We start from the raw sequence: 144,179 nt of genomic DNA, 5'->3' as shown, positions 1-144,179 counted from the left end.
TGGGCCTGAGAAGTGGGTGTCAGTATGGAGTGGCAAGGGGCCAGGATGTCCTCTTCTTTTCATGGCCTGCCCTGTCCCCCATACACTGGACACCAAGAACAGATAGACAATTATGTTTCCCATCTCTTCTTGAAATAGGAAGGAAGAAAGTTTGCTTCCTAGACAGGTTAGAAGCTTCCCCCCGCCCCGTTTCCCAAGCCACACAAAACCCCAATAGATTGCTGAAGCCACCACCAACTACCTCGCTCTTGTGGGCCCTAAAGATGTCCCTAGCACTACTCAGTTCCTCCCCCTTGCTTCTTCCGGTGGAGGCGGCTTAGTTGAACTGAGCTGGGCAGCCTGCAAAATGGGCCCTAGGCCTGCGCATGCGCGGCAGTGCATAATAAGCCAGTGTTTGCTGGTTCCAGGCTGGGGTGGATGCAGCAGTGGGGGTGGGGTGGCATCTGTCCTTAAAGCCTGGGACTCTGCACTTCTTTCTCTTCTGCTTTCCTGCCCAGTTAGTTTTCCTAGGAAGTAAAGCCCTTGGAGTCATCGCAGAAGTCAACAATAGATTTACGACAATAAATGGCCCACATGTAGAAGAGCCAGTGGGCAAGATACAGCCACGCATATCTCATCGTGTGATGAGAGTGAAACCAAGGTTGGGGAACTGATGGACCCCAGCGCCACTTTAGAAGTCAAGGCTGGAGTCGTGGATGACTTTGTCCAGCATGAATCACAAAAGAAGACAGGCATAGAGATGTTGAGGTTTATTAGTCATGAGGAGACCAATCAGAGGACACGGCAGAGGCAGATGCCCAGAGGAATGATGCTGAGCTAAGTTTTCCACCACCTTCTGGATGTTGGGTGTGTTCAGACTGCGGTACTGATGCTAAGTTCTTCACAGCAGGAGATGGGACTTAACAATACATTTTTGCAACTGTCATGACCTCAGCTGAGAATTCTAATCCCATTGGTAGCCAAGTGAGGTACGTGCAGGGCTCCCGGGTCTCGACGGGGATTGATTCCAGGAACCCTGGGATACCAAAATCTGCAGATGCTCCAGTCCCTTGTACAACATGGTGCAGTGTTGTGTGTAAACCGCAAGCCGTAAAGGTGGCAGGGAAGGGGGAGAAGAATAAGGGTTTATGGGAGGAGAGAGTTTGAACAAACAGAATGTCATCTTAGCTGTTGGGGGCTGCTCAGAGCTTATTGTAGGTTGACTGACCAGCTTTGGGACCATCTCAGAAAAGCCAGGAACCTTTGGCAAATCAGCTAACAGACTTCTGCGTTCAGAGGCTCTAGGCTTTCCTCTTCGAGGTTCCTGCCTGGTGACAACTTCCCATAATCCCGGTGAGAAAGACAAAATGACTTGAGGGTACATGATTAAGAGCTAAGCACTGTTGAAGAAAGGTTCAAGTTGGTGAAAGGCCTATGGTAGTAGCCTTCTAATGTTTTCTCTCCCTTTAAGAAAGCTAAGATATCGGGGAGGGAGGAGCAGCCAGGCGGTGGTGGCACACTGCTGGGCGGCGGTGGTGCAGGCCTTTAATCCCAGCACTCAGGAGGCAGAGGCAAGTGGATCTCTGTGAGTTCGAGGCCAGCCTGGTCTACAGAGTGAGTTCCAGGACAGCCAGGGCTACACAGAGAAACCTTGTCTCGAAAAAAAAAAATACTCCCCCCTTTAAAATAAAAAGCAACCCATTGACAATCTCCTGTGTACTTTAACTCTAGGTTACTTACAGAACCTAATACACTGCAGATATTTTATAAATAGCTGTTCAAATGTGTTATTTGCAGAATAATGGCAAGAAGTCTGTGTATTCAGTATCGATGCATCCATTGTTATGATCATGCTACGTCAGAATTTTTGTGTCTTTACAGAGTCAGAAGTTATTAAATGACAATAAATTCACAAGCTAGGTTGGGATCAGTGGCAGCAGTTTGCCAGGTAGTCCTGCTTTCCTTGATAGCACTGGCTGAGGCAAACACAGATTCTTTTATTCCCATCTTAATTACTAATGTGAACTCTCAGGTCACACATCACGACACACACTATAAATCTATCTAACATCTATCTATCCATCCATCTTCAGAACGGCTAGAAGGGGTTAAAGAAGCAAGGAGTCTCAAAGAGGCATGAGTAGGCAGAGCTTGGAAATGGATAAGAATGTTAGAGTCTGTGGGAGTGAAAAAAACCAACCAGCTCGTCCCTGGAGAAGCCCTATAGGGCGGCGGCAGCAGCAGCAGCAGCTGCTGCCAGGTCATACATAGCTTGGGGTGCAGCTGCAGAGTTGAGCCCAGCACAGAGGTGGCGAAGGGGCAGAACTGAGTCCAGACTAACAAACGGGGAGATGAGTGGACAGAATGGTCCAGATGGACAAATGGAGGAGGAGGATAGGTGGTTGGCTGTCTGAGTAGATGGTGTCACTGGCAGGGACCTAACTGAGCTGAAGTTGAAGCCCCTGAGGGCAGGTGAGACTTCTCTGCCTGTCGGTCCCTCTACACATCAGGCAGAGATCAGACAGGTGACTGGCGATCATCTCGGTGTTAGGTGCCCAAATCTTGGCAGGGGTCTGGGTGAGGGGCTCACACCTTTGTGTTTGTCTGGTGTGCCCCATGAGTTCCTGGACTTGGCTTTTTAAAAATATGGTTTTATTAGGCCCATGTGCTCCTAAAGTCCCGGTTCACCCCAAAATATGTATAGGGAGGCTCTTTCCAGTCCCAAGAATAAGTTATGTGTCGGTTCGTGCTACGAAGGTGGTGCTGGACGGGCGGTGTGGTCACCAGGTGCAGACATATTCATCTCCAAAGGGAAGCAGGTGCTACTGCTTGTAAAATGGGCAAGGCAGTCTGAAAACCTCCTGTCTCATTAGGGTTCCTATTGCTGTGATAAACCCTACGACCAAAAGCATCCTGGGAAGGAAAGGGTTTCTTTCTGTTTACAGCTGCAGTCTAGTCCGTCACAAAGGGAAGTCAGGGAAGGATTCAAGGCATGTCTCAGTCAGTGTTCAATTGCCATGAAAAGACACTGTGACCATGGCAACTCTTATAAAGGGAAGCATTTAATTGGGGCTGGCTTACAGTTTCAGAGATTCAGTCCATAAACTTGGCAGGGAGCGTCACAGCACACAGGCAGACAGTACCGGAGGAGGAGCTGAGAGTTCTACACCCAGCTCTGCAGGCAGCAGTGGAGAGAGACTGTGGGCCTGGAATGGGGCTTTCTGAAAGCTCAAAGCCCACGGCCAGCGACACACTTCCTCCAACAAGGCCACACCTTCTGATCCTTTCAAAGAGTGTCACTCCCCAGTAACCAAGTTTTCAAATCTATGAGCCTATGGAGGCCATTCCCATTCAAACCACCATGAGGCAGGAACCTGGAGGCAGGGCCTGAAGCACAGGCCACGGAGAAACATAACCTGTGCTTCCTGGCTTGCTCCCCATGGCTCGCCCAGTTTGCTGTCATATACAACCCAGGACCACCAACCCAGGGGTGGCACTGCCTACACTAAGCTGGGCCCTGCCACATCAGTCTTAAGAAAACTCCCATAAACTTGTCTATAGACCGGTCCTATGGAAGCATTTTCTTAGTTACGATTCCCTCTTTCCAGATATGTCTAGGTTAGCATCCAGTTGACAGAAATCAACCATCACAGCCACTGTAGCCTACTGTATGGAACTGCTTAGGAGAGGCCCAGCCTGATATTACATGGTCCTCACTACATCACACATAAAGGAAATACAAGGTGAACAGGGCTCAGACAGATGCTGGAGAGAGTCCAAGGGCTGGAGGCAGGGCCTCCAGCAGAATGTACCCCCGCATTCCTTCAGTCATATGGATTCAGTGTAGAGCATTATGCATTGCAAGCTTAACTTGGGCTTTTTGGAACTCTTTGGAATTTTCTAGATATTTTTGGTCCGAGGTTGGTTGAAACCCTAGATGTGGACAGCTGTTTTACTATATCTGCTTAATACAAAGGTAAACTGAGACTTGGAGCGAGCGCACGAGTTGTCCAAGATTACCTAGTATAGCAAGTATCTAAGGATGGGTCCGGATGTTCTGCCCCTGGCAATACAAACATGCCACTCCCTCCCCTTAAGAACTGAAGATCATGTCCCACCTCCTTGAACCTGGACTGGGTCCCAAACTGCTTTACCCAACAGATGTAAGAGAAGTAACGGGAGGGTCTTAGAGTTCACGCATCAGGAAGGTTTGGCTTACTGGGCACAGTGGTTCACACTTGTTATTCCAGCACTTGGGAGGCTGAAGAAAAAGGAAGGCATCAAATTTTAGGCCTGGGCTAATAAGTGAGAAGCCCAAAATATGGAGGAAGGAAGGGAGGGAAGAAGGAAGGAAAGAAGGAAGGGAGGAGGGAGGGAGGGAAGGAAGAAGGGAGGGAAGAAGAAAGGAAGGAAGGAACTAAAGAATGAATGAAGTGGGTGGAGAAGGTGAAGGAAACAAACAGGAAGAAAACTTGGCAGCCTCTGCTTCTTCGTTTTGGAAGACTCCATGTTGGAGGGAAGCCCACCTAGAGGAAGGCTGAGGCCTCAGCTGGCAGACCCAGCTGACACCAAACTCACACACAGCTTTCCGAAGGTCCTTGTGCTACCACAAAGGTGACTTAGCTGAAAACATACAAGGCAAAGACTCATTTCCACTCATCTGTGCAAACTGTAAAGTCCTGAGCATCATGGCCACAGCTTGTACAGCTTTGTGTTCCTCGCTTCATGTGTCATGCCTGGGGTGAGTATGAATGGCACGGCCAGAAACACGGGTGTGTAGGAAAGCATGCATGGTGCTGAGAAACTGTGGACAAGGATGCAGGTCAGAGCCATCGCTTCCCTGCTCCCAGCGTCACTGCCACTTCCTTCCCTTTCTCTCCGTCTTCTGCTAGTAGAGAGTCCTGGCCCCCAAGGGTCGAGATAGGACAGTTTAGCATCTGGTGACAGGCTGCATCCTTTGTCTCCCAGGTGGGAAGCTGGTACTGCCACTATCCTGAGTTCTTATCCCTGGACTCAATCAATCTCCCTTTCAATCCCAAAGCTCCATCCTCAGGAACGTCTGCTTTTGAGGGTCCTAGGCTCTACCACGCTGCTCTGCCCGTGGTGTCTGGCTTATGGGGGGCAGTTAACTCCTCTTTTCTTGTACATTTCCCTATACCCCACCCTGGGCATTCCTCCCCACACCTTCAGAGCTCAGAGGAACCCCAGGATGTTTGTTGCTTGTTGTTTGTTTTCTCCCTCCAGGGGAGTCCAGGCCACATGCAAATAATGTTAAAGCTGGAAATGACCTTCAGAATAATTTAGTCCGAAGCCTCCATTTTATAGAAGGGCAAATTGAGCCCAGAGGGAGTGTTAGCCCATCTACTCCGTGGGGTCTACACTAGCCTCTGGCCCCTGGATCCTCTTCTTGCTCAGGGAGCAGCACAAACACTGACTTGGGGGGTCTCTTGTTATTGTTTGTGAGGGTGTGTATGGCCCCTTGGCACCCTACAGCAGGCAATATTTGAGTGGCCAGGAACTATTCCACCATCCTTTCCTAAGAATTTATCAAGGATCTGAGGTCTCTGATATGTAAGACTCCAGCACCAGTGGGTGGTAAATCCTTCAGGCGAAAGGCTGAGAATGGTTTCCATGGAGACCACCCAGGCTCTGGTTTCCAAGGTAACACTTACATGAGGTTACAGCAGCCTCCTATTTATGTCAACTTAACATTTCCAACGGCTCTATTCTTTTGGCCAAGCCCAAGCTGAATGCAAGGCTTCCTTTCTGGGACAGTAACAGAATCAGAATTCATGGGGCAGAGGGAAATATAGCGAGGTTTACAGTTCGCTGAAAGGGAGGGCATCTCTGCCAACAGGCTTCCTCCAGTCCAGAGGCAGGTGCACAGAGACAAGCATGAAATTCTGACAAGACACGGGAGGATAAGAGTCCTGCTGGGAAGGCAGGGGTCACTGTCAGCCCTGTTTTCCAGAGGTCACTAGTGTTTTGAGGCTTAGAGCATCCGTTCAGAAATAGCAGAGGCAATAGCAGATGCCCATCTGTGTGGTTAGCTTTTTTAAAATTTCCCAAATGGGAGAAATGCACCTACACGCACACACCTGTCACCACTTCACCCTAATTATGGATTTTAGAGAAATCAGCATAGATAAACCAACCTCACTGTAGCAGGAATGAAACGTTGCCCCTTTTGTGAAATCCTGTCCCAGATAGAGGGCGGCTTCCAATCTCTTGGCATTACTACAACATGTATTCTTCTTATACGTATATTTTCATATGCTTATTGGTTATATCTACAGGATATAAAGAAATTTCACAGAGATTTCTGGGTCAAACCAAGGCATCACATTTTAGAATTTTACACTGTCAAACCACTTGAGTCCTGGCGCTGGCCGAGGAGGGTTTATACAAATGTGAGGAGACAGGTTGTTATTAAGGTTTGTTTGTTTGTCTGTTTGTTTGTTTGGAAAAAAATCACAAAACCAATTCCCCCAACTCAATCTATGAGACCAGTCAAACTTTGACATGAAACCCCAACAAGGACTCTACAAGAGGAGAAAAATCCTATGTCAGTGGTGCCAGTCAATGCAACTCAGGAAAGCACTGGAAATGCAGTGCAATGATACAGAAGAATCTAGAATGCACAGTGACCAAATCAATGATTTACATGAGCGTCAAGAGAGTAAGTCAATGGATTAATAGAAAAATTTGATAAAATAACTTATTGCTAATCTGAAATAAAACAAAAAACACTTTGAAACAAGAACACTCTCCGCACATCTGAAAAAATTATAGCTAAGGTGAACTCCTTCTAAAGTCAAGAGCCACGTTCTTGGGGCTGGTCCCATGATCCCTGAACGTCTTGTCAGTGTGATAGACCTAGAAAGAAGTAAGCCTTGGGGCTGAGGTTGTGTCTTACTGTGAGAGTGCTTGCCTATCAGACACAAGAGTAACCTCCAACTCCATGGCAAAAGAAAATAAGTTAGGCAGAGGGAAATGAAAAATTGCATTATTTGAAAGAACAAAATGGATTCATAATCAGGAGAATGAAATAAATTTCTTAGCGTAATAAGAAACACAACCAGGCTGTGGTGGCGCATGCCTTTAATCCCAGGACTCAGGAGGCAAGGCAGAGGCAGGTGGATCTCTCTGAGTCCAGCCTGGTCTACAGAGCGAGTTCCAGATCAGCCAGAAATCCTGCCTCCAAGAAAACAAACAAGAAAAAGAAAAAAAGAAAACACTTAAGCTTGGTGACTCAATATTAAAATATTATAATGCAAAAATATAATTATTTTTATAAAATGGAACAATAATTTATATATATATATTAATAGTAATAAATCTAAAGAACTTAAGAAAAAAGCTAATTCATGAAAGTTTTGCCAGAATTTCATTCAGGAATGGAAACTGTTTTGGAAAACATAAAAAGCCAAAATTAAAAAATTTTAAATATGCTGTTGATAATGAAATAATAATTTCAGCTCCCCCCCAGTAGAGCTATAGCTTTAATACAAGCCCATTACAGAAATGGAGAGTTCATGAAATTGGATTTCTGCTTTTAAATGTGTATGAAGAACAAAGGGTCACAAAAAGACACTATGGCGCTGGAGAAATCAATACAGGAAGCTCACCCAAGCAGACAGCTAGACTTGTTTTCAGTATGGCTCATAGCTCAAATGATAGACCCAGAGTAGAAAGTGCTGGAATGGATCTTATGCATATGGAAATGTGTTAAGACATTGCATTGATCCATGAAGACATGCACTGTAGCTCTGTGGAGAAAGGAAAGAAACAAAACAAAGAGAAACCCAGAATACATGCTTATCTCTACATGCCATATAAAAGAATAAATTCCAGGGATACATCTTTTAACTTTTTAAAGATTTATCCTTATTTACATGGAGGTTTCTGTGTTTTGTACGTGTAAGCCTGCAGAGGCTAGAAGAGGGTTTAAGATTCTCCTGGGGCTGCAGGTGTAGGCAGTGTGAGTCAGCTGATGTGGCTACTGGGATCTGAATTCAGATCCTCTAGAAGAGCAGCAAGGGCTCTTTTTGTTTGTATGTTTATTTATTTATTTTGTACCTATGCATGTGCCATTGCCTATGTATAGAGGTCAGATGACAGCTTTTGAGAGATGGTTATCTCTTTCTACTGTGTAGATCCTGAGTGCTGAACTCAGGCCATCAGTGACTTTATTTGCTGAGTGTGTCTTTATCACTTTCTTTCCTTTTTTTTTTAAATTGATTTTATTGAGCTCTACATTTTTCTCTGCTCCCCTCCCTGCCTCTACCCTCCCCTTCAACCCTCTCCCATGGTCCCCATGCTCCCAATTCACTCGGGAGATCTTGTCTTTTTCTACATTCCATGTAGATTAAATCCATGCATATCTCTCTTAGGGTCCTCATTGTTGTCTAGGTTCTCTGAGATTGTGATTTATGGGCTAGTTTTCTTTGCTTTATGTTTAAAAACCACTTTTGAGTGAGTACATATGAAAATTATTTTTCTAGGTCTGGGTTACCTCACTCAATATGATGTTTTCTAGCTCCATCCATTTGCCTGCAAATTTCAAGTTGTCATTATTTTTTCTGCTGTGTAGTACTCCATTGTGTAAATGTACCACATTTTCCTCATCCATTCTTCTTTCGAGGGACATTTAAATTGTTTCCAGGTTCTGGCTATGACAAACAATGCTGCTATGAACATAGTTGAGCACGTGTCCTTGAGGCACGGTTGAACATCCCTTGGATAGATACCCAAAAGTGGTATTGCTGGGTCTTGAGACAGTTGTTTCCTAATTTTCTGAGAAATTGCCACACTGACATCAAAGGGAATGTACCAGCTTGCACTCCCACCAGCAATGCAGAAGTGTTCCCTTTTCCCTACAACCTCTCCAGCATAAATTGTCATCAGTGTTTTTGTTCTTGGCCATTCTTACAGGTGTAAGATGGAATCTTACAGGTGTAAGAGTTGTTTTGATTTGCATTTCTCTGATGACTAAGGACGTTGAGCATTTCCTTAATTATCTTTCAGCCATTCTAGATTCCTCTATTGAGAGTTCTCTGTTTAGATCTGAGTACAGACCTTTCTTATTGAATTTTCTTATTGTACATTTTCTTACTGGATTATTTGTTCTTTTGATGACCAATTTCTTGAGTTCTTTGTATATTTTGGAGATCAGACCTCTGTCTGATGTGGGGTTAGTGAAGATCTTTTCCCATTTTGTAGGCTGTCGTTTTGTCTTGTTGACCGTGTCCTTTGCTTTAAAGAAGCTTTTCAGTTTCAGGAGGGCCCATTTATTAATTGTTGCTCTCAGTGTCTGTGCTACTGGGGTTATATTTAGAAAGTAGTATCCTGTTCCAATGCGTTCAAGTGTACTTCCCACTTTCTCTTCTGTGAGGTTCAGTGTGGCTGGCTTTATGTTGGAGTCTTTGATCCATTTGGACTTGAGTTTGCAGCAAGTGCTCTTAACAGCTGAGCCATCTCTCCAGCCCATCCAGAGGTTTAAAAATAGCTTTAAAAAAAATGGGGTTGAGGAGATGGTAGAGTCAGTGAAAGGACTCAATGATCACAAAAACCTGAGTTCAAGCCCAGCATCTACATAAAAAGCTGGGCATAGTGGTATTTGCCTGTAATTCCAGTGCTAGAAATGCAGAGACAGGAGGATCTCTGGGGTTCACTAGCCAGCCAGTCTATTTGAATGGGCAAGCTTCGGGTTTAATGAGAGGTCCTGTCTTAAAAAGCATGTGGAGGGAGGCTGGAGAGATGGAGCGGTTAAGAGCACTGCCTGCTCTTCCAAAGGTCCTGAGTTCAATTCCCAGCGACCGCATGGTGGCTCGCAACCATCTGTAATGAGATCTGGTGTCCATACATGCAGACAGAATACTGAGAATACTGTATACATAATAAATAAATAAGTCTTTAAAAAAAAGAAAAGAAAAAGAAAAAAAAGCATGTGGAGGTATGAGGATGTAGCTCATTTGGCAGGGTGCTCATCTAGTCTGCACAGAGCCCCGGGTTCAATCTCTAGCACTGCGTAAACCAGGTCTGGTGGCTCATGTCTCTAATTCTAGTGCTCAGCAGATGGAGGCAGCAGGCCCCAAAGCCCAAAGTCATCCTCAGCTACGCTGAAAACTGGAGAGCAGCCCTACATCATCATCATCACCATCATCATCATCACCACCACAGCATGGAAAATGATTGAGGAAGACACTTGACATTGATCTCTGGCTTCCACATGTACACACAAAGTACACAAACACATGCACATACACTGACACAGAAAAAAAATACAATTCAAAACTCAAAGGATCAGAAGAACACGGTAGGCTAATGTCTGTCTAACCTTTGGACAGGATTTCCAAAACAAGACGTAACAACTTTATGTAGACTATGGATAACTCAGACTACAGGGAGGTGAATCATTGCTGTTCATAGATGAGACCACAAGGGAGGAGAGACAAACCACAAACTGGGGTATGAGATTAGTCGCCCATTGAGGACGGATATAAAATGACACAAACTACATTAAGAATGCCCACAAACTAGTGAGAAAGTACAACAGCCCATAAAGTAGGCGGAAGACCACAAATGGTCATAGGGTGGCATTTTCTTAACTGAGGTTTCCTTCTCTTAGATAACTTTAGCGTGTGTCAAATTGACATAAAATGAGCCAACACACATGCTTTGGTATTCGTTCGTGTCTTAAATATGGAGGACAGAGACTGAGCATGACCATAGCAGTCTATTCCTAATAAAGATTGCCATAATTCCCTGCCTCTGGCTCTGGGCCTGGATGCCTTCCCAACCTCCAGAGATGGCTCAGTCCACTCCCCTCGAAACTGAGCATGCCTCCAGTGGCCCTTGGAGGCTGAGTCCATCTTGTATGTCCAGCTTCAGTCAAGCTGCCCCAGCTGAACACAAAGCAGGCGAAATCAGTTACTGCTGTCAGCTTGTTCTCAAAAAGTCAAAGACACACCATCAATAGGAAGAAAATGAAAGGTATTCTAAAACTGGTCCTGAGAAGAGAAAGAAATGTGATTCCCCAGAGCACTGTCTTGGAGAGCTGGGGTACAAGGATTTCCAGAGAGGAAAAGGGGGTGCAGTGTGCATATGGTGAATGCTGGATAAGGTTCAGTGGGGTCTGTCACTGTCTTCATCCATGGTGTGGATTTCCTCTTTCTGTCCTTTGGTCAGAACAGTATTAACCTTGACCTCCAGAGGCCATGACCTGCATTTATTTATGCAAACACAGTTGATTTTCTGTAAGTTAAGCCTCAAAGCACTTCATATGCTTTATTAGTTGGTACATAAAACTGAATAAGAGGGTGGCGCAGGAGAATTGTCTGTATTCTGTCAATCACGTTTTAAATAAACGCTGATTGGCCAGGCAGGAAGTATAGGTGGGTCAACCAAACAGGAAGTAGAGGCGGGGTGATGAGAACAGGAGTATTCTGGGAAGCAGGAAGCTTCCTCCGCAGTTCTGTCCACCGAAGCAGCAAGGTGTGAGCTGTCCGGCTGAGCCATGTGGCTAACATAGATAAGAATAATGGGTTACTATAAGCTACAAGAGCTAATAAGTAGCCTGAGCTAACGGGTCAATCAGTTTTATAACTTATGGAGAGAGATCTCTGTGTGATTTTCTTTGGGACCTAAACAGCTGGGACCAATGAGCCTGGCTCTCATGTTACAAGAAGGGAGCTAGGGAGATGGCTCAATAGTTAAGAGTGTGTATTGCTCTTTGCAGAGGACATGAATTCTATTCTGAGCACGCATGTTGGACAAGTCACAGTAACCTGTAACTCCAGCTCCAGGGAATCTGATGCCCTCTTCTGGCCTCTGCAGGCATTTCCACCATGTGTACATGCGCACACGCACACACACACACACACCTTTAAGAAAGAGCTTCAACTGGGCAGTGGTGGCACATGCCTTTAATCCCAGCACTCAGGAGGCAGAGGCAGGCAGATTTCTGTGAGTTTGAGGTCAGCCTGGTCTACAAGAGCTAGTTCCAGGACAGGCTCCAAAGCCACAGAGAAACCCTGTCTCGAAAAGACAAAACAAAACAAAAAAATAGAACCTATACACTCTGAAATTATGTGGCAACTAAACACTCTTGAGTTCTGGACATCTATAGAAAAATTATTCAACAATCAGCATATTTATTGATTTGTTTATAGACAGGGTCTCTCTACATAGCCCTTGCTGTCCTGGAACTCGCTCTGTAGACCAGAGCTGGTCTTGAACCCACAGAGATCCACCCACCTCTGCCTGCCAAGAGCTGAGTTTAAAGGCCTGAGCCACCATACCCTGCTCAACTATTAACAGGTTAATCGTGTAGGGATGGGGTCTGTCTTTAACATTTAGAAAAATGGAAAAGGGAGGGGACATGGCTTTCCAAAGGACAACTTGCAGAGTGGCTATGTGACAGTCTTAAATCTGGTGGGTTTCTAGGACACATCACTTAGTACGTTTCCTATCTTATGGGTAACGCCACACTAATGATGTCAAGTATTTTGAATGTAACAAATGCTTCATGATAACAATGTAACAATGCTTCACAACACCAAATGAAAACTCCAACCCTGGCTTGATGTGTAAAAATGTTCTCACTAGTTTTGATCTGTGTTCTTCACAACTGCAATTAAACATCTCAACCTATTCACAAAAACAAACAAACAAACAAAAAGCTTTGGAGTAATGTGGTGGCGGTGGGGGGCACACTCCTTTAATCCTAGAGCTCAGGAGGTAGGAGGATTTCTGTGAGTTCAAGGCCAGCCTGGTCCACAGAGTTCCAGGACAGCCAGGACACACAGAAACCCTGTCTTGGAAAAAAACGAAACAAAACCCAAAACGAAACAAAACAAGCACAAATTAAGGAACAAAAAGGCACTGGCCATTAAGGAACACAGCCCTTTACATTGTTTGATAGTTACCTCCCCTAGACCACTGTTTACAAAGCTGTGGTAGACCCTCGCCATAAATAAATTTGAACTCTTCATTAATTCTTACTCAGTGGGAATGATGCTTATATTACATCTAATCATTTTCCTTTATCTTAGGTTTAAAACTTGAATCAATTTTGTTCAGGGAGGCAGGATCCAGGTTTATTTGGTCAAAATGGCTAATCAGCTGTTTCACTGACAATTACATACACGTCCCCGCTAACCTGAAAATTACACACATGTCCCCACTAACCTGAAAATTACACACATGCCCCCACTAACCTGAAAATTACACACATGTCCCCACTAACCTGAAATGCCATGGGAAACCATGTATTAAATTTCCCTGTAATTTAAGCCAATTCTGGGTCCCCCACTGTGCCCCACTCTTCCTTTGCCATTCCAAACCCTGTAATTATTGTCATTTGTCCTACACGTATGTGAAGGGTAGTTCTTTGACCTTGGAGAGATGTATCTGGCTTTTCTTATGTTTACTTTCTCCCAAGAACCGGATGGGTCAAGTTGAAAAGCAAATCTGGCAAGCCCTTCAGTGGACTGCATTATATTTAGAATATAAGCAGAACAAATCATGCAAGAGGTCCTGTGTCCAGATAAGGTACGTCTGTTGAATTTGACCCTCTTGTGTCCCTTGAAAGGCGTTGACATTGTGAAAAGCACCAGGGCTGTGGGTCCCCACCCACCCTCAATCCCAGGGCACAGATTCAGTTTTGCTGCCTGTGTCCACTTAAGCTAAGGCCCTAGCCAGCTCTCTTTGCCTCCTTCCCTGGAGGACATGACCCTGTGACTATTTCTGATCCACCAAGAACAATTGCTAATTTCCTAGGCATTGTGGCAAATATGACGCTGTCCTTGTGCCCGAGGATGTGCAACAATGATGTCATCTGTCACAACCCATACAGTAGGGTGCTCTGCCTGCACTTAAGATCATCCTGACCTTGAGCGGTTTCCTGAAGCTCTCTGGATACTTCTGGCTACAAATGTGAGCACTTGGCTCAGGCACAGTCCAGGGGATCCAGGAAGACAATGGAGGGGACACCCCACCCCACACTCCCTTGCTGACTTAGGGAATGCCAAGGCTCATTTGTTTCTTCCTGTCCACTACCCCCGCTACTTTGTCCTCAGAGAACCCATAACCCATAAGATACGCCCCCTAACTAGCCACAACACCAGGGCCAAAGTCGAAGCTTTTTTTTTTTTATTTAATTTTCTAGACACTTCTGAAAAGAGATCTAATAGAGAAAATATACAAAGCATTTGAGAGCTTCACCGCCATGGAGAACCCAGGTCTGACCCGAGGCACCAAAGCCTCACCCAGGCGGCCAGCACGAACATCAGTATAAACATGCAGAAGGAGGAGGAGAAACATCACGCACCCCTGGACAGAGGGGCTGGATCCAGAATGGAAGAGGAAGCAGGGACCAAAGTACCAGGTGGCTCTCCTTCCCGCCTCCATCTTTCACAGTAGCCATGGCATGGAGGAAGCATGGGCTCCATCCGCTGCCCAGGGCCTTTAGCTTACCATAGCTGTACCCACCTGCTCCTGGGCTCCTAGGTGCCAGACCAGGGCGGCCCAGCTCCTCATTTCTTTGGTTCCACTCAGAACAATTGTGCTTGGCAGACTCATTCCCACCCTCAAACTCCAGGTTCCTGCTGGTGGGACAAAAGCCCTGACAGGAATCCTGGGGGGACCCCAGGATAGCCACCTTCTCTTGGGCTCAGATAGGTCCAACCCAGGACACATTTCCCCATCCTTAGTCCACACTTAGGCCTAAGAACCAGGAGAACGGAGGAAGAAGTGTGCTGTGCAAGAAAAAAAAAAAAGTCTTTCAGGACTTCCCCAAATGTGGGGGGCTATTTCTGAACCCCATGCCAGGCCTTGCCCCTGCCCCAGGCTTTCTTTCACATGTCCAGCCCCTCCCTTTAGTCCTTCCCCTTGGCCCAGCCACTGGGGAGCTGACTTAAAACAATGGGTTACCGAAACCATCTTGGGCAACTGTCCCCTCCCGCCTCACACCTGAAAAACAAGCAGTCTCAGGGGTCCCCTCGAGAGATCACAGCCCTGGTACGGGGAGAAGGATGGGGCTGGAAAGGATAGCGGGATATGTCACATCTATGGAAAAGTGCCCAAGGTACAAGCTAAGCGAAGGGAGGAGGAGGGCCAGAGAGTGGCCAGAAGGAGAGAGAAGAGGGCAGGGGTGGGCCTGGACAGAAGGCCTCACACCACCCCGCAGATGAGTGTCTCCACCACAAAGGTGTTCTCAAAGTGGCGGATGGCATTGCAGTCCTTGGCCCCACGTTTGTTGATCCCTGGGAAGAAAAAGAAAAGTCCCAGTTAGGCCTCTGGCCAGCCCCTGAGCCTGAGAGAACCCTGGGACCTGGGAAGCCCAGAAAGCGATATACTGAAACCGTGCCATGAGGTAGGAGGAGCCCCTAAGTCCGGCTCACTAGGTGCCTGCCACAACTCTGCTATAAAACCTTCGGGGTGCTACTTTAGCCTCTGTGCCTCGGTTTCCTTTAAAAGGCACAATTAGTTAGAATAAAAATGATGCTGATAACAACGAGGGTGAAGTAAGGTAAGGAATGCCCGGCACGTTTTAAGTGCTTGATTGACATTCGTGGCGGTTAGGTCATAACTGCTGCTGGGACGGCTGGGGCAGGTCCCTGTCAGAGGCTGCCCGCTTCGGAGCCTGGGACGCATCTGTCACTCACGCCTCCGGGTGGCCCGGCGTCGCAGTCGGTAGGTGTCCTTCCCATTGCACAGGTGGTAGATGAAGGAACCCAGAGCCTCCTTGTCACTGACATACTCCGTCACCACCATCTCCTCCTGGATGATGTACGTCTGTGGGAGGTAGGTCCCTCTCTGCGGAGTGGGGGCGGGACGTGGTGTCAAAGCGCAGGGTCGGCACCTAGGCCCCTCCCACTGCACACAGTCTTTTCTCACTCCCAGAAGCCCTTTGGTACCCCAGGCTGGTGCCCGACCTATACTGTGGTGAGCTTTGGCACGTGTGCACATCTGGCCTCCCACCTGAAGGGAAATGCTCCTTGGGCTAGGGCCTGCATCCGCTCCCCTTACTGCTGACCCAAAGCATGAGTCTGAATGCTAAGGAAGCCACACTTGGTGTTCTGTGAGTTGGGGAGAGGAAATGGAGAAATGGCTCTGAGGATGTGGCTAGAGAATAGTGAAGAAGTGATCTTTTGGGGGTGCAGGGACTCCCCCTTTAGGCCTGGCCTCCTTAGGAAAGGGGACGGATACAAACAAGATATGGCCACCCACCTTCACATTCATGAGGAGCTCCCAGAAGTTTCGCGGGGGTAGCACAATGGTGGTGTTGAGTTCAATGACGTAGCACTTGTCCAGGGAGATGTCGTGGTAGGCAGTGAGACCCTGAGAGGGAGAGAGTATCTGTCAGTCTCTGTGGAAGGCAAAGGCCTGGACCAGCCCAGCCTACTGGAGGCTTTCAGCTAGCAGAGGCTTGAGTCCTATTGTGCCATCGATGGGGCCTGGGATCTCAGAAGTGGTACCCCTCCCCTGTCTCCCAAGTTCCTGGATATCCAGGTAGGAGCAGCTCCTGGATGTACCCTTAACAAATGATCTGTCTGGGGTTTGCAGAGCTAGGTGAGAATAAAGGTACGTGACTTTTCCCCACCATGCATTTCATCAAAGTGGTGAGGTGTTGGTGCGGGAGAATTGTCTGTAATCTGTCAATCATATTTTAAATAAATGCTGATTGGCCAGGCAGGAAGTATAAGCGGGGAAAACCAGACAGGAAGTAGAGGTGATGCAATGAGAACAGGAGAATTCTGGGAAGTAGGAAGTCCCTCCCCCCCCCCCCCCCCCCCCGTCATTCCTGACCAGACCACAGAGAAGCAAGATGTAATCTGCACCGCTGGAAAAGGTACTGAGCCACATGGCTAACACAGACAAGAATTATGGGTTACTGTTAAGATGTAAGAATTAGTTAATAAGAAGACTGAGCTAATGGGCCAATCAGTTTATAACCTAATGTAGACTTTGTGTGATTTTCTTTGGGGCTTGCAGGCTGTGGGGTACCTGAAGGGACAGAAAACCCAAACAAGCCAGCCCCTCATGTTACAAGATGTAGCTCTCCTGAGGAAGAAAGCTATCCTGGGACACAGGAGCCATGTTCCTGGCCACCTTCAACCTCCCAGCAAGGTCCCTTGTCTCAGGGAGGAATGCTACACCCCAGGACCCAGAGACCATTGCTGCAGCACCCCCAAGGGAAAGTAGGGTTAACAGAGTTGGCTAATAGGTTCTGGGAGGCCTAGGGAAGAAGGCTGAGGCCTATGTCTCACTGATCTCAAAAGCAGCCGGAGGCGAGAGCGGTGACCTCAAGGAGGAAGGAACTGACTGGAAAAAAGCAAGAGGGAACCTTCCAGAGGGCTGGCAGCGAGCCCGACTTTGATCTGGGTGGCGTTACACAAACAGACTCCCACTCAGCTGTTACCCTCTGATGGTGGGTATACAAATGCGAGCAGACCAGGACCTTTGGCCTCACAGGGACAGTCAACCCTAGTAACTGTCAAGCAAAGGACAAAGCAGTACACTCCCACTCCAATCTACCATTGGCAATAACTAACATTACAACCTTCATAATAAAAGCAGTATCTAAAGGCCAGTTGAGGTGACCAAAGACACCTGCTGTACAGTTTATACACGACCCAGGGAGTCTTTGGTGTTCTTACTCTGGGTACTGTCCCACACCAGATCCAAGCCACCTACGAGCCACCCATAAACCAGCCTCACCCTCTGGAAGTCATGGATGATGTCTGCAGGGTCCCCACCACCAAACTGGGGCACGGGGACATTGATGCGTTCATAGTTCTCCTCAAGGTAGATCTTCACATCTTCCTCCAGCTCCATCCGAGTCCGGATCTGGGAGGACAGGGAGTCTTCGTAGAGCACGCCACAGTGGAAGAGGTTATCTCGGGCCAGCTGCACAAAGTGAGGGGAGAGACAGACGGTCACACAGGGTGATGACAACAACCACGCTGCCTATCTGCCTACTTCAGACCTGGGAGGGACCCAAGACTTTCTCAGAGCCGGGGAAACAGAAGAATGGGGAGGTAGGTTGGAGCTCAAGGGAAGAGATAAGCTGGGTCTTGGAGTAGTACTTTATCTCACAAATGAAGGGCAGACAAACAGGATCTTATGAGGAAGACTACTCTGAGCCTCAGTTTCCCTATCTGTAAAGGGATCCTGAAGGTCTACTTGGCCTCAAAGCCTTAGTCAATGAAATGGCCAGGCAAACAAGAAGAGGTCCCGCTAGCCCTGTGGCTGGACAGAAGAGCAAATCCTATAGGAGCTTGCGCAGGGAGGAGGGACAAGCCACGGGAGGACCACCACCAGGGGCCCACTTGCAGAAGGCGAAGAGCTCTAAGACAACGCCACACCCTCCTCCTGCTCTTCCCACGGGCACACCTCACCCTGTTTCTGGCCCTGAGGCCCTGCCCCATCAGGCAGATGGCTATCATCCGGGGGCAGTAGGGTGGCGCTACTGGTGACAACTGAGTGATGGGGCCACCACTCTGCCTTCTCTAGGGACTCCTAGACATGTAAAGGGCAGAATTCCCTCCCCCTTCTCAGTCTGAGGAGAAACTCTGCTGGGATGACAAAACATCCTGGCTACACGGGGAGGCCTTGAGGAAGCCCAGGGGAGGCCTGATGCCTGGGGCAGACCCGATGTGGCTATCAGATCAACCACAGACTGTTCCAGCAACAATCTGGAACATGTAGGGTCTGGGAAGAGAGGGGACAGGGCAGGGGCACCACTGAAAAATACCTAAAGAGAGTCCTGCACCAGAGAGGGAGGAGACACCCAGCAAAGGCCAGCCGTGGAGGTATAGGTAGCTGCTTTCAGGGGAAATTTCAAAGGTGAGAAAAATGTGTTGAGGTCTCCAGCGGACAGAGCACAAAAACTCCCATGTCATTTCTATTGTGGAAAAACTAGATGACAACAGCCTTAAAAGCTTAAGGGATGTGGGGGTGAGCTGGGTCCACAATGACTGGAAACCCTAGCCCATAAGTCATCCTGAGCATCCCTGTTGATACATCATACTTTATCTCTCAAGTTCCTTATAATTTAACTGAACTCAATACTCAAGTACGGTGATTCCTCCTCTTCCCCGGGTCTGGGGGATCTCTAGTAGGTGTGTACTGGGGAAGACAAGCGAGCTCCTCCTCAGACCTTCCATTCCCTGAAGCAGGCCGTGGTAAATGATGCAAAACCTGCCCAGGGCTCAAACCCAGATGTCCGTGCAAGGAACAGTTAGGTCATCCGTGAAGTACAACCCCTACATACAGCGTCTGGGCTCCAGAGAGAACCATAAACTCTCAACTTCTCTCCTGGTGACAATGCTTCAGAGTGACACTGGTCACTGGTGGTGGGGGTGAGAGGGGGTAGAGAGGTAGGGATGCCTGGGTGGAGCTACCTGGATCCTTGCTTGACTCTCCAGAATAGGAGGTGAGACACACAAGGGGATACAGGAAGTAATGAAGACTGTCCTCTAGACCTGGGCCAGGGGCTGCCTACCGTCTCTCTTCATGGGATCCCCATGCCCTAGCTCTCCACTGTTCCCACACCCTCAGCGGACTTCCTTTACCACTGCCTTGGTGCCACCCTTCCCCCACCCACCCGCCTGGCTCCTCACCTGAGCTAGGAAGAAGTATCTGTAGATGTAGACGGAGGCAAAGACGAGGCCCATGAGCAGCACGACCATGCCCATGGACAGGTAGCACACGCCGCCCACGGAGCCCCCTTTCCTGGGGCGGTGGCGAGGGGGGCGTTCCTCCTGTGAACGGAAGAGCCACGGTCAAAGAGGCGTCCCAGGCGGTACCACTTTTCTGAATTCCTCGTTCCCTAAGTGAGATCACCCCTCTAGCTGAGCTAGGGGGCCCTGGGGTGGGGGGAGGGGCCAGAAGGACAACACAGATTGTCTGGAAGAAAATGAACCTTGATAATTTCTCCGGACCCCCTAGAAATTTCTCCTAGAAAGAAATGGAGACTTACTTGCCTGGAAGCCCTAAGACAATCAGGCTGGATAAAGCCCACACACTTTGAATTGCCTGAATTTAGATCCTGTTACTGAACCAGCATAACCAGCCTCTGGTCCAGTGGTTCTCAACCTGAGGGTTGCGACCCCTCTGGCAAGCCTCTTTCTCCAAGAAAAAAAAAAATTATAGTACGACTCATAATAGTAGGAAAATTACAGTTACGAAGTATCGATTAAAATAATTTTATGGTGTGGTCACCCCAACACGAGGAACTATATTAAAGGGTTGTACTATTAGAAAGTTGAGAACCACTGTTCTAGCCATTCAAATATAAAATAGGGCACATCAGGCGGCCTGAGTGACCGGATGAGACCAAGAAGTTCACGGGAACTAGAACGCATCTGGTAGGCTAGGTGCCACTGTCCTGGGTAATGGGAAGCCAAGAAATAACAACTAAGTCGGGCAATGGTGGCGCTCGCCTTTAATCTCAGCACTCAGGAGGCAGAGGCAGGAGGATCTCTGTGAGTTCGAGGCCAGCCTGGTCTACAGACCTAGTTCCAGGACAGCCAGGACTGTTACACAGAGAAACCCTGTCTCGAAAATCTGCCGCGCCCCCCTCCAAAAAAAGAATGGGCAAAGAGTGACAAGACATGACCCTTAGGCTGGAGGCACAGGCTGGTCTGGGATGGGGACAGGTACCAGCTACTTTTCTCAGGGCTGTGGATCCTGTAAGAAACAACCGGAGGAAGGTTTGTTTGAGTTCACAGTCCATCACGGTATGGACTTGCACAGCACGTGCCCACATCTGGGAGATCGAGCGGCAGACAGATGGATGTTGGCACTCAGCTCGTTTCCTCCGCTTCCCCTTTGTACTCAGTCTGGGAATCGGGCTAGGGCTATCCACATTCAGTGTGAGTAGGCTTTTCCCCTCCACTAAACGTCTCTGGGAAAACCTCCACAAACACATGAAAAGGTATGCTTTATTAATGCCCTCAGTGTGTCTTAATCTAATCAGGCTGACGAATGAAATCAGCCAATCACGGCGGGTGTGGAAGCTTCTGGAAACTCCCAAGATGATGGCTGATTGTGGCAGGCAGGGGCTCTGGGAGGCCCAGAGGATGTGGGCACCGGTGCTTATCTCTAATCGAGTAGCCCTGGGCCTGCAGGCCCCTGCCCTGAACTGTTCCTCCATTGTGTCAGGGAAGCTGTCATAAAGAGAGTCTACAAGATGAAACTTGAAGCATCAGGAAGCTCTCACTAGAGAAGAAACACAACTGTCTGGGAGCCTAGGCTACACGCTCCACAGAAGAACCAGCTTCAGGACGCAGGTTTGGGCTCAGATTGCAGGGCGGGTGGGATGGTCTCCACAGGGCTACTCTGCCTGAAACTGAACTTGAGGGCCACCTCTTGACTATCTTTTTGCATGACCTCCTTTCCCCCACGGTAGCCCAGGCTGGCCTTCGTTTATTCTCGGTGATGCCACTGACATTCCCAGGCTTGTTTCTGCCTCTAGTGCCCACCACTTACCCCGTCTTTTACACTGTTCAGACATGGCCAAGAGAGGTCAAAGGTCAATATTCATAGATCTCCCTTCCCAGCCTTCAGAATATGAAGCTGACTGAGGAATGGAGTTTCTCCACAGGCCTTAAATAAGCAGGTCTAATTGACCCCCTCCTCCATTTCCAGTCAGGCATTGTAGAACAGGGTTGTTTCTCTTTCTTTCTTTCTAGAGGTGTTGGGTGGGTGAGGACATGGCTCTGTTTAGTTACTTAGGACAAGCTTTTATCTCAACACAGCAAAGGGGTCCTGAGAAGGAGCAGGAATGAGCTTGGGCCTTTAGGAGTACAGGCAAACCCCACCAGAGGGCCCCACTGTTCAGTACTCTCTAACCCAATCTCTAGGAAAAGGGCAGAAAATGTCTTAGGTTCCCACATCTACAGTTGGGATCCTCCCACAAGATCAAACCTTGGCTACTTTGCACCCTTAAGGAAACTGGTCTAGGACAGCTGATGACCAGAGGGCCAAGGGGCTGCAATGGCTTTGCAATAGGTTCTATGGGGTGACATCAACATCCAAGCTCCCTCGGCATCTCCCATGAACAAGCCACCCAGGGCAACAGCCAGAGGTGCAGCACTGGCCTGCTCCTGTGGTCCTAAGAAAGGTGTCTAGTTGTCTGGCATGGAGGCAGAGGCAGGAGGATCTTTGTGAGTTCAAGGCCAGCCTGGTCTATAAGCGAGTTCCAGGACAGCCAGGGCTACACAGAGAAACCCTGTCTTGAAAAACAAAAAAACAGAAAGGTAGCTCTACCTTAGAGGCAAGAAAGATTGCCCTTTGGGCACAATACACGCCAGGACCACACTGTAGCCACTGGGTCCAGGGTAGGGATGGGCCAGGAAGCACCAATAGGACATCCATCCTGAGGTCATCTGAGGAGACCAGCCCCCGGGGATTAGGAGAGACAATGAACCTGAAAGCTCTCGGTGGAGGACAAAGTGTGGGATAAAAATAGTAGACCTGTGGGCCAGGCCTTCCCTTTTCAGGGCCGCCGCGGTGGCAGGCTGTTGAGGCTGCACGGTGTTTGCTCTTGTGTTTCTGGAAAACCAGAAAAGCTAGCTTGGGAAAGCTAGCGAGGAAATCAAATAGGATTGGGGGAGGGAGGCACAAGCTAACTACAAGCAAGAGCCTGCTAAGCACATAAAAATCACAGGCAAGCTGAGGCCTTCCAGCCTTGCCCCTGCAGTCAACTTCTGCTAGCCTTGGAAGCTCTGGCTAGTCCAGGTCTTCATGGACTGGGGGAGGGGAAGGGTAGAGGTAGGGAGAAGTCAGTGAGGACTGGCGGGCAGTAGTCAGCCATGGCCCCAGGTAAAGGAACAGTAGAGTGGTCAAGCCTTGGCCAGGACCCTTGACTGGCAAGATTGGGGATCCCCTCACCTTACCCAGTTTGGTAACTATACACATTTAGCTAGAACAGTGAAGGAGATCAAAATATTCCACTCTAAACATATTTCTTTGATGGATTCCCAGTTGGTTATTAGAGAAAGTGCGGCCCACTGCAGATGTGGGCTGATTCTGAAAGCTGCTCTTTTGAGGAAAGGAACTGACATCTCTCCGCACCAGAGGAGTGCCCAGAGGCCCTGTCTCTCAGGTCCGGTGCCTGTCTAGGAAAGCTCTTCAGGCAGTAGAGCAGGAGGGGCTGACCTCAGACACACAGGTCGCCTTGCGTGGTCTTCCCACAGGTAACTGTTACCTGGGGAACAGTCTCTGCCCCGTGTGTTCTCATCCCCCCCATGACTTGCATGGCCACCTTACCAGCTGCCTCAAACCTCTGTTTCTCCCTGTAGCGCATCATACTACATAAGCTTCACTTATCTGGCCTTTTCTTTAAACTTTCGACTTTGTATATGGCTCCTGTATCGATGCATATATGAAATTTAGCTTGTTTTTCCTGTGAAGCCGTTTCCTGTCAGATTACTTCATGGTCTAAAATTATCAAACCCTTCAGACTGGGGGGAAAAGGAAGGCCTAAATCTTCCCTGGGCTAACAATGGCTTTTGTTCAGCTCTTCTGAAACAAAGCTGGGGGCTCCACTATCATGCTACCCATCCAACACGCTGGGCTGTTGAGCCAAACCCTCAGACACACAGGACACAGCAGTATGGCTGGATGTAAGGGTTGACAAGAAAATCTTGGATGGCCCTGCTTGAGGACAAAGAGCCCCAACACAGCTTTTGCCTGCTGGACACAGTCAAAGCAAGCCAAGGTTTAACTTCTAACCCCGAAAGCCTTGCTAGCCCCACTAGGGGGTCACTGCAGTCTGGGATCTCATGCAAGCTGAGACCTTTGGGGTCCGAGGATCATGGGGTAGCAGTGAAGGTGGTTGGGTGGCCAGTCAGCCTTCCTGATGGAATAACCTCCACTCTAGCTGCTTCCCCATCTTGCCCTGCTGGAGACCAGAGAAATGCTGCTCCCCCTCCCCCATGGGATAGTTACTAACAGCCAGGCATTGGGGGGCTCCCCTTTAGAAAGTGCGCATATTGTTGCCAAGGCAACAAGCCCTCTGAGCAAAATGCCTCTCTGAGCACTCCTGTTAGGGATGCGAGCCAGACGTCTGGGGACCTGAGAGGGGCCTGGGCCTCGGCCTTTAGGCTTTCCTAGGCCTTTCCAACAGTGTGTGAGAGATAATTAGCAAAGCCGGGGGCAGAATGGATAGGAAACCGCCACCTGCAACAGCTCAGTTGCGATAGCTCGCTCGCTAACTGCCCCTCGGTAACAACGCCAAAATATGAGTGGATTATGCTACAATTGCAGGCTTCTTGGTAGGAGGCAGGAAAGGACAGCAACACAGACCTTGCAGGCATAGATAGAAGGCTAAGGACTTTAAAGTCGTCCCCACCCCAGTGTTATCCTTGGCATTTTTTTCCTTTCCTAGGCTGCAGACTGCAGCTCAGAGGCAAGGATGTCAAAGGGTATGTGTGAGACAGACCTACAGACACGCTGAGGCCTTGCCGGGAGTGGGAGGTAGGCAAATGCCTGTTGTGTCTGAGCAAGAGGACATAGATAGTCAAGAATCAAGACATCACCTGAGTATATGCCACACATAGCCAAGGCTCAGAGGTTTCCCATTAGTAACCTCCCACTCCTACCCACTCTAGCCTGAGGCCTCGGGGGTAGGGTGCAGCTATGAGGACCCCTGTGTTTGGCCGGACCCAGAATTCTCTCTTCTCCATGCCAACAGCCCAGGCTTCTCCAGAAATCAAAACTCAAAGGATCCGAAGCAGAAAGAAACAAGGCTGAAGGCTGGAAGAGCTCTCGCTCACAAAGAAAGAACTGGAGACTCCCAGGACGGAGGGGAAAGCCCGGCTGTGTGGCTGAGTTTTTAATCATAAACATTTCTTCTCCCCTTGGGAAGAAAAACTCCCCTTCATAAGCAGTCTGCTGACAGCCTTGAACAGCAGAGCCAGGGGAAAACAGAAATGAGAGGGAAGCAGCAGGGGGAGAGGGGGCAGAAAAACCCGGCAGAGCAACTCTTCTGGATGTTCCCACTGTGCGAACAGGGGGAAGGACGCGGGGCTGGGCCGGGCTGCCTCTTTGAAGGTCATTATGGCTCAACCCTCCCAGCCAGGAAGACCAGCTCTCTTAGCTGGCAAGGGACCCACAGACCCTCCCCTTACTTGTCCTCTGCCAAGAGCCTGAAGACAGGGATGGATACACGGACGGGGACACACACACACACACACACACACACACACACACACACACACACACACAGAGAGAGAGAGAGAGAGAGAGAGAGAGAGAGAGAGAGAGAGAAATTTGATCCACAGGTATGTGGGTTGAGGGAGGGGGTTACTCAAGGACTATTAATCAAAGACAAATGTTCGAGAAGATTACAGAGCTGAGAAGATGGTTGAACTGGATGTTTTCTTCTTTGCAGCCCCCAGCCCTGGGGCCTGTCTACGTGCGCATGTGTGTACACAGTCAGTCGGTGGGAAGGGGATGAGGATGGGCCTCCATACTGCTGGGTGCAGGGAGTCTCAAACACACGCTTCAACGGCCAACTTACCATCCGGGGTCGGGCCATGGCTGCAGGTTTCTCATTATTGAAATCTAACTAATATGTGGAGATGCTGGGTAGCTGTAGGTCCAGCTGGCTCCTCAACCACACCCACCCCTTCCCCAGCCAGCCTGGGAACTTCCTTCTATCTTGTTTCAAACTTGTTTCAGTATTTGCCTAGAAGTAGGGGCAGGCCCTGCCAGGGAGGTGGCTCTGCTGCAGCCCTCCCTCACCTCCCCTGCCACCCCCCACCCCAGGCCTGGACACAGGGTGACAGCAGCCCAAAGGCTCACATCTCAGGGCTCTAACAATGGCTCATGTTCCTTCCGGAACTGCAGCTGTGCAACGGGCCTCTGCCTGCCTGCTCGTACTGCCATGCTAGGCACCGGGCAAGGGGAAATATGCCTGCTGGCATTGTAGAGCAAGAAGAAGCTTGCCGGAGTGATCTATCTTTCAAGATCCTAGTGGCAGCTGAGGTAGACAAAGCCAACACTCAATATCAACGGCCCCCTCACAACCAGCTCAGAGCTTGGGCGAGCCAGTGTCGTTTGAGTTAACCAATAAACGGTTCGGTCCCAAAGTGTAGGTATTTGAATCCCTCCTCCCGACTGCCCAGCCTGCTTCCCCAAGCTCCCGCCAGCCCAATAGTGACAGAGGAGGCCGTTCGGCAGGCGCTAGGCCATTACCAACGGCGCACAGGGCAAGGCAAGGTTGATATTTCCATTTCCCGCTGGGAGAGGGCAGGGTGGGCTGCTGAGCTTCAGCAGCCTGATAAAAGCAGGAAGCTGAACAGTGGTGGTTGCTCAGGTTGTGCTGGTGGGAGGGACCAAAACAAACAAGCTGTCTATTCGGACATGGCCATTGAGAGGGGCTGCTGATGTGGAAAAAGTTCTGGAAAGCTGTCTTGGGGGGCGCAGTTCGAATCCATAAAAAACAATTATATGAAGAGCTATTCCAGGGATCCAGGCAAGCTCCCTCAATGATGAAGGCAAGATCTTTTCATAAGGAAAAAACATTGAAGGGTAGACAGTTGGCCCACAGAGACAACCATCAGTGGTCTTTAGAGGGCTGTTGTCAGAGGTTTTGCTTGAACAACAAAACCTCTTTTGTTCCTGGGACACCTTTCTTCCCCTCGCCTAGCCTCTGATCGCTTACACCGCATAAAAACCAACTACCTGGTCCTTTGAGGCTCGTATTTTCTGTCATTATTAGCGTGTTCATTTCTGTTCATCTGTAAACTGCCGTCTTATTGCACAGACTTACATAACCAAGTCTTCCGAGGTTAATGAGAAAAACGTGTAATTTCCTTACGCTGGGCTCAGCCACCCTATCCAACACCATCAGCAGGTTGCCCTAGCATGTGCTCTGTGTACAGTCCGTTGGGACTTCCTTCTCAAGGGGTGATAATGTCAGGAGTTGCTACTTACCAGTTCTTGGGCCCCCCCCCCCCCCCCCCCCCCCCCCGACCCAGACTGGGAGGAAAGGTGAGGGCCCCTCCCTGAAGTTATAAAGGAGGCTTATGAGCCCCAGGGCAAACTCTTAAACAGCAAACCGTTCAAGTATCCTAAAAACTCCCGGTCTTCAGATGAAGCTGCTCATGTGGGGGTGCCCAGGGACCCTTCAACCTCCGCCTGGGTGACCACTGAACTCTTAATTGGTGTATGAACTATTGGATGCTGTAGTGACTGAAACACTCGAGGGCTGCCCACGTCCCTGGCATTCTTCGGAGTCACAGTCTGCTCTGACTAGCCCACTTCCGCATGACCCTCTCTTCTAGCTCATTCTCCACAGGCTCACTAGGGCAAGCCTGAAACGGAGCTTCAAAACTTGATCTGCGGAGGAGGAAGTGGAAGGGCTTTTTCAGTTCAGCCTGGATGGAAAGGCCAGAGTCTGGTGTGCCCTAGGACCGCTTGGGAGCGTGTGACAGTGGACAAGAAAACACCCTTACTGGAGCAAAATGAAGCTCGGCTGGGTCAGCTTTTCTTTTCCTGTCCTCCCGTCAGTGACTGCCACGAGTCCGCCCCCACGACACACTCCGACACTGCACAGTTTTCCATGGCGGAAATGACTTGGGTCCCCTCAGCCAGGGGAAGGCGGCGCACACCGAGGCCACTCCGCACAAAGCCAGCTGAGTGACTAGGGATGCCGAGGGCACGGGAGCAGTGGGGAGCCCACGCAGCCGGGAGTAACAGCGCAGCTGGAGGCCGGTGAAGGAAGCCGGACTCGCAGGTGTGACACGGGAGAAGGCTCATTTCTTTAAGGACTGCCGGTTCGAACACCACCATCCTTCACCCACCACAGTCCCCAATTTGGGAACCAAACCAATGCTACTTCCCCTTTTGTTACTAATCTGAGTTTCTCCCAGCTAATTCCCCAACTAATCAGCTCCCATAACCCCACTTTGGGGAAACTACGTTCAACCCTCCTCCCATCCCCCAACCCAGGCACTGGCTTCCCGGTCCGTCCCCCTTGATTGGAACCAGATGCAAACCCTCAACAGTCCCCAAACTTTCATGGGCCCGCCACCTTCCTTTATCTTGGAACTGGGCACCTAGGGTCCCCACATTTGTTAGAAACTCTGTGTGCGTCCCCACTTGAGAACAGCTTTGCTTTCGACTGCAGCTTTGGGGAAGGACTCAAGCAAGACCCTTTCCCAGCTGGAGATTGACCAGCCTTTCCAGACCTCTCTCCCCGATTCCGCACGAGGCTCCGGGGTCCCTCTGGTTCTCACTGCCACTGGGGAGTGCCTAGATTTCCCCCCAACACCCCGCCCCCATCCCCACCCCACCCCCCACCTGGGACCCGATGCCTCTCACCCTCGCCGGCGTCAGCAGGATCTCCGCGGCCGGGGCAGTTGCCGAGGCCGAGCCAGACGCCGCTGCCTTGTCGGCCTTATCGGCCTTGATGCCCGCTACCGCGGGCTGGAAACTGATCTTCACCATGGCTGCGCTGACCCGCGCCTGCTCCCTGCAGCCTCTGCCTGTGCAACCTCGCTCAGCGCCACTGCCTTTCGCAGCGCTGCAGGCACCGGAAGTTTATATGGCTCTGGGAGTCCAAGCCTCTATCCCCGCCCCGCCCCGCCCTGCCCCGCCCTCCACGGAAGGAACTGGCGCCTGCGCCGAGCCGCAGCGCTCAGCGCTTTAGCTGAAGAAGGTTGACACTCTATCCACCTCTCGCTCATATTCATTCGGTCAGTCGTCGCGGGGGAGCTTGGTCCCCCCTAACTTCTTCCTGCCCATGACCAGCATCCTCACACGCTGTTCAACACGGCGTTGCCTGGCAACGTGCTTCTAACAAACTGCATCTCCCTACTCCTCGACATAGCCTCCCCACCCCCCCGACCCTCGTAACTGCTCCCATGCTTTCCTCCTCCAAGATGTGTTAGACTGGAAAGGGGCTTGAAGTTCAGGCGCCTAACTATTGGAGTCCTGGCCTCCGCTCTCCCCTGCTAGTGACCTTTACTTGTGCTACTGAAAGCTGTGTCCGGCTCTGATTCCTGAGCCTTGACTGAGGATCAGGGAGGTTTTCACCTGCTGGCCCACCTGACTGTGTTGGGTATATAAGCCTCCGTGGTACTATTCAATAAAGGGCTTCTTTCCCAGTGACTAGAGGTGTGTATCTCTGTCTTTGTGTGTTTCAATCTCTAGCCCCTTGCCCGAGGCTCAGGAATGGTCCTGTAGTACAGGCGCTTCTACACAGGAGTAGTACCGCACTGCCACGTAGTACAGACGGGCAACTACACTTAACTGCTTGCCTTTATCCTGAATTCTGCATCCATCCCCTCCCCCTTCCTTCATCAGACCTCTTTATCCTTCATCCTGCAAAACCTTGGCGGGGGGGAGGGTGGAGAACTTGTGGCGCACAAGATCTTGCAGAAGCTGAGTCGTGACTGGAAGATAATGAGAAGAATTATAGAAGCTGGATCAGAGGTTTGGGGTTCCATTCACTACTCGGCTCCTGAGAAATATCGCTGGTACTGGGGAGAAACCAAGACTTCTTGTTTTGTTGCAGGGCCATCTCTTGACAACAAAGCCCTGGATCTTTTCTCACTGTCCCTCCTCCAGGCTGTGAGAGCACCCAGCGTGCGGTACTTGACGTCCGTTCTGCTACGATGCTGATAATGGAAGGCAGGGCCTTCTGCCAGCTTATTGAGGACAGTCCAGTAGGCTCCATTGACCTTGCCTACATCTGTCAACGCTTGAACAGTTGCCTTAGGCCTTTGGTGCCCAAGTGCTAGACCAGTATATCTTGGTTAGATCCTGTGTAAACCAGGCAGTCCAGAAGACAGACAGCTCAAGGCGGTAGAATATGCAAAGGATGCTAAGGCTACTGGCCCTGGTGGAACTGACAGAGAGAATGGAGGGGGGTATGGCCTGCAGGAAAAGCAATTTATAACCAGAACAAGTATCTCCTCCAGTAAGGACTCAACATCCTTTCCACGAAGGAAATGGTCCAATGTAGTCAACCTGTCACCAGGGTGCTGGATGGTCACCCCAGGGAATGGTGTTCAGTGTTGGTCACTGCTGTTGGCAGATCTGGCACTGAGCTGTAGCTGCAGCCAGACCACTTTGGTGAGTACAAGTTCGTGTGGCCAAGTACAAGCATGACCCCCATCTCAGCCACCATGGCCGCTTTGTTCATGGCCCCATTGGACACTGACAGGGATGGCTGGGGGAAGAGGCTGACTGTCCACAGAACCAATCATCCTGTCTACCTGATTATTGAACTCCTCCTCAGCTCAAGTCACTTTCTGATGAGCATTTACATGGGACACAAGTATTGTCACATCCTTTGTCCATTTGGAGAGATCGACCCACATCCTTCTTCCCCAGATGTCTTTCTCACCAATTTTGCAATTGCGTTCTTTCCAAGTCCCTGACCATCCAGCCAATGCATTGGCTACTGCCCAGGAATTGGTGAACAATCACACATCTGGCCACCTCTCCTTCCAGACAACTGCAATACCTTGTGTGCTGCCTGAAGTTCTGCCCGCTATGAAGATTTCCCTTCCCTGCTACTTCCAGGATTGTCCCCAAAAGAGACCATAAAGATGCAGCTGCCCACTTCTCACGCCTGTATTTTGTGGAGAACCGTCGTTAAACAAGACCGTACTGGTCTCTCCCTCTGTCCACCTGTCACAGGACACCACTGTAATTTGAGGAAGTTTGCCCTTTGGAGTCCACTCCAAGATGAAATTCACTAAGGATGCATTTTCCAGGCGGGTTCCTTTTGCTATGTGTGGCTTTCTGAGTTTCTTAGGGCTGGTTTAAACAAGTACCCGACTGCTGGGTATGGTGGTGCACACCTTTAGTCCCAGCACTAGGGAGGCAGAGGCAGGTGGCTCTCTGTGAGTTTGAGGCCAGCCTGGTCTACAGAGCTAGTTCCAGGACAGGCTCCAAAGCTACAGAGAAACCCTGTCAGGGGGTGGGGGAGAAGTACCCGACTAAGAGACAGGAGAGAATTAAACAGAACCACAGGCCATCTTTCTCTCTGTCACAGCTTATGATCCAAGAATAACCACTATGTTCATTTCCTGCATGTTGAGAGCCTTGATTTCTTTTTTAAAAAAAAAAAAAGACAAAACAAAAGGAGCTGGAGAGATGGCTCAGCGGTTAAGAGCACTGCCTGCTTTTCCAAAGGTCCTGAGTTCAATTCCCAGCAACCACATGGTGGCTCACAACCATCTGTAATGAGGTCTGGTGCCCCCTTCTGGCCTTCAAGCATACACACAGACAGATTATTGTATACATAATAAATAAATAAATATTTAAAACAAAAACAAAAAAAAACCTCACTTCATACACACGAATCTCATGGTATGTGACTTTTGTGTGTGTGTTTGAATCCTGAACACCAGGATTGTGGGAGTCTCTCTGTGGTGGGAATTAATAACCAGGTCATTCTCAATGTGTAATAAATTCTAGTATACTCCATAATTGTTTATCGATTTCAGAATTGGGTGGTGTTTGAATTGTACCTAGGTTGAGGCTACCACAAACGTGCTATCACAAAACAGCTGTCACAGCTGGCCCCACCCATCGATGAACATTTGGACAATTCACTGTGGGACCCTTACCTGGGAACTAAGTCTCACTTTGTGACAGATGGCTGTGTTCCAGGCGAGTGTCCAGGCCTGGGTGATAGAGCGGCACTCACGGGTTTTCCTTACCGTCATACCACACACTGGTCTGGGGCTAATCCACAGAGCCAGGTGTGTGACTCTGGACTGCCTTGCGATGAGGCTTTAGAGACGGGGATATGGTGGTTGCCTGGCGATGGAAGATCAGATCCCTCTTCCTACCACTGCCTCACACAGGGGCCGACTCACGAAGTTTCTTAATCTTACCGGAAGGCTAGCCTGAAGCGGTGATAGGAGATTGTCACACTGACCCCAGTTGCTCTGGCTTATACCATCAGGACCAGGAAGGTGGAGAAACCACAGGCAAACAGTTTCCCTTCACAGTGGTGACCACAATGTAACATCTCTTGGCATTGTTTTGTTTTTATTTTATTAATAGGTGAGTGAGTGAGTGAGTGTGTGTGGGGGCGGGGCTATGTGCACACGAATGCTTGTGTGTAATGCATGTGGAGTATGCAGTACGAATGGATGCAGAGGACAAAGATTGATCTGGGGTGTCTTCCTCTATTTCTCTCCCCTGTTCCTCTAAGATGGGGTCTCTCACTGAACCGGAAGCTGGCTGGCTAGTGAGTTCCAGGAGTCACCCGTCTCTGGCCCCTGCTCCATCCGGGTACTGAGTTTACAAACACATGCAGCATTTTACGGGTGGTCTGGGGTTTTAAACTCGGGTCCTCGTGTTTGCCCAGCTTTTGCCTGCTGAGCCCTCTCCTTAGTCCACTAGTCAATTTTATAACCTGACTGTGGTTTGTTTGGGTTGGTTGGGTTTTTGTTTCTTTTTTTTTTTTTTTTTTTTTTTTGAGACAAGATCTCTCTGTGTAGCTCTGGCTGTCCTGGAACTGTAGACCCAGATTGGCCTCAAGTCAAAGAGAATAACCACCTAAGTTTTTAAAAAGCACAAAATCCCATCAAGGGTTTAAAATACAAGTGGGTGGAGAGATAGCACATTCTTGGAAGGGAAGATAATGAAATCGTTGCCTCTCGCAGGGGCAGGGTGGCAGTGGCGCACTCCTTTGATCCCAGCCCCTGGAAGGCAGAGGCAGGCAGTTCAAGGCCATCCTGGTCTACAGGACAGTTACAGGGCTGGCTCCTAAGCTACACGGAGAAACTCTGTCTCAAAAAACAAAACAAAACAACAAAATTACTGACTTTCTCAAAGTAAAACAGATGTGATCAAAACCCTAGAGGATTTGGGGAGACAGATAACGGGGCGGGAAGGGGGGCAGATGGAATTCTGTCTTGAAAAGCCACATTACAATTGCCAGGAACTGTGAAAGAAAAGAAATTGTGATGGTTATTCTTGGTTGTCAGACTGACCACTCTGAAATGAACTAAAACCCAAACAACTGTAATTCCTTAATTAAGTCATTGAAGAGGGAGGACCCACTTTTAAGCCCGAGGTATTGAGGCAGGAAAATCTACCTCTAATCTGGGCCTCACTGTCTGCAGACAGTCTATGTATAAAGGAGATGGAGGAAGGAAGCTCTCTCTGTCTGGTTGCCCTCACTCTCGCTGGTGAGTCCATCCCTCCTCTGGCATCAGAACCTTCTTCTTTGGGATTCTGGTGTATACTGAAGACCAGCTGAGACATCTAACCTTATGGCCTGACTCTCAGACTTTCCTTTGAGAGACAACCATTGTTGAATAGCTGAACCTCAGCCTGTAAACCATTCTAATGTTTCCCCTTTACATGTGTATGCACACACATACATACACACACTTGCGTGTATGCATATACATATATATGTACACACACACACATACACACATTAAATCAGTTTTGCTCCTCTAGGGAGCCCTGGCTAATGCAGAAGTACTGAAGTGCTGAGGCAGCCAAAGCCACAGTGTGAGAAGGAAACACCAAGATAAAATAAAGGAAAAACGCACGCTGGGGACTTTCCAATTTTACCAGAACTCATAATGGACACTTGAAATACTTACATATCTGAAGATACCACGAATGATATTGCATTCTGCAGGAACATGATTAAAACAGTGTAGATGTAGTTTAAAGGTTCATGTTCTGGGGGCCTGGTCCTCAGTGTGGCAATGACGTGGGGGTAGGGCTTTTAAGAGGTAGGGCCTGGGGGAGGTATTTAGGTCCTAATTGGGGGCATTGCTCTTAGAAGAATTTAGATATTTCTTTTGGGACCCTTATCCTTTCTGGTGAGAAGGTAGTCAGAGAAACCTGAACCTGGTTCTACCCAGTCTCTCTGGCTTAGGGTTTTACAAGATGCCTAGGTGCCCGGGAAGTGCCATGCTCTTTTTTTTTTAAGTAATTTTATTAAATTATAAAAGATTCCATTTACGCCCCTCTTCCCAACACCCTCCCACTCCCCCCCCCTCCTCCCTCTTTGTCCCTAAGGGCAGTCAGGGTTTCAAGCCCTGTGGGAAGTTCAAGTTCGTCCCCCCTCCCTCCAGGTCCAGGAAGGTGAGTATCCAAACAGACTGGATCCCAAAAATCCAGTATATGCAGAGGAAACTAGTCCCAGTGTCATTGTCAATGGCTTCTCAGAAAGACTCCGGGTCAGCCACATTCAGAGAATCCGGCCACATTCAGAGAATCTGGTTGGATCACGTGCTCGTTCAGTCGCAGTCCAACTGCCCTTGGTAAACTCTCATTAGATCCGACCCCTTGTATCAGTGGGTGATAGCATCCCTCGCAGTCCTTCGTCATTTTCTTCCTCTTCTGCTCCTGATTTGGACCTTGGGGGGCTCAGTCCGGTGCTCCAATGTGGGACTCCGTCTGTATCGCCATCCATCGCCAGATGAAGGATCTATGGTGATAAGCAAAATATTCATCAGTATGGTTATGGGCCAAGGCCGGTTCAGGCACCCTCTCCTCTGTCCAGAGAACAATCTGGGGATCTCTCCTTGGACCTGGGATCCCATATATAATCAAGTTTCCTATAAACCCTAAAATGACTCCCTTAGTTGAAATATATTCTTCCCTGATCCCATATTCATCCTTCCTCCCTTCCCCCCATCCCGGTCTACCGAGCTTTCTCCATTCCTCCCCTACTCCCTTCTCTCTAACCCTCTCCCCTTCCAACAACCCTCCCACCCACCCCCCATGCACCCAAGGTTACCTGGGACTCTTGACTATTTCCTACCTCCTGGCGGGTAGCTAAATAATCTTCATCAGGTTCATCTTCTTATTTAGCTTCTCTAGGATCACGAATAATAGGCTCAAAGACCTTTAAAATTATGGTTAGAATCCACTTATGAGTGAATACATACCGTGTTCCTAAGTGCCATGCTCTTGATCCTCCAAACCCATGAGTTCAATAAGCCTCCTTTCTTGATTAAGTTAGCTTGCCTCAGGCATTTGTTATAATAATAAAAAACAGATTAATATAATGGAAAACTGGAAGAAGTCATAAGTATATTGGAGATGGGGCTCTTTTGAAAGAATCAACAAAAGAAATAATCTCTCTAGAACATGTAATTAATAATGAGAGAAAGGGGAATACAAAGAGAATGATTTTAAGCCATGGGAATGGTAGATGATGTGAAACATAAGGCCTTTCCTGTAAGTCCTAATAAACATAAACATTGTAAAGTAAGTGGATTTTTTTCAGAAAAGTATAAATGGCCAAAATGTACTAAAGAAGATGTAGAAAATCATAAGGGCCTATAATCGAGGAAACTATTGAAAAACATTCTCAGGCAATCATCTCTACCAAAATGGCTCTGAACAGGCAAGCCGTCTAGCTGGATGCCTCTCTCAGACAGAAGGAACAGCTAATTCTTAATGACGTGTCAGTTAATTTTAGGCAAAGATACATTCTGACACAAAAGTCTGACAAATACAGAAGAAAGCCACTGGTCTGTCTCTATATAGAGACACAGTCCTCAGACCAGGGAGGAGCGTTAGACAGGTCTCCTCGAGAAAACAGCTCCATGCTTTGTGTTTGAAAGTCTGAGTGGGGAGAAGAGTTATGACAAAACCCATGATAGAGCTGTTTATAATACCTCACTATTTCCCAATTAAAATTAAAATAATTTGAGACAGGTTGCATTTTCCCAATCTGTCTTCAAACTTGCTAAATAGCATAGAATAGCTATAAACCAAAACACTTTTTTTTTTTTACTATTTTATGTATATGCACGTTTTGCCTACACCATGTCTATGCAGTGCCTGAAGAGGCCAGAAGAGGGCGTTGTATCCCCAGGAACTGGAGTTACAGACTATTGGGAGCCACCCATGTGGGTGCTGGGTATTGATCCCCCAATCTTTTTGGAAGAGCAGCCAGTGCTCCTCTTCTTCTCCCTTTTCTCCTTCTCCTTCCTCTTCCTCTTCTTCTTTCTTCTTTTTTTTAGGCAGGTGGATCTCTGTGAGTTCGAGACCAGCAAAATCAACAGAGCAGCCAGTGCTCTCAACCATTGAGTTCCCTTCAGCCCAGACCTTGAACTTTTGATCTCTTGCCTCTCTGCCGTTTGAACGGCAGGATGATAGGTGTGTCGTTTGAACGGCAGGATGATAGGTGTGTGCCGCAACTCCAGGTTTTATGTAGTGCTAGGAATCAAACTCAGGACTCCTGCATGAGGCAAACACTCACCAACTGAGACATATTCTCAGCCCTCTCCAATAATCTGAACTCTCTCCACATCAGCATGTGTTGTGCACTGTTTTTAATAGAATTGGTTCTATCTACGTGTGTGTGTGTGTGTGTGTGTGTGTGTGTGTGTGTGTGTGTGTGTGTGTGATTCCCACCTTGGGGATATTTTTATCTCCCCCAAAGACAACGTTTAGCAATCTTTAGACATTTTCAGTGTCCCAGCTGGGGTGTAGTATGAATTACTTACCTCTCATCAGTTAGACGCCAAGAACATTGCTGAGTATCCCATAACGTGCAAGACAGTCCCCAGAGCAAAGAATCGTCCAGTCTAAAATGTCAATAGCTCCAAGGTCAAGGCACCTGGGTCAATATCTTGGTACTTTCCTCTGTAAGATGCCTCAGCATCTGCTGTGTCCTCCGCCCCCCCCCCCGCCCCCCATGCTTGGCAGGCACCTCATTCCATACTGCACTCTGGAGCCTGAGAACCGGTTACCTAACAGGGGAGAAAACTGTGGATGTCACTGGCTCTTAACAGGAAGAGAATAATCTACTGTAGCCCCAGGGCTTTACTCTTAGGGCGAACCCCTCCCCTCCCCAGCCCCAAGGCAGAGAAGCTCCTCTGATCACAGTGAGGGACAAAGTAGAAGCCAGAGTGGAGAAGCCTGGGGGCTCCCTGCTGCATCACAGACGTGACTGACCGTAGATCCAGCAGGCAAGGAGTTGGAAACACCGTTGTTAAGTGTGGCCAGAGGCTGCTCACTGACTCCTGAGAAACTGGAGAAACCACCACAGGCTTTTAAATAAATGTTACCACGTCTACTTTCAGAAATCTTTCTTCTCATTTCTGTTATTTTAGCTTAGCACCGTAATTTAAAATATGCACTCGTTAGGCGTACCATAGTTTCACCACTTGGGAGATGGAGGTAGGAAGATTATTTGACTGAGACTCAGGTCTGAGCTCTCAATCTGCATCCAAGTAATGAGGCTTCCCAGGAGCAGGGACCCCAGGTTGCCTAAGGAGGGATGATTAAGTGAGAGGTCAGAAACAGAGCAGGTCAGAACATGCCCTTCAATGAGACAAGATAAGACATACTTTGCTGTAATCCCAGTTGGTTGGGAGACTGAGGCAGAGGATTGAAAGTTCAAGGCCTGCCTGTCCCACAGAGTGAATCCAAAGCCAGTGTGGCCATTTAGTTAGACCCTAGCACATACAAGCCTTAGGAATGAGCCTCGGTGTTATAGACAGACAGACAGACAAACACTCCTGTCCATGATAGTACACTACCTTTGCTTTGTTTTAGCTTTTAAGACAGGGTTTCTCTGTATAACAGCCTTGGCCGTCCTGGAACTCGCTCTGTAGACCAGGCTGACCTGGAACTCACAGAGATCCTCCTGCCTCTGCCTCCTGCGTGCTGGGATTAAAGGTGTGCACTACCATGCCCAGCTGCGCTTTATTTTTTTTAATTAAAAAAATTTGAAGAGCCAGATATTTACAGATTATGTGTGTTTACTTATTTAAAACCAGTTTTGTGTTTTATTGAAATTTTTTTCCTGTTTTCTATAATTACTTCAGTTCTGCCTAAAAATCTATTTTTTTTTTTGTTCTATTCTTTTTTTCTGACTTAAACAATTGCTCGGGGGAGATGAACTTAAAAAACAGCAACAACACCACATATACACAAACAACATGTTCACTAATTCTCTGTTAACGATCTGAAGAAAACATTTCTTATTTCATAAAATAGTAATATTAGCATTAAACTAATAAAGACCATTAAGGGATAGACCAGCAGGTAAAGGTGCCTACTGCCAAGCCTGATGCACCAAGTTCAATCCCCAGAGCCCACAACAGTGAGAGGAGAGAACTGACTGCCACAAGTTTCCACTCTACGCCTTCCATAAAACAAGCAAACAAATAAATAAATAAATGCAAAAAAAATCACTTTACACGAAAGGAAGGAACCAGCATTGGAAAATAAACAGCACACAACTTGGAGGTTTAATAATCCTCTGTTTAATGACTTCCTCTGTTGGTGTCTGAGCAGCTTCCAGTTTTCGTTACTGTGAACAGCACTGCTACGAACATCCTCATTAACCTCCCCCAAGAGCATCCTGGGTAAAGCCACCCACCCCGCTGCCACAGCTATTTCCTCCCCATGTGCCAGCGCCCTTTCCCCCCTGCCCCTCGCTGCCCATAGTGCTGTGAAATTTTTCCCCCCAATTTGAAACATTTTTTTAAAAAAAACAACACTTGCAATTTTTAGGTATTGCTGAAAACACAAAAATATCACCCATGCGTATGGAAATTTAAAATACATTTTGAGGCAAGTGGTGTTCCTGTTTTGTTCTGTTTGTCTCTTTAAGTGAAATCAGATAGCTCAATTTTACATTAAAAACAATATTCAACTGGAAATAATTTCTTTTTCTGTTAATCAGTTAAATGAGTGCACAGACAGACTTTTCAGATTGTGTGGAAAGTCAGTTTAAATTGCTAAAGGTAGCCGGGCGGTGGTGGCACATGCCTTTAATCCCTGCACTCAGGAAGCAGAGGCAGGCAGATCTCAGGACAGGCTCCAAAGCTACAGAGAAACCCTGTCTCGAAAAACAAAAACAAAAACAAAAACAAAATGAATTCCTATAGGCTGATAGAAGAAGCCTACAATCTGCCGACAAGAGTTTGTCTCTATTCTGGAGTGGGGTGGAAGCAGGTCAGGTTCTCCTCTCTCCCAGGCCTTTCTCTCTGCTTCTGCTGCTACACTGTGGTCCTTAGTGTTGGTGTAGAGACCCCTCGCTTCCGTCTTCACTATCCTCCCTGTGTGTGTCTGTGATCTGCTTTCTTGTTTCTTTAGAACCTCAGGTTGGGTTCAGGCTTCTCTAAGACCACTTTTGAAGGAAGGACATCTGTAATAACTCTTTCCTAGGACATGCAGAGGTCCAGGGGATTAGGACATCAGCATAGGCTCTGTTTAAGATACCTGTGCTTTAAATTAGGATTTTTCCGGGCAGTGGTGGCGTAGTCCTTTAATCCCAGCACTCGGAAGGCAGAGGCAGGTGGATCTCTGTGAGTTCGAGGCTAGCCTGGTCTACAAGAGCTAGTTCCAGGACAGGCTCCAAAGCTACAGAGAAATCCTGTCTCAAAAACAAAATAATAATAATAATAATAATAATAATAATAATAATAATAAATTAGGATCTTCAAGATGGAGAGACATCCCTTTAATGATAAGGAATGATGGAAGATAGAAATGAAGGTTTTATTATTTATGGGACCTGGGGTGTACAGTGCCCATCCAGAAGCCGAATGTGTGCACACACAACGAGGTCAGGGAGTACATGGGAGAGGTAACCATCGGGTGACTTGAAGCAACCTGACAGAAAACCCTTTCCTGCCAGGGCTGTTATCTCGAAATCCAGCTGGCCTTGGAACTGAGCATGTGAGTTCAGGGTAAGAAAGAGAGAGATGGAAAAAAATCTAAGACGATGGCTAACCAGAAAGCAGATGTCCGTGCAGTGAATGTCCCAGAGATGCCGATACAGCACGTATCTTGCAAAATATCTGAATAGTGTTGATGGCAGTTCTTCGGAAGCTTTGCCTCACCACACTCGCCTCCACTGAACTCGTTCCTGTTTTCAGGTTGCCGACGATGCTGCTCAGAGCAGTAAGACACAAACCTTGACATCTTTCTTGCTGCCTCTGTCTCCACTCTCTGCTGAATCTCCAAGCCTGTTTCCTGGGCTCTGCCCACTTCTCTCATCTTGTTTTCAGTACGTCAGCTCTCTAGGAACATCTCCGCCCTTGTGAAACAACCCCCACCCAAAGCCTGTTCTTCTTGAAGCAGGGGTGGGGTGGGGTCTCAATTTAAAAGGCAATTCAGGAGCCATTAGGTGGTATCGCAGGCCTTTAATCCCAGCACTTGGGAGGCAGAAGCAGGTGGATCTCTGTGCATTTGAGGCCAGAATGGTCTACAAGAGCTAGTTCCAGGACAGCTAGGGCTGTTACACAGAGAAATGCTGTCTCGAAAGACAAAACAGTGTAATTCAGCTCCCAGCTCTGGGGCAATAGCTCAGTCAGAAAAACACCTGACGTGAGGACCCGAATTTGGATCCCCCAGAACAACACTCATAAAGAGCAGGGCACAGTGACAGACTCTTGTGATTCTAACAATGACAGGGTGGGAGATAGCGAGGAACAGATAAGACCAATGCACTGGACTAGCCTAGCTGACAAAGTACAGGCTAACGAGAGACTCTGCCTCAAACAAAAGCTGGCCGTTCCTAGGCAGCCAAGGTTGTCTTTTGACCTCTACATGAACACAAGAACAGAAGCACCCACCTGAAGGCAGACTCCTGTACAGAGATGGGGCGGAGGTTGAGAGAGGGTAAGGGTCCCCTCCCAGACCCTGGGTTAGGCACAAATCACACCCAAACACTTATTAAGGAAGAACACTTAAAGTGTCTGCTTTCTGACTTAGGCAGAAACACAGCGGCAAATGACCTTGCAGGTGTCATTCTTCTCAGGAGGAAAAGAGAGGTCTGTGTCAGAATGGGCTAGGATGCGGTGGTAAAGGAGATAGGGGACAAGAGAGAAGGGGGAGGGGACCAGGGAAAGAGGGCAGGGGTATTTGTCCCAGAGGAGACAGATGAGGCCCATAGGCAAATGGAGATTTATAAAGGTAAAGGAGGAAACCCCCTGTTAGAATGAGGTGCTTAATTTTAATTGGGAATGTTAACTAGGTAAATCAAAGGAGGCTTCTGGTTGCTGGACTTCAATACTTCCCTAGCTGGACCTTGGTAATCAGCCTCAGGAGGAGGAAGTGGCCAAACAAGGGAACAGACCTTGGTGGCTTGCTACAGGAATATAACCCAACTATTTTTAGCAAGGCAGAGGGAACTGGGGAGAAGGGCGAAGCCTGCCAGAGCCACATGCTCTAGTGGGCTAATGTCCTACCTACATGACACATAAATTAATTGATTGATTAATTCATACTAAAATATAAGTTAGGACAGGACAGGCCTTCCCTCTGCCTAAAACCTCACTTTGCCTTTTTATTTCCTTCAGAGTAAGCTCTATGCCCCAGCCAGAGGACCACAGACTCCACTCTGTCAGGCCCTGCTGACCCCGGGTCTTCCCATCCCTTTCACTTCCTGTACACACTGGTCCCTCCTCTCCTGCTTGATTTGTACTTGCAGCCAAGGGCACTCTTTCCTGGATCTGTCCCTGGGCCAGTCACATCCCTCAGGTCTCTCCCTCTCTGGCTTTTGAACAATTCCTCTCTTCCCTTCTACCACCCCCAGGGTGACTTTCTTTCCCATTAGCACCCTTTGTCCTCTGATGTCTTAATTTATTGATTTGGTTGCCTGTCTCCCTCCTGGTCCTGTGTCTCTGGAATGTAAGTCCCCAAAACAGGGGCTTCTTCCTTCACGTTGGCGACCACATCCCCAGTGTTTTTGGTGAACCACCTCGTGGCGGATGCCCTCTAGAAAGGGGAACTCACTATGTAGCCCAGGCTAGCTTTGAATTTGGTGTAATTCAGGGAACAATTGACATTTTGTAATTATCCCATCTAGAAATATGGTTTGTCTCTGTCATGGCTACTTTGTGTGAGGATGAGTATGTGTATGTGCGTGTATATGGGTGTGAGTATGCACAGGTGTGTATATATGATGTATATCCCTGAAGCCAGGGCAGTATACATATCTCTCAGAGGCAGGTAACATGTCCATGTTCTACTGGGCAGAGCAAGAAGGCAGGGCCGTGGAGTTGATCCTAGCCATACCCGCTTAAGGTAAAAAAAAAAAAAAGTGCTCCTGGCCAAAAAGTAATTACAGATACACACACAATAATGACAGATTCAGATAATCAGATAAAAAGGACCTCTAAATGCATCACAGTGTTGGATAAATGTATGTAGGCTTGGGAGAGAGAGGAAAAAGAGTATAAACAGTTATAATATTAAAAAAATAGACAGTCATAGATAAAAGGGGTAAAGATAATAAAAAATATTAAACTTGTAAAAAAAATTAATAGAGTAAAAAATATAAGCCATGTAAAAATAAAATATGCACAGAGAGTCTGGATTATGTATCTTATTATGTTTTCTTTAAATATTTTGACTGTAAATAAGCTAAGTACAGAGAGACATTTCATTACACAGGCTGCTGAGCTAAACCAATATATATTTTAAAGGTATCTTAACTTCAACATTTGGGTCTAAGGATATGTTACTTTGGAAAAGAGGTTCTGCTTTTATTTCCACAGAGGATAAATCCACTGTGGATTCCTTACTGACTAATATGGTTTGATGAGACAAGACCCCCTGAAGTAATGGCCCAGATGGTTCAACATCCATAACAACTTCAGGACCGCTGGCTGAGATGAACCTACCACACAAGATACACATGAAAGACCCGATTAAACAGTGCCCCAATCAGCAAAAAGTAGCCTTAAAAACAACACCCAAATTCCCTAAATGATTGTTTATAAATGTTTGTTTGCATTTAAAAGGGGCTATTCTATAGAGATGAATACTTTCCATTGGTATGGATCTTGGTGTATTGATACAAATTTAAGGTCAATTTTGTTAAATGTATATTTCTGCTCTTGTTTAAGGTATTGTGTTTGTGCAGTGCATTTAAAATGTGATGTATAGTTAAAAATACAGATTAATAGATTGTCATTTGTAACAGTCAAATCTGTAGTCATGTTAGTTAGGCTTTCTAGATATCCAGATGGAGAGGCATTCTTCAAATCTTTTAAAGACTAACAGAATATGGCATTTAAAATGTTTTAAGAACTTAGGACTTTTCATGACAATGAGACACATCTGCTTCTGGCAATACCAGTCTATTATTACAAGAGGATGATGGGCATCAAAGAGGCTCCTTATGGAGTTTGTTAGCCACTTGGGCAAAAATTTGAGATTTCTCTATCAATTCAAAAGTTTTAAAAAGTTGCTTACAATGCACTTCCTGTTTACTTAGCTAATATTATATCCTTCTGGAGTCTTTGATGGAGTTGAAGAATTTATAGTTTTCCTTAGTTATGATAAAAGATAAAATAGATATAAATATGGTAACTGTAATTCTTGCTTAATACCTGTTTTGTTGTATGTAATTTTACTATGTTAAAGTTAAAACCTTCCATTTTATTTAGACAGAAAAGGGGAGGTGATATAGGATTCCCCTCTGTATGCTGTGAATATGTTTTATTACCATTGGTTAACAAAGAAGCTGCTTTGGGCCTATGTCAGTACAGAATAGAGCAAGGTGGGAATTCCAAGCAGAGACAGAGGAGAAAAGAAGGCAGAGTCAGAGAGACACCATGCAGATGCTACAGGAGATAGACACCGGATGAAACCTTACCAGTAGGCCACAGTCACATGGTGATACATGTGACTTAATATGTTTAATTATAAACATATATTTAATATATGTTTATAATTATAATAAGCTTAATAGAAATTGGTTAACTTAAAATATAAGAGTTAGCCAGGAATACGCCTAAGCTATTGGCCAAGCATTGTATTATATTAATATAGTATTGTAATTACATGTATTGTAATTAATATAGTTTCTGTGTGATTATTTGGGTCTGGGTGGCTGGCCACTAGCTCTGATCTAATCAGCAGTTTAGTCTATCAGTGGATTCATAGGAGGTGATGAGAGGTGGGAGATGGGGTCTGAAGGAGGCGGGTCACTGGGACTTGTACAGTCCCTAGGGACTGTAGCTGCCCTGGATTCTTCCTGTATCCTTCTCCCTGCTTCCATCCACCAAGAAACAAACAACTTTGGTCAGGACTCTCATTGCCATGACATACATGGGGGCTGAGTGACCATGGATTAAACCCTGTGAAGCCATGATTCAAAATGAATCTTTCCATCCATCCTTGTCTCTGTCAGGGATTTTTGTCAGTGACCCAAAAATAATTAAGACAGTCTATTAAGTTTTATGTCCCTTGGTGAATCATTGTGGTTTTGTTTATTGCAATACATCATCATTATTGTTGTCTTTTGTAATTTATCAGGGCACCTGGACAGTGCAGACACATTTACTGACATTGGACTTGGAGGCAGGGCAGACAGCAAGAGACCTGGACGGACTCTTGGAGTCTCTGGGCAGCACTTGGGTACCCATAAGATTTGCTGTGGTTATTGGGCTGTCACCCCCTTGTGGCACTTCTGGGGCCTGGTTTCTGCTAAGCTTCAATTCTACTACATTTCCTTTCTCCTTACTTAGATACTTTGAGCCGCCTTCTTCAAGGGAAGGTAGATGATTTTCAAGACTTTGGATTCAGAAAAATGTAAGCACAACTTGAAAGATGAATGTTAAACAGGCCACTTTGAGGTCAAGTCTACTCTTAGGTATGTGGAAGTTTCTTCATCCATCCAACAGACCTGGTACATCCGGCTGATCAGGCAAAAGCACCTTAGCCCGAGTACTGCCATTTTGACTTCAGACTCCATTTTACCTGCAAGGTGAAACAAAGTCCAGGTTTCCAAGCCCTAGGGGAGCTGAGAACTTTCCAGGGACTGACCAACCTTGTCCCTAAGCCATAGAAAGAGTCTTTACGCATCTTTAGTTCTCTAGAAACATTGTGGTTGTTTCTAACAATAGAAAGAACAAATGAATCTGATTGGTTGGACTGAAAGGCTTGAATTGTATATCAATTGACAATGATGGAGCACACAAGGAAGCCCCTAATCTCTAAACTCCCACTGGTGCAAACTGTAACTGTAACTTGGCAACAAATGTTGGTGAATTTTATGCTTATACACCCATGTCTGCCCCTGCTCGGGGCTGTCAGGAGAAGCAAGGCTCCCGAGTCCTTGTCCTGCAGCCCTGCCGATCAGTGATCCGATTATGTGGTGGATCATTAAAATCTTTGGAACCCATAAGTGTTGTCTCTCTCCTTCCTCATGGCGCATAGCGGACTAGGTATAACACCGTCACTCCCTTGCGTTTACATTCTAGTGAAAAAGACAAGAATAAGCACAGAAACAACTGACTCCAGGAGTGGTCAGTGCTCAGAGGACAAAAGAGTGACAGTAATGATGCCTGGTGGTAGCAGTATTGGCAGCTGTGGTTGGATAGGCCTCTCTGGGGAGACACAGCCAAGTGGGAGCAGAGGGAGGAAGCAGCATTTGGGGGTGCATGTAGGTGGGGAATAGAGGGAGGAAGCAGCATTTGGGGGTGCATGTAGGTGAGAGCAGAGGGAGGAAGCCGCATTTGGGGGTGCATGTAGGTGAGAGCAGAGGGAGGAACCAGCATTTGGGGGTGTATGTAGGTGGGAGCAGAGGGAGGAAGCAGCATTTGGGGGTGCATGTAGGTGGGAGCAGAGGGAGGAAGCAGCATTTGGAGGTGTAGGTAGGAGAGGATCATAGGATGCCCTGAATGAGTGAAGTCCTGGGTGACTGAGTATTTGGACCTGGGCAGGACCTGTCAAGGACTTCAAGACCAATTGGCCCAGGGTGGGAAACTGACAAAGTCATTACCCACGTAGGCCAGGCTCAAAAGGAATGTCAACGTCGTCCTCAGGGATCTGAGGATGGGTGTTTATGGATCAGTGTGGGGAAAGACTGTGGCTTCCTGCTCCTGGATGAGACTCCCTCCAGAGACCAGCACCTAAAGGGCAGCAGAAGAACCCCGCCCAGTCCTAGCTTCATTGTTCTCTGGATGTGTTCTTTTCTCATTCTCTTGCCATCCTTACTCAGGGTTCTGGACCCCCACCCGCAATTAAGAAGGGACTTCCCACATCAACTTAAGGTAAGCAGAACAATCTCTCACAGGTATGTCCGGAGGACTGAAGATCTCTCGTGCTCCCCGAGACAATGCATAGAGAAATTTGAATTTCAGATAAACAACAAATAATTTTTAGTTTAAATATCTTTTGTTGTTGTTTGTTTGTTTTTTGAGACTGGCTTTCTCTGTGTAACAGCCCTGGCTGTCCTGGAACTCACTTTGTAGACCATGCTGGCCTCAAAATCACAGAGATCCCAAGTGCTGGAATTAAAGGCATGAACCACCACTGCCCAGCTAAATTATTTTCCTTTTTAATTGGGTACCAGTATTCAAGCTGGCAACCCAACTGACCTCTGCCAGAGACTATTTGGAGCATCAGGAATGCTCTTAATTTTTACCTTTTTTCTTCCTCTTTTCCATTCCCTTCCTCCTGTGTGTATGTGAGGTATGTGTGTATGTGACCAAAGAGGTCAACCTTTGGTATTGTTTTGTGATAGGCTATTGCTTGGCCTTAGGGTTGCCATTCAGGCTAAGCTGGCCATTTAAGCCCAAGGATCCAATCTCTGCCTCCCTAGCTTGAGAGGGGCCCACAGAGGTGAGCCTGTTCCACCTTGACTGGAGGTCAGGGAATTTGAGCTTACTTTTTGCTCTTTCAAAGCTGTTGACAACAGATGTGGCTACAAACAAGAGATTCCGACCTAGGGTGGTTGATTAGTATTCTGGCTGTGGAAGTGGATCCGTTCTACCTGGATCAAAGGTCCGGAGAATTCAAGTCTATTTCTTATATCATGTTAATGAAGCCTGTTGCCTCCTCCCTCCCCTTTTGGATAAAGTGTGGAGAATAAATGGGGATGGATTCAGTACTCACTGAATGTCTCTGCAGATGCTGGTCTGTGTTTCTGTCTCTTCTCTCCTGTCTCTGTTCCTTTTGTTCGTTAATTCTAATCTTCACACTCCTACCCTGGAAGGTAGGAATTTCGTCAAGGCTGGTCTTCGACACTAGCTGCAAGATCACATGACTTTATATGTGGTTCTACAGATTGAATCCATGTCTTCACGCTTGCACGGCCAGCATTTTACCAGCTGAGCTATCTCTATGGTGTTGATCCCACTGGGTGAAAATGAGATCACTACCACAATTTTTGAGTCAAACTCGAAGCAGGCTTTATTAAATACTGGCCAGAACAATGGTCAGGTCTGTATCCAGAATTCCCAAAGAATGATACCAAATACATTAGTCAGGTTCTTATAAAGGCCAACCCCACAAAACTACATCCTGCCTTCATCCAATCCGGGACAAGCACACATCATGATGTCCTTCCTGCCTATATAGCTCCTGCCTACATCTGCCTACATGTGATCAAGTATATCCTGTGCAGCTGGGGCAATCAAACTTGTTTACAGAAGTGAAAACTGGGGGCTTGGTATCTTACATGAATAACAACCCCCAGCATTCTAGGAGGTTATCTGTTTGTGGGCAAGTGGGCCTTACAGGTTTGTCTATCCTTAGGCAAAGGGGGGTTACAAGCTAAGAGGTATTTTTGTTTTCTAGATCCCTTAAGCACAGTAAATTCAACTTAAAACATAACTTTAGCCCTCACTGCTGTGGGAACTCCTTAAGCCTTTAAGATACAAATATTGTAAACTTTGGCCCCACAACAGCAGTTCCACCTGCTTGATATGACGTCATTATGCTGATAGTACCACGTTAAAATCAATTTTGGGTTACAAACTGCTCATGATGATTCCAACTTGGTTAGCTGACACAGTGCACCTTCTTACAACGTTCTGGCTAGAACTTCAGATAAGAACTTCAGGAAAAACCCTACCGACTACTCAGAGACTATTTGCAATTATACCAGACATTAATCTTAAAACTTGACCATCATTTTAGTTTTTACAGGATCCCATAGAAATAACATTACCTCCATGACAGCTGGAAGTAATTCTAGAAAACAACATCCTTTCCCAACAAAGTTTGTTCTCAGGGTTAGGGACATCTGTTAGGGGTTGCTAATAAATGGTATAGGGTTGGGGGTGGAAATAAAGTAGGCTCAGGGATCTCTCTTGAAAACAAAGTGAGGAGGGAAATAGATGGGATGGGATAATAGGTAGATTAGTGTGAACTTACACTAATAGCAGTAATAGTAAGATTACTTGTGAGATATTATTGATAGACAATCTACATTGATATAGATTCTTGTATATTGATACAAATTCAAATTATATTTGTTATATTGAATATGCTCCTATTTCTGTTTACAATAGTTGTGCTCCTATACAAAGTTATTTTGTCATATTGTATGCATGCATGCTTCTATCTCTGCTTAAGATATTTTGTATATTGATGCAATTTTAGGATATATTTATCATATTGCACTTTACATTTCTACTTTTGATCAAGATGCTTATATATGTTTACATTTTGAGGTCATTGTTCTCATTTGCTGCACATTTGTTTAGAGAGCCTTAGTCTCCAAGCTATATAGATATTAAGAATTGTAGGTCAGTAGTCATCCATGTTTGTCATACTTATAGTTAGACTAGTCAGGTTCTTTAGATGCATAGAGATTGTATTCCACACAGATAGGCAATCTTCAAACACTTCAAAGAACTGTAAAATATGATATTTAAATAACTTAGGATTCTGTTGAAGTGAGACACAATTGTTCCTGGCAGCACCCATCTGTTCCTGAGAGAATGTTGGGTACTGAAGACACTCCACTTGAATGAAGTTTGTTTTCTTCTTGGCAAAACTGGCCTTTGGGCAAAGAACTGCCCCTGCCTCAACCACTGACAAAATGAATGGTCCAGACTGGACAAGCAGGATACAAGCCAAAAGACTGCCAAACCTTGCCAAGACAGGGTAAGAAGGTTTTTCAAATTTTCCTGCCTCTGAAAAATGGTCTGTCAGTTACTCTAGGCCTTAGCCAAAGTTGGTTGCCCCAACACTGCAAATAAGACTTTAGATGATTGCCCAGGTAGCCAGTAGTCTCTGTCATTTCTTACACCTTTTGAAAGTTGCTTGATTGCACTTCCTGTTTAATTAGGTAATATTATTTCCCTTCTCAGGTCTTTGATGGGTTTGAAGATTAGATAGTCATAGTTACTTTCCTCTCATGACTTAGCCAAGCCATTTTTAATATAAGACTTAGACTCCTTAGGATAGGATAATTATAAAAAAATTTAGCATATGTTTCTTGTTTGATATTGTTCATGCTGGTGTGTATATATATATATATATATATATAAAATTTTAATATATTTTTTGCCTCTTCTTTTCCTTGGACAATACTTGATATTTGTTTTTATTGTATAAAGTTTTGTATTTGGCTTAGAACTGTCTTATTTAGAGAAAAGGGGGAGATGTTGTGGAAACTCCTTCTGCCAATAGCCTTTAAGATGCCAGCCCACTTTGGGCATGGTCTCATGTACTGTAAATGCAGATGAAAAGCATGCATGGGCCTCTTGGCTGCTGCTGGATTCGGTTCCAGTTCCCAGCGCTGTCAGGGGACTGAAGATGGCTACTCTTTCTGTGAGTTTATCCCCAGATGAATAATCCTTTATTATCCTCCATTCCAGGATACTGTGGAGCAGTATCCAACACTTTTGTATGCCAACACCTCCCAGCAGTCCTTCCTTTAAAAAGTTAAATTATTTTATTTATTTATTTAGTCTACTGTGTAACTTTTCTTAAATGACCAAGGTTTCTTGGCACCCACAGGGTTCTCAGTCCATCTCCATGAGTTTTATTCTCTCACAGGAACAAGCAGGCTTGCTTCAGTAATTGCCCATGCTTCATCTGAGTTTTCCTGACAGACTGTTGGCTTGTATTCTCCGAGTGTCCAGCATGGTTAATCTCACCATCTGCTCTGGAACCAGTCTCCTTCAGCATTAAAGGGTAAATTCTCTCTCTATTGGGTATCTGGTGAGCACTCAGTGCTTTTTTTTTTTAATCCAGAAAGGACGAGACGTTCCTGCTGGAGCTGTTACCCACTCCCACCAAAGCCTCCCTCATGGACTTACATAAGAAGGCATCAGTTATTTCAGCTAATTTCATGTACATTTGGTGCCTTTTAAACTATTTTAAAGGATCTCCTTGACTTGCATGTTTCTTCAAATGCCTCCTAGGAGGCATCCATTTTTGAACTGACTAGTTATAGTTGGTTCTAAGCTCCCACCATCCACACTGTCTTTTTTCCGGAAGGCCTCCCAATGGCACCCCTCTCCTCCAGTGGCCTCCCACATGTTTGGTATTTCCTTCTGGTTTCTATCTCTGCTCATCTCTCTTGCCTTGCTTTGGTTGCATCCCCGGAGGTCACCTTTTCCGCACCAATCTTCAGTCCTAAGGGTCCTCTCCCCCCCCCCCCCCACCACAAAGGCTGCATTTCCTAAAGGTTGTTTTTTGTAAGCTCATTTTGGGGGGGTTCTCTAGCCCCCTCAATAATTTAATCTGGAATCTGATTTCCATTAAAGTTTTTTTTGTTTTTGTTTTTGTTTTTTGTTTTGAGACAGGGTTGTCAGTTGTTTCTGTCAACTTGATGCAAATGTAGAGAGGTACCTGGTTCTGTGGTTTAAATAACAATGGCCCCCAAAGGCTCGGATATTTGGATATTTGGTCCCCAGTTGGTGGTAGATTTAGGAAATGTAGCCTTTCTGGAGGAAGTTCATCACTGGGGGCAGGCTTTGGGGTTTCAAAGCCACATAATATTTCCAGTTCATGCTCCCTGGTTCATGATTGTGGTTTAAGGTGTGGACTTGCAGTTTGCTGGTGCAGCTGCCGTGCCTGTCTGACTCCCTGCTGCAATGGTGACTCTTCTCTCTCTGGAACTGTGAAACAAATCCTTTCTTCTATAAGTTTCCTTGGTCGCAGCGTTTTAATCACAGCAATAGAAAAGTTAACTAGTAACCTGGGAAGAGGGCGTCTTAGTGGAGGCATTGTCCCATCAGACCGGCCTTGAGCATGTCTGCAGGGCTTCTTAATTAATAATTGATGGAGCAGTGCCATCATTGGGCACCTGGGTCTGGGCTGTTGAAGAAAGGAAGCAAACCAGTAAACAGGATCCCTCCAGGGAGTCCGTTTCTGCTGCCTCGGTTTCTACTTGAGGTTGCTGTAGTGAGCCCCTGCTCTGACTTCCCTTGATGATGGACTGGAAGCTTGAAACAGTCTTTCTTCTCCAAGTTTCTTTCCCCCAAAGATTTATTTATTTATTACATATACAGTGTTCTGCCTGCATGTGTTTCTACATGCCAGAAGAGGGCACCAGATCTCATTATAGGTGGCTGTGAGCCACCATGTGGCTGCTGAGAACCTCTAGAGTCATCTCTCCATCCCCTCCAAGTTGTTTTTGGTCAGTGTTTTATCACACATCAAAGGTCCAAGTAGGACAGTCACTATGTAGCTGAGGATGCCCTTGAACTTCTGATCCCCCTGCCTGCTCCATCTGAAGCACTGTGATTAGAGGCATGCATCACGGCACTGAGTTTTCAGTTTCCACAAATGCCAGGCAAACACTCCACTCCCTGAGCCATAGCCCCGAGCCAATTAATGTTGACTCGAGGACTTCTTAAGTCATTTTCTACAAACCCGAATTTCCAAAAATTCCCTAGGAAGGCAGACATTCCAGTGGCCAATCTGTCACTACCTGTAAAAAGTAATCTCAATAAAACTCTATGACCCCCAGCAACTCCACCCTACCCAAAGGTCCCTGAGGTCTAAGTTCCCTTTACATTGCTGCTGCCACAGTGTGGGACTACACTTTTAGAGTTAGTGTGGACACAGAGTGTTATGACCATCTGAAGAAACTATGTGATCATGTGTCTACTTCGGAGTCCCTTAGGTTGGCGGGACAGGGCACAGCAAACTGAGGTGCAAAGCAAATGGACCACACCAGTTGATGGTACTGTGGTCAACTCCAGAGGAGGAGGGACAAGGGATAAGCAGAACAGAAGTGACTCATGCCCTGTCTTCGCAGGGGTCTCTGGAGGCCTCATCTCGCCCTCCACAGATCATGTAATACTCCTGAAACTCAGTTCTGCCTTGGTCTTGGGACAGCAAGTCCTGGATGATATAGACGGGATGTAGGAGGGGCTATGTGTCGGGGGGTCTTATAGTGGGTTTGTTTCACATCACCAACTTCCCACTAAACACTAAGGAAGAAGTAAGTGAAATGCTTAGTTTTTCTCTTTTAATAATGAACAAGGAAGAAATGAAGTTCAACTCTAGTGACAGTTCTTGTTCTAAGTCTGTTTTATTGGTGCTCATCTGGGCATACCAGACGGAATTAGTGCTTGTACGCTTTTATTTAAGCCCTTCATTTTAATGTATGCACATATTTATCTATCACTCTATACTTTTTATGTGTACATGAGAATGCCTGCCTGCATGTATGTGCATCACGTTTGCAAAAAAAAAAAAAAAAAAAAGAGCCTTTGGAGTCAGAGTTTCAGCGGCCTGTGGTGGATGCTGGGAACTGGACCAGAGTCCTCTTCACTGCTGCGTCTCCAGCGCCACCTTGTCTGTATCCTTAGGTCTAAAGGGCAGCTGTTGGACACAGAATAGAGCTGAGCCTGGCTTTGCCGCCCTTTCATCTGAGCAAACGTGGCTGTGGTGGAGTGCTCACTATCACCTCGCTGGCTGGTGTATACGTCGCCATCCAGCTATACCTCTTACTGATACTATAGCCTTTGATTTTATATTTTCTCTCTTTTTTTTTTAAATTTTATTTTGGAGTGGCCGATTCAGGGAATCCATGAAGTTAAGTACCTTCTGAAAACACAAGGATTTTACCCTGGTGTAACCAATGCCTTATACATGTGCTTCTTTAAATGTTATAACTCACATAACATATTACTACTATTGTTTTGAACAGCCAATTGCCTTCCAGAGAATTAAGGAAGAGATAATAGCCTCTGATATTTGCCATCCATTTGCCTTCTGGCTCTCCTCGTCCCTTCCTGCTTCCATCTGAATCGTCTCTGGCTCCCCGAGCTCCCTGTGGTAGGATGGCTACAGTCCATCAGTTCACTAAGCTGAGCTTTATCCAGAAACATCTTTACTTCGCCTTCATTTAAAAAACTGGTATGTTAAAAATGAGTGTATTTGGAGTGGGGTATGTACATGCTTATGAGGTGTATAGCCATCGTCGGTGTGAGGGTGTGTGGGCACATGTGAGCAAGCATGTAGAGGTCAGAGGGCAGCCATGGACTTCTCTCTGTGTGTGTGTTGTCTGCAGAAGAGGGTGTTGGGATCCTTGGAGCTAGAGTTACAGGTGGCTGTAAGTCATACAATGTGGGTGCAGGGAACTGAATCCAGGTTCTTTGGAAGAGCAGCAACTCTTCTGGTAACTGCTGACCCAACTTTCTAGCCCGGCTCCTCCCATTTTACCCTTTTTTCTTTCTTTTTCTTTCTTTTTCTTTTTTTTTTTTTGTCTTCTGAGCTAGAGTCTCTCACTGGCATGGAACTCACCCAGTAGACTGGGCTAGCTGGTCATGAGTCCCAGAGCCTGCCTGTCTCTGCCTCTCTACCACTGAGATCACAAGGGTGTGCAGCCACACCCACCTTTTTATTATGTGAGTTCTGGGGCTTGAACTCAGGTTCTCATGCTTGCTAGGCAGGCTCTTTACCCACTGAACTATCCTCAAAGATCCAGAATTCTTATTTCTATTTCACTGATAATTTACCAGCACTATGCTAAGGAAACGCTTTATTACTATCAATTTCTCAAAAAATTATATCTAGTCAATAGAAAAAAAATTATATCTAGTCAATAGAAAAAGTGTAGACTTCCTTTTTATGCTAAAGTGTTACCAGACTAAGACAGATGGATAAAAGCAAATGATTCTGTCAAATCTTTTAAAAAGTTACAATCTGATGCCTTTGAGTAAATGTGTAGAATTGAGAAACTATTTTTAAAAGTCATGGTCAGAACATCTTACTTGCTCCAACATGTCTTCTCATACCATTTGCAGCTAATTCCTGGTTCTGTCCTCCAAACACAGGATACATCCCATAAACAGGTGACTGAGACACAGTCTCTGACACCAAGATTCTCCCTCAGTGCAATGTTTTTCAAGACCCTCCGTGGGGCAGCAGGTATCAGTCACACAGCATTCCCTGTAGGGACTGGGCACACTTCAGTCATGTGTTCATTGGCTGTTGGACGTTTGGACTGCTTCAAGGCTGCAGACACTTGGTGCATGGCATCTGGGGACCGATGCTTTCATTTCCTTCAAAAGATCTCTCAGAATCTGGCCCGCCTAAACACCATCAATTAAGAAAATGCCCCCCCCCAGACATAGTCACCAGCCAATCTAATGGAGGCGACGCCTCATCAGAGAGCCCCTCTTCCCAGGTATACCAATTCCTTTTCTACTGCAGGCCGCAATGGGTTCATGTTATGTTATGCTCTTTTCATATTTTCCTTCCTTTAACCTGTTTGAGTCTTTTTATTAATTTTATTACTTTTTTTGAGATGAGGTCTGGTCAGCTCAGGCTGGTCTGAAACTAACTATGTAGGCTAGGCTGGCCTTAAACTCCATCATTTGTGTCTTTGAACCTGAGGGATGACTCTTATGGGCAGAATATCACCACATCTGGCTTACTGGCCATGCCTTTCGCTGGGGTAGACTTTAATGCCATTCCTGACATTTGCTGTTGAGGGACAGTATGACCCTAGTCTCTCCTCCAACCCCTTCTCACTAGAAGCACCTTCTGTTTCCAGTGTTTCTAGTGCCATTTTAACTCTGGTAGGTTTTTAAACAGCTTTTAAAAAAGTTACGCTATGTATGCATTTTACAATTAACTGAAGTTTGATGATAACTCTATTGGGTCAAAATATGAAACTTTGCTTCACCATAAGTCAGCTCTGCCCCTCTTTCCAGTGTGCTATGATGTGATTGACACTGTACCTATTTGCTAACAAAACACTGCAGTACTGTAGTTATGTCATAGACACTTGTCTTTTGAAAGTTAGAGGAAAAGAATGTTTATCATTTCAAAGCCTACATATTTGCCAGGCTGTGGTGGTACACGCCTTTAATTCCAGCACTTGGGAGGCAGAGGCAGGAGGATCTCTGAGTTTGAAGCCAGCCTGGTCTACAGAGTGAGCTCTAGGACATACAGGATCATTATACTGAGAAACTCTGCCTCAAAAAACAACCTCCGTATTCACGGTGTCTGGGACTCTTCTTCCAGTACATTTAACTAACATCTGCTTCTCTTTCTTCAGCCCAGAAATTTCTCCCTAGTATTTATTTATTATTCTGAGACAGGTCTATAAGCAGGAGTCTCTATTTATTTGAAAAGGCCCTCATTTCACCTTTACTTCCAAAGGTCAGATTTACTGATACTTTCCTGATATTACTTTTAATCATTTTTGATTGCTTTTTTTTTTTTTTTGCTTGTACACACTTGTGATCAGTTGTTCCTTCCACCATGTGTGTGCCAAGGAGCAAACTCAGGTGCCTTTACTGGCTGAGCCGTCTCTCTGGTTCCTGGCTATAGAATTCTTGGTTAATTGTTTCTTGTTTGCTTTGAGCTTTAGTACTCTAGATACCTTATATTGTTATCATTATTTTATTATTTATACCTCCTCTGGCTTCTATTCCTCTACAAAAGAGAAATGATTGTATCATTGTTGCCCTGAACATTTTTTGTTGTTTTGATCTTTTCTTAAAAATATTTATTTATTATGTATTACGGTGCAGGCCAGAAGAGGGTACCAAGATTCATTACAGGTGGCTGTGCACCACCATATGGTTGCTGGGAATTGAACTCAGGACCTTTGGAAGAGCAGGCAAAGCTCTTAACCACTGAGCCATCTCTCCAGCCCGTTTTGATCTTTTTGTTTTGAGACAGTGTCTCCCTAGCCCAGCAGTCAGACCTGGATGTCTCCAGCCTCTTGCCTCAGCCTCCTGAATGCTGAGACCTAGGCAGGTGCTCCTAGCTCTTGCTTTCAAGCGCTCCTCTTTGCAGCTTTGCCACAGTTGCAGGTCTTTGAGGACTTCTGCACTGATCTTATTTGGGAGTTCACTGAGTGTCTTGGATGTGCTGAATAATGGTGTTGTTCTATTTGCCTGACTGTAAACTGACCTTAGGATTAGAATGAGATCATCTTGGTGAAAGCTATCCCTGTGCCCAGTGCCTGAGGTGCAGTCTGCAGAGCTCCAGCCTCTTATATTATAGTTGAACCTTGAGTTGACTGTTTTCTGTTTTACCTCTTCTTGGTTCATCTCTGGATCTGATTCTGGCAGGACCATAGGATCTACTCACTTCAGGAATGTTCTGGATTCTAAACTGGATATGGTGGCATACACTTGTAATCCCAGCATTGGGGAGGTGGAGCCTGGAGGATTAGAAAAGTTGAGATCAGCCTGGATGTCTTAACAAGACCCCATTCGAACAAAACAAACAGCCAAGAATGCTCAGGATCTGCAGTTCCTTCTACCACCTGACCACTGCTTTCTAGGCAAAATGTGGAGGAAGCTGTAGCTGGACCAAGCGTCTGTCTATTCTTATATTCAGGCTCTTCCAGGCTCCAAGCTGTCCAAGCCCCTCTGCTCCGAACCCCAAGCCCTGCTGATTTTCTCTGTCTCCCTCAATCTCTCTATGCTCAGACAAAGCATTTCCTCACCAGGTGAGGCATTCAGGGAAAGCCTCTGCCATCTTGGGAATTCATTTGGCTCACTTTGCCTCCGCTTTCACTGGGTGAACAGACAGATGTTGCTTGGGTTCCTCTTGTTAGCTCAAGACAAGAATCTTAAACCTTCTTAACAGTGTTTGGAAGAGGCAGAATCCAGAGCTTCTTGGGTGCAGTCATTCTGCCGTGGTGCTGTCCCCACTTCCCTGCCTGCCCATCTCACTGCTGGGCTAGAGTGAGAAGGAATGGGCCAATGTACACGCAGTCTTGGTGCCCAGATGCCATGAGTGGCAGGTGTCAACAGTACATATCACAATGATCACAAATGCCAGTCAAGGGACTGACTGGCTTTTTTGTTGTTTGAGACAGGGTCTCTGTAGTCCTGGCTTTCCAGGAACTCATGCTGTAGACCAGGCTGGCCTTGAACTCACAGAGATCTGCCTGCCTCTGCCTCCCTAGTGCTGGGATTAAAGATCAGTGTCACCCAACCCAGCAAGATTTGTTTTTATCTCTGTAACCAGAGATGAACCAAAGTTAGGGAGTACTCTAAAGGGCACTGTGGGAACATGGGACCCCCCATTGGGTTTTCCAAGTCATCATGTATTGATGATCTACTCTGTTGCTGGGCACTCTCTTCAGCCCCTCTAGAAAGCCCAAGAGTTGGCTCTTGCTCTTTTCCCCATCTTGAACAGTCATGTGCCAAGGCCAGCAGGGAAGAGCAGAAATGAAGCTAGGCATGCTGGTTAGAGTAGGAAAACCATGGCTCTTCTCTTTTGCTCCCAGGTGAACTTGACCTTTGTCTCATCCACAGCCAGATTTAAGTGAGAAAGCTCAGTTCTTCACAGCCACAAGTCTGGATCAAAATTCCACATCTTTCGCCCAGCGGTGGTGGTGCACACCTTTTAATCCCAGCACTCAGGAGGCAGAGGCAGGCGGCATCTCTGTGAATTCGAGGCAGGCCTGGTCTACAAGAGCTAGTTCCAGGACAGTCAGGGCTGTTACACAGAGAAACTCTGTCTCGAAAAACCAAGAAAAAAAAATTCCACATCTTCCATGGGGAATTGAGGGAGTGAGTAGGAGGAGCTCTGTAGATACACCCTTTTGTACTTATGGGGCCCATGAAGAGCAAACTGCCACCCAAATAACCTACTCTCACACCCATGGTTGTCTCCTCCTCTACAAGGATCCCAGGGACTCTGGGGGCTATTATTTAGATGCACATAAGAGAAACTATGTTGTAGTGGGCAAACCTTGTAGGGTAACAAGGCCTGGGATATTTCCCCTGCTGTTCTTCAGTCCCCAGAGCTTTGTCTTCTAGGGTCGGGGAGTAGGGCTTAGGGGTTAGGTACCCCGTCCCTAAAATCAGCAGGCCCTGGTCTGTGGGCCTCTCTGTAACAGCCCAGGCTAACCTCTCAGGCTGGGTGCCGTGGGACATTCCGAGAGGATGTTCAGTCTCAGATGTGGCCTTGTCCTCACTCACTAGCATGCTCTATGGGAGTGTGTCCACATGTTCTGTAGCCCACAGGAACGCTAGCTGTTGGTTACCTCTGCACCGCCCCAACACGCCATGTTTGGAGAATGAGGGCTTTGGGGGTTTACCACTCAGACTTTAAAGACCGAAGAACCAGGTCTGCCTACTTTGGTGTGGGAGGCTGAAACACCATTGTGAAGCCCCTGTCAGCAACACACATTCACTCAGGGCTTCCTCTGCCATCTTTCTATAATCCAGACTACTCTCTTCATTCAAAATGATGTCCAACCAGGAAGATCCAGGCTGCCCAGCAAAAGACAACCCCTGGGCTTCTGGGTCTCTTCATAGTCAATGCCCAGATAAATGCTGCAGCACTAAACCGAGGAGCTGCACTGCCCTCCAGTGGGGTTAAGGTGTGAAAGCAGCTCAGTGCTGAAGCCTGGAGGCCAAACTGCCACAGGCGAGGTGGAGAGGGGAGCTGGTCAGGCTGTTTAGCTAGCCTTAGCGCTACATTTGAGACCAGGTCCTGGGAAACACTTAGGTTAGAGTGGATCAAAGCTGGCTACCATGGTGGGTGTTTGGGCTCAGCACTGCTTCAGACTGCAGAGGCAGGTGAACTCTTCTGAGGTTGAAGAGTGCTGGGTGTTCCCAGGAGCCACAGCTGTCACCACCACCGAGGGCAGCTGCTGGGTGCAGTCACTTCTATACGTGGGTCCAGAGGAGCGCCATCACCATACAGGAGACATAAGGCATCGATGGTTCTGGCCAGGTTGGTAATCCAGCCCCATCTACTGACTAAACCAGGTAAAGGAACTGCTGGGGAACGGCACCTGGGAGTGTCCAACGGCTTGCCACTCATTAAGGCCACTGCTCACCTTTGCAGCTCCAGCCACTAGCCTATGCATCAGCTCTGGGGACCATGAGCTGCAGGTGGTAACAAGACTTCTAAGTTTTCATTTTGATCAGGCCCAATTACAAACCTGCCACCTGTGTGGAAATACGGAAGCACAGTGGTGTCTGTAGACACCAACAAGAAAAGGCACTTCCATCACAGAAGGTTAACTACAGAGGATATGATCTCGTCTAGGAGTGGGGCCAGTGACCTCTCCATTTAAGTTTCTGAGGTCACTGTGGGTACAGGTGTCACAAACAGGTGTCACAGCTCTGTGCAATCACCAGGCCCCTCCGGGCAGTGTGAACGCAGGGAGGCAGACCTGTGGAGATTCAGACCTGCCAGGCCTTAGCAAGACAGTCTCAGCCTCCAAGTGCTGAGTGGGAGTATGTAGGGAAGAAAAGAATCTTGGGAGAAGATGGTTGTCACACATGCTAAAAAGTGGAAGTGAACACGTTCAGATCCCTCCCGAGGTCTTCCTAGCTTCAGGGAGGCAGCTGGACTTTGGGAATGAAGGTCTTGTAGGAGACTCTTACCTTGTTCCCAATGGACAGGAAAGGGCTGCAGCTAAGGGATGGTGTGGGGTGACTATGGAACACTGCAGCTCAGGTCTTCCACGACTCTGAGCTCTTCTAGTCTTACAGGCTAGGATGGAAGTAGGCAGCACAGGGTGACTGGTCAACCTGCAGCTCATGGGGTGGGGAAGAGGAATCTGCAGGGGAACTTTGGCCCGACCCTTGGTAGGTGTTGTTGCCCTGCAGACGAGAGCAGTAGGGTGCTGTTATCCTAACGAAGTCCCTTGTGCTGCCTGTGACTGGAGAGATACAGACAAGGCTAAGTGTTGGCGGGGATCGTATACTGGGGGCAGGGAGACAGGCAAGGGGCCAGACGGGCCCTGATGCTTCACAGGTCTCACCTTCACTGCTGACACTCCAGTGACAGTGGCTTGTCAATCTTCCTGCCAAGCACACAGTGAACAAAACCAAAAACAGATCTACACCCCAAATGCTGGGGAGGGGGTGCCATAAAATGGTGCAATGACATTGAACTTGGAGACAAAGAAGGGTGCTGTGACACGGATATCACACTGCACATGGGAAAGATTCTGGGAAACTGCATTAACTCTATGTCACTGAGATAGCCTGCCTCTGTCTCCCAAGGGCCAGGTCAAAGAATGAGTTAACTGTTTCCTGCCCAGTCTTCAAGTATGCTGTGTGTTTCTTGATGGGACTCTTCACAGTGTCATAATGTAACCGTCTAAAGGACATCACAAGTCGATTTCTCCAAAATTTTATTTTAATTTAAATTACAGGGCCAGCCAGATATTCTGATAAGAAATTCACTTTTCCTCAGGAGAAAGGAAACACTTCCATATCATTAACAATTGTATACATCTCCCACTTTTTTAAGGGTTTAAAAAAAATCACATTAAGTAACTGCCTTAAGTAAAATTAACCCTTTATAACACCGAAGAAACCACACCCAAGATAATTGTTTTGGTAATAGGAACCTAGTAAATGATCACAGGTCAAATGCATTTTCCAATTTTGAATGTTTTCACATTGTTCTGTTTAAAAACAATCCAGAAGCCTTCTCTGCCTCCAGCTTCCAACACATTAGTGACACACATTTCTTTGACACACTGCATTCATCTTCCACACCAGAACTCTAGCACTACTTTATGCTTGCCCAAGTGGAAACTGCTTTCTGTCTGGAGTTCTAAGAGCTGGCTTGGCAAGGAGACACCCCTTCCACTTGGTGTAATGACTGCTGTTGCACTAAATCCTGACTCACAGCACTGGATGGCAAGGACTGGATCAGCTCAGCTGAGTCTGCCTCCTGCTGAGGATTTCTTAGTCCAGGAGACTGAATGCTTTCCCTATTTCTACTAGTCAACAGGAATTCTCCCTCTCTTCTACCCCCCACACACCCTGGTGGAGAGAGCCTTGGAAACTATTGTACACTGCCATCTAAATGAAATAGAAAGAACACACCTGAATCTTCTGGAGTGGTTTTTCTGACTTGTGTTCCTTGAAGGAAACCTTATACCTGCTCAAACCCCTGCCAGGAGGCTCCCTTTATTGACCAATAAATCGTTCAGTTCGTAGGAGAGGCTAGCAAAGAATCGTCATTGTGAACTGGATCGGGCAAACTCAGATTTTAAGTTGTTAGTTGTGACCTGTGTGTCACTGAGACGAACAGACCCCATCCTAGCAACTTGACGGAGATACAGTCTAGGAGATATTGTTCTGCTGTGGTCACAGTCACAAAAGTGGTGCAAAATCAGTTGCTTTATAAATACTGATAATTTGCAGCATTAAGGAAAAGGACATTAAAAACAATCTCCTCAGAGGACATCTAGGACTAGGGCTCTTCTTTTCCTAAGAGAAGCCAAAGTTTTAATTATTCAGTTTCACGACTACTGTACTGGATATTACTTACTCTAAGAAAGAAAGGGTGCTCTACAGAGGCCCCCCAACCCCACAAAGAATCAGCATTATTAGCATAATCTGTATCATTCATAGATATGGCAATCTTAGGACTCATTTTAAATGAATAAGGCCAATATTCTGCAAGTCCATGTAGAGGACCGAGTTCCAGGTCTGTAGTTCCCCTGCCAACGGTGCCCCACTGGGTAACTGAATACAAGGGATCGGTTCTTTTTCTTATAGTGCTGTGATCCTTAAATGTTAAAATCAGCATTTTCATGTGATCTCAAGTATTTCAATTACATATGAGCATTTTTTTTTGCAAAACTCAGGTAATAGTTACATACTACTACAATAACATTCCTCTGCTGTACAAATTAAACGATTTAAAAGAAATGAGCATTCTAAGAATTATATACAAAAGAAACCTGTGAGCATTATTGAAATGAAACGTAAGGTGTCGCTGCTAGCGCTACTGTTTTAAAATACCTTCAAAAGTAAAATGAACAAATAGCTTTCTACACATCCAGGTTCACAAGTCTCAAGAAAATCAAATGTCAAAAAGTTCTAGAAAGCTGTGAAAAGCATATATACACTTTCCTTATGACCTTATGAAGCTCCACACTTGAGAAGCTGCTAAGTTTCAGTATCAATTTATTTGCACGTCAACTTTATCCTCCCCAAAGCTCACACTGGGTACAGTTCCCCTCTGTTTCTTCGGCGACAGCGGCTGATCTGGCTCTGGGATGCCAGTGTACCCGTCCATACTGCAGAGATCTGCACAGAGCATTGCTGATGAGCAGGTGTCAGCTGATGTCATCAATGTCTTTTCCCTAGACCACTTTCATCATACATTTGCCTGCATGAACTCAGCCATGTTCAGAACTCCTGTAGCAAATGGAGTCTGTGAGTTCTGAAATGACACAGAGGTCAAGGGAAAGACCACGTGCGCGCTAATGTGTAAGCAGCAGCAGCTACGTTCTCCAACCTGGACTGAAAAACAAAAAGGTAAAATGAAAACCGTTCACTTAACAGCAGATTAGCAGTAATGTTCCTCATGAATCGATAAGAGTGCCTGATGCTGAGTAGCTAACAGCAAGTGCTGAAGTTGGATGGGATATTGTGGTGTTTATTGGAAATTAGGCTTCTTGCTGAGCTGGTCTCTTCAAATCCCTGATCTGTTTGACTAAATAGGTCTTCTCATCGTTGAACTGCTCGTCCTCTGTCCTGTCGTTCTGAAACTTGCTGAGGAACTCGATGAGTTTGGTCTGGTTCTTGAGGAGGATGTCTAGGATAGGCTGTGTCTTGTTGGGGTTGGCCACAAACACCTGCATAAGAGAAAACCGTGTCAGTCAGAGAGGAACCTTATCCGGACAGATAATTGGTTCTTGCTTTAAAAGAGTTTATTTTACAAGGTAAGGGAAATAATGTCATTTGTTCTAGCGCATAGATTGCCAAACTCTCCTGGGGGTGGCGGCGCAGGCCTTTAATCCCAACACTCGAGTGGCAGAGGTAGGCGGATCTCTTTGTGAGGCCAGCCTGGTCTACAGAGCGAGTTCCAGGACAGGTTCCAAAGCTACAGAGAAACCCTGTCTTGAACAAAATCAAAGTGTGTGTGTGTGTGGGGGGGGGGGGGGGCGGATTGCCAAGCTCATTCTGCAAACTCTAAAACTGAGTAGTTAGGACTAAATACTTTTATTTTAGAAACAAATTATTTCTGGGCACAGGAAGTCAGATTAGACCTTAAGACCCCCCTACCCCCAACATCATAAAATACTTTTGGTTTTGCATTGGCCCTCACTTAATCAACTATAGATAGAGGTGAATCAGAGGCCAGCCTAGACGGGGTGGGCGGGGGAGGAGGGCAGCAAGGGAAATCCTTCTCTGAATTACCTCCTGTTCAAGCTGAAAAATAATGACACCCTCTCTCTATTATACTTTCTTATTCTCAAGTCCAAATGGTCTACCCACTTCCAGGTCCCTGCTTTTGTTTAAACACTTGGGCTGAATTGAGTATCACATTGGTTACCGGAAGCTGGCAATATTTTACTAACTGTAACAACAGTTTGGAGGAGAGCACTGTGTCAGCGCAGCCCACCTTGAACACGTGAAAGGCCTCGAACTGGATGTTTCGGCTCTTGTCTCGAAGGAGGTTCATCATCAGCTTGAGGTTCTCAGGTTTACTGATGTATTTTGTCATAATCGTGAAGTTGTGTCTGTCTAACAGCAGTTCACCAAGAAGCTGAGAACACATTCAGATCATCAAATAATAGACTTAAAGCAAATAAAAAAATTAAACAACAACCCACTTTATGGTCATAGAGACTAAAGAGACTGGTTTCAAAAAAACAGCAACAAAAATAAAAATGAACAACATAATAAATAATCATTACCCAAGAAAGTGATCAGAACAAAGGGTGCTAGGAATTTCTGTTCATTAATCTTAACTAAGTCCTCACCACCCCCACCCCATTTTAAAATATATTTAACAAAGCTTTCCAAGATGAAGGTTGGTGTCTGCCTAAAGATGTGCTAAAATTTTAATTTTCCCACATCTGCCTCACAAAGATGTACGTTCAGCAGAGGTTCCTCAAGACAACTGTGACTGTAAAGGGTCCACAGCAGAGAGCTGAGCTGATCTCTGCCTGTTTGAGAGCTTCTCTGATATACCATATAAACTCACAACGTGCAAACGGCTACTGCTCAGCTGAGATTTCCCTCCATGTTGTTTTCATGCTGAGCTCTAGCTGAGGCCCAGTGTGTCCACTGTGTCAGCTATGTACTCTGCTCGGAGCAAGCATCGGCATCCTTGTGGACAGAAGGGCAGACAGTAAGGACTGTCCTGTGCCAGCCTGCCTGGCTTCAGATATGTAATTCAGTGTTACTTGCCTTCGTTGTGAGTACAATGAGGTCGGACGGTACTGACCTCTGGGGAGTGCGGTGAGAAACTCAAGTGTGATCATATGGGGATCATAAGCACAGAACTCTGCCTGATGGCAGCTGCTGGTTCCCAGCTGAGCTCTAGGTATTTGACATTTCTAAACAACAGAGCTCTAGATAAACAGCTTCTCACCATACAAAAACAAACATCAAAAAAAAAAAAAAAAAAAAAAAAAGACCCAAAACCTGTGGGGCTGGAGACATGGTTCAGTGATCAGGAACACTTGTTCTTGCAGAGGTTCACATCACCCATGTGGGCTGCTCATGACTGTCTGTAACCAAAGCTCCAAGGCTCTCATGGCCTCCTCCAGCACCTGCACTCATATCCCAACCCCACAATCTGTTGTTCAGGAAAACAACTATGCTACCTAGTGTTTATAAGGAATTTATAGAAGTTATGTTTCAGGCCAGCAAGATGGCTCAGTGGGCAAAGGTGTTTGCATACCAAGCCAGACAACCTGAGTTCAATCCCCAGGACTCACGTGCTGGAAGGGGAGAACTTGTTTTCCTAACCTTCATGTGTGCCCCATTCCCCACATAAATTAAGTGTAATGTAATCATTCTTTTTTTTTCTAAGACAGGGTTTCTCTGTATAACAGTCCAGAACTCACTCTGTAGACCAGACTGGTCAAGAGATTCACCTGCCTCTGCTTCCTGAGTGTTGGGATTAAAGGCTTGTGCCAGCAATGTAATAATTTTTGTAATTAAAAACTAACTTCAGGCTTCTTATCACTCTGAATCATATAATTACTAATTTTCAAGGTAAGAAGCGGCCTGCTTGCATCGTATGAAGTCTGTAAGTGGTGTAGAGGGTGCAGCTTTCGCTGTGTTCATCCTCTATTACAGACACTGAAGGCATACTGAGGAGAGACTAGCTTCAGTTTAGTTATCTCAAAGAAGATGACTGTGAACTCCAATTCTCTGGACACTGAAAAAGAAGTTGGGGTATAAAGGGATATAAAGTTGCTGCCAGTCAAGAAATGGTGTCACATCAATACAAAATCAGATACTTTTGAGGAATTCTGAGCAAAGTGGAATTTAAAATACATTCAGTAAAACATTTAAATGAGATTCTAAATCACTGGAACTCCACCTCCAGTCCCTGTAGAACTACTTCCTGACAAAACTGGATGTGCTGCTACATACTTAATAACACCATAATAACACACAGAGGCCTGCAGTTATTCTGTACAAGGTCAGAAAGCACATTTTTAACTCTGTAGGCCAAATGGTCTCTGTGACAACCTCTCAGATCTCCTGTTACAGTTTCAAACAGCCAAAGATGATGCATAAATAAATGTCTGTTCCTGTAAAACTTTACAAAACCAATCAGTTGGTTGAGTTTGGATTCTAGGCTATAATTTGCCAGCTGCATGTGCGTGATTTACATGCATGTTTATATGTGTGCAGGCACACATACATGGGTGCATATGTATAAATGTGTGTGTGTGTGTAGGGCAAAGATCAATACCTATGTCCACCATAGCCACTTTTCCACTTGTCATACTGAGTCAGAATGTCTTACCTGAACCTAGAATTTGTTGATTTAGTTTAGCAACTAAATTATAGCTTGACCCTAGCACAGGGTGACTGCGATGGCTGCCCAGCACCCAATGTGGGTATGGGACTCTGACTCTACTCCTCATGCTGCATAGCAGGTACTTGGCCCACTGAGCTACATCTCCAGCTCCTTAGTTTGCCAAAGACTGTTCTAGACTTTCAATCTTACATTTAACGTGTCTAAAGTTCAAATGGAATTGTCCATATCCTTTGTTGATAAAAGCAGGCAAAGCTACGGCATTTCAGTTTCACTGTTCATATGCTGGCCCCAGCCCTCACTGTCACATCTATACCACATGCGGTATACACCCGGAATGCTTTATATAGTTGGCATGAATCCATTTAAAAGTATCTTTCTGCAAGGTATGATGGTTCATGCTTGTCATGGTTTAAACAGGAAGATTCAAGCCCAACTTTAGCTATATAGCAGGACTGTTCCAAAACCAAAACCAACAAATTTTTTTTGAGGGAGGGTTTCATTTTATAGCCCCGGTTGTCCTGGAACTCAGATCCACTTGTTTCTGACTCTGGAATGCTGGGAGTAAGGGTGAATGCCATCACTGGCCAGCCCAATAAAGATTTCAATTCCTACAAAATTATTTCAGAATCTAAAATACTGCACTGTTAGGAGATAAAATCATCTTCCATCTCCTTTTATATTCCCTTTTGATGTCTCAAATCTTACACGTGGGCATTTACTCCATAGAGATCACTAACAAACCTCAAACTGTGCAAAAGCCCTGACCACGCCCAAATCACAAATGTATTTATTGTCTCCTAAAGGTCTACAACCAACATCAGCATGTACCCAAATTCAAGTTGCAAATACACAATAAAGGGAAACGAATGACATGAGAAAGAGAATTTTCCATACCTTCAGTGACTGTCTCTTTGTCACATAATTTTCTGAATGAAGTAGCTTCTCATATTCACTGAAAAACTGAGACCAGAAAACATACATCAAGGCTAAGAAAAAGGAGGCACAATGACATGATAAAGTTTGGGGCTCACTCTCAACATCAGCAAAGTTCTGTGCTTTCTTGCTGACAATGGTGTCAAACCTTCCTTCCTTTGTGCCCCTCCGGTGATGCCAACAACCACCTCTACACACGGAGCTCCTGGGAGTGGTCCCCTCCAGGCTCCAGTGAGATCCAGAGATCGCTCTGACAAAGTCCTTCTCTGCACCTTAAATCAGCTACATAAAGCATTAACACGTTCTCAGTTTCCACACTTGGTGTTACACTGGAAAATTCCTACTTCTTTATATACAGGAACCAACTTGTCTAAACAACAAGAGAAAAACATCCCTGTTCTTTCTAGGTATCAAGCAAGGAGAGAAAACAAAGTTGAGAGGAGAAACCCAGTAGTGTGTTAAGTCATAAAAGAAAACAAAACAAAAAAACCCAAGTGGTCAGGATTACTGGAGCATGTACTCTTTTTTGTTAGGAGTTCACATTCCTTCTGACTATACTTTACACATTTCTGCTAGTTGCCTAATATATGTCTTCCTAATATCTTGATAGCTAATGCCATATTCACTAATAATATGTAGGAAACTATTTTACTTCAACATTAAAACAGACTTTATTACCTAGAGTAAATTTCTTTAAATAAGATAGTCTATATGTGGGAGGCTTTAAATTAAGATAGTAACATATTAGTAAGATAGGTAGCAATTCCTAACTGCTTATGATGTTTTAGTGCTATCTTTGTGAGCTTTAGTATCAGAAAGCTGCACACTCCACACACCATAGGCAGGAGTTACTTTGAGGTTAAAGAAGTCACAAAGAGCAAAGAAAGCAGTTGCCTTTGGTTTTATTAGCACTTGAAACCGGACTCAGGCAGTTTGAAGTTAGAGCAGAGGTTTTCAATCTTCCTAATGCTGAACGCTTTAATACAGTTGCTCATGTTGTGGTGACCCCCAACCATAAAATTATTTTCTTGATACTTCATAACTGTAATTTTCCCACTGTTATGAATCATAATGCAAATATCTGATATGCAGGATACATGGTGACCCAAAGGTTGAGAATCACTGTGTTAAAACCCGTGAGGTCCCTATGTAATGACGGCTGTCACCTTAAACCAGAGACACAAAAGCAAACACCCACGTCCAAACACTAATGGCAGAAATAAAGTGCTGTCAATGTTTAAGCCATCTGAGGTTGCTTACTTGGCTACATGCTATGATGCTGCTGGGAGAGGGGAAGATAAACAGAAGGGACAAGCACGAGGAAGCACAGATTCTGTCTCTAAGAACCTTATAATGCAGTGGAATAGGAAAGCAAATGGTGAAATGTCAACAATATTTAAAACATTAAAGATTTAAACTACTAGTAGAATAGTTAAAAAAAAAGTAAGTCTTGTGGAACAGACAGGAAGTGTAAGTGGATAGTTATTACTCTTAGTCCTCTAAGTGTGCCTATCAGATCTCAGACAGTGTGGAGGGAACTAACGTGGCATTCCAGAGGAAGGCAGATGGGTAGGCATGAAAACAGGCACTGTAGCCCTGCAGTAGCTGTGTAGCCGAGAGGCAGTAGTCATCCAAGCACCAGGATCACCGACAGCTCTCTGGAGGCTATCAGTGCTGGGTTTGACTGACACTGACAGAGCCGGAATCAACGTCCCCATCTAAGCCCCAAGCACTAAGTGCCTTGGCCATGGGCACAAGGAGCAAAGCTGTGGTCCTGCCCACTCTAGGCCTGCACTGCTCAAATCTCACCAGCTACTGCCTCTTTCTTTTGTATGGAGCAACTGATGAAAAAGGAAGAAAGTAAAAAATGTCAGATTAAATTCTCTTTGCATTTTAAATAAAAAAAGATTATCACTCAGGAGCAAAAATGACCACTTCCCTCTTCTAAAATAAGAAAATATACAAGACGCAGATCAAATTTTGCTTCAGACTTAGTAGTACTCCCTGTTGTTTCAGTAAAGAAGTAATTACAGCATCATTTACAAACACCAGAGAGTCAAACATTCTGATACAAAACCTACTTAAACCTCCATTTAAGCTAATTTCATTTCTGTTAAAAGTTTACAGATGTAATACATACTTACTCTATCATAATGCTGTTCCAAAAATTCTGCACTGAGCAATTTATGTCTCGTGAGTAAATCCTAGGAAAAGAAAAAGATGTATTTTTATAGTTGTTCTCCATTAATGTTTTCTTAGAAAAGAAGAATTCTAAAATATTTTTTTGCCAAATTGCCTGATAAACTGTTATTAAATATTAGCAGATAGTACTTAATATTTCATTATGATTTTTTTCTCGGGACTATGAAATGACCTTGGTCTCCCTGGGCAAGAACAGTTTAAACCTCCTCAGGGCTCTCTGAAGCTAGCTCGAGGGTGGCACTGGCCTGGGTCTTGTGCATGGACAGCAGCACACCAGCCTGAGTTCCTTTGAGGAGATACAATGGGACTCCTCATCTGCATAGAACTGACCTGCCACTCACCTCCTGATAACCTCCCTTCACAAAGGCTTTCTGCATGTCCAGTCGTCTGCTCCTGACACCGACCTCTGACTACCTTTCCTGACGGTCACAGCTGTGACCCTACATTTGCTTGTGGGACTATTTAGTAGCCCCTCCCTTCATTAGACTGTCACTTCTACTCATGTTGATTTTTACAAGCTTTGAGTTTTTGGCACTTAAGCACTGTCCAGTCATAGCAAGAACTTAGTAATTAAGTAAATCAGAAGACATGTTTGGGAAAGCATGACATTGAACGTTCTTCACAGTATGCTTTTTAAGGAGGTTTCTAACCCAACCCCAAAGATTTACAGCTGCTCAAACTGCTGGATGGATTTGTGTTAAATTCCCTCATTTAAATAGGAAAGTTTAGGAACCTTTGGTAATTTTTCCCAAGTCTCCTGGGAGAATTAAACAGATAAAATCAAACAGAATTTAGTCTCAGCATCTTTGGAGAGGCAGCAGTCACTTTACATAAACCTTCAGTATATCTGTTGCTCAACCCTACTTTACATACAGGACCTCCACTTGGCAGATACTACAATCTCTCCTGTGACAGGCAGAAAGGAAAGTGATAGTGTGGCCAGTACCTTAGCAAGTATCAATGGTTACAATGCAGAAAAGAACATAAAGACTGATGTATCATAAAGGGAGGTATCAACAGAGAAAGCATTTAAGCCTGCCTATCAAAGAGCATCCCTCAGTCTTTAGCCTGTTACCATTGTTGGTTAAAGGCTGGTCTTCCCATGAGTAGGTACCACAAGGACAGACCTTAAATTAAATGTACAAGCCACTGCTGAATCCCCAGACCTCAGGAACAATGCCTAAAACAAGTCAGACACTTAGAAACTGGATGGATGGACAGATGGATGCAGTAAGAGATTAACATGTCTGTATACAGTGAGTACAACTTCATTCGTGTGGGTAATCTGAGTCAGTGCAGCCAAAGCCCACTGCTCTCTGGTCACAGTCTAAGGAAGACTAAGGGAGAGGGTATCTAAGAGATGTTGACTCTCAACCGAGTCTTGAGCTTCAGAACAGGTCAGCACAAAGCTTTAAGATGGAAAGGCCTATGGTGTAGAGAGGAGTCACATGGCAGAAAGGGAGACCTCCCAACATGTCTTCACTCATATATTATCATCTGGAAATTCAGACTGTGGTCAATCTGGGAAGCAAATTTCTATGGTGTCAGGGTGGATGGGACTGATGGGGGTACTCTGGGCAGCAAAGCAGGAAGGAGTTGGACCTTATGTATAACAGCATGAAAGTCCTCTGTGAAGACATCCAAGGTCTGGGATGGCAGCAGATACGTTGGAAATGAGTACTTGCTAAGAAATAGCAATTAATACACTGGGAAAGGAAAAGATGGAGTCTTTGGCAGTGCCTCCATCTCTGGAACAAGAAAGAAACCTTAAATCGGGGTAAGAGTAGGTGGCAGCAAAAGTGAAGGGTAAAGGACATGTAGCCAGTGTGGGGTCAGTGACTTAGAAAACTTGGTCTAGTCTGAGGTAGACTGAGGGGAGAAAAGGGATACAAAACACATAACAGAATTCCCCAGTACAACTTGGAGGAAAGGCTGTATGGATTGTGTCTGAAGTCTAGCAGAGAGAGCAGCCAACTTATAAGGTGGGCTAAACCACTAAATGTCCCCTAAGTTCAGGAAGCGGGTGAAAGAGGTGATCCTGGAGCTCCTGAAAGAATACTGCTACCTCCCAGAATGGGTGCTTATTTTCAGAGCTTTGGCAAATAAGATGGCTCCAGGTCCCATTTAATGCTTGACTATGGCCAAGGACATTGAGCCCAAATCTACTTGTGCAGTTCACCCCTTGGTGGTCACAGGGCCATAAAGTTCTCTGGGCTAGAGTTAAACCTGTCCAGACCAGGAGGGATGGCTCAGCCGTTAAAGGCTAGGCTCACAACCAAAAATATAAGAGTTCGGTGCCCAGCATCCATGGCTGTCCCTCCAGGTACATTAAATAAACAAAACAAAAAAAACCAAACAAACCTGTCCCTATGTTTCAGAAATGGCTGGAGTAAACAGACTGGGCTTAATCTACTTTCTAGAGGACCTGACTTCAAATACAAGCAGTCTCTGGTATAGGAGGTCCTTCTGTTTGTGTGTTGCTTTCATTGGTTAATTAATAAACTGCTTGGCCTGATAGGGCAGAACTTAGATAGGCAGAGAAGACAGAACTGAATTCTGGGAGGAAGAAAGAGAGTCAGAGAGGGAGAGTTGCCATGGAGCTACCAGAGTCAGACACGCAGAATTTCCAGGTAAGCCACGACCTCATGGTGAACACAGATTATTAGAAATGGGTTAAATCAAGATGTGAGAGTTAACCAATAAGAGGCTAAGATAATGGGCCACGCAGTGATTTAATTAATACAATTTCTGTGTGATTATTCCAGGGGTTAAGCTAGTGGGGCGGCCAGTACAAACAAAGGGGCCCGCTCCCTTTAACAAGTCTTATAGCAGGTACCCATTCTTTTAGCCATTCCTTGAATGACAGGGTTGAGTCTCTAATCACTTTCTGAAAGTTACCTATCTGTCTAAGCACACCTGGCAATAATGTGGAAAGAAACATCTATACATTGTTACTTGAAACTGAGACAAGGGACTGCTCCTGTCATTCTCCTGTGATCACATGGAGCTCTGGGTGCCATCACACTGATTTTACTGAGCATACTCAGAATTTTTAAAGTGGGCTCTACAGTCTGCCTGGGTTCAAATTCTGGCCTCTGCACTCACTGCCTGATTGACTACCACCATCTCCAGGTTCAGTTTTCTCACAAGGATGATAGGACTCTCAAAAAAAGGATAATTATAATCTAGTAATAAATAAATAAATGTACTCAGTAATTATTTCACTTAGAAGTGACTATTACTTCTACGCTTTACCTCTCTGGGCCAAGGAATGAGCAGTATAAACACACTGACGTAGAATGTCAGAAGACATGATAGCAGAGAGCTCTGTGTTTTGTGCTTGCTAGGCACTATTTTTAAATGTTTTTATTTAGTAGGTTGAAATAGCAGGTTTTTTCATAGTTCTGAATCTCTGACTTTTGTAAAATTTGTCTTTGTATTCCTTGGCCCCTCAGCTGGAGCAGAACAACAATTAAGTCATTCACTATTATGCTTTACTTCCTCATCCTGTATTTATTTACTTCTCTCTCTCTCTCTCTCTCCCTCTCTCCCTCCCTCCCTCCCTCCCTCCCTCCCTCCCTCCCTCCCTCCCTCCCTCCCTCCACAGGGTTCTCTGTGCATCTTTGGAGCCTGTCCTGGAACTCACTCTGTAATCAGGCTGGCTCGAACTCACAGAGCTCCTCCTTCCTGCCTTTGCCTTCCAAGTGCTGGGATTAAAGGCATGTACTACCACTGCCTCGATCATATTGTATTTATAAAGTTAGATATTCAAGTTGTCTGCATTTAGTTTCATCCTGTTCTATACGGGCTTCTCGAGATCTTCAGCAAGCTTAGTATCCAATTACCAGTCAGCATCTACATTCTTGATGAGTATACTCAGTTCCCCTTTAGTTGGATGGGAGAACCCTCAGAGATCTGTTACAGAACTCACCCTGCGTGGTAGCACTCAGTTTACCAATGTTATGGATAGGCACTTGTCTCCTGGAGAACATCTGTTAGTAACTATCCACCATGCTCTCAAGCTCTCAGGAAGGAGAGCATCAACTTGCTTGCTGCACAAACTGGGGGCTGTGCTGTGGACTTGTGGACCTGTCTCTTACCTCACTTTAATAAGCAGACACACCCTTAGCATGTCTGACCTGGGGGCTTTTAGGATTAGCAGATAAAACTCCCTCTTAGTGAGCCATGAATGCTGTCGGCAAACAGGTTCTCTCTCTTTTCTCGCTTTTTTAATGAAAAAATTTTTAGAGATTTTATTTATTTTTTATGTATACAGTATTCTGCCTGCATGTCAGAAGAGGGCCCTAGATCTCATTGCAGATAGTTGTGAGTCACCATGTGGTTGGTGGGAATTGAACTCAGGACCTCTGGTAGAGCAGCCAGTGCTCTTTACCACAAAGCCCTAGGTTCCCTTTCAATGCTTACAAATCATCTCTCTGGACCCATCACAACTGTAATATCAAGCTCTAAGCTCTACTGAGTTTTCTGGGTGGAATTTGTTCTTTTATTCCAGAAAATTGCAAATATCTGTCAGTTTTCAAATCTCTCTCTCCACCTCTTTCCATCTCTCAATACAAACCCCCAGTCACTAGCAAGTATTTGGCCACCTGGTTTGCTAGCTCAGTACTCATTCAAGCTCTGGATCCTGGACACTCTTAGAAAGGATGGTTTTAGTGTTCTATAAGCTGCATGTGTCTGAAAACTGTGCAAGAGTATGTTTTCTCAAAGGACAACATGCAGAAAGCCACCTCTGCAGATGGATACCTGCAACAGGAAAGGAGAAGCCCTGCTCACTGCTCACAGGCACCTTTGCTGGGAAACTGTTGGGCTGTCCCTGAGGGTAGTCCTCCTGCTCTGACCAGAGTTTCTGTCAGGGTATAAGGTAGCTTGGATCTATCTGGTATTTAGGTAGTCTGAGATTATTTGGTAGATCTTTCTCTCTTCCTTGACTATGGGCCATGCTCTGTACATTATTGGGAGCCTCTCATGAGCTTCCCCTTTCTGTGTCACCAGGAACACTAGGATCTAGCACCAGACTGGCTCAGAGCTGTCGTCTCAAGCTCACCCTCTGAATCCAAAGTGGGCTTTGAAATTTCTTTTATTCAAGGAGAGACCACCTGCCTGGCTCTGCCAAATCATTCCCTTTCTTGCTACCATAACCCAATGGACTGTGTTACCCACAGTAGCTCCATCACCACCATCTTAAGGAGAGTTAAATGGAAGAAGCAAACCTAACCAAGATGAAAGTATCAGCAAGGCCACACAAGACCATCAGATATCACATTTCCGGCATGTAGCCAGCACACACCTCTCACCTTAGAGCCAGTTTGGCTATCTGTGCCAGGAGCATGTCATCCTCCACGTGGTCAGGGGGCTGGGTGCATTCTCCCATACCACTGCTGCTCAATCCTCTTCCCTCACCCTCCTGCGCCCAGAGTGCTGCCACTCTCAGGATCCTGGCTGTCTTTCCACACAAGGTACTCTCCTTGACATGGGTGCTACTACACCTCCCTTCATGTTGGGCTGTTGTTCCTGAATGGGGCACTCCCTTCCATCGATGCATTATAATTATGAGTCCTATCCCACCACTGTGGTGATACCTAAGACATCATAGTGATCACTCTATGTTATGATCTCAAATTCATTGCATTTGCTTTGTATATGACAGTTACATATATGTATGTGAAGTCTTACCTAAAGTTTCTGTAGAAGTTGTACTGATTCTGGGAGATAAATCCCTGGTACCACTCACACTGTGACATTATTCTCAGGCAAGGTGAAACCCTACTGGCCAGTCCCCATGCCTTCATCCTGTCCTAATGTATTCACCACCCTCACATATGTACTTTACCCAGAGTACAAGTCCTTACCTCAGGGGTTCTTTATTAAAAAGCTGAGCTCTTACTAGGAAAGCGAGCTTTTCTCAATGTATGGCTTCTGAGCGTGAGTGAGCTACATGGAAGTATACGAACCACTAATTCAACAACTTATAAGGTCATTTAAGGGAATGTAATACATCAAGATTTATTCTCATTGGGAAAAAGAAAATACAAGATTACTGCTTCATTTACACACCATAAACAGAAGCTTGCAGCTAAAGAAACTGGTGTGGTCACACATGTGCATTCAGTGTATACAATCCGCAGGGAGGTAAGTGAATCAGATGGGGAGAGGGGACAGCAGAGATGACCCTGTTCCTTTGCTGTGACCAGTTAGCTCTGGGGTGAGGAGGTAAACCCTGCCTTGGTTCTGTCAACAATAGTAGGGTTCTTCATACTGAATGTGGTTTTAGTATTTGATAACATATATTCCAAAGAACATGGCCTCCGAGCAGAGGCAAAGTATATCACCCACCTAGTGCTAACCAAAGGAAGTGCTGCAGAACGTCTCATCACTATAGAGAGCCTAGTTGTTGGGTAGTCTGTCTATTATCTATATCATATTTAGTGGATAATTTAACAAGAAAGTGCACTTTTGACCTTACAGGACTTTCACCTTTCCGATGAGATTTGAGAAATTAATTTTTCTACATTTTAAATACTGTGTGTGTGTGTGTGTGGTTTTAGTCCAAATACCATAAACAGAACAATTCATATAAAATACATCTCTACTCCCACTAGAGGGCAGTCATGTACAGAACAGGGAAACTGCAAAACCGCTCTCACTTGCAAGTGTGTTTAGAATTGGAGTCTTTAAACGTTACCTTGAATGTAGCAAATGCATCTGAAGCTATGTCAAATGTTGACATTTCAACATATCTGAAGAAATCATAAAACTGTTCTGACCATAAAATGATTTTTGCAAGTGGTTCATGTCTGATGCATTCTCTTAACATTATTCCACAATTGAGAGCTATTTCTGGAGATTCATACCTGTAAAAACAAAACATAACAAATAAAAGCCATATAATGATTGGTCTTTCAAAAAGAGTGAAAATGAGCACTTCAAATTTTCTCAATATGAGTTTCAGACACTCCTAACTAAGTGACCACAGTAGATTACAAAAAGTATTTCTCTTAAGAGTATACAGCAGGATCACTTAATCTGGAACTTACAGCTGTGTGCAGAGATGGACAGCTGCCTTCAATAAAAAAATGTGCTATGGTAGAGACCACAAGAGTAGAAGTTCTGAGTCTGAAAACATCTACAAGTACCAGGATAACGCTGTCTGTGAGCTTAGCTTTTACCTACTGTGCTCACAACAACCAGAGGAACCAAAAACCTAAATAGAAGGGTAATACAGGATACTCTTCCCAAATTCAGGAGTTCAGTATAAACATAGTATAAATATAGGTCCATCAAATATACAGCATGTATATACTTCATTGTTTCAACATTCACATCAGTACTTCCAGACTCTTGGAAACATGTAAATCCCATAAAACTGCAAGCCTCATTCTAAGGATTTTACAGAGCATCTCCATCACAGAGAACTTGGGGACCCTAGAGGACACAGAGGAGCCTCCTCAACAACTCTCCAAATCCTTTTTTTTCAGCTCTGTCTCAGCCTTTCTTCCCTTATGATCAAAAAGAAAACCTCACAGTGAGCAGGGCCTTCCCTTCTCAAAGCACCTGTTCAGAAAGGGTGCTCTCATCCCTCCATGTACACACATCAGCTCTATTTCTTTCCCACCGACAAGCTCCCATAGGTTTTTCTGCTTGTTTGTTTTTTGGTAGTCAAACGTTTTCCAATACTCTAGTGAAATAATTATTTGGCCAGCAGAGACTTCCCCTTGGCTACAACAGAACTAATCAAGAGCCATCTGCGCAATGTTCTGATGGGGCTGATCTTTGTTCATCTATCTTGTCTTTCTTTTTTTGGTTCTGGTGACCAAACCAGCCTTGTGAATGCTGGGTAATACCCCACCCAGCACTATCCCCCCTCTTTAAAAATAAGGAAGAAAGAAACCTCCTCCCAGTTCTCCTTTTTATCTTGCTGGTGGTTCCCCTTTCTTTCTGTTGAGGTCTTCACCTGTTAAGGAAAGCCCACAATCTCATGGCCACCAACACCATGACTGAGTTTCCTTCCCTCCATCCACTCCCTGAACTGTGGTTGGGTATTTTCTAATGTCTCTGACAGTTTCAAGTAAAGATTTACATGAAATCTCATCCCTACACTTAAAAAAAAAAAATATATCAAGACCCAACTGCCACGCCCCCTCAGCTCTACATTTTGGCAGTGCTGCTTTGTCTCTGACACCTTGTCTAATAGAACTTCCATGATGGTTAATATTTTGTACACATGCTGTCCATTATGTTGGCTACTGAACATTTGAAATGTGGCTAATGCAAATGAGATGGAATAGCCATAATTTAAAATTAACCACTCTATTAGACAATGAAGTTTAAAAACTTCTCTTCTTCCTATCCTAGCTCCAAATCTTTAACTTTCAAGAGCTTCCATGTTTGGAATCATCTAGGACTTTTCATACTTCTTTTGAAGTCTCTTAGTTTGATTTCCTTCCATCTATTCTCCCACTGCTGCCTTAACTCATGAATGTTCTAACCGGCACATTTGCTCAAGCTTTGCCTTAAACTATCTACCAATCTAACAAGTTCACCACCAGCATTCCTAGCAGTTCAGAACTATAGCCAAACAAACAGACTTCTGAGCTCACTGCTCTGGGTCAAGCCATCTCCTTGCCTGGCATAAAATGCTGTTGATCACATGGTATTCATTCCTGCCCTGGACCTTTACACCAGTGGCATGCCATCAGGACACTTCTTCTTTCTGTATATGTGAATTCTAAGTTCTCTGTAACTCCAATTGTAAGATCCTTTCCTTTTACCAACCCTTGCGGACTCACTTATCCTCTGAAATCCTGCAGTATTCTCTGAAATCCTGCAGTATTAACTTGTTGCCTAGTAACACTACCTTTATCTTTTAATTGTACATATGCTCATTGGATCCTCAACAAGAGCAGGACTGCATTCCTCTGCCTCATTTAGGGCATGGCACTCAGCATGCTGACTGACTCTTATTTGATTAAAATTTCTGTTCACAAGATAGCTGATCACATCATTAATCTTGCTTATCTCTAATAAACTGAAGACTAGCAGGACAAGTGTAAGGCATCTGGTACAAGTTTGGCAGGTTTTGATGAGAGTTTGTCAAGCCTGTCTCAATGATTAAACCATAAGCCAGTGAGTACAAGGCAAACAGTCACGAGGTACAACCTGTTAACACTAGACTGGAGATCACATTCGATTTTAAATAGCCAATAAAATCCTACTGTTTCCAAATCCGGGCAGATGCCAGTACTTCCCATATGCACACTAGAATTAGCAGCACACCTAGCCAACAACAGATATCTTAAAAGGTGGCTTACAGTGCTTCTTAAAGAATGCTACTTTCAGGTCAGACAGGATCATATAAAATGAGTAAGGTAACAGAAGGCAAATAAGCCATCAAAGGACAAAGGAGTCAACCAAAGGAGCACACTGTGGCCTAAGATGGGACAATATAAATTTTAAAAAAGCAATGTTTACAAAAACATGTTTGTGATGGTTAATATACTGACAGTCAACTTGACAGGATAAGAATCAGCACACCTGTAAGGAACCATCTAGACCAGGATGGACTCTAGGCATGCTTATGAAGGAGGATCTTGACTATGTGAAATGGGAAGATTGCAGTAACTGTGGTCAGCACCACTCCATGAGCTACGCCTACAGTCTTGGACTAAAGCATTAATCACTTTTGCTTCCTGACTGTGGTACAATGTGACCAGCTGCTTCAAGCTCCTTCCACTATGGCTCTCCACTATACTCTCCAACTGTGATTACAAGTTAAACCCTTCCTTACATTGTTTGTCAGGATTATTTTAGTATAGCAATAGGAAAAATAACTGATACAGCATCTAGTATCTATTTTGAGTTAATAACAACGCTTAACAACAATATATCCAATGCTTATTCAAGTTAGTGGCTGGAGCACCAACAAATTAAAACAATGGCACTGGCTTTCCCCATATAGATTATAGATAGTGAAGTCATCACTGTGGAGAGGTTCTGCTTTATGGAAGAAAAACATTTAATTAGAAGAAGCAACACAAGAATCTACAGTGAACTCTCATTTATGTATGTATGTATGTATTATGTATGTATGTATGTATGTATGTATGTAAATACTGACTGATTGACTGGAGGCAGGACTTGTACGTAGTCCGAGCTAGCACCAAGCTCATGGAGCTCTAGGATTAAAGGCCTGTGACACCACACCTGACCTAGTAAACTGATATTTTAAATCAGGATAATATCCTTGGTAGGTATAAAAATCATTAGGTGAAAGTTTGATAGCAAATTAAAAATGAACAGACAGACAGGACCTGTATCCCATGATCACTCTCATTTCAGTGGGGCAATGGGTGCCAACAACATGCAACAGGCAGTGCGTGCATCACCCATCAAGAACTCATGCTTTGTTCAAGGTGAATATGAATCTTAACCACCAGCTCCAAGGGATGAGAGTGATGAGACATTCTGAATAAAATCATAGGAATGTAAATTTAAAGTACATGACTAAAATAGTAATTTTTCAGAGACAGTCTCACTATGGAACTCAGGCTGGCCTATTAAATTTTCTATGCAGCACAACAACAAAATGACGGGGACCTTGGGGGAAGCCTTTGCTTCCAAGTGATGGAATACACGTGCCATCACACTCTACTAAAATAACTAAGTAGCTTTCTACAGAACAAATGACCCAGTTGCTTAATAAAAGGCATACACTTTTAGAAAATGAGGACCTATCATAGGTTAGTAGAAAGCTCAGTTTTATCTCTAAAATTCAGTTTGTAACTCTTGTTTAAAAATAAAAATTTAGCTGGGCAGTAGTGGTGCACATCTTTAATCCCAGCACTCAGGAGGCAAAGGCTGGCCGATCTATGCGAATTCAAGGCCAGCCTGGTCTACAGAGCGAGTTCCAGGATAGGCTCCATAGCTACTGAGAAACTCTGTCTTGAAAAACCAAACCAAACAAACAATTCAAACAAACTCATTTTGTTAAAACCAAGGAAATATAAAAGTTGGGCACTAGATTGCCCCAGCAGATGTGTAGAAGAAAGAAACTGTGGTTGTTATAGCCCGCATGGTACACACACTGTATAGACCTGATGGACACGGGTGAACAACACAGTCAGACTGCGTGTAAGGAAGAAAGAATAAGGACCACAGCAAGCAGGAATGGCAAAAGGACAATGACTCTGATGAGGGGTTTGGGTAGGGAAGTAATGTGGGAGTGAGTCTCAAGCCAAGCTCCAGCCTCGGGCTTTCCCTTTTTGCCTTGTGGCTGAGGACTCTGCTCTAACCAGCTCAGATGAGAGCTTTAAACTTTAAATCAAACAATTTTATTTTAGCCTAGAGTGACAGCTCACGTTTTTAATCTTAGCATTCAGAAAGCGGAGGTAGGTGGATCTATGAGTTCCAGGCCAGCAAGGGTTACACAATGAGACACTAGTTTTTTTATTTTATATACCACCTAAAAATATTTATATCAAATCATGAAATAATAGGAAGCATTAACTATTTTGTAGATTTTAATAAACCTCTGGCTTCTATGGCAAGGGAAATTCTGGCTTCAATAACATAGTTCTAAAAACATCCAAATTTCACACTACTCAGCCCGTTTCCACAGGGACAGTGGACTGATACAACAAAAGTTCTGTACAGCAACACATGAAGAAGCAACATGGATGAGTAGAAACAGAAAGGGGGAAGCTGGATGCTGGCATGTGACATGTCATTGCATTGACTCATGCTTTGTTTAAGCAAGTCTGAACTTGGGGGAAATGTTAAACCACAGAGATACAAACCCACACGAGGTAAGCTATAAAGCTAGGGGGAGGGGAGCAAGCTGATTCACGCCAGTAGTCGTGCCAGTAACATGCTTGCCCACCAGTTTAGCAGAAGACCTTGCTAGTCAGGTAAGTTAAGTGCTGAGAAAGATCTTTTCACTTTTGTTAAATTTAGATCTTCGGATTTTTTGTTTGTGCTTTGTTTTTGAAGTGGACAACTACCCAAATCATGAATGCCTGCTTAGTCCAGGAGTAACTCCTGGAAGATGCACAGTGATGGCCCTACAGCGCACGCTCTGCTGAGGGAGGGTGAGGAGCACACACGCCCCACTAGACTGTTTCACTGTTGTGGGGTGTGCAGGTCGGGTGCAGAGGAGGCATCTTTGGACTCACACTTGGCTGTGATTTCAGTGAACTTCAACCGTTTCAATCTTACAGATAGAAATAGGCTATATTTCTTGCTTAAGGGCTCACAATTCACCCAATTTTAAGCTTACATCTATAGGGCGTGTTTGTGTTAGTTTAGCTTACAGGTCAAAACTTTAAAAGGGCAGTATGTTCAAGAGCTACAGAAAAATAAGCTAAAACTATAGAGAGAACTCTTCCCATATTTACCAGCCTGGTTATCTTTTCCCACCCGAACAATTTCTTCTTTTTATTTTCAACTAAGAATATAAACTTTATCGCATTGTACATACCCTTTCAATAACATGAACAAAATATTCTGTTGGGTGCAGATGTATTCAACAGTAGGAGTTCTTGTACCAATTTGTCTTCTGAGAATATTGTTGAAAATTTGAGCCACGTCTTTTTTGCCCTATTAGGAATACAATCATTAAAATATTTACCTGTCTAAATATTAAAATGTCCATCCACTCTTCAATATAAAGTCAAAGAGTCATTGTGTATTAGTTATGCTTGAGTATCTGACTTTACAACATTTGTAGACATTAAAATTCTTAGCTAGTTATAACCCCAAATTTTTGTTTTAATAGTGTATAATTTTTAAATACAATTTTATCAACAAAGTGAAATCTCATTACAATCCACAAGTAATTTCGACCATCACTAATGCTCAGAAGCACACTGACTCAGTATGGAAAGCAGATGTTGATAGCACACTTACAACCTATAGGGCTATGAACCTTACTCAAGTGGATACTTCTGTTACAAATAACACAGAGAGTGCACACTTTCTTCTGCAGAAATGGAAAGGAAGAAGACTGTACTCTCAGTGTAATGGCTTCACAGAATCCTGTAAAAAGGCTGAGCTTTAATAGTAAGCAGATAAACTCCTCATTAAACTCAGTCACTCAGAAAAACTTAAAACATATTAATAACGGAAGCACTAAGTGTCATGAAACAGTATTCAGAGATGAGAACTTTACACCACCACTGCACAAAACAGACAGATCATTTACTGAACCTTAACCATCAGAAAACTGCCTAGGAAATTAATGTTGGCCCCCAAGAGATGCTTCAGAACAGCCATAGTCAGAAGGCTAAGAAAGCCCAGAGGGCACTGAAGCCCCATCTTCCTGGGGCCTGTGTTGGCTCAGGTGCAGTAATGGTAATTTCTCCAAACCAGTCCCATGGCACACACTTTAAAAAAAAAAGAAAGAAAAAACAAACCAAACCATAAAACCCTGATGCTTCTAAAGTCTCAAATGAATATTAAATTCAGTGTTCAGTTTAGAGACAAAGGAGAAGGATCAGATATCCCAAATGTAACCCTCAAGTTAGAGAGAAAATAAGTTGTTAGAATTTGACTTATACATGGAAACAGCTTAGTTCTACCTTCTCTATAGTAGGACAAAAATGTTTATTTTTCTTTACTTTAAGGATTACTGAAGTAGCTACCCTCCCCTTCTTTAAATTATTTCATATTATACCCCTCCCCATCAAAACAGATATCCACTCACTTGGGCTGACAAACACAGACTTAAAGCATACTCAAGAAGCCAAAGAGGGTGCTTGTGACCATGAAGACTTCTTTGTACATGTTTTCCAGGCTGGAATCAAGGGCCATTATCTTCACGAACTCACTAAACAACTAACATATCATGATCCAATTGTATAAGCTGAGGCAACAAAATGGGGTGTGTGTGTGTGTGTGGGGGGGTAAGCAGGCCCCTGGAGAAAAAGCCAAGCTGTGCTGTCTGCAGCTAGACCAAGAATGAATGGCTTGGTGGTTGTGCTGCTTCAGCTGAGAGGTCAACGAGCACAGACACAATATTACCAGAGACAAATTTTATAGAAGTCAGAAATGCAGAATTGTTAATAAAATCTGCTATTTCAACATTATACTAAATAAAAAATTTAAAAGCAGTGTTGAGCAAGCACAGAACACAAAATACATGATCTCTGCTCTCATAGACATTTTTTGGGCTCTTCTAAAATTCTGTGACTTTCTTTGGATTGCTCATTCCTTGAACAAGAGAGAAGCTGCTTATGAAATGCAACCTAAATCAAAGGGCATCACAAACACCCAAGAAAATTTACAAACACTGTGGTGAAATGTGTCAGAAGTCTTTGGGTCAGCAGAGATCTTACAATGTCTCAAAGGATAGAGTGTATGGAAGAGGACCACAAAATATTTTGAAAATTGAGAAACGCATTTCTTACCTCAAAGTCAATGAGCTGTAAATCAGCCACTAGAGTGCTAAGGAGTCCACTATTGTATAGCTCTTGGGCCAGCTGAGCTACGGCTTCTGTCTGAGGTTCTTTTTCATTTGTGCCATACAGAATCTCTTTCATGGCAACCAAATTTTTGGAAACTTCTTCTGTAGCCTGATTTTGGGAGGAAGATGCAGAAGAAAAAAACAATTTACTTCAATAAAAACATACAATCATATCTGTGTAAGCTAAAAATCCATTTTCTACATTATCTACCCTCAGATCTATATACAAGTTCCATCTCTGTACTCAGTAGCTGGATACTACACATGTGTACATGAAAGAAAGCAGCTTGCACTCCCCACAGGAAGGAAGATGTGCACTGAGTGGAAAATGGAAAGCCAATTAATGTATAGTAGAAATAGGAATGACAAGGTTCAGTTCCTCCTCAAGCTCAGAAAAGCACTACGGAAGAAGCATGTGAGCTGGTGGGGGACTGAGTGTGTGTGACTAACAACCAAGTGTCAGGGAACATGAGCAGTACAAGGCAGAGATGAGGGAGGAGGAAAAGTACAGGGTCTAGATAATAGTTTGGCTCTGAAGTATCCCCTGAAAGACTCATGGGTAGAAAGCTTGGTTATAGTTGGTGGGCTCTTGGAAGTGATAACATCGTAAGGGCTCTAGTTCCATAAGTAGATCAACCCACTGATGGCTTAATAATTTGATAGCGTTACTGAGAAACTAAGGTCTATTTGGGGGAAGACGATTACTGGGAATGTGCCTTATCCCTAGACCCCTCTTCTCTTACTGTTTATGATTCCTGGCTGCCACAAGGTAGACAAATTTCCATCAGGCCATGTTTCTGGCTGGCCTCAAGTCTAAAAGCAATAGATCTATGAAATTGTAAACCTGGACTGCTAAGTTTCTTGTCAACCTTATACAAGCTAGAGTCATCTGGGAAGAAGGAATCTTAATTGAGAAAATGTTGCCATTAAACAGGCCCATGGGGACATTTTCTTGATTAATGATTGATGTAGGAGGGCCCACCCACTGTGGGTAGTGCCACCTCTGGGCACATACCTTTGTGTAGCATAAGAAAGTAAACTGAGCAAACCATAAAAGCAAGCCAGGAAGCAGCATTATTCCATAGCCTCTGCTTAAGTTTCTGCTCTGATTTCCCTTCACGACAGACTGTAAACTGCAAGATAAAGTCTTTCCTCTCTAAGTCACAGGGGATCAAGCAGAACCCCCAAGATGGTTTACCTCAGTAGTTATGTGTTCTGCTTTCATCTCACTCAAATCTTAACAGTAAGCTTGGTGAGAGAAATTAGAAATCTAAGTAACCAAAAGAACTAACACTGATAATAGGCTTAAAAAAAAAAATCACTACAACTATATGCCACACATTCAAAAAAATCAGGGGTATTAAATAGAGAAACGGAATACATAAAAGATCTAGAAGCAGAAACTATAATATCTGAGGTTAAAATTATAGTGGATATTAACAGCAGATAAGATATTGCAGAAGAAAACGTTACAAAGATGAGCAGTAATAAGTATCCAAAACTGAATCATGGGAGTGGAATAGAAGGGAATACCACATTTGTAAATGTTAGGGTAACTTTAAGTAAAACACATAACTACAATCCCCAGAGCAGGGCAAAGGGCAGACAGAATATTTGAAAATGTGATGAATGAAAACAATTCTGAATTTGTCAGGTGCACACCTTTAATCTTAGAACTTGGGAGGTAGAGCCAGGTAGGTGTCTGTAAGTTCAAGACCAGTCATCCCTACACAGTTCCAGGAATGTGATGTCAAAACAAACAAACAAAAATCAAAAACTAACAAAACCCTAAACAAACAAAAATGCAAATCTGATTAAAAACTGTAAAAATAAGTACTGATTAAAAAGTAAATAAATCTCAAGTGTAAAAACAGGGATAAGTGGCTGGAGAGATAGCTCAGTAGTTAGGAGCACTGGTTACTCTTCCAGAGGACCCAGGTTTGAGTTCCAGCCCCACATGTGTACTCCCAACAGTCTGGTAACTCCAGTTCTAGGGGATATGATGCCCTCCTCTGGCCTCCCTCCTGGGCACCAGGCATGCATGTGGTACACAGACATACATGCAGGCAAAACACCTATACACATTTAAAAAAGTAAAAAGAAATAAGACTGTATAAAGATTAAGGGTTGAAGAGATGGCTATGGTTAAGAATATTTGTTGTGTAATAATGAGGACTGTAGTTTAGGTCCTACAACCCACATTATGCCTCTAACTCCAACACAGAGGGCTCCAATACCCTTTTCAGGCCTCTGCATGTACAAATGTGCACATGTGTTGTGGGATATTTCCACATTGTGTGAAGATGTATTTGATGTAATTGGCATAATAAAAAGCTGAATGGCTAATAACTGGGCAGGAAGTATAGGTGGGATTTCTGGAGAAAGAAAGAAAAAGGAGATAAATGCAAGATGCCAGTAAAAAAGGAAAAAGCAGTATGGGCAGATTAGTAGAATGAATTAATTTAAGTTGTAAGAGCTAGTTAAAAACAAGCCTAAGATAAGGCCAAGCTTTCACAATCAATATATGTCTTCCTGTTGCTATTTGTGAACTGACGGCTCAAAGAAAAATCTGTCTACACACATGTATTGAGACACAAATAGAGACCCAGAGGAGGGGTGCACACAGATTCTGAATAATGCAACGTTTACATCTGGTGATTAAGAGAAAATCTTAAAAAGTAGCTGTTATGGGGTGTTAGGACCATAGACAAAATCAAAGAATGACAACAGACTTGACAGAAAATATGTAAGTCAAAAGATAGTGGAGAATTGCTTGAACTACTGAGAAAAACATACAATCAAGTAAGTTATCATCCTAGAATTTTATACCCCAATGAAGATATTTCAAAATAAAGATAATTCTATATGGCATGTGCAAAGATGGCCAAAGCTATCTAGAGAGACCCTGTTTCAAAATAAAACAACAACAAAAAAGAACAAGAAAAGTGAGTTTTTGAGATGCATTAAAGCTAAATGATAGAAATGAAGAGAAGAAAATGAGTAAATAAGTTTTCCTTCCCTATTACTTTAAAGAAATTTGGTTGTTTAAAACAAAAATAGTATATTCTAAGGTTACTGCATAGAAGAAAGAAATGCATGACAGCAGTTCAAGAGAGGTAACGGAAATACAGTGTTGCAAGGTGTAACCAATACACTATCGTATTTTCCAAAGACTGACTATTAGAAGTTAAAGATGTTATTAACATATGCCTCAAAGCAATTTTTTTTCCTTTTTATTGAGCTCTACATTTTTCTCTGCTTCCCTCCCTGCCTCTCCTGTCTCCTTCAACCCTCTCCCAAGGTCCCCATTCTCCCAATTTACTCAGGAGATCTTGTCTTTTTCTACCTCCCATGTAGATTAGATCTATGTCAGTCTCTGTTAGTGTCCGCATTGTTGTCTAGGTTCTCTGGGGTTGTGGTTTGTGGGCTGGTTTTCTTTGCTTTATGTTTAAAGACCACTTTTGAGTGAGTACATGTGATAACTGTCTTTCTGGGTCTGGGTTACCTCACTCAAAATGATGTTTTCTAACTCCATCCATTTGCCTGCAAAATTCAAGACGTCATTATTTTTTTCTGCTGTGTAGTACTCCATTGTATAAATGTAACACATTTTCCTTATTCATTCTTCAGTCGAGGGGCATTTAGGTTCTTTCCAGGTTCTGGCTATGACAAACAATGCTGCTATGAACATAGTTGAGCATATGTTCTTGTGGCACGGTTGAGCATCCTTTGGATATATACCCAAAAGTGGTATTGCTGGGTCTTGAGGAAGATTGTTTCCTAATTTTCTGAGAAATTGCCAGACTGACATCCAAAGGGGCTATACCAGCTTGCATTCCCACAATTGCAATGCAGGAGTGTTCCCTTTTCCCCATAACCTCTCCAGTATAAGTTGTCATTAGTGTTTTTGATCTTGGCCATTCTTACAGGTGTAAGATGGAATCTCAACGTTGTTCTAGTTTGCACTTCTCTGATGGCTAAGGATATTGAGCATTTCCTTAAGTGTCTTTCAGCCATTTTAGATTCCTTTGTTGAGAGTTCTCTGTTTAGGTGTGTACTCCATTTTTAAATTGGATTACTTGTTCTTTTGATGGCCAATTTCTTGAGTTCTTTGTATATTTTGGAGATCAGACCTCTGTCTGATGTGGGGTTAGTGAAGATCTTTTCCCATTCTGTAGGCTGTCATTTTGTCTTGTTGACCGTGTCCTTTGCTTTACAGAAGTAAAGCAAATATTTAAAGAAAAACTTTACACAGAAAAAGGTGGCAGCAAATGCTTATGATCTACCACTTGGGAATCCAAGCAGGAGAATTGAGAGTTCAAGACCAGTATGAGCTACACAGTGAATTCAGGGCTAGCTTATATTATTACGTTGTGTGAAGCTGTCTCAGAAAAACAAACAAGCAAACAAACAAAAACCAAACCCATCAAAATATAGAAGGTTTGGTATAGATCAACAAAGGCACCTTGAATGGAATGAATAGTAAAACCTAAAAGCTGTAAAAATCTACCTTAAAAGAAATAAGAAATAAACCTCAAAGGTCGAGTTAACTCAGATTTATAGGACACCAGCCTGTGACAGTATTCAGAATTATCCAGTCCATAGAAATCCCATTATGACCAATCATGGAAGCCTCTTACCAAATGATCACACAAGATCTCTTTGCATATTCCCTGGCTCCAGTACTGCTGTATTAGCAGCTCTCAGAATCACACGTGGCTTCACTATATTGTCTGATGTCCCATGCAGTAACTCCTCTTCCACCCAAAGGTCTACTTGCAGGTAGTATGCCCATTTTCCTTTAAATTACCATCTCCAGAAAACCCCTTCTCAACTTTGTGAATTACTCTTCTAAGAAAGGGAGGGCAACCCTGTCCCAACCCTGCCCCAGATGGAATGATACAGAAGATTCTGCACATGACACAGTATTGCTTCCCTGACAGAAGGCGACACAGCTTAAGGGTATCTTTAAGAATCTGAGCAATCATAAAATGCAGAGAGAAAGAACTTAGGATGGAGTGAATCTCTTTACCTTTCATGGGCCAACTGGAGTGCATGAGACTGCACTGTAAGGTTTTCACTCTCCCTACATCACCATTCAATTGTATTATCACCAGCACAACACCTGGCAGCACAGACATCTTTGTGTTCTGAAGATCCCCAGTAAATTGCCTATTACATTATTTTTAGAATTGAATCATCCATCTAGTTATACCCCTGTGGCCTGCCTAAATTGCTAACTAAAACACCTAACAGGATAGAACCACAACTGGGCCTATCATCCTATCTTTGAACTACTCTTTTCAGTAATGATCTAATAATTTTGGGGTGTAGTTACTCACACTACTTGCAAATCATATTTGTAAAGATTTTTGTTGAATATCTTGATAAGCATTATTTCATATTTTCTGACTATTAGAAAAATAAAATGAAGTCAATTTAGTAAAATCTTTTCACTAAACCAATTTGACCAGGTGCAGTAGTGCATGTCTTTAATCCTGGCAGAGAGAGGCAGTTTAGTTTACACAGCAAGCTTTGGCTATTCAGGGTTATATGGTGAGACTCTGACCTAAAAAACAGCAATCAAACCTGTTTGACTTTAATTTGTCCTCCATCAATCACACTCTGACACCTTAAGAATCTTTGTTCAGAAGAGTTTACCTTTCTTGATCCAGTATCTACCTTATTATCTACAGTACTTAAATTTCTGAGTAGTTCAGCATCTCATATGCAATTAGGAGCATCAAATATAATTTTTCTGGACCAAGAGGAAATCATTTAACAGTAGGATTGATTCTATTATAATCTGTTTACATGCACTGCCTTTTCAGTTCTATCTCATTAACCTTTATTCCAAGTGATTCTCACTGAGAAGAAAAAATATCTGACATTAGGGTTTTTGAGTGTGTTATCTGGTGGTTTTATGCCTATGATCCTAAAGGGTGTGTGCCCTTTGGCCTCCTTTGTTTTCTGGTCAGACTCAGGTTTTAACACTCTTAGAAACTCTTAGTTTATCCATTTTGAAATCATTATGATTTAAAAATTTGATGTGAGGTCAAATCCAATACTTTCTTCTGCTAGCAACAGGTTCCTAAGAAAGGAGTAACTCCTTAAGGGCAAGGGTTTCATTTTGAGGTGTGAAATGCTCTAGAATTGACTGTAGTTATGTCACATATATCCATGAAGAAACTGAAAGGACATGAAATTACACACTTTAAGAAGATGCACTTCCTGCTATATTATGGGTGGGGAGACAATGGCAATGAAATTACACTCACCTACTTCTCACTGTTTTTAGATTTTGATGTCCTCCTGACCTTTTGGGAACCCCAGGTTTCATCTCTTCTCCTTTTCATATAGCCAATTCCCAACTCCCCCGATGTTCAGTTTTTACACATGGTCAAGATTGCCCTTAATAGAACCAAGCTCTTCCTGAACACCACAAACCCCTCCCAGCTACACTTCACCCATAATTAAATCTCTCAAATATTTGCCTGTGTTTGCCACAATCCACATCTCTTTCCTTATTCACTGCTCATCCCAATCCCACATGGCTCCTACACCTAATACTTTATTGCTTTTGGATAACCTTACAGTGATTTATATGCCTCTAAAAGCAATTACCCATCTTCATTATGCCTGGGCACCTGTAGCATTTGTACTTGTTGCTCACTGCACTCTTCCCTATCCTAATTTTCACCCTTCCTACCTCTCTACTTGCTTCTTGGTCTCCTTTTCAGTTTGTCCTACTTAACTAAACCTTTAAATATCAAGCATTCCACAGGCCAGGTATGAAGTAGCAATGAAATAATTTTATGGTTGGAGGTCACTATAACATGAAGAACTATATGAAAGGGTCTCAGCATTGGGAACGTTGAAAGCCACTGGTTTAAAGAAACACACACCAAATTGAGTACAGTTGCTTTTTTAGTTTTTCTCCCTCCCTCTTTTACTTTCAGATTTGATTGTTCTGTCAATTTATCACTTGTTTATTTATTTGCTTATCTATGAATTGATTGATTATTCATTTATGCAGTGGGGATCAAGACCAGGGTTCTTTAATTATTTCAACTACTTGTATGATTTCTGATTCTTGTTACTTGACCTATTTGCGACTGATTAAACAAACAGCAAGCTAATCAGTGAAAAAGGTGATACTCCCCCTGCAATGGGGTGGTGGTGTTTACAAGGTTAGGTAATTCAGCAGCATTTACTGACTTAAGATGCCACAGAGAAAGCTGGGCAGTGGTGGCACACACCTTTAATATCAGCACTCAGGAGAACTAAGAGGCAGGTGGATCTGAGTTCAAGACCAGTCTAGTCTACAGAGTGAGTTCCAGAACAGCCAGGGCTACAGAGAAATACCCTGGGGGTGATGCCACAGAGAGATTGGTTGGCTGTGTTTGATCTGTTTTCCTTCCATGTTCTTGTTGGGGTCAGGCAACAAGTTGCTCTTGTTCTTGTTGTGGTTCTCTGGAGGCTTTCCACTTGTCAGTGTGTATTCTGGTCCTCACACCCACTGAGTAGCTTCACACTTGCAGCACCTCTAAACACCCCTCCCCCTTCAAGCTGCTGAAATCCCCTAATCCACTGGTCCTTACTGACCACATCTGCCCCCAACAAGAGGTCAATGCTTCTGGATCCCTTACACTCCTGGATAATTTACCCACAACTTTTTTGCCCCAGCTCCCAGAGTTGTAATTGTTTGTAAAGGTGATGGAACCCATGCATACTTAGTTTAATGATTTGTGCTGCTTGTCTGACTTCAATCCAGCTCAAGTAATCCTGTCAGCTGGACTGATTTCCAAGTAGTTAACTCCTAGGAGTAGGCATTTCAAAATGGCTGCACTTTCCTCCAAAATTTTATTTAATATCCTACTATAGATATGTACACCTAGCTTTACTCCTCTCTGATGAGACCTGCCCGTAGTGAATTCTTTCTAAACTGTTCCATATTGAGACACTCCTTTTTACCCAGTCCTGGAATACATGCTCTGTTCCTCCAAAACTCTTTCTTGTTTTGAGACATGGCTTCTCTCTGTAGCGTGACTGACCTGGAACTCAGTATACTGGAACAAACTATGCAGTTTGAATTAACTTAAAACTGATAGCAATCTCCTGCCTCATCCTCCTGGGATCACAGGCATATACCCACCATGTTTGGCCTAAAAGACAACTCCACCTCTAGTATGAGGGTTGAACCTAAGGTTTTGAACATGCTAGTTAAGTACTCTGCCACTGAACTTACAACCCCAGGTCCCAAGACACTAACCACAAAAACAAAATAGTAGTTTTACAGTGTGATAGCGCTTTGAGTAAGTGCTTGTTATGAACATTACCAGTAATAAAATATATTGAATCAAGTATCTACTGATAGGATGTCCCTCAACAGGGTACTGTGGAGCTCTTGCCAAACTGTCCCACCTACACCAGACCATGAAGAAACACCAGCAAGACCAAAATCAGAGATTATTCTATAAAACCTTCAAATATTTAGGTCACTAAGATAAAAGACTGAAGCAGCTAGGGGAGAAACAATTAAATGGAGCACGTGACCGTGAACTGGCCTGTGGTCCGGAAGGTCATCTGAAGACTGCATCCATTAACAGCAGTGTATCATGTCACTCTGGGCTTCTGTCTCCTCTGGGGTGATGTTAATGTAATCTTCGTGGAAGTGAGGTAGAGTCTGACAGGGTTACCATCCCTCTTATTTTGCCTTTTCTTCTCAGGTAGGTAGGGGCAGCTCATTTCAGTACCAAAGTCTATGGCTCTATCTCTATCTCTGTTGCAGAAACAGCTTTTAAACAAGGGGCCTCAGGTATATCCTTGGTGTCTTAAGAGGGTCATCTGATCCCTCAACTGACTTCCAATCTCAAATAAAGATCTTCAATCCTTTTTAAATATATAATTTATTTTTATTTTATGTTCATTGGTGTTTTGCCTGCATGTATATCTGTGCAAGGATGTCAGAAGCCCTGGAACTGGAGCTACAGTCAGGGATAAATGGCCATGTGGGTGCTGGGAATTGAATCCTGGTCATCTGGAAGCAGCCCCCTAGGTCTTCAATTCTTTTGTTCTGCCATCTATTTTCATGCTCACCTTGGACATCTTGAACTCTTCTCCAGGTAAAAGCCTGAGTGTTCACATTTCTCCTTTTGTCATTTAGGTATGCTCCAACCCTGCCCTTCCCTCCCGGGTACCCATCCTCCTCTGGTATCTATCAGCAGTCTTCAGTTGCCAACATTGCAGGGCAGTACCTTCTCACGTGCCTCTCATTTCTTTATCATGCTCAACATTTTGGAAAGGGTTTACTCACACTCCTATCTCTACTTGCTACTCTAGTGTACGACAGCAATTTACACATGGAATGATCTCATGATTTTGCTAGCTTTTGGAACACTCTTCAAATGCTTGTCAGTTGGACATGGTGTTCCAAAGCACAGATGCTACTCCTGCATGGCCAGGGAGCCTCATATTAGGTTTCACAGGCAGACTGTTTTATTAACAGTCGCCAACCGTTTATAAATACTTAGTCAAGAATATCCCTTAGACAAGCTACTCATTTGACTGGAAAACGAAGTCACACGCCCCTCATTACTTCTTCTGTGGAGTGAGAGGGAAAAAATTTTGTTTAAGGTCTTAGCTATTTCCTTAGGACTTTTGAGAAATGACCTATGAAATAGCTGCACATAGCCTCGAACAGAGTCTAGGCATGGTAGTTTCCTGGAATTCAAGCTCTTAGGTAGAAGAGCAGAGCTAAGTCCCTTGGGAGGTAGGTAAGTGACTCCTGAAGTAGGAAGGTTCCCTAGCATCTACAAACAACCAAATAAGAACTTTATTTAGCTTTAAGAACTATTTTTTAAATATTTAAGTTATTGAATCAATGTAAACAGAACTAGTATCTCAAAATTCATATCTAATGCTTGTATTACTGCGAATGCTTGTATCAAGGGCAACAGTATTAGAATAAGGCTTCCTTTCTACCTAGGGTAGGAAGGTAGGGATGTTCTTCAACCTCAGTATAACTTTTCAAGGTGGCATCCAGGCTATGAGACTTTTCCCTTAAAATGAAGTTGGGACGCCAAGGAAAAAGGCTGAAGAGTGGAAGGCCAGACCGGTGACAGAGTGATGTCTCAGGGTGTATGGATGGGTATATAAAGTGGAACTTCAGTCTTCAGGAAATTAAACTTTGGTGCAACTACCTATCTCAGGACCCCTCCAAACCAGAAAGCCTCTCGCCTTAAACCTGACATCCTCATAACACTCATCTCTGTGCTGCTGCAACACAGGCCACACTGTGCTCAGAGCTGATACCACACTAGCACCAAACAGACGGAAGATAGAATAAGGTCATACTGTCCGCTGGGCGAAAGCAGGAAGAGGTGCTAATTTATTTTTATGAATTAGCAAGTTCAAAATAAATTATTTAAAACAAAATGGAGTAGGGTGTGGGGTTGAGTGCCTTTAATCCCAGCCCTCAGGAGGTGGAAGCAGACAGAATTTTGTATATCTGAAACCACTCTTGTCTACATGGCAAGTTCCAGAACAGCTAGACCCACATAGTAAGACCCTGTATAAAAACAGAAGGGGCGGGGGCAATCAAAGTTCTTATATAGAAAGATATGAAGACAAGACAAAGATGTAAGATGGGATCTAGAAGTAAACTAAGGTCAGCAAGATGGCTCATCACGTAGAGAAGCCTGTATCCAGGCGTAAGAACCTGAGTTAGAGCCCTGGATTCCACAATGTGGCAAAAGAACTGACTTCTGAGACTTTTCCTCTGATCCTCATGGCACGTGCCTACGTGCCTTCTCTCTCTTCTCTCCCTCCCCTCCACACTTGGTAGATGGTCACAGGCTATTATTACACATAAAACTTATATGAACATTCTCAAGTTTTTGTATGAATATCTAAAGCTCTGATCACTAATTTTTCTTTGGCACTTGATTTCATTCATCCATAATTTTCTGTTCTCCTTGTTAATCAAATTACTAGTTACAGTTTTGATTTCCCCCAGATAAATTAAACAATGTAAGTTCAAGGTTGAGGGCTGTATCTTGCAGTAGATCACAAGAACCTTTAGACTGAACTCTCTGATTCAAAGTTATTAGTCATATTATTCTATTCATCTAAAGATGAAAAATATTTTGTGATCATCCTTAACTATAGGAGGAGAAATGGACACTGCAGTGGTTTGAATGAAAATGGTCCTCAGAGACTCATGTATTTGCATGCCTAGTCTCTAGTTAATGGAAGTGTTTGGGAAGGATTAGAATGTGTGACCTTATTGGAGGAGGTGTGTCACTGTAGCTGTCTTTAACATTTCAGAAACCTCAAGCAATTCCTAGTGTTCTCTCTGCTCCTGCTTGGGGATCAAGATGTGAGCTCTTAGCTCACCATGCTTTCATCCCACCATTATAGACTAATTCTCTAGACCCATGAGTCCAGTTCAACATTCTCTTTTTTGTAAGTTGACTGTGGTGTTTCGTCACAGCAACAGTGAAGCAATAAAGACAGATATATAACTTCACAATGACACTAGCACAGGACAGAGCTCTAGGTGGCAGCATAAAAACTACCCTTTGCGGGGCTGGAGTGATGGCTTAGTGGTTAAGAGCACTGACTGCTCTTCAAGAGTCCCTGAGTTCAATTCCCAGCAACCACATGGTGGCTCACAGCCATCTATAATGTAGACCTGGCGCCCCCTTCTGGCATGCGGGCACACATGGAAGGAATGATGTACACATAATAAATAAATCTTTAAAAAAAAAAAAAAAAACTACCCTTTGTTCAAAAGTCTTACAAAAATAGACCGTGACAAGATTTGGCTGCAGAAAGTAATTTAGGCCCATGTAAGGACTTAATTTAAAATAAATATCATTTGGCTTGCTTTGAAAAGATCACAACAGTTATAGACACTGCAAAAATCTAAGCAGAGTAAAGGATGACTTAGATCAAAGACAGGATTAGATTCTGAGCTTAAAAATTATTTTCTTCTTTGGGGCTAGAGAGATGGCTCAGTGATTAAGCGCACTGGATGTTCTTCCAGAGGACCCGGGTTCAAATCCCAGCACCAACACTGCAGCTCACACCTGTCTATAACTACAATTCCAGGGGATATGACACTCATACAAAGACAGACATGCAGGCAAAACACCAATGAACATAAAATATGAATCAATAATCATTAAAAATTAAAGCAAACAAATAAATCAACAAAACCCAACTATTTAAAAATTATTTTCTTCAAAGAATTGATTTGGGAATTTCATTGGTGTTTTTTGACCCATGCCTACAAGAATGGAGTCATGTACAAGGACTGTGAAGACCAAACAGACGAGGGTTGGGAGCATGCTTTCTGTCAGAGTGGAGTCTCTATTTGTCAAGTCCCCAAAGATTCTGTTATGACCTGAATAGAACTGTTTAAGATTTAAAAATGATATAGGGAAGAAATGGCATCTGAAGCACATCTCACCTCCTTATCTGTAACATGGATCCAGCATTCTGTGCTCCTGAATAGGGTTCAGCATACTTTCTGATTAAAGTATTCCTGGACAGTCTGTACTTTCTGTTATAGTGAACGAGACAGATGACACTGATATGGACACAGACACACTACTTTCTACAGCTGACATTTAAAGAAGGCTGGATATTCTATTCATTCAGCAGTCCTAACTTTTCCTATCATCTCTTGAATTTTGTTTATTTGTTTGAGACAGAATCTCTCTATATAACTGCCTCTTTCCTCCACTTTCATGTCTCAGTTCTCTCTCTTCCACCATGTGCACTAGTCACCATTTCCTTTTAGATATTGACAAATCAGTCAGAATCTCAGGTGTTTTCTATTCTTAATCTGTTTCAGAATAACTAAATTACATGGAGTTATTCTTCAGAAATTTCTATGTTTGTTTTACACTCATAGCAGGTCTATTCTTGTGTAATACTTGCTTAGAGTGGGAGTTCTCAACCTCCAGACTAATGACATTTTTGCTGGGTAATTCTTTGTTGCAGTTCTAATTTTAGCATCCTGGGCTTTTCTAACTAACTGAATGCCAGTAGCAGCCTTCCCCTAGTGCTATCACCAAAAATGATCCTGGCATTCCAACTTATCATCTAAGAGAACAAAACAGCTTGCGGATCAAAAAGTCATCGACTCAGTCAAGTAGATAGAGAATGTGGATTCCATTACTTTCTTCTGCCACTTCCATCAAACCACAGTCTTAGTTAAGATTTTTCTCTGTAACCTTATCCACATTAGGATATTCCTCCACCTCTGTAGTCAGTTCCCTCCCTGCCATGATTCACATTAACTACCACGACTCTTGGGACTCCTCTAGACCCTTCCAAAGAGCCTGAGGTTTTCACAATTACAAAGACATTATTTGCCTTCCCCCACAGCACTGCTAATCATACTAAAAGGGCTGATATTCCAGCACACAGCAAGGAGTGCCAGCAAATTATAGCAGCAGTTACTTAAACCTGCTGACTTTTTTGACTACATACTTAGTCAAAAAAAGGCTGCTGATTTCACCCAAGAATGCCCAGGAGACCTGTGCACAGTGGCACATACTTGTAATCTCAGGACTAATGAAGTCTGAGGGTAGAGGATCACAAGTTTGAGAAAAGTCTAGGCTAAGGAGGAGGGTGGAAGGAGGGAAGGAAGAAAAGCATACTTAAGAAGTAGTAGAAAGTCATTAATGCTATTAAATTTTGTCTTGTAAGTACACAATTTGGTATGAAAGATGGGGAATGTGTTTGGTTCCTTATAAACATGATTGAGTGTTAAAAGGAAAAGTATCTAATTGCCAATTATCAAATTCTCATGTGGTATCAAACATTCAAAATTATCTGAAATGCTATTAAAAGTTTTTTTCTTAAAATTTCTCTTTAAAAACATGTGTATGTACCTGAGTTTATCATATGCATGCAAGAGTCCACAGCAGAGATCTAGAGAGGGTGTCAAATCCTCCTGGAACTGGAATTACAGATGGTTCTGAGATGCCATGTGAGTGTTGGGAATGGATCCCAGATCTTCCGCAAGAGCTGCAAAGGTTGAGCCATCTCTCTAACCCTAGCCCTCTCTTTCTCATAAAAGGTTTTATACCTATGTCGTCTATAAAGGGCTAGATTTTCTTCACATATTTAAACCAATACAACGTGTAAGAGAGTGATGCCAGTGTGCGGATCCAATAGCCTTCTGTCAGCACAGTGAAAGATTTAAAAAATGGCTTCAAAACAATGCTCCTCTTCTCCCTGAATTTTTCATTTTGGATGATAAAGTTATTTTCCATAAAAATGTTATTTGTTGCTGGGTGGTGGTGGTGCATGCCTTTAATCCCAGCACTCAGGAGGCAGAGGTAGGAGGATCTCTGTGAGTTTGAGGTTAGCCTGGTCTACAGAGCTAGTTCCTAGTACCAAAGATGAAATAAGTTCAATGACAGGCTGTAGTATAGCTCAGTGGTAGAGTTACTTGCTCAGCATTTGCAAAAGTCTGCCTCAATCCCCAGCATATCTCCCCCCACCACATACACACACACACACTGATAAACAGAATGAGCCATTGAGGCAATTCCTACAAGTATGAATCACTCTTTTGTGGGGTCTGTTCTTCTTCACATTGCCTTTGAAGACAAGCTTGTTGGTTCATGTGCCAGCCATAGGCATCAGCTCTGCTTCTTCTTAACTGTAGTTACTCTATCTCAAGTTAGACCCTGTGGACTATCAGGACTGTTGGCTGTTTTGTACAGGTGTAAGATACTTAATAGTGAGAAGGAGGTCAGGGTATGCAAGCTTACCCTCTTGCCTTCTGAGTTGCAAGTGTTGCTGTGATTCTGCTAACTGCCACCTCTAATTTCCTGAGGATACATGATTCCATTGTCTGGAAATAGACGCCTCCTATTTTTACATCTTATGAACCACTTTAATAAGATTGGATTTTTCTTCTCTCTCTCTCTCTCTCTCTCTCTCTCTCTCTCTCTCTCTCTCTCTCTCTCTTGACAGGGTTTCTGTGTTGCTTTGAAGCCTGTCCTGGAACTAGCTCTTGTAGACCAGGCTGGCCTCAAACTCGCAGAGATCTGCCTGCCTCTGCCTCCCGAGTGCTGGGATTAAAGGCGTGTGCCACCACTGCCCAGCAAGATTGGGTACTTCTACATTCTGTGTTCATGCTAACACTTACCTTATCCAGTAGTACTTTTAGACAGACAGACAAGCAGACAGAGACACTGACACTCTTTACAACTTTAAATCAGTTTGGTTTCCTGGTTCAAAGGGCATTAAAAATATTAAATAGAATGAGAAAACAAAAGGAGATAGGATAAGGCTAAGGATAGTCAGTTAAACACCAAAAGACACTGGTAGAGCTACAGAGGAAAACAGAGCAGAAATGATGGTTCACAGCCAAAAATTCTGGGGCTACTTAAGATTTGTGTTATTTTTTATTTATGTGTTTCTATGTGTAGGTATGTACATGTTTGAGTGTAGGTGCCTACAGAAGTCCAGGAGGGACTTCAAAACCCCTGAAGCTGGAGTTACAGGCAATTGTGGGTGGTCAGATGTGGATCCAGCAAGTGTTCTTCGACACTGAGCCAACTCAGCCTCTCTGGAACCATTCAGAATAGGAAGAATTAGCCACACATTCTCCAGATTTACTTAACTGTGACATAATATTTGAGAGTAAGGAACTCAAAATCAAACAATGATTACATCATTCTATCTAAAAATAAAGATAATCTCTAAAGTCTTACTGCCTTTTTTTTTTTAAAAAAAAAAAATGAGCCGTGCAGTTGTAGCAAACACCTTTAATCCCAGTACTCGGGAGGCAGAGGCAGGCAGATCTCTGTGAGTTTGAAGCCAGCCTAGTCTATAAGAGCTAGTTCCAGAAAAGTTAGGGCTGTTACACAAAGAAACCCTGTCTTGAAATACCACACACACAGAGAAGTAGCAGTAGGTAAGTAACCTAACTTTCATCCCTAGACAGGAAATAATTTCTTAAAGGTGAAAAAATTTCATCCTATAACTTATTCACAAACGATGGGTATTTTGGCCATTAGAGAAAGGCATCCTATAGAGCACTAACAAGCTGAAGGTAGTGGCAGTTTAGATGTTTCAAGACAGATGCCCAAATGATGGAGATTTGTCTTATGTGTGCAGGAGTGGGATAAAGAAGGAAGATTCTGAGACTCTCTATTCTAAGAAAAGAAATACACGTGAGCGTTCTGAAAGAGAAAAGGGGCTTTAGTGAAAATAAATGAGGCGAACACCATTCCCAAAGGACGAGGGAAAAGACAACAAGACTAAGACATTATAGTCTATTTGATTATCTAACCTTGAAGACTAAGGTTCATGACATAGAATATAAGGATTGTCCTCAAGAAAAAGTGGAACTCACAGGTTCTATTCTAAGCCCTTTCAGGAGCAAAACACACATGACTCTTCTGAGAAGAGTGGGTAAGACCTGACCAGGATCAAAGCCAGGCTTTAGACTGTAGTGATTAGGTAGATGGGGATGCTATGTGTTGAGAGGAAAGCAAAGCAAAACAAAAAACCTAGGAAACCAGGAGCAGAAAATGTGATTCAGTGGTAGAACACTGCCCAGCATGCAGAGGTAGCTGCTGTCTAGTGCCCAGTCCTGGCTAGTGGAAAGACTGCTTTCAAGAATCAGATCACTGATACTTCACGAGTGGAGTAAATGAACACTTGGTGCCATGGCTCACACTGGCAATCACATCCCAGCACTCAGAAAACTGTCCCACATTCCAAAGCAGCTTGAACTATAGAGTGAAACCCTATTTAAAATAATAAACCCAACTACATCCAAATGGAAATTTACTGGTTTTTAAAAGTTACCTCATAGTCTATCTTTGGTCCTTAATAAATGAGTTAAACCCAGGTGCATACCTTTTCTGCTTTTTTGTCAGAAATGTCTTGCTTTTCCAAAACAGCCATGCTCTCCTTCAGGTTCTTCACAATATCTGCCGGAGACTTGTGAGACTTTCCAAACGGGAACGGCATGACGGCAGCAACAGAGGCTTCCACTGCACTCTACCTGCTAGACCTGCAACAGAGCACAAGGATCATGAGAGAGAAGTAGGGCGAACAGAAGACACACCTCATACTCTAACCTGTGAAGAAAGCCCTCTTGGGGGCTGGAGACAGCTCAGCACTTAAGAGTACTTGGTCTTCCAGAGGACAAGGTTTGGTTCCTAGTACTCATAACTATCTGATGCCCGCTCTATTCTGGCCTCCTCAGACACATGGTATATAGATATATGTGCAAGCAAAACCCCATACACATAAAAATTTTTTAAACTTAAGTTTTGGTAACCTGGTAAGCTCACTAAAGCATGTGAAAATATTGTTACAGAGAGGTCTTCTGAAACACTCTTAATTTTTAAGCACCATTTTATTTCCCCCATCTCTTCTTCCAATCATTCAAACAGGTGCCTGAGGGTGCTTCTGACAAATACAGCAGCAGGATGTACCTCTCACAGGGCAACTACTACTCTCGGACCCAATGCTAAGTTCTCTACTCATTCAAACAACCCTGGCAGTCATTACTGCTTCCTTACAGATGATGTTAAGAAGGTTGACAATGTGGCTCAAGGTAAAAACAAGCTCCAGTTCCTACTGACCTGTTCTTAGTTATAATACTATGACTCCAATTGACAGTGTCTGTTCTACAGCTGAGGACAGTAAGGCAAAAAGCCAGAGATGAATCTCAACTAAATAGCATCATCATCAGCAACATGCTCTTATCCCAGAAGTTATGTTGCTCCCCACAACACCTCAGTAGGCTTGTCTTATATGTGTGTACTTCCTTGGCATCTGAGTATTTCAGAGCTGGAGGGAACCTTGACAACACCTTGGATCAATCTCCCAAGATATCCTTAAGGTTGCTACTCACGGACTTCCTATTCTCCTAGTGCAGATGTAAATATCACTGATCAAACTCCTTCAGGAATGCTAACAATGCTCTTAACTTTCTGTGGCAGTGGTTTGTGGTAGTGGAAAATAACATTCAACTACACAAATCACAGAATTACTTTATCTGAATAAAGACTACAGCTACCTAAAAGCTACTATAATAAACTCAGGAGGACAACCAGACCCACACATAATTTCAGCACCTGGGAGGCAAGGCAGAAGCGACCAGCCTGATTCTCACAAAAGCTCCAGGCAGCCAGGGTTACAGAATGAGCTGGCTGCTGTCACAAACTTAACAGGACAACAATGGAAGCAACTGACATAGTAGCATGTTGGAGGTCACAAGTTTTTTGTTTTCTCCATTAAAAGGACTGAAAAGAAGAACCGGGAGTGGGTATAGCTCAGTAAGTGGGTCTAATATTTGCAAAACCCTGCATTTGATTCCCAGCAATGGGAAAGATTAATAAAAATTTCAAAGTTGGAACCAAAGGCATTAATGGACATTAAATAACTTCATATCAAATTTAAAAAGGTAACACTTTTCTGAAGACTATCTCTTAGTGGCTTTCAAACTAAATTTCAATTTCATATTTTTAGTTGCACCAGGTATCCTCCTACCTCTCAACCTTGCACCAAATCAGGAAGAGAGGGGTCTAGAATACTGCATCCCAGTTCTGTGTTTTCCTTTGTATGCATGCATATTACATTAATACCGCCACTGCACAGTATCTTAACACTTCTTTGACCTTTGAAAATTCATCTGAAAAATTTTGAACTTTCCCCCTAATATGATATAGAGAAATGCATGGTTTTTGCAAAGAACAAATGGGAAAGAACATGTAGATTTACTGGTAATGTTAAACCTATATAATGAAATCATAACTACATTATTTCTCAACAATTTTTGATGCAATTTCTTCTGACCAATCTATTCCCCGTCTCAGTTTCTGTTATCTTACAAATCGATCTCTGAGCTGGGTGGTGGTGGAGCACAGCTTTAGTCCTAGCACTGGGGAGGCAGAGACAGGTGGATCTCTTAAGTTTGAGGCCAGCCTGGTCTACATAGCAAGTTCCAGGAAAGCCAGGGCTACACAGAGAAACCCTATTTTGGGGAAAAACAAAACAAAACAAATAACAATCCCTCCAAAACCCCCCAAATATGTAGCATGAATTCTAACTGACCTTAATAATAAAAACCTGGAGTCTGATATTAGGGGGTGAAAGCTGAAAGATCAGAGAAGCAGAGCAGCCAGCCACTGGTTCTTACCTCTATGAAATCCTCAGACCAAATGGGGTATTCAGTCCATCTCAGGTAAGAACTCTAGGGGTTGGCTGCTTTGTTTCTCTGATTTTTCAGCATTTACCACTATTTTTAACTGTCTTTTTTTTTTTATTTATTAAGGCCAATTAGAATTTGCGCTACACAGATCCTATTTTGATCAAATTAAAATGACATCTTCAGCTGGGTGATCACTTCATGCTACAACGAATACTTAGAGCCCTGAAAGCTCAACTTGTGACTGTATTGCTACTTCTTGCTTTGCCTTGTTGTTTGCCACCAGTTGCCTTCCTCTGCATTTATTACTTTTCTGAAATTAATTCAGTGACTCATCTTTGCTCTGATGTTAATGTCCTTCAAGGTTTTGGCTGTCTCCCTTGCCCTCTATTTGCACTGTCAGCCTCATCTATAGTTACAGTAACTGATATCCTAACACCCAAATCTCATCCAAGTCCTACTTCTTCCTTGTGTCTCACCCTCCCGCCCCATTCCATCCCAACACTTGGCCATGACAGATGGCGCCACTTGCTTAACTCTCCCATACGATCAGTTCACAATTTTGAGTCAATTCTATTCTTTAGGACATTTGGCATTCTCCATATAGGCCAGAGGTTGCAATGGAATCAACAGTACTTATAGGACATGATATGAAAATTCATATGCTGCAAACTTAATCCTCAATACATGTAGAAGGCCATAGCCACATTCTCCATCACAAGATGGCGCTGACATCCGGCTTCACCGCCAGGTGAACGCACACGTGTTGGTAATTTTCCACTACTGTGTCCCCGCCTACTCCCGAGGCATCACCTTGGACTGGGAGCAGCGGACCAATCCAAGAGTGACACATCCGAAGCAGGGTCTGTTTCCTATATAAGGGATGGGTTCCATCATATCTGGGTCTCCGCCATGTTGGCTGATGCTCGCTCTCCCAAGGGGCATTAAAGCTATTTCTGCAGAAATATCCTATGTGTCCCGCATGGTTCTTACAGGCGAGGTCGAGCACAGGACAAATACACAACTGAGAGGCTGAGATTTAAACAGGAGGTTTTCATGTCATGAGAATGGAACCTCATGGATGGATTGATTAATGCTGCCTTTTTATAAGCCATTTTAAGAGTGTATTCACTTTCTTTTGCTTGTTTTATCTAGAAACTTGTTTTGGGATTTAGCCTCCAGAACTGTTACATAGTGCTAAGTATTTTGTCATAGCAGTACACAAGAGAGCAAGACAAGAATGATTAGAGAGTGTTGGATGTCAACAATGAGTGAGGGATTACCTGGCCAATGAAGAGTACCACCATCACTGAAAAGGGAGCACTGCTTTTCAGTTGGTATCTGCATAAGCTTAATCCTATAAATTTAAACATTCTTAAGTGGGGTGTAAATCAAATAATGAGTATTTTCCTTCTGTTTCTATACCTAAGTCCATCACTGAGAAACAAATACCCAGCTTTTCAAGAAAAGGTTCTCCTGTTCATTCTGAGAAATTCAAACATAAAGGTTTACTAAGGAGCAGTGAGAACTGATGAGAATTAGTGGGTCAATGTATTCTCTTAATTTCTTGCTTTTATATTTGTCCTTGTTTACATTGGGACCCACTCTCTTCCCCAAAATAGACGGGGAGACCAGAGGATGCTAGAAACAATCAACTTCGGTTTAAAACTTTACCGAAAGAATAACCACACCACTAAAGTTAGGACCATTAGATACTACCACCTTGACAAGTGGATTGCTCTGGCTTATGTACCATACTCCTATACTCACATGCTAAATACTGAAAAAAAAATCAAGAAAACCCATTAAGTCAGTAACAGGACACAGTCATTCATTCAATAATATATGCTACAAACTTAAGGTATCTAGTGCTTGCTTTCCAGACAAAATTCTGGTGTGCATGGATGTGGGTGTATGTTTAGAGACAATAATGAAAACTGCTAAATGACAACACATTCCTAGACAGCTGACTTCACAAAACTGTATATTAACATAGGTTAGATCTGACTCATCAACTTGGTGGTTAAATGCAAATAGTAAAAATGAACAAAAAGCCCATACAATGTAAGGTGATTGCACCCAAGGGCCATTAGGGTCCTGATTAAGTATGCAGTCATAGAAAGTGCGAATGCAATGCATACAAACTCTATGACCCAATGCTATCCTACCACTGTTAATACTACTTAATTCACACAATTACCAAATAAGCAAATAGTTTCTAAGTATTAAACTATTTAATAGTATACGGTAAGTACTGAAGGTATAGTGACTAATTACATGGATTTTAAAGACAGTCTGAGACTAGATTCAAATCAATTTCACCAGACCTCAACTTAGACTAAGCCCCTTTCCTTTATATATGAAACGTGAAAAACAACAGTTATTAACATGATGTACAACTTGATACCCTTGGCCTGTCAGCATGTGCACACCTGTGCATATATGCACACATGCACACGTGCACACGCACAAAAGAGGCATACATATAATTTTAAAAGTAACAAAAAATTTAATTTGTACATCACATTGTAAAGTAGTTATTGTTTGAAACACATAAAAAATTTTTAATAGAAGGAACTAGCTACCCACCCCTGCCTCTAAACTCTGATTCAAGACTATTAATTTCAGAATAAAAACAAATAGGTGATTATCTATCTATCTAGATACTATATAGTACAATAAAGTAAGAGTGTATATTCTTCCCTTTTGTGTCTGTAACTAAAAAAACTCCATTCAGCTTTTAGATGGAAGGGAAGTCTCTCCTCAAATATTTGAATACTCAGCTTCATTTAAATTAAACCAGGAGGACTGTTAAGAAGCCAGCTGAAGCCTTAGTTAATTACCAAAGTCACCATAAATATAACTCTAAACTAACTATGCCAAAGTAAGCTCAGGATATACTGGATAGAGTGAGTTTTGCGATTAACAGAGACTTTCAGGCCCAGGTGGGGTAACTTGTCAACTTACACCATTAATCCTATCACTTAAAAGGTAGACCTAGTGACTTTGAGGCCAGTCTTTCTCTCTCTCTCTCTCTCTCTCTCTCACACACACACACACACACACACACACACACACACACACTCACACACACACACACACACACACACACACACACACAGAGAGAGAGAGAGAGAGAGACAGACAGACAGACAGAGAGAGACAGACAGACAGACAGACACACACACACACAGAAGGGTGAGGGCAGGGGAGGGTTCTTTCCTGGCCAATGCTAACCACAGATAGTGAAATTTTACAGCCTATATAAGAACCTAGACTGTCATAGGAATGGTAACAGTAGCAGGAATATTTAAAACAATGTAGCACCTCTCCTAAACAGTTTAAAAGTATTGTTGCTTCTCTGTTCAACCTCCATCTCCACCCAATGACTTATCATTTTATTCAGTAAAACTGACTCTTCAATAAAGTTACAAGACTCCTGTGATCTGTTCCTCTCTAGGCTCATCTCCCTTACTCTAGGTTTTAGTTACAATCAACTTGACATTTCTAGACTGGACCCAGACATACTTCCCATATTTTACATATAAATGCTTAGCCCCCCAAAAATCTTCGTTTTTTTTTCTCCACATGCCTGTACAAATGACACCCAATAACAAAGGCCTACACCAGGGTGTGTGGCTGTACACACCTGCAATCCCAACAGTCAGGAGGAAGCAGCAGGATCATGAGTTTGAAGTCATCCAAGGCTACAGAGCAAGACCTTGTCCCAAAAAATAAACACTGGGACTGGAGAGATGGCTCAGCGGCTGAGAGCACTAACTGCTCTTCCAGAGGGCCCAGGTTCAATTTGCAGCACCCACCCCAGCAGCTCTAACTTCAATATCTGATATCCTCACATAGACATACATATAGGAAAAACAATGCACATAAAATAAAAATAAATTATATTAAAAACATGGTGCTGGGAGTGCTTTTTTTTTCTGTTAGTGGGAACACTAACAGAGTGCTTGTTTGGTTTGCATAAAGTCCTACACTCAAATCCCAGGGTTAAAATGATAAACAAATAACTGCAAGAACACACACACACAAAAACTTTGTTTCCAAACAGAGCCATATCTCCTTATCTTTCCAGATCTTATACAACCTGACATCAATTTATCTCTCTTCTCTATTTTCCTAGGTCCCACAAAAATCAAGGGCTTTGTTGATTTCACTGCTTCATTCAATTGTTTGTCCCCTATGATCTGACACTTACAAGCTATTGATTTTTTTCCTTTTAGTGTGTGTTTGTTGACATACAAATCATGTATGTTTACCCTGTTTGACTGTGGTGGGTACATGTGTGTGCATTCACAAAGGCCTGAGGTTGATGTAGGGAATCATATTTGATGCTCTTCAACCTATCCACAAAAGCAATGTCTCATCAAAACCCAGAGATCACTGAGAAGGCTAGTCTTACTAGCTAGCCTGCTCTGGGAAGCTCCTGTCTCAGTAACCCAGATCAGGAATTACAGTAGGCTGCCTCACCCACTCAGCATTTATGTGGAGTGTGGGGTCTGAATGCCAGTCCTCATACTGTGCTTACATGGCAAGCCCTTTAACCACTGAGCCATCTCCCTAGTCCTTGAATATTTACAAACGAGAATATTTCTTTTAATTCTCAAAAAAATCAAAGTAGTGTTCTGACACTTTGTTCCTAAGATAATCCTTTTTTATTTCTATTCCATTCTATTTATGAGTAAGAAGGCTCAAAAGTACTAGATGAAGCTGAGACGTGGTACATATCTGTAATCCTAGCTTTTGGAAGCAGAAGCAGGGGGACTGCTACCAGCTGAAGGCTAGTTGCTCTGTATATGGAGTTCCGGGCCAGCCAGGATTATATGGCAAAACTCTGTTCTTTCCCACTCCCCAACAAAAAGATAAAGAAAATTTTCAATGACTCTCAGTCAGTAAAGGAGACCTGGGCGTAAGAATTAGGTCTTGATCAATTTCTTATACAGTATTTATCAGTGTATCCAGTAACTTTCATGTTATAATGATCTACTCATTATTTATCAATAATCTTAAGAATATCCCTCTCAAAACTAAAACTCAACTTCACCAATGTGTCCTAATAACGGCTTCTCTACAGTGAAAGTAGAAATATAGCCGAATGCTGGAAAATCTAAAATTACCTGTGAAAACTGACATGAAGAAAACTATCCGCAATTTCTCTTAAATGAAAATATCTGCAGCTTTGTCATAGCCAGAACCTAAATGCCCCTTGACCGAAGAATGGATAATGAAAATGTGGTACATTTATGCAATGGAGTACTACACAGCAGAAAAAAAAAAAAACCCGACATCTTGAATTTTGCAGGCAAATGGATGGAGTTAGAAAACATCATTTTGAGTGAGGTAACCCAGACACAGAAAGACAATTATCACATGTACTCACTCATAGGTGGTTTTTAAACATAAAGCAAAGAAAACCAGCTTATAAACCACAACCCCAGAGAACCCAGACAACAATGAGGACACTGAGAGAGACTGACATAGATCTAATCTACATGGGAGGTAGAAAAAGACAAGATCTCCTGAGTAAATTGGGAGCATGGGGACCTTGGGGGAGGGTTGAGGGGGAACAGGAGAGGCAGGGAGGGGAGCAGAGAAAAATGTAGAGCTCAATAAAAACCAATAAAAAAAAGAAGAAGAAGAAAATATTTCTGGGTGGTGGTGGCATATGCCTTTAATCCCAGCACTCAGAGGCAGAGGTAGAGGCAGGTGAAATCTCTGAGTTTGAGACCAGCCTGATCTACAGAGTGAGTTCCAGAATGGCCAGGGCTACACAGAAAAATCCTGTCTCAAAACAAAACACCCTGCCCCCCCCCAAAAAAAAACCCAGAAACCACAAGTTTAAAATATAAAACTGGACATATACTATAATCCTACTTGTGATCTTTATGTGTGGGAAGAGGAATGCATGGGGACACCATAGTACACATGTGTACAGGTCAGAGGACAACTTCAAGGAGAAAATTCTTTCCATCATATGGGTCCTGGCCTGGCAGCCAAGTGATCCCACCGGTTGATCTATCCTGCCAGCCCTCAATCTGTGGTCTTTACATTCAGAGGCATATGCTGGCTGAAAATAATAATAATAATAATAATAACAAACTACCCATTTTCATTAAATTAAAAATTTACCATGTACAATGTAACATCTATATTTTCATATATATATATATATCAATCACGTGTATAAAGGTAGCCATGGAAGCCAGAAGAGGGAGTCTGATCCCCTGGAGCTGGAGTTACAGATGGGTGACTGATGGGTGCTGTGAAGTGAATGTGTGCCCTCTAGAAGACCAATGAGTCATCTTTCTAACCTAGATGTAACATTGATATAGTAATTATTCCAAAATTGTCTTCCACTAGAAGGAACTAGGGAAATACTTATGATAGAGTGGGAAATTCATAATAATGAGCCTGGGCATGCCATAATAGACATACAGGCCTAGGATTTTACAGGCCATTTTGAGTGTAAAAATAAAATGACTATAATGCACTGATATGCAAATTAAACACCTACATATATAACATACATTTAAAAGCAATACAAGCATAACAGTGAAGTTCCTTATAAGTAAGTCTAGGGAAGTAACTCAGTGAGTAGAAGAACCGGCAGCTGAAATCCAGTGAGATGCCTGAGGTACAAATAAAAGCTGGACCCTGAGAACAATGAGGTGGAGTAGGAAGTGGAGGCAGGAGAAGCCCCTGTGAGTCCTGGCATAAGCAACCCTCATACATGAATACATACAAACTGTAAACATAGAGAAACAACAGTAACTCTTTTTTTTTTTTTAAAGTAGCATCCGGGCATGGGGGCACATGCCTTTAATTCAGGACTTGGGAGGCAGAAGCAGGGAGATCTCTGAGTTCAAGGCCAGCCTGGTCTACAGAGTGAATTCCAGGACAACTAGGGCTATATAGAGAAACCCTGTTTCAAAAAACAAAAAAAGAGGGAGAAAAAATAAAATAAAATAAAAGGGAAGCAATAGCACATTTATTCTACCTTTTTGTACATAGTCCATTACTTGAGGGTATGTGGCTGGCAAGAAAGTTCTTTAAAGACAATTCATAGCTAATAAACTACAGTAATCTTTGATGGGTTACATCAACACGATGGATCTAACAATACTTACCAGGGTCATTAAGACCCAGCCAACTGTACTGTGTCTAGGTAGTACAGTCTCCCTGAAGATCCTGATTGTGTGGAGAGAAGAATCTGAAACCCCATCCTCTTCACAGCCAGCTCCCTCTAGAGTCACTGAGCTGATGTCAGCTTCCTGGTCTTCATAAAAATTGAGGAAATGATTCCTGACCTGCCCTCCTAGAAATCTGTTCCTAAGAAATGAGTAAACAAAGGGCTGTTTTGGCCAGAGAACAAGTTCTGCAGACCAGCTGAAGTCATGGAGTGTGTGAGAGTGATTCAGATAAGCAGCAGTTTGAGACTATCAAACTAGGAAGGTTATGACTATAATCCCAGCACCCGATGGACTGAGGCAGGAGATCACAAGTTCAAGCCAGTCTGGGCTAGAGTAAATTCCAGGCCTACAGATCTATAGCATGAGACTCTGTCTCAACAAAACCAACAAAAGCCTTGATCTTCCACTTGTTTCTACCCCTTTAACCAATTCTTTTTACTAACTTTGTTTTTGTATTTTTTTTCAATCCCTATTACCCACTGTCTTTTTCTTATGGATCTGTGAAATACTGTACACTTCCCCTTTTGTTTTTACAAATATGCTCTCATTAGCTGGGTGTTGGTGGTGCATGTCTTTAATCTCATCACTCAGGAGGTAGAGGCAAGCAGATCTCTGTGAGTTCAAGAGTGCAGATCTCTGTGAGTTCAAGAGTGCAGATCTCTGTGAGTTCAAGAGCAGTCTGGACTGCAGAGTGAGTTCTGAGACAGAATCGAAAGCTACAGAGAAACACTATCTCAAAACAAAACAAAACAAACAAACAAACATTTCAGTTGGAGAGATGGCTCAGCGATTAAATTACCTCCTCTTCCAAGGTACTGAGTTCAATTCCCAGCACCCACATCGTGGCTCATAATCATCTCTAATGATCTGGCCTGCAGGCATAGATGTAGGCAGAACATTGTATACAGAATAAATAAATCTTTAAAACAACAACAACAAAACACAAATATGTTCTCCTTGTCCATCATCTGTACATCGATTTAATGTCACCTAACGTACAAAGTTTTCATTTTCTTTAAAATTTCATCTATATGTGAATGTGAGTGAGTTTGAGCAGTGCCCATGGAGGCCAGAAGAGGCCATTAGATCCCCGGACATGGAGCTAAGGAGGGTAAAAGCTCCTCAGTGTTAGTACTGAGAACCAAACTCAGGTTCTCTGCAAGAACAGCAAGCACTCTTATCTGCTGAGCCATTTCTCCAGACTCAGCTTTCATTTTTTTTAGTCTTACCTATAAATCTTTAAAATAAATAAGTAAATAAGTTTGGATTTCCTATTAGACTTACAACAGCATGCTGAATATGAAAGATTTTTATGTATACAGATATCAAACATTTATAATTAATGGTATCTTTTTAACAAATATACCATTCTAATGGATTCCCATTTAAATTTCATTTTATTGTTCAGTTTGATTTCTTCCATTAAAGCACTGCTTAGTTGTAAAGAAAAATAATCAACTAAGGAATTTACTATGTCATATAAATTGTGGGCTTTTATTCAGTTAGTCATCTAATTAAGTTACTTTGGGGTGTATAGTGTATTTCCACATGAACTAGCTATACTTAATACATATTAAGTATGATGGTAAGCAAAATCATTTACATCTTAAGCATTTTTTTTCAAAATCAAAGCCTCTGATTTGAGGCTATTTAAAAATTCAAACAACACATAGCTTTTGTAAAGGAATTCTAATGATTAAACAAACAAAGAAAGAAACAAAAAACTCATCCCATTTCTAGACTTCATTCCAGTTTAGGACAAGGAGTAAGTCCTACAAGTTATCAAAAGTTTGGGCAGCTGCCAGGCCAGGTGGCACATGCCTTTAATTCCGGCCCTGGGGAGACAGACTTCTGAGCTAGAGGCCAGTCTGGCCTACAGAGTGAGCTCCAGGTTAGTAGACTGCAACGAGACATGGGATAGAGAAGACCTGTATCCTAGCATCCTAGGATGTGGGAGTGCAGGATTATAGGAAACGAGATGAAAGATGTCATGAAGACAGCACTTTGAACAGTCAAATCAGACATGTTAATGTACACACTACCACTCTCCACGTTAGCCTGTGAGTTACCTGCACAAGATTTATCACGTTAGCAACAGAATTCTTGTATGGTTCATCCGACTGAAGTCTGGTTACAGATAAAAATGATGAGCACTGGTGAAAATAAGATTCCTTGATTATTCTCCAGGCATTCCAGGTCTTCAGGTTTGTCTCAGAATGTGGTAGTCTAACCTGAACTTTCAACTCCACATGTGATCAAGACTTGATCAACAAGACTTGATCAATATAATTTTTAAATTTAGTCTTGAACCCCACTGAATAGTCAAAAGATACAGTGGACAAACTTCTGAGCAACTCCATCAATTCCAGTCTTTCATGTATACTTTTTTTTGTTTTTGTTTTTCAAGACAGGGTTTCTCTGTATAACTATCTTGGAACTCGATTTGTAGACCAGGCTGGCCCAGAACTCACTAGATCTGCCCGCCTCTTCCTCTCAAGTGCTGGGATTAAAGGCCTGCGCCACCATTGCCCGCTCATGTTTTCTTACTGCAAGCTACATTTTCACTTGTTTGCTACAACATTTTGGAATAAGTTTGTAGGAATGAACATATTTCTATAAATTTCTTCTGATTTAGATCCAATATACAGTATATTTTAAATTGAACGGTGGGAGAAGAGCAATGAGATGGCTCAGCAGGTAAAAGCATCTGCTGTCAAATGTGACAAACTGAGCTGGTGGAAGGACAGAATCGACTTCCAGAAAAACCAACCAACCGACAAAACCAACAAAGGTCAAAGAGTACTTATTGTGAACAGGTAAAACTATATGATTTTGCTATTTTATCATAATTTTATATTTTTACTCTGTATTCTGTTCTATTCCATTCTAGTCCCTCTGCCAAAAGGCTGGTAACTCATTAAAATTATTTCTCAACCTATTGATGAGACCTGAAATAAGTAAAACAAAGATCAGAAATTCATTTGAAGTGTCTAAAAGATGGCTCACTGCTCCCCCAGAGAACCCAAGCTCAGTTCTTTATACTCATGTCAGGAGGCTCACAATCTCATGTAACTCTGGCTCTAGGAGATATGGCACTTTCTGGCCTCAGCAGACACTGAAACACACACATGCACACTACAAATGTGTGCACACATGTATACACACACCAAGTAAATAAGTAAAAATAAAACAATTCCTTAAAAGTCAATCTGAAAAGTCCTGACAGCTTTCTTATTCATATGCTGGACTTCTCAAACTACTAAAAAGATTTCTTATACTTTGAGACTGAAAATATATATTAAAAGCATTATTTATAAACAACTGTAATACATGACTGCTTTCTGACTTTTCAATGTCAATAAAAATGATTCATAGATATATTAAGGAATTGAAAATTACAGTATCATAATTTTAGAACTAATTTTAAAAATGTGAATTTTAACTATTTCTTTTTGTTTGTGTCTTGGTTTTTGAGACAGAGTTTCTCTGTAGCTTTGGAGCCTGTCCTGGAACTCACTTTGTAGACCAGGCTAGCCTTGAACTCAAGAAATCTGCCTGCCTCTGCCTCCCGAGTGCTGGGATTAAAGGCATGCACCACCACTGCCTGGTTCATTTCAACTATTTCTAAATACAAATCCGTGGTGCACTTTTAGTAAGAAAAGCTAACCAACACCCACATTTAAGAATGGAAGAGAGAGAAAGAGAGAGAGAGAGAAGGCAAAATGAAAAGCTGGGTCTTGGTGATGCATACCTTTAATTCCAGCACTCAGGAGGATCTCTGTGAATTTGAGGCCAGCCTGGTCTACAAAGTGAGTTCCAGTACAGCCAGAGCAACACCACAGAGAAACTCTGTTTCCAAAACAAAACAAAGAATGAGAAACCTGGGGCTGGAGAGATGGCCCAGCAGTTAAGATCACTTGCTGCTCTTGCAGATGGTTCAGGTTCAGTTACCAGCACCCATATTGTAGGTCACAACCATCTGCAACTTCAGTTCCAGGGAATCTAACACCTTCTTTTGATGTCAAGAGACACCATACACCCACATAGTTCATACATACACATGGAGGCAAAATACTCACACACATGAAATAAAAAAAAAAAAGAATGAGAAATTGGGCCAATGAGATGACTCAGTGGGTAAAGGCACTTGCCACCAAGTCTGAGTTTAACACATGGAACCCTCATGGTAGAAAAAAAACTCACTCCTGCAAGCTGTTCTCTGACCTCTGCATGTGCAAAGTGAGATGTACACACACATAATAAAGTAGTGAAGAAATATTTAAGAAAACGAGAAAGTATCAATTTTTAAGAAAGGAACTACAACTACTTTTCTTCAGAGTAAACGTTTTGCTTGCTCTGCCACAAGGCTGTGCAAACACAGTCCATATGATCATGGGCAAACATGTCTTGCCCACATTTTTGTAAATATGAAAAGCAAATAGCCAACCCTGCCCTTTAGAAAGCAAATTCCTGAAGGATGCAACATTCAAACTTGAACTGTAAACAGATGAGAAAAAACATCAGACAAAACTACCTTTCAGAAGGTTTTTTAGGCTGAAGAATTAATAGTATATTAGAAATGTGTGACTAAAAAGTCACACTTGCAAAGGCAATTTCTAAGCTTGCTTTTAGTCATGCTGGTAAAAAACTGTATTTTGAAAAAAACTTTAAACTCACAGCTTTAAATGTCTACAGAAACAGATACGAATGAATCTGGGAAATCACTCTCCTTCAAGATCTGGCATTACTATTTTTATTCTGGCCAAATGCCCACAAAAGCACAAACATACTGCAAAACCTGCCCAAACTGCACCACCATAGTTGGAGATTTGCAGGTTTGTTTTCTTTTTAACTACCTGAAGGCTGTCAAATTGTGGTATTTAGTGTAAATAAGCGTTCTTCAGCAAAAATATATGGAGAAAGATTGCTCAACTGCATGGTGGTTCTCAATCTTCCTAATGCTGTGACCCTTTAACACGGTTCTTCATGTTGTGGTGACCCCCAATCATAAAATGATGATGATAATAATAATAATAATTACTATTATTATTATTTATCTTTTTTTGGTTTTTCAAGACAGGGCTTCTCTGTGTAGCTAAAAGAACTAGCTCTTGTATACCAGGCTGGCTTCGAACTCACAAGAGATCTGCCTGCCTCTGCCTTGCAAGTGCTGGGATTTAAAGGCATGCACCACCACTGCCCAGCTCATAAAATCATTTTATTTTTTTATTTTTTTCATAAAATCATTTTAATTGTTACTTTATAACTGCAATTTTGCTATTGTTATGAAACATAATGCAAATATCTGATATGCCACCCCAAGGGGTCACAACCCAGACTGAGAGCCACTTAGGTAAAACTACATTCTACTTAAGACGACCTTTCTCCTACCCAGACACAGCACATCCTTTCTATCCTCCAAGACATATTAACTGGCATATGAAGGCTTGATTCTAGGTTGAGAAAAGAGTTCTCAATAAAAATAATGAGGCTAAATAGTGCTTAACATCAAAGGAAGCAACTAAATCTCACAGCTGTCACTAGCTGGCAGGATCACATAAAAGTTGTTGGTTGTTTGTGCTTTTTTTGAGAAAATAAAAGTTTCTACCACATACAGACAACTCAGTTCAGGGATCTAGAAAGATGAAGTCATGATATGAAGTACAACAAGAGAGGTACACACAGAGCAGACACCAACAAACACCCCATTACTATATCTTAGATGAAAACCCTTACCAGTACCAAGTTCAGAGGACAGGCAAGGTACATTGCACACTAAAGGCAGGATGCTCCCTGAACTGGCTCTTGGACACTGACACTTTTGGATGAAAGCCAGAAGTCAGCTAGAGAGCTGCATGCTACAATCTAAAGTCTGATATGGAAACAAAATTATTTTTGTCCTTTTGTCAAGCTCTGTGGGCAATAAAAGTATGGAGTGGAAAGGAAGGCAAAAGTTGAAATGCTCTGTGCTGTTTACAGAATGGCCACATGCCTTCTTTTATTGCTCAAAGAACATTCCACTCCTGATGTGTTGACAGCACAATACAGTCAAACTGGAAAATCTGCCTTTTCATCTGAAATCTCTATCTCAAATGTAAGAAACAATAACTTCTTACAGTCAAGAGAGCATAAGATGTTAAGCTGAGAGACACTCGAACCAGGAAATGCTTCTTACATTGAAAACTTGTTTTCCTCTGTAAGTTTTCAACATAGAATTTTATTTTTCCTTCACTTTTTCCAGAGTGGAATGCTACTACCCCAAGTATCTACAATGACTAAATATCTGAGAGTGTTGTTGCACACAAAGGAACGAATCAAACATATAGATTATCATTCTCATACATCATTCTCGTATGTGGATACTCCACATTTCTCATTTTTTTAAAAAAATTTTCTTTTGTTTTAATTTTTAGTTTTTTTGAGACATTCTCACAATTTAGCCCCAGAACTCAGAGATCTGTTTGCTTCTGTCTCCTGTAATTAAAGGTATGCACCACCATGTCCAGCATTTCTTTGATTTATTATTTTTTAAACTCTTCCAAATATTGTTAACTGCAGTGTCAGAATCATGGTGGTTTGAACAGGAAGTTACACTGATTAAAACTGGATTCCCACAGGTGTTCTAGGAGTGAAGCAAATAGGGTTGTTTGAACTTGGTTCAAACTAATGGGAGATGAATGATGTGAGCTCAGAAATGCCTTCAGATTGAAATGGTATTAGCTACGGTGCTGACGGCAGCTGTTGGCTGAGTTCTGGAATAAGAGGTTAATTTATTCCAGACTAAACACTTTATTCCTATTGGTTTTATATAATGGACTTCTAGATCATGAACAATCTTTTTTGAAACCAAAGTCCTATGTACCTGAACTCAAACTCATTATCCCTTACCTCTGCCTCCCAAGTACTGGAATTACGGGCATATAGACCTGGCCCTCCAAGTCAATGTAGGCACCTAATTTGAACTCAAGCGCTGGGGAAGCTCTTTTCTTTCCAGAGGTAGCTGTGAGTACTGTCCACTAGGACTAGCTGACTGTTAAAGCCAGGGCAGTTACTCGAGATTATAACCTTGAACCTTTCTGGTACCTAACTTTAGTAAGATTTTCAGAGGCCTGATTGCAAGGCCGCTATGACAGTTCCAGAGCATCATAAAACCAATGACTTTAACATGGTGTAGTGGTGGAAGCTTACTACAACCCCAGAACTCCAGGGGCTGAGATGGAAGAATCACAAGTGGGCCTGGGTCAGCTAGAAAAATACTGATTTAACAATACTGCACTCCAGGTCAATATTATCTTTTCGGTTTTAAACTAAAATATGTTACACTTAAGCCCGAATAGCTCATTTATAAATACTATACTGACGTTCTTAATTTCTGGAGGAGTCATGCTTCCTTTTCTCTTGCTCTCAGGGTTTCTCTCTCTCTCTCTCTCTGTGCTGGATTAAAGGCGAGTGCTGCCACTACCACACAGCTCCACGTTTCTCTTAGGTGACCAGTGTGTTGTGCCTTACATATAGTCTGCTTGGAACTGACTCCTTATTCTAGCTACCCAACTCAAAGTCAAATGTGAGATTTCACCTAACAACACTAAAAATTTGTGTTTATTTGGGGTATTAACCCTGACCCAAAAGAGTCAATTTGTCCTGTTTTTCTGTTCCTTATCCTGTTTCTATGGATAGTAGTCAGTAAAGAGAGAGAAGGAAAAATACTCCTAATTTTCCCCATTTTCTTAAAATGGCGATAGGTGTCTGGACACCTTTTCATCACTGTAACAAAGTGCCAGAGTCAGGCTAACTTAAGAACTATGTTTCTTTAGCTCAGCTTTAGAGGTTCAAGGGCTTAGCACCTGCATCAGTGCACCTCTAATGAGGGCCTTCTCAGTGGTGTCACTCACTCGCTGTCTTAGGTAACAATGACAGGAACAGCAGTTATTGGTGACATTTCGAACAGAAAACAAAAAAGAAAAGGGGGCCCTCTAACAAGAATTTCACTCCCAATGACCTAGGAGCACTAGGCCCACTTCTTGGTGGTCTGACCATTATCCATTGAGGATCAAGACTTCAACATGTGGATAGATGACTAAATCAAATCCAATCACAGCAGTGAGGGACACTTAAAAGAGTCTAAGTTTAGCATATGAGTACAAACAGAAGCTTTTAATCTTAGCACCATTACAAATTTGCTTACTACTGCATAATTCAGTGTGTTAGTTATCTACCTGAGGTGAAATTAGGAAAACAATGCTAAGAAGATCCTATGCCAAAAAAGAGAAAAGAAAGTACATTAAGGCAATCGATATATATGGTTTACAGAAAAATCAAAATAAGGGACTTTGTTTTCTTAAGAGTCAGACTCTAGGGGCTGGAGAGATGGCACACTGGCTACTCTTCCAAAGCTCCTGAGTTCAATTCCCAGCGCTCACATGGTGGCTCACAGCCATTTGGAATGAGATATGGTGCCCTCTTCTGGTATAACAGGCATACATGCAGATAGAGCACCCCTATCTAAAAATAAATAAATAAATAAATAAATAAATAAATAAATAAATAAATAAATAAAAAAAGTCAAATTCTAGCTCTGACAGTGGTCCAGCCTCCTCAGCAGTATAAAAGGACAGCCCCTGCTCGTTTTACTGTGTACACTGTCTACGTATTTGTACATTTATTTAGTTCCCATCAATTTCCTTTCTGGTTAAGAAAAACACAAGTATTTCCAAGCTTATGCAACATATTGTTTAAGTTGCTGTTAGTGGAAATTGAGTTTTAAATGTCTTCTTTCATAGAAAATTATTTTTTTACCAGGTATACAAAATATATTTTATTCAAGCAGTACAAAAATTTCCATTCATAAATTAAAATAATAGCTAAACTGAATTTGCTTATCATTTTCATAGTCTAGTCTCATTTCATCAAGGACATTAAGAAAGTACCAAGAATATAAGAGATGAGGGTAGCAAGCAACAGGCAAAACCACAATGTAAATGGGAAACAATATACAAATGGTGAGGTAAACAAAAACACTATCAATCAACAAATACTGGTTTCGACCAAAGCCAAACAGTTTATCTTCCAGTCTCTCCTTCTACGCTCCAGGAACACTGAGTAAAAATGTAAGTACTGTGACTTTTTAGTGGTGGTGGCAGAGAGGGGACTGAGTGCCTGTGATTACATACAGTTCACTCTTTGCATACTCCCCAGGTACCTTGAAGATATGTATACTAAATTTAAAAAGTCTGTTTTTAATGCTAAAATCGGAGATAAAGGTGAAGAAGCAAATAGGAACAAGTCGTCTGGAGAAGATAAATAACCAAGAAATCTATTACACTATTATCCTAGACACCCAAACAAGCCAGACTAACACACCAATAATCCTCTGCTAGAAAGGTCATAGGTCCCTATTTTTATCATTACCAATATTATTTGTTTGTTTCCAAAATAGGGTTTCTCTGTATAGAGAATTGGTTGTTCTGGAAGTCATTCTGTAGACCAGGCTGGCCATGAACTCAGAGACCCACCTGCCTTTGCCTCGTGGGTGCTGAGATTAAAGGCATGTACCACTATTCCTGGTTCATAGGTCATTCTATATTACCCTCTTATGTTCTTCTATCAATCCCTACCCTGTCATGTACCACTCACACAGCTCGAATGGCATGTGTAGCAGTCTATATGAATCAATTCACTGCTGACCTGCATGGTAGCTGAAAGAGGCAAACTAGACATTTAACCTGGAAGACCAGTACCTAGCCAGAAACCACTTATAAAATGCAGGTGGCCAGGTGAGAACTCTGTGCAAGATGGAATAAGCAGAGAAATGCAGTAAGAACAAACTACCTTAATGTTTATGGCCTGGTTCCAGCTGTTTGTGGGATCCAGGTACATCTGGTTTTTCCCATGCCCTAAGTATTTCAGTTATTTCCCAAGATAAAATCTTACTAAAATCCCTGCTTTATGGAGGGAGTTGGGTAACACACGCGTGCATGCACACGCGTACAAACACACACACACACACACACACACACACACACACACACACACACACATCTGGATTTCACTGCTATGGATATCCTTCCTGACAAGAGCAGTTCTAAGCACAAGTTTGGCATTTCTCCTCTGAACCTCAAAGGGAAACAAACCGGCCTAGTGGTAACAGTGGCATCATCTTTGGCTTTCCCATATAATCTGCATACCCACAATTGGGGTCTAAAGATGTGCCATTAAAAGATTGAGAAACATTGAGCTTGAAGCTCTGTGGTAGTGTTTGTCGGGCATATTCAAGGTCCTGGGTTCAAGTGCCAGTGCTGAACCGCTAAAAATTAACAAACAAAAAACTACTGTCTGCTTATTTTCACAAAGTAAAAGAATATTGTACAAGACGATAAAACAAAATGCAGTTTTTCTCTCATGATCATCCTAAACTTAACTCCTAAAATGGCCCTGCAAATATATAACCTTTGGATACATTTGCTTGTAGATCAGATGATATAGACAAATCAACTAAAATTATATAAATATGTAGGTAGGTGAATACAGGCACAAGCAATTACTTGTAAGAGTTACAAGGTAGCAATATCAACCATTTGAAAACTGGCACTACACTTGCCACTTGGGAAGCTGAGGAAAGAAGTATCATGAGTTTAAGACTAGCTCAAGGCTCCATAGGAAAAATCTAAACACAAGGCCCAAATAAAACAAACCATAAATTGGGGAGATGGCTCTTTCAGTAAAGTTGAGCTCAGAGGCTCAGTGTAGTCTTTTTCTCAAAACAAAGCGAAATGAAGCCAGTCTGCTCTAAATAGTGAGGCCAGGAAGGACTATATATAGTGAGACTCTATCTTAAAAAAACAATAACAGTAAAAATCTCCACTCTACCCTACTCCCAAAATACAATGCACACCAACTGAGGAAGACACCTAAAAATGACACATGCCCCCCAACCCTCTGAACACATGTACACACATGCACTAGCACACATACCTTACACACACACACACACACACACACACACACTCAGGAGCTCACACATATTCTACACACATACACAAAATTACATAAGATAAACAAAAGTTATCAACAACAAAACACCGTTAACTCCAAATTCTCTTTGTAACAATTCCTGAGAAGGATGTAATACCAAAAGAAGAGAGAATGTAAGCAGAATTTTAGAATTTTTTTCTTTCAAGCCTGAAAGGGCTAGGCAGAACATTTTATAGTTAGACATACTGTAACATCACAGCTTTCATTCTGAGAAACAAATCTCTTTAAAATTGCTTTGGTTTCAAAGTACCTGTGAGTTGGATGACTCCTTAGAGTCAAACTAGGTACAGACAGCAGTACTCTAGCATCATTTAATGATAGAATTTATATTGTCTTCTAAACCAGAACAATCTGGTGAACCAAGAGAGATTAGCTGGGCAGCTGCTGAGGACAAACACTAAGGCATACTTTCCCTGAGAAATTAGGGCATTTGTTTATCACCTGCCATTTTGGTCTAGTCAATTTTTCCATTCTGTTTCCATTCACATTCTGATCTAGCAAGAGCAAAGAAGTGCCCTCCACAGGGTCACCTGTGCCTACATATTTCTTAGTGATGAAAACAAGTCTCTCTTGGCAAATATTAACAAGTCCTTACGTTTCCAGAATATGCTCATGCCAACTCTTTAATCTTCCTTCCTTCCTTCCTTCCATCCATCCATCCATCCATCCATCCATCCATCCATCCATCCATCCATCCGTCTATCCTGATGGTAGACTGGATGACATTTTCCCCGAGGAACATGACCCAATGCTTCAATCTCCCATCAGCAGCCATCCATTCCAGATGGTGGACTGAATGCCATTTTCCCCTTCAAGGACACACCATCATTTTCATCTTTCTCGTGGAACTTGCTCTTTTCTGGTGGTACCGGTGAGAGAATCCAGGGTCTCATGCATGCTAAGCAAGCACTCTCCTTGTGAACCCTCGGATCTACACCGACTTGACTGCATTTTCCTAAAAGTCCAGTGTCTTCACATGATCTCTTTTCTACTCCAAACTGAGCTATTTTACTATGGCTTACGAACCTCTGTGCTTGCTTTTCACAACATGGAAGACTACATAAAAGCCAACAATGGGACATGGTGTCTATGTGTACAGCATCGGATGATACCAAGTGTCTTGAACCCAATGTTCTGGAACTCACTATTCAAGAGATGACTTCACTTCTCCTTTATCACTAAGGTAGTAACGCAAACTTCACCATCCACATGTGACACTGCACCAAATACCAACACACCAACAGAACAAGGGTAACACAAGATGAAAAACCATTTTTCAAATACCTTTAACAACGGAAAGATTGCCAGGCGGTGGTGGCGCACGCCTTTAATCCCAGCACTCGGGAGGCAGAGGCAGGTGGATCTCTGTGAGTTTGAGGTCAGCCTGGTCTACAAGGGCTAGTTCTAGGACAGGCTCTAAAACTACAGCAACCCCCCCAAACAACAACAACAACAACAAAAAAGGTTTAAAGAGTCAAACCATCTTCTTCCACTTAGCAGCTAAAATAGACTTCGAAATAACAATTTTACTGAGATATAATTCACAATTTACCCATTTAAAACATACGATTCAGTAATTTTCAGCATATTCAGAGTGAAACTAATCACATAACCAGTAAGAACCTTTTTAAATTGGCAATAATTTCTAGTAAGAAGGAAAAATAAAATGTATTTTTACTGGTTTACATGAAATAAACATCTTAACAACCTGTATATAAACTAGGCCATAGTATTTCCCAGAAAAAAAAGCCTTACTGTTAACTGTATGCATTTACCCTGTGTTTTCAAGCCAACTAGCCTTGAACATTACCACTTCTCAAAATATCAACTTAATGCCTCCTACCAAGTCCACCTGCATTTATTTATTTAGATACTACATTTCCCCAGTGTTCTAGAACATAACTTATCTGAAAAGTATTTAACAGCACTGTCCCAACAATAACCCACCAATATCCTGCTCAGTTTGCTCATTCAAGAACACAAAGCTAACAGTGTATGTTCTCATCACACCAAGTCCCCATCAGGCCCCGTTGTTTGTTAGAAGTGTTCAACAAAACTCTAGGGCAAACTTTCTAGTCTCAATTTAACATAAATAGAATACCAGGGACATTAAAAACAAAAAGAAAAGTTGGCATGCAAGTGGCAGTGATCAACTTCTCAGCACTTTTACCAGATTGAGGTAAATATCAACCTTTTATTATCACTCAACATTGTCACACACTTCCCACCCCCTTTAAATCATTTGAAAGAAATAGGAAGAAGTGTATTTTGTCATTCAAAAGTCTGATTAAGTAACCACATAAATTATCTTATTAACCTTATTCTTCTACCCAGAATAGTCCCATACAAAATGTACCTTATCTATCGAAACTGATTTCCCGAAATGGGTATGTAGTTGGGTGGCAGAGTGCTTCCCTGGCATATGCAAGTACCCGAGTCGAATTCCCAACACTATATGTGGATAAGGAAAAAAACCTCCTCAATGGTCTAAAAGTTTCTTACTAAAATAACCTTTTCTCAGAGCCAGGCGGTGCTGGTGCACCCCTTTAATCCCAGCACTTGGGAGGCGAAGGCAGGTGGATTTCTTGAGTTCAAAGTCAGCCTAGACTAAATAGTGAGTTTCAATACAGCTAGGGCTATAGAGATACCATTTCTCCCCTTCCCCCTTATGAGTGTGACTGCACTCATTAAGTAGGTTCTTAAATATCTTGAGGTTTATGAGTGGGTTTTACTGAGATGGCTCAGCATGGAAAGGCCCTGCTGTCGATCCGCAGGACCCACACACTGAAAGGAAAGAACCAACTCTTCCAAGCTGTCCTCTCATCTCCATAGGCATACCATGGTATGTGTATGTTCAAGCACTTACACATATACTGCAAGTGCATGCACACTAAATACAATTTAATATACTAATATGAGGGATTATTTCGTTGCTTAGTCTTCCCACTTTTTATGACTGTACAGTTTCTTAAAAGTTTAAGTTTTTGGTCTGGAGAGACGGCTCAGTGGTTAAAAGCACTACCTGCTCTTCCAAAGGTCCTGAGTTCAATTCCCAGCAACCACGTGGTGACTCACAACCATCTGTAATGACTGATGCCCTCTTCTGGCCTGCAGGTATAGATGCAGGCAGAACACTGTACACATAATAAACAAATCCTTTTAAAAAAGCTTAGTTTTTTTTCAGTGATCCCAAATATTTTAGACATTTATCTTTTTTCATAGCCAGAATATTTCTGTCCTGACATTTGTAATACTGCTAGCAAGAAATCAAGCATCTTTCTATAAAATATGGCTACTGGGCTGAACTCTTTAGCTCTTTAACTGAGTGTATGTGTAAGTTTAAATTATAACCGGCTAGGTGCAGTGAAACATCATGCTGATAATCCCCACACTTTCCAAAATGGCTCTAGAAACTATAAAATACCAGCAAGAGTAGATAAACAGGGACATGTTAAAGAGGGTTACAGCTGCTGGTTGCTGTGTGCTCAGTTCTACTCTACTCACGTCACCTGCACTGTCTCACAGACAGCCTGGGAAGACTATTATTCTAGTAACACAAACAGAGCAACGCGGAGTAAGGGGCTGAGGGTGTGAGCCGCGGAGCCTGGGTCTGGCACTGGTGGACATTTAACCTTGGGCTTTCTTGGTTTAGTATTCTCCAAAAAGGGAGTGCCAACTAGACCATTCTTCCTGAGCACAAGCTCTTAGAAAACAAAGTAAGGATACAAGGGACACAGCTGGTACCTAGTACTGTTCTGCTGTCCTGGACAGAATAAAAACATGCTAAGTAAAGGGAGAAAATAGCAATATTGGAAGATTTTCCTTTTAAAGGTAAAATCTCACTATAACCCAGGCTGGCCTCAATCCTGTGATCCTCCTGCCTCAGTCTCCCAAGTGCTGGGATGGAGAGAAAATGCCTCGCAGATTTGAATAAAGGACAAACTTATTTACGAGGGCATTTTCTCAGCTGAGGCTTCTTTTTCCCAGATTAACTCTAGCTTGTGTCAAGACGACTAAATAAACAAACACACAAAAACAAACAAAAAACTCCAAACCAAAAACCTAACTAGCAAAATAGAATTATTTCGTAGAAACATCAAAAATATTTCAATTTAAAACGGCATGAATGTACCAGGGGTGGGGTGGCAGCGGTGCACGCCTTTAACCCCGGGTAGCAGATGCAGACAGATCTCCATGAGTTCAAGGCTACAGAGCGAGTTCCAGGTCAGACTCCAAAGTTTCAGAGAAACTCTGCGTGTGTGTGTGTGTGTGTGTGTGTGTGTTGGGGGACGGGGTGTGTATGAATGCTTTCCTTACTTAGAATCCTGAAAGAAAGGAAATAGCTAATAAATGGTCTGGAGCTTCTAGAAATAAACACCTGGCTGTGGTGCATGGCAATCGTACCAATTTCTAGATGTGTGATTTGTAGATTTTAACTCTCCACTCTGTGGAAGAACAGCACTTGAACTTCCCTGAGTCTTCCTGTAAAACTCCATTTCTTCTCAGCTTCTTAATCCGCACTCATGGTAATTCACCGCCTGAACAGAAGGCTTGGTGTGGCTATGTTCCAGAATGTGTCTTTTAATCCAGTCTTGTCAAGACAAAAAGCTATGTCATGTACAAGGTTAAGCTCTGCACTAGAGTTCTGAATGTAGGACCCTTTCTAATTTATAACTGAGGGAACTGTTTCATTTATTGAACACATGAAAACACTGGGTTCTTATAAATGGGCTGAATACTTATATAGGTCTTGACAACATATCAGCAACTGGTGTTCATGTATAGGTTGGCCATTATTTATTTTTTATCTCAGACTTCATGCTTACACCAGCACAGAATTCCTGTGCTATTTTCATACTGAGCTGGCATGTGCAGAGGATGCTGTCTACAGTCTTATTTTAGTCCAGACTAGTGACCCCACTGACTATTCGCTTTACTGATCAGAGAAGTCCTTCCCAGGTACATCAGAACTCCCATAAAACATCTTCACCAGGGGTCTGGAGAGATGGCTTAGTAGTTAAGAGTGCCTGCTGCTCTTGAAGAGGACCTGAATTCAGTTCTCAGCACCATGTTGGGTGGCTACAACCTCTGGTAACTCTGGCTCCAAGCATTTCTTCACCCCTGTCTCAGGAAGGCACCTAAACTTATGTGAACACACCGACATTTAAATACACTACACAAACACACACCACACACACACACACATTTCTGAGACAAGGGTCTCACTATGCAGCTTTGGCTGTCTTGGCACTCTATGTAGACCAGGCTGACCCCAAACTCAGAGATTCACCTACCTCCCAAGTGCTGAGATGAAAGATATATGCTACCACACCTGACCTTTGCGGGGGCAGGCAGGGGATTATGAAACATAACTTTATTTTAAAGTCTTGAAAAAAAAAAGTCAAGTGAGGAAGAATTTATTCCTGGGCCAGAATACTCATATGTGCTATGGGTCACATAGATACATTACATGAAGTAGTAGGCTACGTTTAAGACAATAGTTGATTTGACCTCCACCATTACTGACCTCCTCTTTTCTTGGGTTAAAGCCCCAGTGATAGTAGAAATATTAAGAATAGGAGAACTAAAAATAACCTATAGAAATGGGGATAAAATAAGAAATATCAACTTTTATTTTTGTTTTAGTGAATTAGAACTATAAGAAACAGGGTTGGGGATAGCTTGATGGTTAATACTGGCTGCTCTTCCAGAGGACCAACATGGCAGCTACAACTGTAACTCCAGTTCCAAAGGATCCTAGCTTCAGGGGATCTGACACCCTCTTCTGGCCTCCCTGGCACCTGCAGACACATGCACAAATATGATTCAACTACTACCTGCCACATGGCTGGAACCATCACACTTTCATGAAATCCTATCAATTAAGCTGGAGTGGGGGGGCACACACCCTCACACAGACATACATGCAGGCAAAAAAACAATGCACATAAGATAAAAATAGATAAATCATTAAAAAGAGAGAAAGAACTATAAGAAACTAATCACTGTTGCAAACATGCACACTGTTTGGCTAGACAGGGTCTCACTATGCAACCCAGTCTAAATTCAAATGTGTGAACCTGTCTCCTGCTTCAATATCTTGAGAGCTAGGATTACATGCAAGCACCATGACGCTGGGTTAGTATGGATACGTTTGTATTTAATTACCTGCCTACTCAAGGAACTGTGTAAAAGAAAAACTTTTTAGTTGTGCAATACTGTACCATAAAGCTCCTAACTAGGAGGTAAAACTTTTAAGTGTGTCCTTTCTGCTTGACATCACAACAAATGACACATTCAACTACAGATCAAAGAGTAGGCTTACTTAAAGAATTTCCATAGTCATCAAATATTTCTGAAAGTACATATGGCATAGAAAAAGAGCTCTGAGAGCCTCAGTCACCATAACAGCTACTATGTACTAGGAACCTGGAACATGCCAGATACTGTGCACATTTTCTTATTGAACCTTCACAGCTTCTTTACATACAGCAGTCTACTCTTAGTATCTCACCAACAAGAAAACAGGGAAGAATGGGCCTACAATATGATCCCCAGGAGCATATAACTTTCTCAAGGCCTTGAGCTTTTGAATTGTTTCACTACAGAACTGTCTATAGTATAGCCTCATTCTTTTCTATTGGCTGTGTTTATAACCCATGTAACTTAAAAATGTATCTCAAACTGCATAGTAAATTGTTTCTAATAGTTTTAACAAGCATTAACAAGTCTAGAATACTGGAAAGCATCATATAGAGTAAGTTTTAAAAAAGAGCTCTGCTTCATGGGCTGCAGATATAGCACAGTCTTCTTCCAGAGAACCAGGCCTTGGTTTCCAGCATCCGCATGTATCTTTGGTTCTAAGGGATCTGATACCTTCTTCTGGCCTCCACGTGTAATAGCATGCATGTGGTAGACATAAAAGCAGGCAAAATACTCATTTCAAAACAAAAATTTTAATTCTGGTAAAAAGTAATCATCTCCCAGCTGGGTGTGGTAGCACACACCTGTAAAGCTCCCTCAGGAAGTAAGAAACAAAAACTGCCAAAGTTCTGGGCCAGCCTAGTCTACCTAACAAGCTTCAGGTCAGCCAGAGTTACAAAGCAAGATTGCCACTAAAAAACAAAACAAAACAAAAAAGTTAACATCTTTACCAGGAAATAATGCTATGAAAATCATACCATTAAGTGTGCAAAGAGAACATTTCTCAAACTATTTCAATGGAACCTCTTTTTTAAGGTCTTTGTGGGTCTTCCCAGGGAAAGGGACACTATGATCAAGTAACCTCAGCAAGCTGGGAAGTGCTGCCCATTATGGTGCCTTTGGAAAGGGTCATAATGTGCACTATTTTGCTCTGACACGCTCTACAGAAAAGATAATCAATGTTAAAATAAAAAACCTGGGGCTAAGAATTAAAGCCTGGTGGTAGAGCATCCACCTGGAATGCATGAAGCCCTGGGATCAATCATTAAAACAAAACAAAATAAACTGTGATACATGCCTAAAACCAACACTTGGGAAACAGCAGCAGAAAAATGGAGACTGTAAAGTCATCCTCAGTTATATAGGAAATTCATGGCCAGCCTGGACATGAGACTTTGCCTCCCTCCCCTAAAAAGACCCAAATTACAGAGCTACTATCAAAAATTAATAATACTCCACAAAACACAACTTAATAAGCTTACCAGGAAAGAGGGATCCTTTACCTTTCTACTACAATCTTTTCTATGATGTAAATCACTTTCCAGTGCAAATACAGCAGGGACAGGTGAACAGGAAAATGTCCTTTGGTTAAGCAGTTCATCTCAGCTGACTACAAATATTATCACACTAGCATATGCCTGGATCATTCATTATTTACAGAAATGTCTTCTTCCCTAAAAATACAAAGGGAAGCAAGAAGATACCTTAAAGTTTTTCAAGCCAGACATGGTGGCACATGCCTTTAAACCCAGCACTTGGGAGGCAGATGAGGAGGATCTCTGTGGGGCCTACATGTTCTACATAGTGAGTTCCAGGACAACTAGGGCTGTTATACAGAGAATTCCTGTCTCAAATAAAATAAAATAAAAAAACAAAACAAACAAAACAAAAAATCAGTTTTCAAAAGTGAGAACAAACCCCAAAACTTTCACCAAACAACTTATATACCTAATATAACTCATAAAGGCTGAACAAAGGATAAAGGGATCTTGTAATGGGGCGAGAACGATAAGATCTGCATAGATTGTACTGGTGAGCCAATTCCTGCCTGCCTGTCAGGAATACTATCTAGAAGATAGTTTGCCATTACAGCAGAAAAGAGTTGATTAGATAGATCAACAATTTCTTGAAGCCAGCATTTAAAGACAGTATTTAGCAGAAAGTTTATAGTATGTGAATCAAACAAAAGCTACCTGAGGAGTTGTTACTCACGTGTCACCTTGTCTTTGGCCACTGTTGTAATCCTAGATAGGCAAGGAATGGTAGCTCAGATGGTGCAGAAGCTTAGTGCAGGTAGAGCATCAGGAGACATCTGCTAGGAACTGCTATCTCCAACCTGACTCTCCAGGTCTGGTCCTTCCTTCCACTCACTGCCTTTGGTTCATGTTTTTCCCTTTCCCCAAACGGCTCATAGGACTTCACAATTGTGACAAAGCAACTCATGGGAGGGAGGCTTTGAGAACTTGTTAATCATTATCTGACTTATTAAACTTGTACTTTACTACCATTTAACATTAGTTCTCAACATTTTGTAACTGCAAAGGTAGAGAATTACAAAATAGACTTTTTTGTTGTTCACCTTTACCCTACGCAGAGTACTTAAACAGTGTGAAATAACTCCAGGCACCTGACCAACTGGGAGAAAAAATGTGCAAGTGCAGTCAGTCACATGCTTTCAAGTTCTCATAAAGAAAACACCCTTCACCACCACAAACAAAACCCTACAGGAAAAAAGGTAAGCCAAACCCCCACAACACGATTACAGAAAATAGGGGCAATATAGACTGGACGAGTTTCCAACCTAGGCCTCTTAGAAGAATCAAGAATGACTGACCCAGAGTGACAACATCATTAGTCATCCCATCAGAACCCAGCCCTGCCTACTGCCCACATGCTTCTCATCCTCACAGTAGGAGTAACATAAAAAATAAACGCTATCCACTGGCCTAACTAAACTATACACTACTGAGCAATTATGACTATACAACTAAAGCATTTAAAACAAACCATCATTTTTGGGATTATAACATGTGGCTATTGTTTAGAAATCAATTAAAAATCCTCAACTGCCTTTATAAACCATTTTAGAATACTAACACAAAAATGCTCAACAAGAAACCAAAGCCTTTCTGAGCAAAACAAGTTCAGATGATGAAGTAATGCTCAGTCCAGAGAATTCCTGTTTTGAAGTGGGGTGGACCTGGTTTCCAGTCCCAGCTTAGCTGCAGTATTTGTATGTTCTTAGGTAAGTCTCCACTTTGGTTCCCCATCTGTAATGATGGAGACAACACTACCCACCTTAGAGGTTTGTTCAATATGTCAACAGGTAACAGTAGCCATGTGAAGTTTATCTAGTAATCTTTGCTCATCTCCCCTGGTTCTCTATTTCACCTTTAATCTTCATACCGTCACCCCAAACAAAATTATGAACCCTTCTATGCTAAAACAAAAAAAAAATGCAAAAGCCATTTAACATATACTGAATACAATTATTGTCATTTAAAATAATGAGGTTCAAAAAAGATATTACTGCATAAAGTACAAAAATTTCACTCACACAATCTACATGAAGAACAAAGATACCTAGCTCCAGTTCCAACTCCACAGCTCATAAGCTGTAGAGCAATCCTGGGCAAATGGCTGGATTTTGCAGAAAACCCTATCGGCAAAATTAACCAAATACTGCCTCCAGTTAGAGCAGGCTTCAGTGTTTCCATCCGCAGAAAGAACCATTCTGAGTAGATTGTTTCTGAAGTTCTAAAGTTTCCTCTATTATTAGCATCACAAAACTTATGCTGTCTGGATAGTTAGTATGTGCCAGGGACACTATCCCTACAACTCTCAGATGTAGTCCTACCATTCCTATCTGAGGAATCTAAGCTAAAGGGGAGTTCAGGAACTTGCCTGGAGTAATAGAACCCACTGAAGGAGAGGTAAGGATCCCAATCCAAGCACAACACTTTTAACCCTGAGATTAGTCCTGTCCTCCAAATCCCAGAGACCAAGAGTGGGCTAACATAGATTTATAAACCACAACCTGTTTAGGCTGTTTTCCTGTGCTTAATACAGCAGGCTTGGGGGAAGAACTATGACCAATATAACTAACAGCACCTTGTTAGAGGGCAAGCTATGGGCCATTAGACAAAGCTATAAAGTATCAACCAATTCACAAAACCTGTTTTGTTTCTCAGGCAAAGATTTTATCAAAATTATAAAATTAATCAATGTTTTAACATTACTGTACTTTCTTAGTCAACAATATAGCCACTGAATAATGTACCAAAGAATAAATGCTCAAAAAACCCAGGGTGCCACTAAACACTGGTTAACTAGGTTTCCTCTCTTTGTAATATGCACTGAAAATGTGTGTGTGTGTGGCGGTGCATGCCTGTAAGCCAGCCAGTACCTAAGAAACTGAGGAAGATCATACACTGGAAGCTAGACTGGTTTATAACAGTGAACTGGAGGCCAACCTAGTTCACAATGAGACCCTGTCCCCCACTCCTCCCAAAACATATACATATAAACAAGTAAACATAAACCTATAGCTTAAAACAATCCACTGGGTATGGGACTCAAGAGTGACAAGGTCTCAAGTTAGAAGAAATACTCAAGGAATAGGTATGTGATGGATACAGTCACCATAAATGGCCTGGGCAGGCCTTACCACTCTCCTTTGGGGCTACTTCACACCTGACTGACCTCTTGCAATTCTCTGCATGCCATTCCCCCTTCCTCTGCCAGTTTAAATTGACAGCTGCTATAGACCACAAGTCTATCTTCCTCTGCCCTTCCTTTCTGGGGAAAGTTAAAATGACAGCAAAAACTTAAGTTCTCTAAGATAAAAATGGCAGAGGACTATACACACCAACACATACGCCTGTGCACACACGATGCTGATGGCAACGAGCCATTAACCTTCAATCTAAACTCTGTTTCCAAGGATCTCAATAACTCTTCTCATAATCTTGGATAGTCTGAGAAGCAGAAACCAAACATTTTTTTTTTTATTCCTAGTCTAGTCTATAAGTAATGCCATGTGTTCTCTTCATCACAACCACTAGACTGAGACAGTGAAAAAAACCAGGTGTGGTGGTTCCTGCACTCACTTTAGTCTCAGCCCTAGAGAGGAAGAGGCAGGAGGATCTCTGTTGAGTTTGAGGCCAGGCTGGTCTAGAGTTCCAAAACAGCAAGGGCTACATACAGAAACCCATTCTCAAAAGAACAAACGAAACTAAATATAGTTCCATATGAGATTACCCTAGTTAGGCACTATACCATACCGGTAACGTGTCTATAACCCAAACACTCAAATGAGGATGAAGCACAAGGATCATTTGAGGCTCTTATGGGCTACATACCTGGACCCCAGATAAAACAAACAAAAAACACAAAAATAAAACCACACAAGTTTATCACACGGTTTCTCTGTGTAACAGTGCTGGCTCTCCTGGAACTTGCTCTGTAGACCAGGTTGGCCTGGTCTCACAGAGATCTGCCTGCCTCTGCCTCCCAAGTGCTGAGATTAAAAGTGTGCACCACCACCAGCACCGCCTGACTCACACATTTTTTTACTAAAGGTTTGACTATCAGTCTTCTCTGACAAAAAACAGAGTAATTATACCCTTGTGAAAATTCAGCTACTTGGTTTGCTCTGCACAGACACAAATACAGTACCTTCACACCTCTGGAATAAAACATCCAAAGTCAGAAGTAACCTAGTTCAGGGATCCATGGAGATTTCATTTTCCCAAACTTTATCACATGGAGAAATTTTGTCTACAAAAATAAAAATTTTGCTACTATTCATATTATCTATGACAAAAAGCAAACACCTTATTAAAATGACCCATGAAAAGAAGGCAAATGGATTTTTTTTAAGAGGTAAGATTTAAAACATCAGTAATGGTACCCCAAAAATGACACCTGAAATTCTGGTCTATCACTAGATTTTATCTCTTTTATCTTGTGGGGAGGGGAGTGTGATTTTGTCTGTCTACATCTATACATTTATTTATACAGCCAGCAGGACAAGTATCAACAGTAAGCGACCAACTTCTCAGGAAAATTATGCCCTTGGTAGAATACAGCAAATGCTACAAAAATCTATACTTAACAAAAGTTGAACAAAAGAAAATTTTTGAGTATTAGAAAATAACAAGGATGCTATATAGCATATACATTTTGCAATATACAATAAAGATTCACATAAGACAAATTATAAAACCAAACCCAGTAAATAACTGGACTATTCAAACTATTACATATTAATCTTATAAAAACTCAAGTCTGTAGTGGTGGTACACATCTGTAATCCCAGCATCTGGCTGAGGCAGAAAGATCACCACAAATCCTAGCCCAGCCTAAACTACAAAGTTAAGTTCAGGCCAGTATGAAGTACTGAATGAGACTCTGTCTCAAAAAAAAAAAAACCAGAACAAAGCTGGGTGGTGGTGTATTCCTTTAATTCCAGCACTTGGTAGGCAGAGGTAGGTAAATCTGAGCTCAAAGCCAGTCCGGAATAAAAATCACAACAAAAAACATAAGTCTAGTTCATCATCTCATTTTCTACATTGTTCAAAAAAGAAACAGTAAAACACAAAAGGAATAATAGCTGATTTAATACAAGGCCCTACAGTCTAAAATGCCAATAAACTAAACTAAGCTACATTAACATGAAAAAAATGCTCCCTTGTAATGACAGCATATCATTTCACTAAATTTTGTGTGCCAGCAAAGAAATATATTCAGCCTGAATCTTTCTAACGGCATGATTAAAAAGCATATCCCTGTAGACAGCCCTAGTACAGAGACCATATCTTAGTAGTAGGTAGAGGGTAGGAAGGGTCACAACATGATAGTGTACGGGAGACAATATATCAGCTATGAATGTAATCTTTTCACAGTGCCCTTCATTTAATTTTCTTTTTAATTGTGTACACATGTGGGTATGTGAACAGTGGAAGACAGGCGTGTGTGGAGTTGCTGGAGCTGTACAGAACCGAACTGGATTCTGAAAACACAACGGGAATAGAACTCAGGTCCTCTCCAAGAGCAATATGCACTCTCCAGTTATCTCTCCAGCCCCTCAGTGCCCTTCTAAAAGCACCTGCTGTGTGCTCTCCTCCATCCCTCATAATCAGATACATGCACTCTGCCAAATAAAAACACATTCAGTATAAGCAGCAATGTGCCCAAACCTTGAAGAGTAGCTAATAAATATACTCCCAACAAGAAACTGTAAATAACAATGCAACTTTTCAGGTAAAAGGGAAACAAAACACGTAGGAAAACTTCCATACTGGTGCTGTTGGCTCATGCCTGCAATTCCAGCATTTAGGAGGCTAAGTCGGGAAAACTATCTGGAGTTTTGAAGTTAGCCTGGCCTCCACAGCAAGGTCCAGGACAGCTTGAACCAGAGAACATTCTGTCTCAAAACGCCAATAAACAAATAAATAAATAAATGTACATAGTATATCTCTTTATGTAAAGAAAATAGACATAGAAAATGGACAAAAAGGAAATATGTAAAAATGCTGACAGCAACAAAATCTAAGAGGTAAGATTAAAAAGATAACTTTAAAAAAAAAATCTAGTTGTTTTTGTAATCCTAGTACTTGGACGCCCAAAACAGGAGGATGACAAATTGGAGAAGAACCTGAGCTACACAGTGAGACCCTGTTTCAAAAGATGGGGGCAGGGTGGGGGAGAGGAGGGAAGTAGAGAAAGGAGAGATGGACTCCTACTTCCACATTTCAAAGAGCATATCTTAAAAAAGAAAACAAAACAAACAAAAAAACAAGGTCTCAATGTGTATCTTATCTGGTCTGGAGTTCCTTATGCAGATGGGGCTGGCCTCAAGCTCACAGAGATTCAGCCTATGCCTCCCAAGTCTTGCTGAACTAAAAGTGTACACCACCACCATCAGCTAGATCATGTCTTACTTTGGTAAAGAAAAATGTAAAATTGAAAAAAGTAGGTATTCCCTTGTTCATACAAGAGTTTACAAAATCAATATTAGGTTCTAAGTCAATTCCACAAGTCATATTCTGTAGGCTTCTAGCAGTTACTAATTACTTGCTGTTTTTCTTTTTTTTTAACCTATGAAATAGAGCTTAAAAACTTTCAATTCTGGCTATCCAATATTTTCATAACTAAAAACTAACAAAAACTTACCCTTTCAGCAAAGGGTGTATGTCCAACTGTCTGTCTAGACAATTGCTAACAGTTTTTTTTTTAATTTTTATAAATTAGCAGTTTAAAATTCAATTCCAACACGGAGGCCCAGAAGTTCTGAAGCAATTTTAAAGAACTCACCAACACAAACTCCTTGTGTGCGAAGAAGAGGTAAATTTAGGGGCCTTTTTCCATAACTTCTACCAAGTGTGTATCTAGTGACACTTTTCAGCAAAAGGTATTTTCCTTGGCTTGGACACAGATGTACTTAAAGACCTCGGAAGCTGTCAAAAATCCATCTCAAACTGCCTAATACTTAAGGAACAATATCAACGACTGTGGCCTTCTCTACTCGCCTGTCTTTTATGAGAGCGCCTTTAATATGCCCTAACATACATTTCCGGCTTCATGAGTCACTGAAAAATGAGTTCTAAGTTTGCCGTGGAAGGTCGCTCAAACAGCTCCTCCACGCCATTCAAAGATCTGACCCCTAACTGCCTCTTCAGACTACCCCACCTACCGTGGCACTCGGTGATGGAATTAGTAACATTCCCATGCTCTTTGTACCTTTGTCCTCTATGGCTTGGTTGCCCCTCCACGCCCTTCTCCGCAACCTCCTTCTCCTCCCAAATCCAATCGAGTCTTCTAGACCCGGTTTAGCACCGCCTCACCCAGGCAACCTCCCAGATTCGTGGGAAGGCGGAAACAAACGATCGACAGGTCAGGTCTTCCCCGAGCACCGTTCCAGCAATCGGTAGTTCTTAAAGAGGACTTATCTATCTCCTCCTGCCTGGTGTCGTGGTTATTTGTGTACCCGTCTTATCTCTCACATCACAACGTTAAAGCTCCCCGGGGGAGGTCACCTCCTGGCTTGGTTCACCTCGAAATCGCTAAGGCACCGGCACGCAGTCGGCGCTTTGGGTTGCTCCAACCGAACCCGGGAACGCGCCGAGCGCACAATTCCTAGCCAGAAATCAGTTAAGCATTTTCCTGCAAGGGTCCCTAGGAAGACAGTGCCTGCGTCCCGCTAACAGGGAGGGTGTGTGGGGCTCGGGGGCTAAGTGCCCGAAGTCCCCGGCACGGCGGGAGTGACAGCTGGCCGGACCAGCTCTCCCCGGGTTAGTCGCAGCCCCGGCCGGCAGGTCCCGGGAACCTAGTACCGGCTAGGACAGGGGCGGTGCCCGGGACTCGGGCTGACCCGGGCCGCTCCCGCCGCCGCCGCCACCACCCGGGAAAATGGAGGCGGGCCGGGCGGAAGCCGGCGGGCGTCCGCGTCGCGAGCAGGGCCGGGCCGGAGGGTCACTCACGGGGCTGGGCCGGGCCAGGGAGCTCCCTCTCCGTGTCGTCGCCGTCCCCGTCCTCGGCCGCCGCCGCCTCGGGCTGCTCGCTCGGTCCCCGCGGCGCGGTTCGGGCGCTCCGGCCCTCCGTTGTCCTCCGCCCGCAGCTGCTCCCGGCGACGGGCTCCCGCGGCGGCGGCGGCTGCGCGGGCGGACGGTGGCCCAGGGGGTTCCCGCGGTGGCCGCCGCGCTTGCTGCGCTTGGGCTGGCTGCGGCTGTGGCTTTGAGGCCCGGCACCGCCTTCGCCTCTGAGGTCTCCTCAGCCTTCGCGCGGCTACTGAAGCCTCGGAGTCTCTCAGGCCGCGCGGCTCCTGGCGCCCCGCGCCCAGCTCCGGCTCGAGCCCGGCTTTGACGTGCGCACTGCGCAGCCGCCGAAGGTGCGACGTCGGGCGGCGTCGCAACGCCCTCTGCAGCCTAGGGCGCCGCCGGGCGTCCTGGCGGACTCAAGACGCCTGAATCGCAGGACAGGGAAGAGGTTGGGGCATAGAAAAAAGCAGATGCTAAACTGGAGTCAACGTGCCCCCTACTTGCTGTTTGGCACTCAGTCCCTCTTGGGCATCTGAGTCCTTTTCCTGAAGAAACACACGCCCGCTTCCTCAAGTCTTAAAACTTTATTCATGCTTGCGAAGAGCCTGCAATTACATTTTAACATCTCCAGACAGAAAAAAAAAAAAAAAAAAAAAGGATTCAACCAGGGTACGAATCCTACTTCCAGAGAGGAGTGTAGTAGTGCATGCTGGTAATCCCAGCACTTGGAAGTGAACTCAGGAGGATTTGGAGTTCAAGGTCATCCTTTGCGACACAGGTCCAGGCCAGCCTGGGCTGCGTGTATTCCCTGCCTCAATAAATAGATGGATGGATAGATGGGTGAATAGCTGGACAGATAAATAGATAGATGAACAAATAAATAGATAAGTAAATAAATGAATGAATAAGTAAAAATATAAACGCAGTGATACAATAGCAACTGCTGTAGTATACTCAAGAGGAATAAAATTGTAAGAGTCTGGTGACAAGGTCACAAAATGCCACAAGTATGCTTCTTTGCTTTAGATCTGTGATTTAACAGGATATTTGAACAGATCCAGTGAGGGAGAGGGAGGATGGACCTTAAGCAGTCCTTGTAAGCTCCTGTGAGAAAGTGCAAATAAACAAAGCAATGATGTGTACCAATGAATAGTGTAAGACGCTGGATGAGGAGGGAAGATGGTGTGTGTTACTATTTCCAGTGGCCCCCTAAAGAAAGCAAGGTGATGGGAGCCTCCTGTGAGGACTTCTGTACCCGAGAAAGGGAAGCTATCCGTAGGATTTGACCTTGTAAAGGGTTTTCTGAGCACTGTCACTGTGGTATGAAGACCAGTGTGAAGGGCCTGAGGAATTCCACAAAGACAGCAGTTAGAGGCTGCTGAGCCCTCTAGCAGGGCTGGTGGTGCTTCTCTTGTCTGTTATGGGGTAGGTTCAAAGAGAGCCGAGATGGAGCTGAGAGAGACTAAGAGGGTGACACATGCCCATTGTTGTGATGTATCTGCCAGCAAATACCACTCAAACGTGGGTTCAAGCCGGTAAAAAAAATCTCTATTCAGAGCCAGTGACTGCATTGGGTGTTCAGGACCCAAGCACAGTCCCAACCCTTTCTCAGGATGGGCTTTTAAGCACAAAACTTAAATCTGGGCTGACACACCTCAGTTCACAAGAACAGTTAGCCAGAAGCAGAGCTACAGAAGTCAAAAGGCAAGGTTAATACAGTTACCGACTTTCCCAGAACTATGGATGTTGATGGATTAGGGTCTTTGTTCTCATTTTGGCAGATGTTGCTACCTGTATCCTGGATTTCAAGGCCTGAATAGTACTTCCATTGTGGTGTCAGTTGTGCTAAGGTCTGGGGACATGACTAACTAGAATCCCAGTTCTAGGGAAGCAGAGATTGCACATTTGAGGCCAACCTGATCTACATAGTGAATCCCAGAGTTCAAGATCGCATAGCAAGATCTTGTCTCAACTCTCTCCGTGTGTGTGTGTGTGTGTGTGTGTGTGTGTGTGTGTGTGTAAGTCAGGTATAATAGGGAACACCTGTGATCATAGCACTTGAGGGTGGTGGGGGAGAAGGTTATTCTTGGCGTTGCAGGGTGGCCATGTCTCAAAAAAAAACAAACAACAACAACAACAACAAAAAAATCAGCATCTTCACACTTAAAATCCATCCAACCAATCATAGTTAATCTCAAATGCCCTAAAAGCTCCAAGGGAAAACTAGCCAGACTCTAAGTTCTTCAAGTTTGGGAAGGCAGCTAGCAAGAACTGTCCCGTGCCTTCCCTCTATATATAACTGTGGAAGGGTGGAGAGTGAGTGCAGCCTCTGACCCTTTGCAAAGTGAAATCCAAGGGAGAGCAAATGTTAGCTAATTCTGAAACTCAGTTCGCCAGACTTTGGCTCTCACACGGTTCTGGATATGTTGTTGCTGGTGATAAGGCTTTTGTTGGTGGTGTTTGTTTGTTGTGTCTTATTCCACAGCCCTAGCTGATTTGAAATTTACTAGACTAGGCTGGCCTTGATCTGGTAGAAATTATTGCCTCTGCCTTCTGAGTGCTGGGATCACAAAATACACCAACCTACTGGACTCTCTTTGGTTTTGTTTGCTTGTTTGAGACAGGGTTTCCCTATGTAGTCCTGGCTGCCCTAGAACTCACTCTGTAGATCAGGCTGACCTTGAACTCACAGAAATTCGCCTGCCTTTGCCTCCCAGGATTAAAGGCCCCTGCTGTCACCACCACCTGGCTTGACTGTCTTTGTTTTAAGATGAGAATTCTTTTTCATCTCTGTTATATCCATAAAAATACACCTAATTTCCCACAGTCTCAAAGAATGTGTAGGCTGGATAATTCCATGTACAGAGTTGTAACTCCTCTGTTTGAGGGTTCAGATTAACATTCCTTATTTACTCTTAACTTGGATAAACCTACAACAGTTTAGAACCATACCAGCAAAACAGTAGAAATTTCCAGAACAGGGATTGTTAACAAATTCTAGTTTGAACCTGGCCACTTGAATTTACACTGGAAAGATATTTTCCATACTCTGCTGGGAGTACCTGGTAAGCTGTTTCTACTACACTATTTCCCTGTGCATGCCACCACTTTCTGGAAAGTTCCCCGTTTTCATCTTGAAACTTTCTCAGGAGCCCTTGGTTTTCCTGTGCCAAGTCCGCAGAGCACAGGGTCATCAGGCTGTGTTGTTGTTATTGTCTCCCTAGAGTCAGTGCTGGTCCTGTGTAAATCTTCCTTTACCCTATCTCTTTTTCTTCCTCTCTGAGGCTGGGCTGCAGGATGGAGGTGTTTCCCTGCCTTAATTAGACTATCTAGGAAAGGACTTTGGAGCCTGACTCACAGCTTCCCTCCCACCCCACCCAGTGCCTCCATTCACCTGGCTATATCATGGCAACTCATCTTATTGGGTACAGTCTCCTCTAGGCTGCCCCAATGACCTTCCCTTCCATGCCACTTCTGCAGCCAGCAGGCTAGCCCCGCCCTGACACTCCAGTTTCCAGAGTGGCTCCGCTCCTCAAGTTTGAACTCCACAGCACTCCTGTTTGCTTCTCTTCTCCTCCGCCCACCTGTCCACACCCTCAGACTCACCAAACCTGCTCTAAATCTCATTAGAATTTGTGTATTTGACACTTGCTTCTTGAGAGTAAATGACAACCTCCGATGATGGGAGTGAAGCATTGGCTGATACATCGTTCCACTCAGCGTCCAGCAGAGACACTCGCGGCAATTATAGGGGAGCGAGACACAGAGTCTATAAGAGAGCTAGTAAGTTAAATGATAGGGTTAATGTTCAAGGGAAAGCATGCAAGTAGTTCTAAAAGCATGGTAAGTTCGAGGACCTGCTGATGTACAAGTAGCTTAGAGTTGGGGATGGAGAAGATAGGAATAGACAAAATGGAAATGATATGCAGTTGTAATCATGAAAAGCCATGTCTTTCATGCTAAGGAAGCTGGACTTGAGTGTGGATATACTGGGAGGGTGGATAGGTACGCATTAAAACTTTATGCCATTGAGTGCCACATCCATATGTGGTTTTTTTTTTTTTTTTGAGGGGTTATTGTTTTTGTTTGTTTGTTTTTGCCTCCAGTGCAGTATTTGGGAATGTAATCCAAGGCATTGTTCATTCTGGGCAAGCAGTCTGCCGCTGAGATACATCCCCAAAGCGTTCAGATTTGTATTTTGGAATTCCAAACACCCCTCTAATCAGATATACACAGAGGAGGGCCAGATTACAAAGGATGAGACCAGTAAGAAGCTACTCTCATTCACTCATTCAAACAGTCACGAGGGTCTGAGCTGGGCTGGATATTTTTACAGGGTGGTAAGTAATGATTTGGGGAAGATAAGAAAGAGTGAAGACTCCAGGAAGAAAATTGGTTTTGGTTTGGAAAACTGTTTGAATAATAGGGCTATTTACTTAGAAGGCCATTATCTGAGAGCAATTAGAAGCCAGGAGGAAAACCAGGAAAGCATTGTTTCACACTGGGGTGACTCAGGCCAAGACTAAAGCTGCTAGAAGGGTCCTCTGGTGGAGCGGTAGGGCGCTCTACCCCCTGAGCCGTCTCTCTGAGACTTTTAGAAAGCTTTAGGGGCTGAATAGATGGCTCAGCCATTAAGACCACTTGCTGCTCTTGCAGTGTTAAATCTTAAACTGGGACAAAAGGCTGAGTTGTCTATTTAACATATCAAATGGGACCTGGCCTCCCAGTTCTTCCAGGATTCTTCAGTGGCCACTGTGATAGGGTAGGGACTGTTATAGGGCGTGGCTGGCATACCCTTCTCCTTGCCCTGAACTCTCCAATCCAGGGACTTGGCTGCCCTTCCCTATATAATCCAACCATTTTGGTTACCAGTCCCTTTACTTCCCTGGCCTCTTGGTCTCTTGGTCTCCTGGCTCTCCCTTCTTACCCTGCTCTCCTCACATGCCCTGGCTCAGGGTCATGATCACTCTGGAGTCTCCCAGATGTCTCTACCTCTGGCTGTGCTCTCCCTCATACCTTCAATAAACCTTCTCTTCCACCATACCTAGGAGCAGTCATGTCCTCCCTTTTTTTATTTCTTTTTTTTTTTCCATTCACAGAGGACCTGGGCTTAATTCCCAGCAACCATATAGTGACTCATAACCATCATAACTCCAGTTCCAAGGGATCCAATTGTCCTCTTCTGACTTCTGGGGCCACCAGGCATGCACATGGTCCACATACATACTCTCAGGCAAAACATTCATCCACATAAACCAAAAATGTAAAATGAGCTTTAGTCTCATATCTGCTGAGGCAAAATCAACATTTGGATGTCTCTGTTAAAATAAGAACATCTGGTCCTCCCTAGACGTGATCCTCCCTAGAGTGGTCCTCCAAAGATGTCCAAGCCCTCAGGTCTAGAATCTTTTTACTTTATACAGTAAAAAGAAACTTTGTAGCCGTTAAGGACGTGAGGTGCCTCCTCTTCTTAAGTCCACAGAAGAAATGTCCTGCCGCTTGCTACATATTGTGCTCAGGGGAGCTGATTTTGGTCACCTGGTCTCCATTCACTCTTATGTAGTCAGTGTGTGTTGTTTGAAGCCTGGAGGTACCTAGCGATTTGGAACATCAGCAACAGGAAATGAACGGTGTTTATGAAAGGCTATTTATTTATTTATTTTTCTCTGTGCAGTTTACCTGAATGACAAAAATTCTGTGTTTTATCTGAATGAAGTTTTTACTAACTTGGTGGTTTTCTTTGTTAGTTAAGGGAACAAAACCATCTCAGAAAAAAAAAAAAACCCGGGAGATTCTTTGACATGTTGTCTCCCACATTTATTTAAAAGTGTTGTATCCTGACTTGAAATAGTCAAGTATTGGTTTGAAGAAACTGGCGATCTTGCCTGACTCAGGAGTCCATTCATGTCACCTGGTAATTTCTGGTACTTTATATTCTTCAAATTGATTGTTTATTTTTGAGACAAGATTTCACTTTATAGCTCTGATTGTCCTGGAACTCACTCTGTAGTCCAGGCTGGCTCCAAAGTCACGGAGCTCTGCCTGCCTCTGTCTCCCAAGTGCTGGGATTGAGGGAGTGCTCCACCACCACCCAGCTCCATATTAATCTTAAATGATATCTTTTACATCTAAAACTTCTTTTGAGATTGTTTTTCTGGTGAAAAAGCTGCAAAAGATTTGTTCTTTCACTGCCTAGAAAGAGAAATGCCACAAGTTGGAGAGATGGCTCAGCAGTTAGGAACACTTATTGCTTTTGCAGGGGACTCACTTGGCTACAGAGGACCCACATGGGGGTTCGCAGCCATCCTAACTCCAGGTCCAGGGGAAAGAATGCCTTCTTCTGACCTTCAAGGGCACCAGGCATGCACAGAAATACATGCAGGCAAAAACGCTTGTACACATAAAATAAATCTGAAGAAACTTTTTCAAAGGAAAAAAGTGCTACAAAGAATTTGGTTTGGTTGATATGTTGCTGTGAATAGGGTCTAAAGAAAGAGCTGTCAGTTCTAGGTACCAGCATTACCCAGCTAGCTATGTAGATTGTACAGTGAGGAGCTCTGAGGAAAAAAAAAAAGATACCTGAGGAATTATTTGCTCTCTGAGAAATTCCTGGGGCTTTGTTAAACATCTTTATTGCCCTTGATACATTTTTTTTCTGTTTGCTTTTATATTTGTTTTGGAATGGGCTCTCCTTCTGTAGCCCAGGCTGCCTAGAAATCAATGTGTAGCCCAGAGTGGCCTCAAATTCACAGCAATTCTCCTGCCTCAGCCTCCTGATTGCTGAGAGTACAGGTATGAGACATCACACTGAGCTCATAACAGGCTTATTGATTCTGCTTCTCTTGGTGTTAGACACCGCAGCATGGTGCTATGATGGCAGTTTCCACCATTTCTTACTCCAATTTATTTTAACCCAGTGTTTATTAATACTGGGTCATTCACTTTCAATTGGGAGCTTACATCATCCACCTATGGAGTTATATGGTTAGGGCCTATCCCAGATCTGTAGAATCTCATTTCTTGACGTTCTTTATATATGCTTAATATATTTTCACAATATATTTGGTCAGATGACAGTACTTACTGGATGTTATAATTGAACATTTTCCTCTGTGAAGATTGTGTTCCTTCATTTTAGTAAATGAGAACTAACATTTGTTGTTCTTCTTTGGAAATAGGGCTTTTTCCTATGTTTATTGGCATTTTGTCTAAAACATTAAAAACAATTTTTTTTTTTTTTGAGATAGGTTTCTCCGTGAAACAGTCCTGGCTGTCCTGAAACTCACTTTGTAGAACTGGCTGACCTCAAACTCACAAAGATCTGCCTGCCTCTGCCTCCTGAGTGCTGGGATTAAAGGTGTGTGTCACCACTGCCCAGCTTGTTTTTGAGACAGTAAGTATCTCATTGTCTTGTCCTGGCTGACCTGGAACTCACTAAGTAAACTGGGCTGGCCTTGAACTCATAAAGATCTTCCTGCTTCTGCCTCCTTAGTGCCAGGACTAAAGGTGTGCACTATGATGCCCTGATATTTAGT

At 43.4% G+C, this 144,179-nt stretch overlaps 2 protein-coding genes across 2 annotated transcripts; both read right to left on the bottom strand.

Annotated features, from left to right (window-relative positions):
- Positions 1 to 14,111: 14,111 nt before the first annotated feature.
- On the bottom strand, positions 14,112 to 28,526 carry Itm2c (integral membrane protein 2C). Its single transcript, XM_048428895.3, has 6 exons — positions 28,321 to 28,526; positions 19,608 to 19,748; positions 17,704 to 17,892; positions 16,213 to 16,323; positions 15,648 to 15,798; positions 14,112 to 15,245 (listed from the first exon to the last, which is right to left on the bottom strand). Exons 1-6 carry the CDS (start codon positions 28,444 to 28,446, stop codon positions 15,154 to 15,156), a joined length of 810 nt encoding a protein of 269 aa, XP_048284852.1. The 5' UTR covers positions 28,447 to 28,526; the 3' UTR covers positions 14,112 to 15,153.
- Positions 28,527 to 60,218: 31,692 nt separating this feature from the next.
- Cab39 (calcium binding protein 39) lies at positions 60,219 to 136,724 on the bottom strand. Its single transcript, XM_085697349.2, has 9 exons — positions 136,588 to 136,724; positions 100,361 to 100,517; positions 83,409 to 83,573; positions 81,482 to 81,600; positions 75,692 to 75,860; positions 68,931 to 68,990; positions 66,748 to 66,813; positions 63,472 to 63,615; positions 60,219 to 62,701 (listed from the first exon to the last, which is right to left on the bottom strand). The coding sequence occupies exons 2-9, from the start codon at positions 100,472 to 100,474 to the stop codon at positions 62,513 to 62,515; spliced, it is 1,026 nt and encodes a 341-aa protein (XP_085553475.1). The 5' UTR covers positions 100,475 to 100,517; positions 136,588 to 136,724; the 3' UTR covers positions 60,219 to 62,512.
- Between the last annotated feature and the right edge of the window lie 7,455 nt (positions 136,725 to 144,179).

The sequence above is a fragment of the Myodes glareolus genome, chromosome 1 (assembly GCF_982192425.1).
Source record: "Myodes glareolus chromosome 1, mMyoGla1.1, whole genome shotgun sequence".
Classification (NCBI taxonomy): domain Eukaryota; kingdom Metazoa; phylum Chordata; class Mammalia; order Rodentia; family Cricetidae; genus Myodes; species Myodes glareolus.
Note: the sequence above shows the minus strand (reverse complement) of the source record. Positions and strands in the feature narration are given on the sequence as shown.

Coding starts and splice junctions, on each gene's coding strand:
- Itm2c (XM_048428895.3), bottom strand. CDS start 28,446: ATGGTGAAGATCAGTTTCCAGCCCGCGGTAGCGGGCATCAAGGCCGAT. Junction 19,749..28,320: donor TCCTGCTGACGCCGGCGAGG/GTGAGAGGCATC, acceptor TTCCGTTCACAG/GAGGAACGCCCCCCTCGCCA. Junction 15,799..16,212: donor AGCTCCTCATGAATGTGAAG/GTGGGTGGCCAT, acceptor CCCACTCCGCAG/AGAGGGACCTACCTCCCACA.
- Cab39 (XM_085697349.2), bottom strand. CDS start 100,474: ATGCCGTTCCCGTTTGGAAAGTCTCACAAGTCTCCGGCAGATATTGTG. Junction 81,601..83,408: donor TACAGCTCATTGACTTTGAG/GTAAGAAATGCG, acceptor TATTCCTAATAG/GGCAAAAAAGACGTGGCTCA. Junction 62,702..63,471: donor AGGCCTTTCACGTGTTCAAG/GTGGGCTGCGCT, acceptor TCTCTTATGCAG/GTGTTTGTGGCCAACCCCAA.